Source organism: Pongo pygmaeus, chromosome 7, assembly GCF_028885625.2.
Source record: "Pongo pygmaeus isolate AG05252 chromosome 7, NHGRI_mPonPyg2-v2.0_pri, whole genome shotgun sequence".
In the NCBI taxonomy this organism is placed as follows: Eukaryota; Metazoa; Chordata; class Mammalia; order Primates; family Hominidae; genus Pongo; species Pongo pygmaeus.
In genome coordinates this window covers 41,795,183-41,931,756 of record NC_072380.2, presented here as the reverse complement: position 1 = coordinate 41,931,756, position 136,574 = coordinate 41,795,183, and the positions used below count along the sequence as shown (strand labels likewise).

Sequence of the window (136,574 nt, the reverse complement as noted above, 5' to 3'; positions counted from 1 at the left end):
AGTCCAAGAAATCAAGTATCAGAAGAGATAAAAGTGTATAAAAAGAAATCTTTTATTTAAAATTTGTCATCTATGAATAATAATCAAAGAATGAAGAGTCCCTGAAAAGAGGTTAAAGCCTTCCAACATCTAAAGCTCTCAGAACACTGTAAATTGAAGCTAGAGGCACACTTGGCACACATTCTCATGTATAACTCTAATCCATATGTTCTGAGCTCCAGTGGGGTGGCCAGCTTGGGGCCGGCTGTGTCCAAGGCTGATTTGTCCTCACTTTCTCCCATCCTGGGGGAGGCAAACACTTCAGTGGACGCTTTCAATACCGGACCATCAATACGTAATGGGGAGTCATGGGGGCCATGGGAGCAAAGGTCAGGCTTCTGGGTCTAGGTAAATTGCACTCAAAAAAATAGTAGCAGCCGGGTGTGGTGGCTCACACCTGTAATCTCAGCACTTTGGGAGGCCAAGGCGGGAGGATCATGAGGTCAGCAATTCGAGACCAGCCTGGCCAACATGATGAAACCCCGTCTCTACTAAAAATACAAAAAATAGCAGTGCATGGTGGCAGGTGCCTATAATCCCAGCTACACGGGAGGCTGAGGCAGGAGAATCATTTGAACCCAGGAGGCGGAGATTGCAGTGAGCTGATATGGCACCATTGCACTCCAACCTGGGTGACAGGGTGAGACTCCATCTCAAAAAAAAAAAGTAGTACCCAGGCACCATGGCTCACACCTGTAATCCCAACACTCTGAGTGATCCTTAGGCAGGAGGACCAGTTGAGCCCAGGAGTTCAAGACCAGCTTGGACAACATGACGAGATACTGTCTAAAAAATAATAATAAAAATTAAAATCAAAAATTGAAGTGTACTAAACTACTGAAAATAAGTGTTTTTAAAAGTACCCGTATTTTGAAATGAACAGAGAGAGTCTCTCCACACTTTTATATGATGAGGAGGGAGAAAAAGTGTTTATTGTATCAACTGTTGAAGATGCTTTAATGAACATTCCTTTTGGCAAAAGTGGAATAAGCCCGACTATTTCAAGTTACCAGGAAACTAGCCCTTCCCAGATGGAGAGGAAAGGAGAAGGGCAAAGTTCTGTCTCCCATCTTTAACGTAAAGAATCCCTCCCCAACCTCTGCAATACACACACAAACACACACACATGCGCGCGCGCGCGCACACACACCACCCACGGTCCTTAGACACTCTCTGCTAAGCCCTTTCAATAATTACATATAAGTACTTTATTTGCATTTCTTCCGTTTCCCCACTCCATTCCCAGAATCTTCCTAAAGAAAAACCTCATCCCTTGTAGTCAGGAAGTGAGAGAAGAATGCAAGGCATTCGAGGCCTTCTGCAGGGACTAGGAGTTGAATCAGTCCTTTTTCCCCATTATGAATTCAGGAGCAAGAAAACAGATTGAGGAAAGTTCCTCGAGGTAGGAAACACGCACGTCCTGGACAAGAAATCACGCTTTGCCCAGGTGGAAAAGGCAGGCGCAGAGGGCTCAGCCTGTCTGTGCGCCCTCACAGAGCCTGGCTTCATTCTGATGAGCAGGACGGCGAACCCGGCACCCAGCTGTAGTTTTGCCTTTGATTACTGTCCCCGAAAGGCCGCTGAGCACGCTCTAAAGAGAAGCAGAACTGGACGGTGGCCCGCGGGGCCAGAGGACTCGGTGGCAACACCACCTGGAAGACGAAATTGACCCTCTCACCTCCGCGGGGACCCGGCGTTCCAACACAGGGCTCTTGTTGGAAGCAGCCCCAGGCGTCCAGGGGGTGCGCATCTGCACCGCCCGCTTGTCCCCACCTGCGCGCACGGTGCCCCGCAGGAATCCCCTACAGCGCACACGGCTGCAGGCTCGCCCCCGAGAGTGCAGGCATCCCTGAATACCCTCTAGTCCCTCCCGGGGCGCAGCAGCCCCGGGAGTGGGGGTCGGTTCTGCAGCAGGAGGAGGCCGGGCCAGGGAGGCTGCACGCGGGACACCGGCCCTCTTCAGGCTCTGCCCGCAGTGGCTTCAAACCAGTGCACCGATACCAACGACAACCCCTTTGCGTCTGCAAACACAACTTGCTTCTTGGGTCGCTGGGGGTCAGGAGGTCGTGCCAGGCAGGGGCGGGACAGCCGAGGCCGCGGCGCCCCTCGGGGAGGCCGCTGGGGCTGCGGAAGAGGTGCGCTGCCGCAGAGGCAGAGGTGCATAGGGAGGCGCGCTGAAGGCGGCACGGGGACATTGGCAAAAAGGAAGGAAGCTCTGTTGAGGGCGCAGAAGGACCGCACATTCCCACCTGCAGCCCAAGCCGCCCTTCCCTGCGCTTTCCCGGGCTCACCCACCCCACGGTGTCCCCTGACTGGAGAAGAGGCACCGGCAAGAAGAGAAGTGCAAGAAGAACCACGTGGCACCGTCGATTCCTGGAGGCCGGCGTGCTTACCCCACTCAACTCCAGGCGGCAGGCGTGGCAGGGGTGTCGCTGCTCCTGTCTGAGAAACAGCTTCCCAGCGGGAATTATTTATTTGCTCCCGAACCGCAGCGCTGAGGCACTACTGCCAGGAGGCAGCCAATCAGAAGACCCTTTCATGATTAACCAGTGGGTTGGAGAAAGGAAAAGGATGTGACTACAAGTGTGACTCAGTGGGTCCCAGCTACTCGGGAGGCCAAGGTGGGAGGCTCGCTTGAGCCCAGGAGTTAGGAGACCAGCCTGGGCAAGACGGCGAGATCCCGTCTCTAGGAAGAAAGGAGAAGAAGTGTGACTCAGACATTTTGCCTCAGGCCACCAGCACGTCACCCAAGGCAGCATTTGGGATCACTCTGGGGTCACCAGTGATGGGGGTCTGTGATCAGGACAGGAGGGACAACAGGGACAATGTTGAAACTGGAAACCCTCTTAGCTGTGGAATAGATGGGATTTGTGTTTGTCTGTTGTATTTATTATTATTATTATTATTATTAGAGACTTGCTCTGTCGCCTAGGCTGGAGTGCAGTGGCCTAATCTCGGCTCACTGCAACCTCCGCCTCCCGGGTTCTAGTGGGTCCTGCCTCAGCCTCCCTAGTAGCTGGGACTACAGGCGTGTGCCACCACGCCTGGCTAATTTTTTGTATTTTAGTAGAGATGGGGTTTCACGGTGTTGCCCAGGTTGGTCTGAACTCCTGAGCTCAGGCAATCCATCCACCTTGGCCTCCCGAAGAGCTAGGATTACAGGCGTGAGCCACCGTGCCCAGCCTGTTTGTCGTATTTATTTACTTTAATTATTTTTCTTTTAATAGAGACTTGGTTTCACTGTTGCCCAGGCTGGTCTTCAAATCCTAGGCTCAAGCGATACTCCCACATCAGCCTCCTAAAGGGCTGGGATTATAGGCATGAGCCACTGTGCCCAGTTCCACCAGTAGCCTTGAAAAGTTGCCCTTTTGCCCGGGAGCAGTGGCTCATGCCTGTAATTCCAGCACTTTGGGAGGCCGAGGCAGGTGGATCACTTGAGGTCAGGAGTTGGAGACCAGCATGACAGCACAGTGAAACCCTGTCTCTACTAAAAATACAGAATTAGCTGGGTGTGGTGGCGCATGCCTGTAATCCCAGCTACTTGGGAGGCTGAGGCAGGAGAATCGCTTGAATCCAGGAGACAAAGGTTGCACTGAGCCGAGATCGCACCATTGCACTCCAGCCTGGGGGACAAGAGCAAAACTCTGTCTCAAAAAAAAAAAAAAAAAAAAAAAAAAAAAAAAAAAAAAAAAATTGCCCTTTTCCCATATCTTCACCATAATTAAAAACGATCAAACTAAGATATTTGTCAATATGACAGGTGTAAAAAAGCATCTCATGATTCTTTTGATTACATTTTTAAAAGAAAATGGCAGGTAGGATTTTTTTCATATATCATTGGCCATTTCCATTTCATTCTCAGTGAATGACATATTCAAACTTTTCACCAATTTTTAAATTAAGCCATTTGTATATTTTCAATAGTGTAGGTATTAGTAGCTCTTGGTTAATTAATGATATTAATTGGTTCAAACCTGTGCACTGATGCCAACAAGAGCCCCTTTGCATCTGCAAACACAACTTGCTTCTTGGGTCACTGGGGATCAGGAGGTCGTGCCAGGCAGGGGTTAATGATATCAACTAAGTGGATTATCTGTTTGGAAGAAAATAAGGGTAGACCCAATCTCACAACAAAAATAATTGAAGAGCTTAATAAAAAAATAAAACTGGCCGGGTGCGGTGGCTCATGCCTGTAATCCCAGCACTTTGGGAAGCCAAACCGGGCAGATCATGAGGACAGGAGATCGAGACCATCCTGGATAACACAGTGAAACCCCGTCTCTACTAAAATAAAAAAAAAAAAATTAGCCGGGCATGGTGGCACGCATCTGTATGTAGTCCCAGCTACTTGGGAGGCTGAGGCAGGAGAATGGCTGAACCTGGCAGGCGGAGCTTGCAGTGAGCTGAGATCATGCCACTGCACTCCAGCCTGGGTGATAGAGCGAGACTCCATCTCAAAATAAAATAAAATAAAAAATAAAACTGTAAATTATAAGGATGAATTATAGGATAATATTTGCATAATTTGGGGGTGGGAGAAATTATATACGGCATGATAAATAAAATCAACAGGTAAACAAAAGACTGGGGAAATGTGTTTACAAAATACCGACCAACCAAGATGATGTTACTTCTTCTTGAGTCTGTTTTGCTTATATTTTCTGAGAGAATCATCCATTTCCTTTAAATCTTAAACTTACTATAAAGTTAAGCACAGTGTTATTCTAGTTATTAAAAAGCCCCGGCTGGGTGCAGTGGCTCACCTGTGCAATCTCAGCACTCTGGGAGGCCAAGGCCAGGGGGGATCACTTGGGCTCAGGAGTTCGAGACCAGCCTGAGCAACCTGGTGAAACCCCATCTCTACAAAAAAATACAAAAATTAGCGAGATGTGGTTGTGCGTGCCAGTTACTCCCAGCTACTCAGGAGGCTGAGGTGGAGGATCGCTTGAGCCCAGGAGGTGGAGGCTGCAGTGAGCTGTGATTGTGTCACTGTACTCCAGCCTGAGTGACAGAGCCCTTTTATTATTCCTAATATGCTTTATCTGTGTTTTCTATATTTTTCATGGTCAGACTTGAAGTTTTTTTATTTATTTGTTTTTCAGTTTCTTACGCATATTGATTTCCTTGTTGCCTAATTATTTTGTTTTCATTTTATGATTTCCCCTTTCATTTTTCTACTGTTTCTCCCGTCTTCAGTGGAATGCTCAGTTTCCTTTATTTTTAATCTTTTGTGTTTCCCAAGAAATGCATTTGAGATTGTATATTCTCTACAAAGAAAACCTATACATTTTAAGACAGAGTGCTTTATTGTTAAACAGGCTCTCATTTGCATATTTGTTTTCTCTTTGACACAAGAATTATTTTCAAGAGTGCTATAAAAATTTGTAAGAGATCATGAGGATATCTTTTTCATGTTGTCTTTAAGTTGTATTGAGAGCCTAACCTTCTTCCTATGTAACAAATTCTTATGGATCCCTGCTTTTTGCTGAACAATGTGTTAGGTGCTGAAGCACGAAGGTAAACAAAACTGGTAAGATTGCTGACCACAAGATACTTGCTTTCTAGCATTCAGAGAATGTTTTTTTTTTTTTCTTTTTTTTTTTTGAGGCAGTCTTACTGTGTTGCCCAGGCTGAAGTGCAGTGGTGTGATCTCAGCCCACTGCAACCTCCGCCTCCTGGGTTCAAGAGATTCTCCTGCCTCAGCCTCCCGAATAGCTGGGATTAGCCGCCACCACGCCTGGCTAATTTTTGTATTTTTGGTAGAGATGGGATTTCACCATGTTGGCCAGACTGGTCTCAAACTCCTGACCTCAGGTGATCTGCCTGCCTTGTCCTCCCAAAGTGTTGGGATTACAGACGTGAGCCACCACACCCAGCCGAGAGTGTGATCTTTATGACCTACATTTTGGGGGAATTTATTGAAACTTTCTTTCATGGCTATAGGTGATCCAATTTTTTAAGAAAGTATTTTCTCAGTTTGCTAAAATGTTCTCTCACTTCCTAAATCCTGAGAAAGTAGCTTTCAGGTCTCCTATGATGGTTGGGTTTTTCTCAAATTCTTGTGTTTCTGACAGTTTAGGGTTTATATATTGTAACACTATGTTGTTTGGTATGTGAAGACTCACTACTATTATATCTTCTTGGTGATTTTGTCTTATATTAATGGTTGATAAACCTCTATTCTATTTAATTATTTTGCCTTTAAGTTTATATTGATTTTTCCATCTGACATCCCAATTTTGCTTTGTTAATATCAGTCTTTTTTTTTTTTTTTTTTTTTTGAGATGGAGTTTTGCTCTTTTACCCAGGCTGGAGTGCAATGGTGCATGGTGCAATCTTGGCTCACTGCAACCTCCGCCCCTGCTCACCCCCTACCCCAAATTCAAGTGATTCTCCTGCCTCAGCCTCCCAAGTAGCTGGGATTACAGGTGTGTGCCACCATGCCTGGCTAATTTTTTTGTACTTTTAGTAGAGATGGGATTTCACTATGTTGGCCAGGCTGGTCTCGAACTCCTGACCTCAGGTGATCGACCTGCCTCGGCCTCCCAAAGTGCTATGATTACAAGCGTGAGCCACTGCACCTGGCCATTAATACCAATGTTTTTAATAGATTCATTGTTATTGTTTATTTATTTTTGATCCACTTTCTACTATTTGAGGTGTGTGATTATTTTGAAGGAAGAGAAAGTAATTGGATTGTTTTTCCAGATTTCTTTTTCTCTTGTTCTTGGTACTTTCAATAAGCTCTAGGTTTTCAACTGACTCTCATTGCGTAAGAGTTGTTTTTCTCTATTTACGTTGGTTAATGCCAAGTATTTAGCTCAGCGTGATCCTGGCATTGCTATCAAAGCAAATGTAGACTAAAAGAGCAGTTGTTTAGACAGTTATTTAGATCTCTTTTTGTCAGGATTGTCTGCATTTATCTTGCATACTGAAACCCCCCAAATCTGGCTAAACACACAACATATGTAAAAGTTTCAAAGACCCTAAAAACCTTTCACCCATAGAGACCTTGAGTTGGAAGAACATAGTGGACCAAAGTTAGACCTGGAAATGATCTACCATGATCTAAGCAATCTCACTGCTTAACATAGTTGGAAACCAGGCAGTTGGGCAGGCATTGCCTCTGTAGGTGCCATGGGAAGAGGTCAAGGTCAGAACTTATTTTTGCTGGACAAACAGTGTGGGGTCAGGGAAAGGTCACTGATTTTCTGAGTCAGAAGTGCTAGATCGCAAGCTTGGCCATACTGCCTGCCAGTGACTACGGAAACGCTGAAGCTTTTTAATCTGAAAATGGGATAATGGTAACTGTCTATGTCAATGTATTGTTGTAAGAAGATGAAGACAACATCTTATACATCTTATATATGTGTGATACTCTGACTTCTCAAAACCTCTTTTTTTTGTTTTTGTTTTTGAGACAGGGTCTCACTGTGACAACCAGGCTGGCGCACAGTGGTGCCATCTCGGCTCACTGCAACCTCTGCCACCTCCTGGGCTCAAGTGATCCTCCCACCTCAGCTTCCGGAGTAGCTGGGACTACAGTCAAAAACCTTTTTTTTTTGAGATAGAGTCTCACTCTGTTGCCTAGGCTGGAGTGCAGTGGCGCAATCTCAGCTCACTGCAACCTCCGCCTCCCATGTTCAAGCAATTCTCATGTCTCAGCCTCCCAAGTAGCTGGGACTACAGGTGTGCACAACCAGGCCTGGCTGATTTTTGTGATTTTAGTAGAGATGGGGTTTCACCATGTTGGTCAGGCTGATCTCAAACTCCTGACCTCAGGTAATCCACCTGCCTCGGCCTCCCAAAGTGCTGGGATTACAGGCATGAGCCACTGCATTCGGACAATTTTTTGTATTTTTAGTATAGATGGGGTTTCACCATGTTGGCCAGGCTGGTCTCAAATTCCTGAACTCAGGTAATCCGCCCACCTTGGCTTCCCAAAGTGCCGGGATTACAGGGGTGAGCCACCGCACTCGGCCTCAAAAACCTTTTAGTACCTTATTTTATTTTGTTTGTAAGAGACAGGGTTTGGCTCTGTTGCCCAGGCTGGAGTGCAGTGATACAATCATAGCTCACTGCAGCCTCCAACTCCTGGGCTCAAGCCATTCTCTCCCAAGCCTCCTGAGTAGCTAGGACTAAAGGTGCATGCCACAACACCAGGCTAATTTTAAAAATTTTTTGTAGAGATGGGGTCTTGGTATGTTGTCCAGGCTGATCTTGAACTCCTGGCCTCAAACTATTCTCCCTCCTCAGCCTCCCAAAATACTGGGATTAAAGGCATGAGCCATTGCACCCAGCCAAAAACCTTTTAATACTTCATCTCACTTTTTTCCCTATAGCAAACTTTTTATGTTGGTATTATTATTAGCTCCAGTTTACAGATAAGGAAGTAATTTCTCCACAGCTACTGAGTTAATAAAAATGTAGATTCTGGACCTGAGCTTCATTTTCTGACTCCAAGTCACAGGATCATTTCATTGTACCCTGCTCCTTGTGAAAATATTTTGAAAAACAAAAAGTGCCTCTCAGTGTAAGGAATTAGTATTAATATTCTGGAAGAGATGTGTGGAACCATGCATAAATCTATGGAAGACTGCTGCATGCAGGCAGATTGGAAACTGGAAGGAAACTCCAGAGACTTTCTGATACCGCCCTTTGCAAATGTTGGGTGAGCAGATGCTTAAACCTTTCAGGACAGAAGAATATCTATTAATTTTTCTGTCGTGTCTAAGACTATAGCTCTTACAACCTTCTTTGGTAGACCATTCCAGCGCTGGGTTTGCCTTTTCTTCTTGACGCAGCATAGGCCTTTCTATTCTTCATAAATAGCTCTAGGTTTGGCTTTGTCACTTTACTGACTCATTTGTCCTTGTATATGTTCTGGGTATTCTGACTTAGATTAGAAAAGTAGCTTGCTTTTTATAAGAATCCCAGTTTCTTTTCCATTGCTTTCTTCCTATTAGTCACCCAGGCTGGAGTGCAGCGGCACAATCACAGCTCACTGCAGCTTTGACCTCTTGGGCTCAAGCGATCCTCCCACCTCAGACTCCTGAGTATCTGGGACCACAGGCTAATTTTGTGTAGACACAGGGTCTCGCTGTGTTGCCTTGGCTGATCTCAAACTCCTGAGCTCAAATGATCCTCTGGCCTCAGCCTCCCAAAGTACAGGGATTACAGGGGTGAGCCACTAGGCCTGGCCAACTTTTTTTTTTTTTTTGAGACAGAGTCTCACTCCATCACACAGGCTGGAGTGCAGTGGCACCATCTCGGCTCACTGCAACCTCCGCCTTCTGGGTTCAAGTGATTCTCCTGCCTCAGCCTCCCAAGTAGCTGGGACTACAGGCATGCACCACCACTCCCAGCTTTTTTGTATTTTTAGTAGAGATGGGGTTTTGTCATGTTGACCAGGCTGGTCTTGACCTCCTGACCTCAAGTGATCAGCCTGCCTTGGCCTCCCAAAGTGCTGGGTTTACAGGCGTGAGCCACCACGCCCAGCCTGAATTTTGTTTTTTCAGCATTCATTCTAAAAACCCAACTTGATTAATTCCTTCCCTCTTCCTTTCTTACCCTTTCCTCCTGAATTTTTTTATCCCACAAAAATTAATTTGTTTCTAAAAGCCAGAATGCAATTGGATCATGAGATCTTGTTTATGACCACAGGCAAACTGCTGGTCTTCTCCCAGGTCATCATGACCCACTCCTGGCTGTTCTGGTTAATCCACTAAAATTAAGCAGTTTAATTTTAAAGGTCACTGGAGTGTAGCCTAAGATGTCTTGGCTGGCTGTGAATGACAAGCAGTAAGGAAGGCCCAGGTTCCTACCCGATAGAGGATGGAGCAACTTCTTTCTTACAGTCTCTCAGGGGTGGGATGGATGTCTAAATGTCTTGACTGGGCTGTCCACTGTTTTATCTTCTTCAGAGTCTCTTGCCTCGGCCACGTGCAGTGGCTCATGCCTGTAGCCCCAGAACTTTGTGAGGCTGGGGTAGGAGGATTGCCTGGGCCCAGGAGTTCAAGACCAGGATAGGCAACATGGCAAAACCCCAACTCTACAAAAAATACAAAAATATTAGCTGGGCGTGGTGGTGCGTGCTTATAGTCCCAGCTACTTGAAAGGCTGAGGTGGGAGGATTGACTGAGCCTGGGAGGTTGAGGCTTCAGTGAGCCATGATTGTGCCACTGCACTCCAACCTAGGCAACAGAGTGAGACCCTGTCTCAAAAAAGGAAGGAAGGAAGGAAGGAAGGAAGTCAGGAAAGAAGGAAAGAAGGAAGGAAGGAAGGGGCTTGCTTCATGTTCAGGGAACACTTCTTTTGACGTTAAGTGGTTTTATTCTTCTTTGGGCCTTTTAAAAACGAACAACTGTTTAGCATTCCTCTAAAAATTCTTCAAATTTAAAGAACAGGCCGGGCGCGGTGGCTCACGCCAGTAGTCCCAGCACTTTGGGAGGCTGCCGAGGCAGGTGGATCACCTGAGGTCAGGAGTTCCAGACCAGCCGGACCAACATGGTTGTATTACGGTTCCCTAGAAGGATAGAACTAATAGGAGATATATATATATATATATATCTATCTCTCATATGAGATATATATCTATCTCTCATATGAGATATATATCTATCTCTCATATGAGATATATATCTATCTCTCATATGAGATATATATCTATCTCTCATATGAGATATATATCTATCTCTCATATGAGAGATAGATATATATCTCATATGAGAGATAGATATGTATCTCATATATATGAGTTTATTAAGTATTATTAACTCATATATATATATATGAGTTTATTAAGTATTAATGTATATAATCACAAGGTCCCACAATAGGCCACCTGCAAACTGAGGAGCAAGGAGAGCCAGTCTGAGTCCCAAAACTGAAGAATTTGGAGTCCAATGTTCCAGGGTAGGAAGCATCCAGCATGGGAGAAAGGTGTAGGGTGGGAGGCTAGGCCAGTCTCTCCTTTTCACGTTTTTCTGCTTGCTTATATTCACTGGCAGCTGATTAGATTGTGCCAACCAGATTAAGGGTGGGTCTGCCATCCCCAGCCCACTGACTCAAATGTTCATCTCTTTTGGCAACACCCTCACAAATACACCCAGGATCAATACTTTGTATCCTTCGATCCAATCAAGTTGACACCCATTAACGATCACAATGGTGAAACCCCGTCTCTACTAAAATACAAAAAAATTAGCCTGGCGTGGTGGCACCTGCCAGTAATCCCAGCTACTCAGGAGGCTGAGGCAGGAGAATCGCTTGAACCCAGGGCGTGGAGGTTGCAGTGAGCCGAGATCGGTGCCACTGCACTCCAGCCTGGGTGACAACGAGACTACATCTCCAAAAAAAAATAATAATAATAAATTAAAAAAAATTTAAAGAACATATTTACATTTTTTTTTCTGTTCTCCCTTACTTAGGCTAAAGAAGCCTTTTCTGCACTAGGCCCATTTTCTAGACATGTTATTGTTTTGCTCAGTCATTTAACTCCACCATCAAGAAGGAAGCACAAACACTAACATTTTATTGGTGGTTATTTTAGGATGGTGAAATATTATATGATTTTTGTTTTCTTCTCTCAGTTTTTCTAAACTATTGACAATGGCATATATATTTTAGTAATTTAAATAGTTATTTAAAGTTAAAACTAAAAGCTATAGGGCCAGGCATGGTGGCTTACACCTGTAATCCCGGCACTTTGGGAGGCTGAGGTAGGCAGATCACAAGGTCAAATCACAAGTTTGAGGCCAGCCTAGTCAATATGGTGAAACCCTTTAAAAATACAAAATTAGCCAGGCATGGTGGCGGGCACCTGTAGTCCCAGCTACTCAGGAGGCTGAGGCAGGAGAACTGCTTGAACCCGGGAGGCGGAGGTTGCAGTGAGCCGAGATCGTGCCACTGCCCTCCAGCCAGGGCAAAAGAGTGAGACTCCATCTCAAAAACAAAACAAAACTAAACTAAACTAAACTAAAATCTACAGCAAGTACTGTGGTTTTAGATCTAGAACAAATTAATAGCTAATGGAAATGAACAGCCAAACACACACACACACACACACACACACACACGACAGCATTAAAAGTCAGGAAAAAAGAATGGACTGTTAAATAAAACATACCTGAATGGGTCAGGCATGGTGGATCACACCCATAATCCCAGCACTTTGGGAGGATAAGGCAGGAGGATGGGTTGAGACCAGAAGTTTGAGACCCAGACTGGGCAACATAGTGAGAGTCTGTCTCTACAAAAAATTTAAAAATTAGCTGGACATGGTGGTGCGTGCCTGTAGTCCTAGCTATTCAGGAAGTGGAGGTGAGAGAATTGCTTGAGCCAGGAGGACAGGGCTGCACTTCTGCCTGGGCAACAGAGCGAGACCCCTGCCTTTATACACAAATGTGTATATATATATATATATATGTATATGTATATGTATATATGTATACACATATAAAATGGGAATAAAATGAGATGATTAGCTATCATATGGAGAAAAGTTCAATTCTTACATCACACCACATCCCCAAATTAATTTTAGGTGGATTAAGTACCTAAATGTAAAAAAGCAGAACTAAAGTTTTGGAAGAAAATATTGGAAACTCGATTTATGTCCTTGGGATAAGACTCCTTAAGTAATATATAATAACCGAAGACCATGAAGAAAATTGACTCCATTCAGTTGACTACTTCTGTGGGATAAAAGGCACAATAAGAAGAGCTAGGCCGGACGTGGTGGCTCACACCTGTAATCCCAGCAATTTGGGAGGCCAAGGCAGGCAGATCACTTGAGCCCAGAAGTTCGAGACCAGCCTGGGCAACATGGCAAAACTCTGTCTGTACAAAAAATACAAAAAACTAGCTGGGTGTGGTGGTGGTGTGTGTGTAGGTGGTGCACATCTGTAACCACTCAGGAGGCTGAGGTGGGAGAATCACGTGCCCCTGCACTCCACCCTGGGCGACTGAGACCCTGTCTCCAAAAAAACTGAATGACACACCACAGAAAATATCTGCGATGCATGTGACCAACAACACAGGATTAGTATGCACAATATATATTACAATAATTCCACTTTATCCCTAGGCATGAATGAAATGACACATATACAATGCAGCAGTGGTTGTAGTAGCAAAAGTTTGGAAACAATCTAATCATTTCTAGGGAATTGTTTAAGTAAATTATAGTATATCCAGACAACGAGACTGCATCTAGCTTGGCCAGGCATCATGCCTGTATCCCAGCACTTTGGAAGGCTGAGGTGGGTGGATCACCTGAGGTCAGGAGTTCCAGACAAGCCTGGCCAACATCATGAAACAGTGTCTCTATTAAAAATACACACACACACACACAAATAGCTGGGTTTGGTGGTGCATGCCTGTAATCCCTGCTACTCGGGACGCTGAGGCAGGAGAATTGCTTGAACCCAGGAGGCGAAGATTGCAGTGAGCTGAGATCGTGCCACTGCACTCCAGCCTAGGTGACAGAGCAAGACTCTGTCTCAAAAAAAAAAAAAAAAAAAAAAAAAAAAAAAAAAAAAGATTGCATGTAGCTGAAAGAGAAAGCTAGGACATGACTTTACTCCTCCTCCAACTAATAACATCTTCTTTTTTTATATGCCACTGCACTGATTAATGTAATTATTGTTTTCACTCAGATATCATTCTAGACTCTTCTGTCTTTAATGTCTCACCCACCTCCAATCTAAATGGTTGTCCTCTCCTCTCAGACATGCCTATTGCTAACATTTTTTTCAAATCTGCAATTTTATATTGATACTAGTTCCTTGCTGAAATTCTTGAGTTCATCTTTTATCTCCACAAGCATGGCTGTTTTCCAGACTGTCTAGTAATTCTACTGTCTGGAGTGCCTGTTTGTATTATTTGTTGCTTCTATTGGTTCTCATTCATAATATCTTTTCTCCATATGCACCTAGTTATCTTTATGCTAGACATTGTATTTGAAAAATTACTAATAGAAGTCATTTGGGGCCAGGCATCGTGGCTCACGCCTGTAATCTCAGCACTTTGGGAGGCCAAGGCGGGTGGATCACATGAGGTCAGGAGTTCGAGAACAGCCTGGCCAACACAGGTGAAACCTTGTCTGTACTAAAAATACAAAAATTAGTGGAGTTGCTGTGAGCGAAGATCACGCCACTGCACTCCAGCCTGGGCGACAAAGTGAGATGTTATCTGTCCTCAGAGATGATTTTAGTTTACTTCTTGAAGGTACCAGCAATCTGGATAGCTTTAATTCAATTTATAATTTGGAGATTTTCAGGGCCATCTACATGATTCAAAGCTGTGTGAGGGGTGGCTGTCTTCTAATTCACTTTTACTCCTAGTTTGTATTATACAATGTAATACTATGTATTATTTATAATTTATATAATGTAATACTATGTATTATTTATACACTTATACAATGTAATACTATGTATTACAATACATAGTAATTCTGCAAGGTGGTTTACCAGAACGCCCAGCATTCATAGGCACTAAACTCTAGCTTTTCCCCTCTAGTCCCACTGGGTTGGAGGTGCTTCATGATTTTTGTTCCACAGACCCCTTTGGTAGTCTGATGAAGCTATGACTCCTTCTCAGAACTATGTACCTATACATATACATTTTATATATGTACATTATATACATTTTATATGTACATATGTAGGTGTGTATCAGTGTGTGTGTGTATGTGTGTGTGTGTTTATTTGGAGACAGGGTCTCATTCTGTCACCCAGGCATGATCACGGCTCACTGCAGCCTCAACCTCCTGGCCTCAAGTGATCCTCCCAATTTAGTCTCTTGAGTAGCTGGGACTACAGGTGTGTGCCATCACGCCAAGCTAACTTTTGTAGTTTTTGTAGAGATGGGGTCTATGTTGCCTAGGCTACTCTCGAACTCCTGGGCTCAAGTGAACCTCCCACCTTGACCTCCCAAAGTGAGAACAATATTTTTTAATGCATAAATAAAACATGTAATGTCAAAGGAAATCTATTATGTTGAAATACAGTGATCAAAACATTAAAAAACAAATTTGCAATAACAGTAGTACATGTGCTTCTTTATTAATGCATTACATAACATGTTCTGGCAGCAGGTCTAATGATGACTGAAATTTTAAAATAGGAATGTAAATGACGTTTTGAGACATCTGCAACAACTGTAAATGTGGTAGGAAGATATCTGATTTCTGTTGGTGACAAAGTCACAAGTACTGATAATATTACTGTGGCTTGGCTAGGCGCAGTGGCTCACACCTGTAACTCCAGCACTTTGGGAGGCCAAGACAGGCAGATCACTGAGGTCAGGAGTTTGAGACCAGCCTGGCCAATGGTTGCAGTGAGCTGAGATCACACCACTGCACTCCAGCCTGGGTAACACAGCGACACTCCGTCTCAAAAAATGTACACACACACACACACATATATTACTGTGGCTTGTTGCCTAGATTCATAATAGAAGGGAAATCTAAGCTTCATTTAGAGGTTAGTGCAATTTTTTTCTTAGCCAAGTTCATGAATCTTCTGAATTGCACGGTCCATGAAACCCAGATGTAAAAGCGCTGCTTGAGGCTGTTGGAAGCACTGCTGTCTCTCAGCTACAACTTGGCCTGGGCAAATGCTGTATTGACCCCCCTTTTTTTTTTTTTTTTTTTTTTGAGACGGAGTCTCGCTTTGTTGCCCAGGCTGGAGTGCAGTGGCGTGATCTTGGCTCACTGCAAGCTCCACCCCTTGGGTTCATGCCATTCTCCTGCCTCAGCCTCCTGAGTAGCTGGAACTACAGGAGCCTGCCATCACACCCGGCTAATTTTTTGTAGTTTTAGTAGAGACAGGGTTTCACAGTGTTTGCCAGGATGGTCTCAATCTCCTGACCTTGTGATCCACCTGCCTCGGCCTCCCAAGTGCTGGGATTACACACGTGAGCCACCACGCCTGGCCTGTATTGACCTCTTTTGACTGTGGTCTTCTAGATCTTGGTGCAACAATTCCTCACTAGCTTGTTAGCTCCTTGATGGCTTTAGAAAAATGCTTTTTATGTTTCACCCAGTGTTTGTCTTCACTAAAAATGATCCATATGGCCTAGTCCACCACTACAGCAGCAGAAAGCTCTGTACACTGCCAGGTTACCTCTTCCTGCATGTACTACAAGGCCCTCATTCCTTCTGGCTTGGATTTGCCCGCACAGCCCTGGCTCCTAACCCTCCAGTGTGACCTCCATTCTCCACAGTCACCAGAAGGATTTCTCTGTGCATTGGATTTCTAAAAACGTAAAACTGGGCTGGGTGTGCTGGCTCATGCCTGTAATCCCAGCACTTTGGGAAGCCAAGGCAGGCGGATCACTTGAGGTCAGGAATTCGAGACCAGCCCGGCCAACATAGACAAACCCCGTCTCTGCTAAAATACAAAAATTAGCTGGGTGTGGTGGCACGTGCCTATAGTTCCAGCTACTCCAGAGGCTGAGGCATGAGAATTGCTTGAACCTGGGAGGCGGAGGTTGCAGTGAGTCAAGATTGTGCCACTGCACTCCAGCCTGGGTGACAGAGCAAGACTGCCTCAAAAAAAAAAAAAAAAAGTAATAATAATAATAAATAATAAATACATAAAATAAAAATGTAAAACGGATTCTATCAGGTGGGTGCAATGGCTCATGCCATTTGGGAGGCTGAGGCAGGCAGATCACCTGAGGTCAGGAGTTTGAGACCAGCCTCACCAAAATGGTGAAATCCCATCTCTACTAAAACTACAAAACTTAGCCGCGCGTGGTGGTGCATGCCTGTAATCCCAGCTACTCGGGAGGCTGAGGCAGGAGAATCACTTGAATCTGGGAGGCGGAGGTTGCAGTGAGCCAAGATTGTGACACTGCACTTCAGCCTGGGGAACAAGAGCAAAACTCTGTCCCCCCCACAAAAAACAAACAAACAAAAAAACTGATTATATCAAATATTAAAGTCTTTCAGAGGCTTCTAAATGTTTTCATGCAAAATTCATATTTACATTTTAGCATGACAAATCAGACTCCTGAAGACTTTTGTCTGAAAACCTGTCTCCCATGAGACTCCTATAAAACTCCTCCAAGACGGGAAACTGCCTCTCCTCCCATCCCCGAATCTTGTCTGATGCACCTGCCATGCCCAACTCCTGGGAGTTTCCAGAGTACTGAATCCACCCTGTGGCTTCTGTGCCTTTGCACATGACCTTTCTGCCTCCAGCAGCCATCCTCTCTTCCCTCCTCAGCCTGGCTCAGCTCTCCAGTGTTTCAAGTCTTGGCTTGGGTACCACCTCTTCTGGGAAGATTTCAGGACTCTTCCAGTCTTTTGAGTTCTTCCTGTGTTTTTTCATAATGCCCCGTTCATTCATTTTTTTTCTATTTTTCTTTTTTTTTTTGAGGCATGGTCTAGCTCTGTTGCCTAGGTTGGAGTGCAATAGTGTCATCTTGGCTCACTGCAATGTCCTCCTGTTGGGCTCAAACAAACCATCCTCCCACCCCAGCCTCCTGAGTAGCTGGGACTACAGGCACATGCCACCACACCTGGCTTTAGTATTTTTGGTAGAGATGAGGTTTTGCTGTGTTGCCTAGGCTGGTCTAGAACTCCTGGGCTGAAACAATCTTTCTACCTTGGCCCCCCAAAGTGCTGGGATTACAGAAGTGTGCCACTGTGCCCTGCCCATTCCTACCTTTATACAAGCATAGTATGCTGTGAGTTGGTTTTTGTTGGTCTCCCTCTCTAGACTGTAAGCTGCTTTAAGACAGGGGCTTTCTTCTCTGAATGTGCAGCACATACCACAATGTCTAACCCCACCTTTTTTTTTTTTTTGAGATGCAGTCTCACTCTGTCATCCAGGCTGGAGTGCAGTGGCATGATCTCGGCTCACCTGCAACCTTCATCTCCTGAGTTCAAGCAATTCTCCTGCCTCAGCCTCCCGAGAAGCTGGAATTACAGGCACCCGCCACCATGCCCAGCTAATTTTTTTTTGTATTTTTAGTAGAGATGGGGTTTCACCATGTTGGTCAGGCTGGTCTCGAACTCCTGACCTCAAGTGATCTGCCTGCCTCGGCCTCTCAAAGTGCTGGGATTACAGGCGTGAGGCACCGCACCCAGCCAGCCTACCTGTTTGTTGACTAAAGAGAATTGAGTTATACCTGGCACCTGCTGTTGTTACTGGGTCACTTACCTGACCTGGCCACTCTTTTTAAACAAGTGCTGGAGTGAGAGGACACTACACCTCCTGCCTTCATTACCACTTTTGCTTATGAATTTTCCTACTTAGGAATTCATATGCTGTCAAATGGCTTATAAATCACTCATTCCCATACATGTTTTAAAAAGTGGGAACTTCAGGCTACTACTAATATATATCCAAGTTACTAGTATTTACTTACATATCTTTTATGTAATTCTTCCCCAAATTTGGGGTAGCTTTTAAAATTAAGGCAAAATAGAAGATTGAAACTGTAGGTATCATAAGGAGATCGGAAACTATTTAAGGAAAGACACAAGGAAGCTGAGAGGGAGGTGGGGGCATACAAAGTGGCTCTGAGTTCCTGGTAGGAAGGCTGGGAAGGGGAACAGATAGGACTCATTTGTCTGATAAAATGAACCATAAAGTTTGAAGATATAAACTTTTACTTGCACTAAATTCTGAGAAAAATCTATTACAGGGATTCTTATATAGAAACAATGGATATGTAATAGATAATGCCTTCAGTTCTAATTTTCAGAAAACATGGAAATGTTTTTCACATGGCTGTCTCTTTGCTAAAAGCAAAGAACTAATACATTCATCCAGAAATACTGACTTATGGGATCCAGTTTGATACAGAAGTAAAAGTTGGATGGCTGGGAGTGGTGGCTCATGCCTATAATCCTAGCACTTTGGGAGGCTAAGGTGGGTGGATTGCCTGAGCTCAGGAGTTCGAGATCAGTGTGGGCATCATGGTGAGACCCCATCCATATCTACAAAAAATACAAAAATTAGCTGGGCGTTGTGGTGTGCGCCTGTAGTCCCAGCTACTCTGGAGGCTGAGTCAGGAGAATCGCCCCGACTCCGGGAGGCAGATGTTGCCATGAGCCAAGATCATGCCACTGCACCCTAGCCTGGGCGACAGAGCGAGACTCTGTCTCAAAAAAAAAAGTTGGAGAACCAAGAGAAATGGACTGAAGTAACAGCCCTTCGGCTCTCTCGTGTTAGTTGTTAAACTGTTGACAAGAGTGTGGGCAGCAGCCTACCCATGAGCTCTCTAAAGAGGACCCAAAGGGGTACACATGTTATGTTGTTGACTGGAGATCAGAAAACTTCAGATGCCAGAAGATGGCAAAGTTGATGATCTTCTACACAAACAAAGCAGGCCTGCTACAGTCTCACCTGGATTGAGGACCAAATCACTCGTCCGGAGGTTGAGGGCAGCAATGTCTGCAAACAGAAGTGGGAGTGGACAGCACACGCTTTAACACGTGAAGCTGGGTGTGGGAGAGGCCATTTCTCACTATTATTTTCATGACCTATTCTGGAAGTGAGATTGCAGGCCGACCAGAAAGCTGTGTGTGCCCAAATCACTCCAGTGTTTCTTATATGAAAACTTGCACACCTTACTTAATTCCCCAAAGAATTTGGTGGGATTTTAATAAAGATAAAATAGTAAAACTGTAGGTATTAAAAAAAAGATCATAAACTATTTAGGGAAAGACGACAATTTGACCAGGAAGCTGGGGTACCGTGGTGAGCTGGCGCTTATCTCATAGGGTCGTTATGAGGATTAAATAAGATAATTCGTGGAAAGCAATTTGCCTATTGTCCAAGACACAGATAAATATTAATCTCCTTTACTGTTTCCTTTTCTGTAGGCAATGAGTAACCAATGAAGCTTTTTTTTTTCAGAGGGAGTTTCGCTCTTTTTGCCCAGGCTGGAGTGCAATGGCGAGATCTCGGCTCACTGAAACCTCCGCCTCCCGGGTTCAAGTGATTCTCCTGCCTCAGCCTCCCAAGTAGCTGGGATTACAGTCACCTGACACCATGCCCAGCTAATTTTCGTATTTTTAGTAGAGATGGGGTTTTACCATATTGGCCAGGCTGGTCTTGAACTCCTGACTTCAGGTAATCCTCCGCCTCTGCCTTCCAAAGTGCTGAGATTACAGCTGTGAGCCACTGTGCCCGGCCCACTGAAGCTTTTTAAGAGGCAATGAAATGGTCAGAATTCTGTTTAAGGAAAATTATAGGTTCAGTGATAACAGAAGCAGCAATTTGAAGTTTAAAAACATTTACATTTGAGCTGGCAACAACTTTGGGTCCTAAGTTGTTTTAAGTCACTTTAAGAGGCTTAAAACATTCATATGCAAATCTCTGGACCCAAGAAAATAACTTCCTCTTAACCCTAGGCCTGGCCGTTAGGAACATTTTTTTTTGAGCCAAAGAATCCCATACTTTTAGGTTTACACTTAAGACATCTTCTCAGGATTAATTGTAAATTCCTTAGAGGCAAAAATAGTCATTTACTTTTATTTTTATTTCCATAGAAACTAATAGAACTGGACAAGAAGCAAGACCTAGGTAATTGTGTGCTGACTTTACTTCGAGTGGTTTTCTTTGTCTTAACAAGCTAGGCAGAATTTGTCAGCATTGTGTTACGTAGAATAGGACCTGGTTAAAACAGAAAGCTATGTTGAGAAAAATGCCACCTCCTCTAAAGCAATGTGAATGGTAGTGGTTATTCCCTCAAATGAGTCTTTTTCGAATATGAGAACTTATTCCAGGAAGCTATTGTTGCTGAAAACATTTTTGGATCTTCTTTTCTTTTGTGGAAAGAAAGATTACAGTAAGAAGAAAAGGATGGACTCAGGTGCCCTGGCCTCACTGGGGTTTGATCACATCTCTACTTAGAAGTGATGTGGCCTTCAGCAAAGGAGTCTGGTATCAAAGCTCACCAGATGCCATGGCTCATGCCTGTAATCCCAGCACTTTGGGAGCCAAGGCAGGTGGATCACTTCAGGCCAGGAATTCGAGACTAGCCTGGCTAACATGGCGAACCCCCGTCTCCACTAAAAATACAAAAATTAGCCAGGTGTGGTGGCACATGCCTGTAGTCCCAGCTATTGGGGAGGCTGAGGCAGGAGAATCACTAGAACCCGGGAGGCAAAGGTTGCAGTGAGCTGAGATTGCCACTGCACTCCAGCCTGGGAAACAGGGCGAGACTATGTCCCACCGAAATTAAAACAAAACAAAAAACATCCAATCAAATGGGGGTTTGACTTATTCTCAACAGGACAAAATTCACTTATATTGCCATGGGCAGGAATCATTTGCATAGCAAGACAGGAAATATTCACATCATTATGTTTTCTATAAATCAACTTGTACCTCTACAGAGTTGTAAAATTTAAAGACATGGGCACACAGCACACAGGGATCAAGCATTACATTGAAAGGATAGCCAGTAATGTTTTGCCTATTCCAAAATCTCAAATTTTTCCTTGCATAGGTATGTTGTGGAGATTTACAAGTTAATCTACTTTAAAAACAGCTTGATGTGGCCAGGCACGGTAGCTCACACCTGTAATCCCAGCACTTTGGGAGGCTGAGGCGGGCGGATCACCTGAGGTCGGGAGTTCGAGACCAGCCTGGCCAGCATGGTGAAACCCCATATCTCCTGGAAAAAAAAAAAAAAAATTAGCTGGATGTGGTGGCAGGTGCCTTTAATCCCAGCTACTCAGGAAGCTGAGGCAGGAGAATTGCTTGAACACGGAAGGTGGAGATTGCAGTGAGCCAAGATTGTGACATTGCGCTCCAGGCTGGGCAACAGAGCAAGACTCTGTCTCAAAAACAAAAACCAAAAGAGCTTCATGCATAGTAAATTTGGTAAATTAAATATTCTCATTGCCTGCAGAATATCCTATATATACGGCCAGGCGTGGTGGTTCACACCTGTAATCCCAGCACTTGGGAGTCCAAGGTGGGCAGATCACGAGGTCAGGAGATCAAGACCATCTTGGCTAACACGGTGAAACCCCGTCTCTACTAAAAATACAAAAAATTAGCCGGGCATGGTGGCACGCACCTGTAGTCCCAGCTACTTGGGAGGCTGAGGCAGGAGAATCACTTGAACCCGGGAGACGGAGGTTGCAGTGAGCTGAGATCGTGCCACTGCACTCCAGCCTGGGTGACAGAGTAAGACTCCATCTCAAAAAAAAAAAGAAAAAAAGAAAAAAAAAAGAATCTCATATATATATATATATATATGTATGTATACACACATATATTTGAGATAGAGTCTTGCTCTGTCACTCAGACTGGATTGCAGTGGTGCAATCATAGCTCACTGCAGCCTCAACCTCTTGGGCTCAAGCAATCCTCCTATCTCAGCCTCTCAAACAGCTGGGACTACAGATGCACATCAACATGCCAGGCTAATTGTTTTATTCTCTGTAGAGACAGAGTCTCACTATGTTGCCCAGGCTGGTTTGGAACTCCTGGGCTCAAGCGATCCTTCCACCTTGGCCTCCCAAAGTTGCTGGGATTACAGGTGTAAGCCACCAAGCCTGGGCCGGTACATCTCTTTGAATACACCTAGTAGTTGTTTCTTAGCCATAGAATGAATATCCGATTTTTCGGAAATAGCCAAGCTATTTGAAACCAAATCTGTTAAATAAGTACAGAATACTGATTTTGCTTTTTTAAAAAACAAAGGTTTTTTGGACAATATAATGAGAGGGCTTTCATAGCTAGTTGATTAGACACATTTGAAAAATCAGTTCTTATAGAATTCTAAATGGGATATTTGGCTTCCCAAGATAAATTACTTAAAGAACACTATATGAAGAATTGACATACGATGTGTTTGCTTAAAAATGCACTCTGCAGCTGGGCATGGTGGCTCACACCTGTAATCCCAGCACTTTGGGAGGCCAAGGCAGGCAGATCATTTGAGGTCAGGAGTTCAAAACCAGGCTGGCCAACATGGTGAAACCCTATCTCTACTAAAAATACAAAAATTAGCTGGGTGTCATGGTGTGCACCTGTAATCCCAGCTACTTGGGAGGCTGAGGCAGGAGAAACGCTTGAACCCAGGAGGCGGAGGTTGCAGTGAGCTGAGATTGTACCACTGCACTCCAGCCAGAGCGACATCTCAAAAAAACAAAAACAAAACCAAAGCACTCTGCAAGCTTCCTGGCTAACTCTTGTACATCGCAGCAGGGGAAGTTTGATGCCTCTGAGGGCGATGCCAAAGCCAGGTGAGCTGCTGGGGTGTGAGCATGGAGTAAACGCAGCAAGGTCACAGATGACGGATGATGACTGCGGTGGGAAAACCCACATAGGGGCCTGCAAGCATGTCTCCAGGAAGAGCTGTCTTGCGAGGGGCAAACTTACGGTAAAGGATGATGCCATCATTTGATAAAATGTTCTGTCATGCTTTTAGCGGTGAGTTTTTAACAATAAAGCAAAACACTCACCATGAACCAAATGTTAAAATCAATGTCAACCAAGTCACATCATTTCCTGTTCCACTTGGTTTTGAAATTCAACTTCTCCTTTATTTAAAAATGACATATCAAAACCAGTCTTCTCTTGAAGAGGTAACTTAGGAAATGGAGCAATTTACTGTGGCTTTAGAGGATGTAAAGTGCTCCGTGCAGTCGGACATGTACAGGGCAGCAGCTGGAAGCATGAGGACATAGAGCCGTCACTCAATGTGGTCCCCGGGCCAGCAGCAACTGCACAATGTGGGAGCTCCTTAGAAAGGCAGGATCCTGGACCTCACCCTGTTTCAGAACCTACATCTTTTTTTTTTTTTAATTTGCAAAAATTTATTCATATACAAATGTGCAATGTCAATAAAATGACCAAATAGGTTTGTTCTTGAAACATTTTCAATTGAACGGGAATTAAGTGCTTTTGAAAAGTGACAAAATGATCATACAGTGAAGTTAAGATGTCTCTTTCTTTATATAACAAGTATAAATCAGGTACTAACTCTTGATTTTACTCTGAATTAACCATGACATACTAAATGAACTTGGGCTTCAGGCAGAACCTACATCTTAAGGCGAGCTCCAGGCAATGGGTATGCACATTAAGGCTTAGGAAGCACTGTTCTAGGTAACGGCTCAGGTCTCTGGGCTTAGCACTACAGGGAGAACGTGACCAGGAAATGCAGACTTGGGTTCTGATCTCAGGCTTACCACTAAATACCTGCTGTTTGCCACAGCCCTGCCCACTTCTCAGGACTGTGGGGGACCAAATGGGATCCTTATTAACAAGGTCCTGTAAGATCTGGGTCCAGCCTGCCTCAGACCTTATCATGTACTACTTTCTATTTTGAGTTGGGCTTTCTAGCCAGGCTGACCTCAAGCAGAGCTTGTTTCTGCCTCAGGGCTGTTTTCTCTGCCTGGAACACCCTCCCTTTTGACCTCTGCACTGCAGCTGCCTCCTGTTAATCAGTCTCAGCCTAAATGTTGTCTCTCCAATGAGACCCTCCAGGGACTGCACGAGTATCAAATAGCTTTGTCAAGAAATAAAACCTCCCCAGGCTGTGCGCAGTGGCTCACGCCTATAATTCCAGCACTTTGGGAGGCCGAGGTGGGTGGATCACCTGGGGTCAGGAGCTCGAGACCAGCTTGGCCAACATCGTGAAACCCCATCTCTGCTAAAAATACAAAAAATTAGTCGGGTGTGGTGGTGCGCACCTATAATACCAGCTACTCGGGAGGCTGGGGCAGGAGAATCTCTTGAACCCAGGAGGTGGAGGCTGCAGTGAGCCGTGTTCACACCACTGCCACTCCAGCCTGGGCAACAAGAGGGAAACTCCATCTCGAAAAAGAAAAAAGAAAAAAAAAAAAGACCTCCCTTGCTTTCCCCTACTGATTTCTCTTGGAAATGACAGCAATGTTACCCTGATTACTCTCGCAGCCCATACCCTGCAAATGGAAATCTGCCAACTTCATCCAGGAAGAAAAGACTGGAATGCAGGTTGCTTTTTATAGCATTTCAAGTAAAGATCATTCATTCACTGCCTATACATCCTTCCTTCCGGCATCACTGAGACTCTGCACGCACATTAATTTCTCCCATTCCTCTTGAAAATGTGAAGAACTTAAACCAGAAAAGCGGCCACAGGTCACAATACAAGATGGTTAACGTCACTCTGTTAACAGTGCCTTGGCCAAGGACAGCCAGATGGCCCGGAGGCTGACTTGGCAAAGCTGCTAGAGAGTTGGGGAGGGCTGCAGGTTAACAGCAGGGAGCACATACTTCATTAGACTACAAGCCGGGAGCTGTCCAGAGGTGCCTTCTGCCGCAGAATGGAAATTTAATAATGGTTTATTGGTTTAGAGGTGCTTTTCAGTTAAGCATGACAGAAATTGGTTTTAAGCCCAATATCAGAGGTTCTAAAATGTTAGTTTACACAGTCTAATGATGTATGACGGGAGAAGGCCACAGCTGTTTTCTTTAATCTATTTACAATCTTCCCAGCAGAAAGGCTAAATGAACTCTCCTACCATTATCAGGTCAGGGCTAAATGCAGCCCCGATCACAGGCAGTGATGCCTTCTTATAAACTACTTCTGCTTGGCTTTCCTTAGCTCAGAAAATACTACAAAAGGAAAAGGCGTGCTGAGAGCCTCTGCTGCTCCAAGTGTGCAGAACAAACAGTACAATGGCCCCATCTACTGACACGGGCTAAAACAGCAGATAGGACATGCAGCAACGCAAGCAATCCTGCCTCGAGCTCCTCTTCACGCCCGTGACCCACAGCACTGCTGAGGAATGTCTGATGCCTAGTGAACTACTTTATTATTGTCCTCAGGCACAACGTGATATGAAGGGTTTCTAGTATTTTCTCTAGGGTTCCAGGTCTTCATTCTTGTTTACGCCTAGTGTGTGTGGTGTTTTTTTTTTTTTTTTGGAAATGGAGTCTCGCTCTGTCGCCCAGGCTAGAGTGCAATGGCACGATCTTGGCTCACTGCAAGCTCCAGCTCCCGGGTTCACGCCATTCTCCTGCCTCAGCCTCCTGAGTAGCTGGGCCCGCCACCATGCCTGGCTAATTTTTTATATTTTTAGTAGAGATGGGGTTTCACCGTGTTAGCCAGGATGGTCTTGATCTCCTGACCTCATGAGTTTATGCCTAGTTTTTTGTTGTTGTTGTTGTTTTGTTTTTTGAGACAAAGTCTTGCTGCCACCCAGGCTGGAGTGCAATGGCACGACCTCAGCTCACTGCAACCTCCTGCTCCCAGGTTCAAGCGATTCCCCTGCCCCAGCCTCCTGAGTAGCTGGGATTACAGGTGCACACCACCGCACCCGGCTAATTATTTTGTATTTTTAGTAAAGATGGGGTTTCACCATGTTGGTCCGGTTGGTCTCAAACTCCTGACCTCATGATCCGCCCGCCTTGGCCTCCCAAAGTGCTGGGATTACAGGCGTGAGCCCCCACATCTGGCTGTTTATGCCTAGTTTTAAATTAGCTGGACAGCTCCAGATGCAACCAGAGGTGCAATGGTTTTGTATCGGATCAAGTGCTGTGAGCCCTTCTCCAGGTCAATCACGTAGTCCCTGAAAAAAAGGGAAACACATTTGCCTGCAGAGCTCGGCTGGCCCTCCATCGGGAGGAACGTGCCCACTGTGAAAGATGCACGCCACTCACCTCTGCTCATCTGTGTCTGGTTCTACCAGTATGTTTTCTTGTCGTTCTCTCACTCTCAGAAACACGTAAGAATCTAGATCTGGTTTGGGAACTGCCAGGAAAACAACAATGTGATTAGGAAATGCTCGGCCAACAAAGTCAACAAAGTAAAAGCTGCTGGGAAGAATGGTATGGCACACTCAGGGTTGAGAGAGGAGCCCAGCCCATTCCTACTCTTCTAAGATGCAGACAGAGTGGCTGACAAGGGAGGAAACTGGACATGGATTGGGCCTTTTGTCTTCCTCAGGCAGCCTCAGCAAAATGACCAATTCAGGGTTCCACAAGTCTGGTATGGGTCTGACTTGCTCCTGGTGTTATGGGCTACACTGTGTCCCTGCAAAATTCATACGCTGAAGCCCTAACCCCCAGTACTTCAGCGTGGGATTGTATTTGGAAACAGGGCTTTTAAAGAGGCAATTAAGTGAAAGTGAGGCCAGTAGTGTGGGCCCTAATCCAATCTGACTGGTGTCTTATAAGAAGAGAATAGGCCAGGCACAGTGGCTCATGCCTGTGATCTCAGCATTTTGAGAGGCTGAGGCTGGAGGATCAATTGAGGCCAGGAGTTTGAGACCAGCCTATGCAACATAGCAAGATTCTGTCTCTACAAAAAATTTTTAAAAATAATAGCCAAGCATGGTGGCACATGCCTGTAGTTCCAGCTACTTGGGAAGCTGAGGTGGGAAGATCGCTTGAGCCCAGGAGTTCAAGGCTGCAGTGAGCTATGACAGCATCAATGTACTCCAGCTGGGGCAACTGAGCAAGACCTTGTCTCAAAAAATAAAAAGCAAAAAACAAACAAACAAAAAAAAAAGTGGGGGGGAGGGAGGGGACTAGGACACACAGAGACTAGGATTAGTGATCTTATAAAAGTAGCCTGAGAGTCTGCTTGCCCCTTGCCCCTTCCCTTCTCTGTGAGGACATATGGAAGGCGCCATCTATGAGGAACAGGCTCTTGGCAGACACTGAATCTGTGGGCGCCTGGATCCTGGACTTCCCAGCCTCCATAACTGTGAGCAGCCCAAAGGGACTAAGACCCTGTTCCACCACCGCAGGGGTGGCCGTGTGGCCCCCAGCCCTAGCACAGGCTGGGCAGAGATGAATTTCCAGGGCTCGGGTGTACTGGAGCTCGTTTGATTTGATGTGGCAATTTTGCCTGAGGAGGTCTTGCTTGGATCTGGTACACTGTGAAACACTGAGGAATATGGGCTTTATCCTGTAAGCCAGGGGCCCCCGCTGGGTTGATCCGACGTTGAGGGCTCTGCCTATACCTCCCTTTCCTTGCTCAGCAGCCCTCAGGGGCCGGTGTGAAGAGGCCCGAGGAGGGGCTCTGGCCAAGCTCCCCTTCCCTGGCTCCCCTCCCTCCTCTCTCCACACCCTCCAACCTGCTCCCTCTTCTGAGGCCACAGTGACTCACTGGAGGTCTACCTAGCCTCGTTTCAGCCCTCCCCTCCAGCTAGATGGGCCCTGTGCATTCTGGGACCTGTGATGAAAAGACCGCCAGCCCCTCTCAGCAGGGGCAATGTTGGTGTAGGCTCTGCAGCGCTGGTACTCGGGGCTGCCAGCACCTCGCAGAGGCTCAGCAGATGGCTACTAAAGGTGAACGCGGCTCCATGCCTGAGTCTACAAGCACCAGTGCAGTCATGGGGCTCAGCCCACCCCAGGGACCAAGGAAGCAATGCTCAAATGCCTACCATTGGATCTGCTTTCCGTGATTTTTTTGGTTTTTAGCTAGAACCCTTCCTCTTTCTGTTTATCTACATACTTATTTTTTCGTATTTGGGTAAAAACAGTGAAGAAAGGATCCTACCCTGGAACACCTGAGGATGGGTGGGCCACCTGCAGGGAGAATGTCCTGTTTACCTGCCCGAAAGAGGTCCACCTTCTGTAAGTTAGGGGGCATGTGCTTCAAGGCGACATTTTTCAGATAGGACTCTGTGTTCGCCATGAACCTGAAAGACACGGATTCAAATCACTGTGGTGTGCACAGCTGATGGACGTCCAAGGTTAGCAGGCAGCAGCACGCAGGCCTCTAGGACAGGCCTCATGCTGAACCAGCCAGGTGCCCCACGCCAACGGCTCACTCACTCACTCTCTGGCAAAGGCCAACTCTTCCGGCGAGAGGCTGGAAGGCTCCCCCTCAGGACGTGTTTTCTCCTTCTCAAGGACATGAGGGAAAAACTTCTCTATCTGTGAGGATAAAGCAAAATCTTCATGAAAACATCGGCAAAAGTCAAAGAGAAGGATGTGGTTAACATAAACAGGGTTTACACAACCCTCCCGAGGAAGGACATGTGGCCCGGAGGTGGGATAGGGTGGGTGGAGAGGCACATCATAAGACACAGGACAACGTCTCTGAGACACCCTTGCAGGCAAGCTATGGACCTGGAGCTGGGGGACAGCTTGGATTGGGAGACTCCTAAGTGGCTGAACAAAGAATGCTGACTCAGTGGGTAGATGTCAAACTGTAGGGCAGTCTTTGGTGAAAGACCCTCGCCACAGTCCAATTAATAATCACATAAGGTTTTTTTTTTTTTTTTGAGATGGAGTCTCATTGTGTTGTCCAGGCTGGAATGCAGTGGTGCAATCTCAACTCACTGCAACCTCCAACTCTCGGGTTCAAGTGATTCTCCGGCCTCAGCCCCCCAAGTAGCTGGGATTACAGGCACCCACCACCACATCCAAATGATTTTTGTATTTTTAGTAGAGATGGGGTTTCACCATGTTGTCCAGGCTGGTCTCAAACTCCTGACCTCAGGTGATCCACCTGCCTTGGCCTCCCAAAGTGCTGGGATTACAGGCGTGAGCCACTGCACCCAGCTGGTCATCACCAGCTTTGGTTAAGCATGTCATCAAAAACCTTATGTGGGCCAGGCACAGTAGCTCATGTCTGTAATCCCAGCACTTTGGGAGGCCGAGGTGGCTGTTGATCACCTGAGGTCAGGAGTTTGAGATCAGCCTGGCCAACATGGTGAAACCCTGTGTCCTCTAAAAATCAGCTGGGCATGGTGGCAGGGGCATGTAATCCCAGCTACTTGGAAGGCTGAGGGAACAGAATCACTTCAACCCGGGGGCGAAGGTTGCAGTGAGCTGAGATCGCGCCACTGCACTCCAGCCTGAGCAACAGAGTGAGACTCCGTCAAAAAAAAACCATAACCAAACAAATAAAAAAACGAGGGGGCTGGTGACATAAAGTATTAAGAGACAGCTAATACATTAGGTGACAAGATCAGGATCCAGAGACAAGGGAAATGGCCCAGTTTAATAAGATAAAGCTTAAGAGAGATAAGTATCAAGCCCGACACTTAAGGAGCCAAAACCTAAGCCATACAAGTAGAGGACAGTGACTGGATGGGGTAATTATCATCTTAAAAGGGGTTAGCGTCCACGTGAGTGAAGAATGAGCTCAGGGAGCGTACCTGTCAATATGCTAATGTGATAAATATGCTAATGTGATGTGGTTGGCATTACTACCAGCTTAATAACCAGAATAAGAGAAATGATCATTCTGTTTTTCACAAACTTGGTCAAACTACAACTGGGATACTGTGTTTAGTTTAAGATACTGTAACTTAAGAAGGATAGAGACAAACAAGAACCCTTTTAGAGAAGAGACCAGGAGAGTAAATGGTTCAAATGGCTAAAATGTGTGCCTGAGAGAAGACTTCGAGGAGACTGTGGGCAGTCTTCAGATAGCTGAAGCATTCTCATGTAGAAGAGATAATTTATTTTATTTGTAATAACTAAAGAGACACATAGAACCAAATGAAAAGAAATGTCAAGGAAGTAAGAATTTCTCAGAGTTATAAAATAGGAATGTTTTACAATTTCTTTTCTTTTTTTTTTTGAGGCGGAGTCTCGCTTTGTCGCCCAGGCTGGAGTGCAGTGGCACGATCTCGGCTCACTGCAACCTCCACCTCCTGGGTTCAAGCAATTCTCCTGTCTCAGCCTCCCAAGTAGCTGGGACTACAGGCACCTGCCACCACGCCTGGCAATTTTTTTATTTTTAGTAGAGATGGGGTTTCACCTTGTTGGTCAGGCTGGTCTCAAACTCCTGACCTCAGGTGATCCACCTGCCTAGACTCCCAAAGTGCTGGGATTACAGGTGTGAGCCACCACGCCTGGCCTGCAATTTCATTTTTGCAAGTTAGATAGCCACAAAGCTGTAGGTGAATGTAAGTCATCCTGGTTCATTTGACACTGACGTTGGCCATCTGACAGACAAAATTTTGGAAACAATTTCTCCTCTAGTCAGCATTCCCTATTGACCAATGCCAGCAACTCTCCCTTCAGCACCGCCATGCTGTAACGCAAGGGGGCACCACTCACTCGGCAGGTGAACAGACTAAAAATGTGTGCGGTGTCCCCGCAGTGGGCAACACACGTTCCTCTGTGCTTCCGCGGAGCAATCTCTCACCCTCCTTACACTTTAGCTACACGGATATTGGGCTCTTAGCAGCATCTTCAGGTCCTGGACCCTCCTGGGCCCCAGCCCAAGTTCTCCCCAGGACATTCAGTCTACATTACAGACTGCGCTGTCTCAATCCCTCCAGGTATCTCCACGTCAAACCTTCATGAGGCGACACCGCAAGTAGCTGCTGAGGACATAGCGGATCCTCTCCATCTCCATTTGGTGGATGCTGACCTTCAGGTCCTCCCTTTTGGCTCTCCTGAGATTTTCTTCCTATTAAATGAGAAACTAAGGTTTATAAAAAACATGATGTTCAACTATCATCACTGGCAACGTTGAGGACCCAGACTATGTTTCGGTCCAAGGGAAACAAAAATATCATGTGAGTTTTCATTTTATCATTGTATAAAGTATAAACAATAGTCATTTACTTTTAGAAAATGACCATTTGAATAGAATCTGTTCAGCCAGAGGGTTCCAGAAGAACTCCAATCCGATTGTAAGGGAGATAATACAGCACACAGAAGAAACTTCCATCGGGTCTAAAAACCAGTATTAAAACACCAGCTGAGCAACTGTGAAATATCCACATTTTACAGCTTCTCTGAAGCTGACAATGATTTACGCTCAGATCATCTAGGCCAGGGACCACAAACTCAAATGTTTGCAGGGGCCAGGTGGGGAGGCTACAAGAGAAGGGTGGGTAGTCAGGGGCTGTAGGGAGCAGGGAGTACATGGATGGACAGCTCTCATGGGACTGCTCTGGTCAACTGTTCTCATGCAGAAATGCAGGATTTTCGACTTTTCATGGGAAGCCAATATCCAGATATTTACAGGAACTCTCAAGATTGATAAACATAGATAACTAATTCAATGTTTTTTTAAAGAACTGGACTGTGAGTTGAGCCAAACAAAACAGATTTGCTATCAGACCACAAGCTCTCAGTGTGCTGACCAAATGCTTTTACCTTCCTCCTTTGTCAACCCGAGACAAGCGACTCTTACCATGTGCTCCAGCTGTTCCATGACACATTCTACAATCTCAGGCTTGCTCTCCAGCAGCTCAGGGGCAAACTTTTCATTCATCCAGGCCTAAAAGACAAATGCCAGAAAAAGCAAGCATCACCCACTACAGCGCTAAACAACCCTGTGAGTCAGCCCAAGTCCAGTGAAAACCAGGGATGGCGCAGGCGAGAAAACTGTCTACCCACCAAATGGAAACACTGAAGGTGTTTTGAAGACAAACTACGTTCAGCGATTGCTTTCTCGTGTCTTGTTTTAGTTGGGAGGCTGTGTTCACAACCTTCTATTCAACTGACACTCATACAAACCCTTGCTTACTTCAGTTAGTATGACGCTTGGTGCTGAGAGTGACACCACCTGGTGTTCAAACAGTGCCTTTGCCAGGCAGCCGGGGCACACTGTTACTCCACCAGCTCCTTTCACCCAGGCAGCGCCACCCCATGTCTATTTAGAGAGAAAGCAACAACCCATCAATCCACACAGCTCTTCATTCCTGAAGCTCAGAGCACTTCACAAATATTTTTCATTCATCATCATCGTATCTCAGAGAAAATGGATATAGTTATCCTCATCTGATTGAAAAAATACAGATTGAGTAATTTACTAATGGCCCCAAAGTATACAGGATCATAATAGAAACAGGCGCTCATCTATTATGGAGTTTTGGAGCCAGAGGTTAAAGCTCTAATTTATGACTCAGGCCCAGCTGTTTGGTTCATTTTAGAGACTTCCAAGGCTTAGAGAACTGAAATATCCCTAAGTGACTGAGGAAAGCTACACTTATCTTTCAATTACAGGAAATGTAGTTTTAGCACAGCTCAGAATTATATGCTGACCAGGCTCAACTTATTTTTTTCTGATGTCCTTGAGTGTCTGTTTCTCCCCATGATCACTGTCAAGACACATTACCAAATGCTGGGTATGGCTACTGTCATAAGCATTTGTGCAGAGCCTGAGCATCTGTAACAGTCCTGCAGACTAAGACAAACCAACAAAAAAACCCTGCATAATGCATGGGAAAACATCATATTTTCTGGAGGGCTTCTTAGGAGCAGTATTTCTTTTTGATTGATTTTTATTAAATATTGAATAATTTTTATTTATTTATTTTTGAGGCACAGTCTCACTCTGCTGCCCAGGCGGGAGAGCAGAGGCATGATCCCAGCTCTCTGCAGCCTCTGCCTCTCGGGTTCAAGCGATTCTCCTGCCTCAGCCTTCCGAGTAGCTGGAATTACAGGCATGTGCCACTATGCCCAGCTAATTTTTGTATTTTTATTAGAGACAGGGTTTCACCGTGTTGGTCAGGCTGGTCTTGAACTCCTGACCTCAAGTGATCCACCTGCCTTGGCCTCCCAAAGTGCTGGGGTTACAGGTGTGAGCCACTGAGCCCAGCCAGATACTGAATAATTTTTAAAACTACAAGAACAAGCCGGGCACGGTGGCTCACGCCTGCAATCCCAGCACTTTGGGAGGCCGAGGCAGGGGGATCACGAGGTCAGGAGATCAAACCATCCTGGCTAACATGGTGAAACCCCATCTGTACTAAAAATACAAAAAATTAGCCAGGCGTGGCATGCCTGTAGTCCCAGCTACTTGGGAGGCTGAGGCAGGAGAATTGCTTGAACCCGGGAGGCAGAGGTTGCAGTGAGCTGAGATTGCGCCACTACCCTCCAGCCAGGGCAACAGGGCAAGACTCCACCTCAAAAAAAAAAAAAAAAAAAAAAAAGGCCCTGTGTGTCCCTCCCTCCTCAGCGGTAATCATTAGCTTGAATTTCGTGTTGAATTTTCTTTATGGTCTCACTACATTTGTTCATATCTCTATAGAATACCTCTCAACCTGTTCGTGACAGGATATTCAAAGAAAATGATAGTGCTTGTCTGGTACACTGGGGTAGCATTGGGGACCACTTCATTTACATTATGAAATTATGACAACAAAGTATAAAACATTAGGTGGAAGTTTATATTAGTATAAAACTTTCATATAAATCTTTCCAAAATTGTTACTGAGAAACTTGTATCTAAATCCAATCCTTTTTTTTTTTTTTTTTTTAAATCAGGTTTTATGTTTGAAATGGCTACATCTGGTTTCTGGTCACACAATGGCACGATACTGGCTCACTGCATTCTTGACCTCCAAGGCTTAAGTGATCCTCCTGCCTCAGCCTCCAGAGTAGCTGGGACTAAAGGTACATACCACAAAGCCTGGCTAATTTTTGAATTTTTTTAATAAAGATGGGGTTTTACCATGTTGCCTACGGTGGTCTTCGAACTCCTGGCCTCAAGACATCCCCCTGCATTAGCCTCCAGAAGTGTTGGGATTACAGGCTTGAACCACTGTGCCTGGCCCCTGATCAAAATTCTAAATGCCAATCTGTTCGTTATTGCTGCGGGCTGAAGCGTGTCCCCCCTCAAAAATCTACCTAACTTCTACGACCTCAGACCGTGACTGTATTTGGAGATGGGGGTCTTTAAAGAAGTGATTAAGTTAAAATGAGGTCATTAGGATGGCCCCTAATCCAGTAAGACTAGTGTCCTGATAAAAGGTAATTTTAACACAGACACACACGAGAGGGAAGACCACGCAAGGACACAGGGAGAATATGGTCACCTACAAGCCCAAGGCAGAGGCCTAGGAAGAAGCCAACTATGACCTCAGCCTCTAGAATTAAGAAAATAAATTTCTATTTAAGCCACCCAGTCTTTGGGACTTCGCTCTGCGGCCCTAGCAAACTAAAACAATCACTAAAATGAGCAAATCTGCACTACAGGTAACAACTTTTAAATCACTTTTTACAGGCATTAAAGGGTATCCTATATATGCTCCTGGAGCATTCTCATCAGCGGCCCTGTCAGGCTGTCTCTTTGGCTGTGCCACACAGCATAAGAGACAGGATCTGGCTGTGGCAGCCGTGCAGGTGGCGGGTCACTTCCTTGGCTGCGCTCAGGGCATTGCACTAGAGCATCAGGCATGAGATGTTACTGTAGCTTACCCACCGGCAAGCCGAAGCTGTGCTGTCAGACCCCCCGCCGCCCCATCCTCTAGCTGCCTTTCAAGGACCCCGATGATGCTCACTTGAAAAAGTAACCAGCCTGGGGGCTCCGGCTGTCCTAGAAGGTGCAGGGGTGCACACGGAGGCATCTGTGGCATAGCAGTGTGCCACATAACCCAAGGGTGGTGGCTCTGCCTTGAACAATAATTTTGCAAGTTTGAACTTTACATAAAGTGTTTCTTTGGCAGCTCATATTTTATGGTTGTTATTATTCTACATTATGTTCCTGTTATTCATGCTGTTTCAGGAGTTATTTTACTCATTTTCACTGCTGTTTTATTCCCACTGTACGTGGTATATTTTCTCAATGCTATTTGTTTATGGTTATCTAGGTTATTTTCATTTTTAACTATTGCAAGCAATGTGTGAACATACTGTGGATGTCTCCTAGAGTACATGCAGAAGTTTTCACTAGGTATGTACCTGGGGGTGGAATTACTGGGCCGCAGGTATGTGCACCTTCATCTTTACTAGACAATAACAAATTATTTTCCAAAGCAATTATACCTATTTATATCCCACGGCAGTATATAAGTGTGCAAATTGCTCTACTTTTTTTTTTTTTTTTTTTGAGAAGGAGTCTTGCTCTGTTGCCCAGGCTGGAGTGCCGTGGCATGATCTCAGCTCTCTGCAATCTCCACCTCCTGGGTTTAAGAGATTCTCCTGCCTCAACCTCCCGAGTAGCTGGGATTACAGGCGTGCCAACATGCCTGGCTAATTTTTGTATTTTTAGTAGAGACGGGGTTTTGCCATGTTGGCCAGGATGGTCTTGAACTCCTGACTTCAGGTGATCCGCCCGCCTCGGTCTCCCAAAGTGCTGGGATTACAGGTGTGAGCCAGCGCACCCGGCCTGCCCTATATTCTTAATTTTTTCTTTTTGGGATAAGATCTCGCTATGATCCTCAGGCTGGTCTCAAACTCCTGGGCTCAAATGAACCTCCCACTTGGGCTTCCTGAGTTGCTAGAACTACAGGCATGAGCCACTGCGCTCAGCTGCTCTACATTCTTGCCATACTTTATATTGCTCACGTTTTTCAGTTCTTCCAATCTGATAGATATGAAATGATATCTCATGATTTTAATTTTCATTTTCCTGATTACTAAAAAGGTTGAACATCTTTTTCATATGCTTATTGGTCATCCTGTTTTCTTCTTCTCTGAGGTATCAGTCTGTATTGGGAAGTCTGAAAGAGCTGTTTATGTACTGTGGATAATCATCTTGTGTCAGCTACATATTAATATTTTGCAAATATCTTCTCCCAGCCTGGTGGCCTGTCTTTTCACTCTAATCCAGAAGTACAAACAGGCTGGGCACAGTGGCTCATGCCTGTAATCCCAGCATTTTGGGAGGCTAAGGCAGGCAGATCACAAGATCAGGAGTTCCAGACCAGCCTGGCCAACATAGTGAAATCCAATATGGTGAAACCCCATCTCTACTAAAAATACAAAAATTAGCCAGGCGTGGTGGTGCACACCTGTAGACCCAGCTACTCAGGAGGCTGATGCAGGAGAATCGCTTGAACCTGGGAGGCAGAGGCTGCAGTGAACCAAATCACACCACTGCACTCCAGGAACGTATCCCTTCTTTCTTTTATGCTATGTGCCTTTTGATTTTTGTTTAATGAACCCTTTCCTAATGAACCAGGAATTCTTAATGCTGTTCCACAAACTAGGTCTGTGGGTGGATTTCAGGGGATCTCTGATCCCCTGGAAGTCATATGCAAAATTCTGCATGGGTACATGCGTGCGTTATTCTGGGATGAAAGACCACAGTTTCTACCAGTTTCTCAAAAAGGTCTGTGATATAAAAACAGATTAAGAATCACTGCTAAATAGTAAGGATTATCATATAAGGTATAATTTAAAAATTATTTTAGTTTGGTTTTGTCATTCGTGATATCATGTATGGCAGGGAAGAATGAAGAATACTAAAGTAACAAACATGAGAGAGCTCTGGATGGGGCAGTTAGAGCAAGAGGATAAGGATACTTACTATGAACAGCTCACATCTAGTGAGTGCTTATCACGTGTCAGCATGCTGAGCGCTTTACGCAATTACCACATTTAATCAAAAACTCCAGGACATAGACACTATTATCATCTCAATTTTATTTTATTATTTTTTTGAGACGGAGTTTCACTCTTGTTGCCCAGGCTGGAGTGCAATGGTGGGTGGGATCTTGGCTCACCACAACCTCTGCCTCCCAGGTTCAGGTGATTCTCCAGCCTCAGCCTCCCGAGTAGCTGGGATTACAGGCATGTGCCACCACACCCGGCTAATTTTTGTTTTTTAGTAGAGATGGGGTTTCATCGTGTTGGTAAGGCTGGTCTCGAACTCCTGGACCTCAGGCGATCTGCCCACCTCAGCCTCCCAAAGTGCTGGGATTACAGGCTTGAGCCACTGTGCCCGGCCCTATTGTCTCAATTTTATAGTCAAGCAACAGCTTGAGACAAACTCCCTAACTTGCTTAAGATCACATAACAGAGGAGTGTCACAAACAGATTTAAATCCAGATAGTCTGAACTCCTGTTACCAGAGCATCATGAGATATAAGTGTAAAGAACACAGTTACTGGCACATGGGAAATATACAATAAGTCATAGCTATTATAACTTACAGGAGAAATATTTCAGAAAGGATTTTAGATAAGCAGTGGACATATGGAGAGCAGATGACTCAAGAAAAAACATGTGAGAAAAAGGAAAAATATGACCAGTTTTCCCTCACAGGCATTTCAGCATTTTCTTGCTAAACAGGCATTCTCCAGGGAAACAGCAGATGTTCAAGGGACTAAGGTAAAGAAGTTCAGGGACCTCTACAGTCCCTGAAAATATCACGTGGATCCTTGCTCTGTGAACTGTTCACTGAATGTGCCCAAAGCTGTGCCTTACTGACCCCACTTGGGGATGCTGTGTTTGATATGAGGTCTCTAACAGAGGATGTCCTTCCTGCTTCCCGTTTCCATGTAGATGGTAAGATCCAGTCCCTGTTCTCCTGAAATAAGCCCCGAATTCCATTTCCTCATTTTGTGATCCCTGATATTCACAGTTGAACTAAATAAAAAGGCTAACTGGAGCAAAGGGATTCGATCTGGGATGCTTACCTGCTCCAACCTTTCAATGAGCTCTGCAGGAGTTAGGACCACTTCCTCACTACCGCCATCAGAGTCCTGTCCCAGGAAATCCAGTTCTTCGGTCATCTTCTCTGAAACCAGGAACCTAATGAGAGGGAAAGAACCAATACTCTGCAATGCGTTTTCTAGTTATTTGCAAGAATAGACATCTATCTGGAGAAGGGAAAGGTTTATTGAGGTTTCCTAGGGTTGTAGAGGTCCATTAGCAAGTGGTGAGAGAACGCAGGGACTCTAGTTTTCCAGTGTCTGCCTCTTCCTCCAAGGCTTAGGTCAGGTATCCGTTTCTCAAACAAGCCTCCCCTTTACTACTGTCCACCAAGAGCTGAGCACCCATCACACCATACAATCACTATTCATTTCTTTGACTTCCCAGTAGAGGTCTTGGTCCTCAGGGACGGGGTTCGTTTTAGTTCAAATACGAATCGCGCCTCTGCTCAGTGCCTGGCACTAAGCACTGGGGACGCAATGACCTGGGAAGCCCCTGTGCTCAGCACAGCGCTTGACTCCTAGCAAGCACTTAACATTATTAGGAGCTGGCCGGGCTCACGCCTGTAATCCCAGCACTTTGGGAAGCCGAGGCAGGAAGATACCTTGAGCCCAGGAGTTCGAGACCAGCCTGGGCAACATAGGGAGATCCTGTCTCTATAAAAACAAAAATTGTTAGGAAGATTAATCAATGCTAATTTCCCAGAGCCACAAGGCCCGGCGACATTAGACCAGTCGGCGACCCCAAAGGCCTAAGGAGGTGGATGGCGGGGACGAGGAAAGTCCCTGGGATCGCAGGGAAACTGCGAACATCCCCCTCCTCTCCTCCCTCTCAGTGCCACCCACACAGGCCTGCCCTCGCCACAGAAGTCCCATTCGACGCTCACTCGGGGACCTGGGAGACAGCGAGGCACTCCACAGCAGCCGGCGGTAAGGACGGGGGAGTTCGTGGGGACGCAGTCGGGGCACCAGGAAGCGGGAAGACAGCGGAACAAACTGCTCAAGGCCTTGCCGGGACGAACCCTACCCTCCAACTTCTCACCTCCCGCGCTACTCTCGCAAACTTTCCGCCCAGGCACGACGTCATCGCGCACGGGGGACGCTGACCGATCAAGGCGCGGAGGGAAGAGCGGGGCGGTCTCCTTGGGCCCGCCCACCCGACGGGCGGGGACTGTCTTCGTGGCGGCCCGCAGTCTCAGCAACCCAAGGACTTGAGGAGGCGGGAGGCTGGTCCGAGTTGGCCCCGCCCACCTGGGCCGGCCGCTCCGCTGTGCGGTCCGGGTTGCACTACCCAGGAGCGTCGGGAGGGGGCGCCCGCCACCGCGGCCAAGGGGAGCGGCCGTGTCGGCCCCGAGGGGTCCCACCCAGAAGTGTGCTGTTGTAAGCAGGCCGCTGCAGCCTCCTGGGCCGCCTCCACCCACAGCTCTCGTGGCTCTTTGGGTTCCTCCGTCTTTGCGGGGTTTCAGCTGTGGTCACTATGGTCATTGCCTTCAGAATCTCCAGTATATTCCTTTTTATCTTTCTTGAGACAGGGTCTCGTTCTGGTGCCTAGGCTGGAGTGCAGTGGCACCATCACAGCTCACTGCAACCTCCGCCTCCTGGGCTCAAGCGATCCTCCCACCTCAGCCTCCGGCGTAGCTGGGACCACAGGCCAGCGCCACCACGCCCAGCTATTTTTTAATTTTTTTTTTTTTTTAAATAGAATTGTGGCGGGGTTGGGGGTGGGGAGGGGTTCTCCCTGTGATGGCCAGGCTGGTCTCGAACTCAAGGATCCAAGCAATCCTCCCACCTCGGCCTCACAAAGTGGGTAGTGGTTCTTGAAGCCTGGGATCGGACGACCAGCAGAAGCATCTCCTGGGAATCCGCGAAAATGCAGATTCTGAGGCCCCACCCTGGCCCACCGAATCAGAAACTGGGGGTATTTCACCAGACCCAGGCCCTCCCGGTGACCCTGACGCGGGTGAGGTTTGAGAATCACTGCTTTGGGGCCGGGCGCGGTGGCTCACGCCTGTAATCCCAGAACTTTGGGAGGCCAAGGTGGGAGGATCACGAGGTCAGGAGATTGAGACCAACCTGGCTAACATGGTGAAACCCCGTCTCTACTAAAACTACAAAAAATTAGCTGGGCGTGGTGGCGGGCGCCTGTAGTCCCAGCTACTTGGGAGGCTGAGGCAGGAGAATGGCGTGAACCCGGGAGGCGGAGCTTGCAGTGAGCCGAGATCGCGCCACTGCACTCCAGCCTGGCGACAGAGCGAGACGCCGTCTCAAAAAAAAGAAGAAAAAAGAAAAGAGAATCACTGCTTTGGGGCAATGCTTTCAACTCAGCTTCTGGAAGGGAAAAGCACAAAAACCCATGTCTGTATATGTATATATTTTTTCCATCTTTGTGTGATCCAATTTTTCTTCTCAGAGTTGCTGATTCTTTTCTCTTTGCTGTCCTTTGTTTTCTGTGCAAAGCATTGCTTCTGGCTTCCCTAAAAGTGTCTCTTCTCCATCAATCTGAGGGCTCTTTGTGAAGCTGCCCTATGATGTCATATTGATTGACTAGTAAAATGATTGGCTAATATAGGATGATCATACCTGCCTGATTACAATCCTGTTATGAAAATGGCAATAGAATAAGTCGAGTGAGAGAGTAGGCATCTTTTCAAAGGGCTATGTAAGCTGGGGCATATCAGCACGGGATTCCCAAAAGGAAGGGACATTTCAGCTGTGTCTTATGAAATGAATTTTGTGAGTGGCAAATAGGTGGTCATTTCAAAGTCTGTTTCAACGCTGTGTTTCAACGGTTTGGTAATCCAGTGGTTTTTGGTTGTGGCAGAGTGTGTTTCCCAAACATAGCTGCTCTGATATGGATCTCACCCCACATACCCTTCTTACCATATGACATTGACACTCCTCCATCAAGAGGTGGGGTCTATGTTCTCACCTTTTATTTATTTATTTAGAGACAGGGCCTCACTCTGTCGCCCAGCCTGGAGTGCAGTGGGGCGGTCACGGCTCATTGCAGCCTTGACCTCCCTGGGCTCAGGTGATCCTCCCACTTCAGCCCCCATGAGTAGCTGGGACTACAGGTGTGCACCACCATGCCTGGCTAATTTTTTGTATTTTTGGTAGAGATGGGGTTTCCTCATGTTGCTCAGTCTGGTCTTGAACTCGGGCTCAAGTGATCTGCTCACCTCAGCCTCCCAAAGTGCTGGGATTACAGGTGTGAGCCACAGCGCCTGGCCCTGTTCTTGCCTTTTACATCAAGAAAGAGTTTTTTAACTGCTTTGACCAAGAGAATTTGGCAGAAGTGATGCTGCTTGGCTTCCGGGACTAAGTCATAAAAGGCAATGTGGCTCCCACTTGGCTCTTTTTTCTGGAGCCCTATCCCTTGAGAGCTGTGGGCTGACGTGGAAGAAGTCTGGCTAGCCTGCAGTTGATGTGCAAGGGAGTCGATATGAAGATGCCAGGCAGAGATGGGGAGCCTTACTGGAGGAACCCCAGAACCCCAGTTGTTCCATTCTCCAGATGTCTGGGTTGAATGAGCCTTCAGGTGATTCTAGCTCTGAGGCTTCAAACTGTCCCAGCTAAGATGAAGGGAGCAGAGATGAGCTTCTCTGCTGAGCCCTGCCCAAATCGCAGATTTGTGAGCAAAATAAGTATTGTTGTTTTATGCCCTATGTTTTGGAGTGGTTTGTTATGTAGCATTAGCTGACTGGAACAGTGGTCTTTGAGCACAATCCCATTCTTCCATAATTCTCATTACCAAATAGCTTTTCAATGATGTTTATTAATATTCCTAAATTGTTACAGATTTGAGTGCAAGCATAGATAATGTCTCTACACAAGTGCCGATTATGTAGTTTATTGATTTAAAAACTTCTCTTCTCTGGGTCCAACCACCTTCTCCAATCTCCCCCCGCTCCTCCACTGGAGATCTAGAGCCCAGCTTCTGCTTCCTTACTTAATAGAGGTGTGACCTTAAACGAGTCACTTTGGATTTCAGTCGCACCACCTTTTTTGTTGTTGTTGTTAGATGACGTTTCGCTGTTGTCCCTCAGACTGAAGTCCAATGGTGCGATCTTGGCGCACTGCAACCTCTGCCTCCTGGGTTCAAGCAATTCTCCTGCCTCAGCCTCCTGAGTAGCTGGGATTACAGGCATGTGCCACTGCGCTTGGCTAATTTTTGTATTTTTAGTAGAGACAGGGTTTCACCATGTTGGCCAGGCTGGTCTTGAACTCTTGACCTCAAGTGATCTGCCCGCCTTGGCCTCCCAAAGTGCTAGGATTACAGGAGGGAGCCACCACACCTGGCCATCAGTCACACCACCTTTTTTTTTTTTTTTTTTTTTGGTGAGATGGAGTCTCACTCTGTCACCCAGGCTGAAGAGCAATGGCGTGATTGCAGCTCACTGCAACCTCTGCCTTCCAGGTTCAAACGATTCTCCCACCTCAGCCTCCCGAGTAGCTGGGACTACAGGTGCACGCCATCGTGCCTGGCTAATTTTTGTATTTTTAGTAGAGACAGTCTTGCCGTGGTTGCCAGGCTGGTCTCGAACTCCTGACCTCAAGTGATCCACCTGTCTCAGCCTCCCAAACTGCTGGGATTACAGGAGTGATCCAATCGCGCCTGGCTAGTCATACCACCTTTTACACGAGATTAATATGTGTCTGTCTGAAGACAGAGGGACAGACCAAAAAATTGAGGGACCCGTTTCACTTCTAAGATCTTTGATTACAACTAATATTCATTAGACAAAAACACTTTTAGAGGAAATGAGTCGGCAGAAAAATATTTCTGCTATGTAGAGAAGGGTTATTAAAAGAAATGCCAAAGCAATGCACAAACTTTTGGTGAAACTGGTAATCGTTTGGCACTGTAAAGTTCAGGAAGGTGGGAGAAAAGAGGTCTTCAGTTACATTATATAGAACGAAGAGAAAAATCAGGAACACCTGGTTGATGTGCACCCACTGTCAAGAAGTGTTATAGAAATAATAAGATAGCCATATAAATGGAATGTGATTCATTAAAATGATCACAGATAAAAGATGATTACATAGATTATTATATCAGGAGGATGAAGTTTGTGGATAGAATTTGCAGGCAAGCTTAGATGGTTTAAATTGCAAGATGAACATACTAACATGAATTCAGACAAGTAAAACATGAAGTTACATCGAAAGAGAAGGAAAAAGCTACTGCCCAAAGTGGAAGAGGAGGATACAGAAAATAGGATCCTATACAACTGAAGAAAGTGACAAGCCACAGCAATTTTCAGATATTCTCAGTGAAGATGTTAATGGAAATTATAGACACAGCAAATAGAAACAGCCAAAATATTTGTGGACAGCCATACATTATTATTATTATCACTATTTTTTGAGACAGAGTCTCGTTCTGTCACCCAGGCTAGAGTACAGTGGCGCGATCTCGGTTCACTGCCAGCTCCGCCTCCCGGGTTCACGTCATTCTTCTGCCTCAGCCTCCCAAGTAGCTGGGACTACAGGTACCCGCCACCACGCCCGACTAATTTTTTGTATTTTTAGTAGAGACAGGGTTTCACCATGTTAGCCAGAATGGTCTCGATCTCCTGACCCTGTGATCTGCCTGCCTCGGCCTCCCAAAGTGCTGGGATTACAGGCGTGAACCACCGCACCTGGCCCAGTGATACATTATTTTTATTTTTTGAGACAGAGTCTCGCTCTGTTGCCCAGGCTGGAGTGCAGTGGCATGATCTCGGTTCACTGCAACCTCTGCCTCCCAGGTTCAAGCGATTCTCGTGCCTTGGCCTCCAGAGTAGCTGAGATTACAGGCATGTGCCTCCATGCCTGGCTAATTTTTGTGTTTTTAGTAGAGATGGGGTTTCCCCATGTTGGACAGGCTGGTCTTGAACTCCTGACCTCAGGTGATCTGCCCACCTCAGCCTTCCAAAGTGCTAGGATTATAAGCATTGTGCCTGGCCAAAAAGATACATTATTAATGAGAACAAATTTAATTTTTTAATCACCAAGGAAAAACGACAGTAAATACTGTATGTCTATACAGAATTGTGAGCTTTCTGGAGAAAGATGCTTTCAGAATACAAGTAATGGCATTATTATTGTTCTCATATCAGTGCCCTTGCTTGTTTGGTCAACAGCTGTTTCTCAGGGGTCCCTTTTTCTGAATTCCATCACATTCTTGGTCTCACTGCCCTGGAAACCAAAACATTAAGATTTGGGAGTGTATTAGTTAAGTAGAGTTTAACTCCTGGTTTTTCTGAATGCATGAAGATTGGCACTACAGACAGCCATGTAAGAGGACAGCTTGCATTTTTTTTTTTTTTTGAGATGGAGTCTTGCTCTGTTGCCAGGCTGGAGTGCAGTGGCATGATCTCGGCTCACTGCAACCTCCGCCTTCTGGGTTCAAGCGATTCTCCTGCCTCAGCCTCCTGAGTAGCTGGGACTACAGGCACGTGCCACCACGCCTGGCTAATTTTTGTATTTTTAGTAGAGACAGGGTTTCACCATGTTGGCCAGGATGGTCTCGATCTCCTGACATGATGATCCACCCGCCTTGGCCTCCCAAAGTGCTTTAAGGAAGGCAGAAAAGTGCGCTTAGGCTGTTTTCTCTTAGCCTCATAAGGAAAGCTATTGGCTGGTGAACTTATACGTATTTTTCTGGCCAATGATAACACCCAATGCCAGCTGTATGGCCAGGATGCTGAGAACTCAGGAAGCCGGGCAAGGCTTGGGTCTCGCTTACAAATGTAAAATCTGGGCAATTTGTGATATTCCTAATTCCTTTGCTCTCCTCAGACCCTAGGTCCTCTGAAACTCTGTAAGGAGATATAAGAACTATCTGCCCGTTTGCTTGTTGTAGAATATACAATAATCATAAAAAAATTTTAAAAATTAAATCTATCTTATGAAACACTGTGGCCAACATAGCATTTAGCTGGTTGAGTAAGATTATTTTCCTAATGATTTTCTGAATATGTCAAGCAAAGAGAAAGGTGACCTTTCCGTAAAGAAATTCATGTGCCTTTATATCATGGGCATCTTTGATGAGAAGCTTATGTGCCTAAGTGCTGGGCAAGTCTTATTTATTTATTTATTTATTTATTTGCGATGGAGCCTCACTCTGTCGCCCATGTTGGACTGCAGTGACACCATCTCGGCCCACTGCAACCTCTGTCACCCGGGTTCAAGTGATTCTCCTGCCTCAGCCTCCTGAGTAGCTGGGATTACAGGTGCCTGCCACTGCGCCCAGCTAACTTTTGTATTTTTAGTAGAGACGGGGTTTCTTGGTCAGGCTGGACTTGAACTCCTGACCTTGTGATCCACCTGCCTCAGCCTCCTAAAGTGCTGGGATTACAGGCATGAGCCAGTGTGCCCAGCCTAAGGCTTCATATTTATTAAAGTCTATATAGTTTACCTGAGAGATCTTGAGGGACTTGTCCTAAGGTCTAAATAAAAGCCAGGCCAAACTCAATCTCTCTTTCTCTCTGGCTGGAGTGCAGTGGGAAATCATGGCTCACTGCAGCCTCAAACTCCTGGGCTCAAGCAATCCTCCCACCTTGGCCTCCCAAGTAGCAGGGACCACAGGTGTGTGCAACCATGCCTGGCTAATTTTTTTTTTTTTTTTTTTTTTTTTTGTGGAGACAGGGGTCTCACTATGTTGCCCAGGCTGGTCTTGAAGTCCTGGCCTCAAGCGATCCTCCTGCCTCAGCCTCCTAAAGTGGTTGGGGTTACAGACATGAACCTCTGCACCCGGCTCAAACTCAGTATTTCTAAATGCTTGCACCTTAGGGCAATGCGTGCTCTCTCTCTTTTTTCTTATAGTGATGGGAAAAGGTCTGATTATAGTCAAAGTAAAGGGTAAAAGGTAGCCTTGTTCAAGAATGTGCCCCGTATCAAAATTTCATTTATTGTCTTGAATTTTAATGTCTTTCTTTTCTTTGTGTTAATGAATCAGACATGGGCACCATTTTGATAACTTTTTAAATTTATTTATTTTATTTTTCGAGACAAGGTCTCGCTCTGTCACTCAGGCTGGAGTGCAGTGGTGTGATCTTGGCTCACTGCAGCCTCCACCTCTTGGGTTCAAGCGATTCTTGTGTCTCAGCCTCCCGAATAGCTGGGATTATAGGTGTGTGCCACCATGCCTGGGAAATTTTTGTATTTTTAGTAGAGACAGGGCTTTGCCACGTTGGCCAGGCTGGTCTTGAACTCCTGACACCAAGTGATCTGTCCCCCTCAGCCTCCAAAAGTGCTGGGATTACAGGCATGAGCCACTGTGCCCGGCCCGTTTTGAGAACTTTAGACTAACAGTTATTGAAATAATTGTTTTCTGTGGGAGAACTCTTAGAATAAAATTCATTCATCTGTATACGTTGACCCTTGAACGACATGGATTTGAACCGCTGGGATTCACTTACATGTGGGTTTTTTTTTCAAGAAAGTTATACCAGTGTGCTTGCCTCCGTTTCCACCTCCTCTACCTCATCTGCCTCTGCCACTCATGAGACAGCAAGACCGACCCCTCCTTCCTTCTTTTTACAATTTTTATTTATTTTTTATTAGTTTTTGTACAGATGAGGTCTCCCTAGGTTGCCCAGGTTGGTCTCAGACTCCTGGGCTCAAGCAATCCTCCTGCCCAGGCCCTGCAAATTGCTGGGATTACAAGTGTGAGCCACCGCGCCCAGCCCCCTCATTCCTTCTTATGAAGACCTTTATGATGCTCCACTTCCACTGATGCTCCACTTCCACTACATGAATAGTAAATATATTTTCTCTACCTTAGATTCTTAGTAACATACTCATTTCTGTAGCTCACTTTATTGTAAGAATACAGTATATAACACATATAACATTAAAATGTGTTAATTGACTGTTTATGCTATGGGTAAGGGTTCCAGTCAACAGTAGGCTATTAGTAGTTAAGTTTTTGGGGAGTCAAAATTTGTATGTGGCTGGGCGCAGTGGCTCACACCTGTAATTCCAGCACTTTGGGAGGCTGAGGCAGGCGGATCACTTGAGGTCAGGAGTTTGAGACCAGCCTGGCCAACATGGTGAAACCCCGTCTCTACTAAAAATACAAAAATTAGCTGGGTGTGGTGGCGCGTACTTATAATCCCAGCTACTCAGGAGGCTGAGGTGGGAGGATCGCTTGAACCCGGGAGGCAGAGGTCGCAATGAGTCTTGCCACTGCACTTTAACCTGGGATACAGAGCGAGACTCCACCTCAAGAAAAAGAAAAAACAAAAGTTGTACGAAGCTGGGCATGGTGGCTCACACCTGTAATTCTGGTGCTTTGGGAGGCCAACGTAGGAGGATCGCTTGAAATCAAGAGTTCAAGACTAGCCTGTGCAACATAGTAAGACCCTGTCTCTACAAAAACGAAAAGATTGCTTGAACCCAGGAGTTCGAGGCTACAGTGAGCTATGATTGTGCCACTGCACTCCAGATTGGGCAACAGAGCGAGACTCCGTCTCTTAAAAAAAAAAAAATGCAGATTTTTGACTGTGCAGGAGTTCAGTGCCTCTAACACCTGAGTTGTTCAAGACTCAACTATATAAGTCATGGTTTTCTTGAGCTGATAAAATACAGTAAGATTCGTTTAAAATTATTCCTAAATTCTGGCCAGGCATGGTAGTTGATGCCTGTAATCCCAGCACTTTGGGAAGCCTAGGCGAGCAGATCACTTGAGGCCAGGAGTTTGAGACCAGCCTGGCCAACATGTTGAAACCCTATCTCTACTAAAAATACAAAAATTAGCTGAACGTGGTAGTGCACGCCTGTAGTCCCAGCTACTCAGGAGGCTGAGGCATGAAAATTGCTTGAACTTGGGAGGTGGAGGTTGCAGCAAGCTGAGATCACACCATTGCACTCCAGCCTGGGTGACAGAGCGAGAATCTTGTCTCAAAAAAAAAAAAATTAAATAAATAAAATTATTCCTAAGTTCCAAGCTTTTTAATTAGAATTACAAAGATGGAATTATAATTACAATTGTTGTCATTATTTTCCTTCTACATGTAGTGTCTATGAATTATACATCTCTTAAGATGTCAATACTTGAAATCATAAGGAATAAGAGGCCTAGGCTGGGTGCAGTGGCTCACACCTGTAATCCCAGCACTCTGGGAGGCCGAGGCGGGCAGATCACCTGAGGTCCGGAGTTTGAGACCAGCCTGGCCAACATGGTGAAACCCTGTCTCTACTGAAAATACAAAAATTAGCTGGTTGTGGTGGCGGGCACCTGAAGTCCCAGCTACTCGGGAGGCTGAGTCAGGAGAATTGCTTGAACCTGGGAGGTGGAGATTGCAGTGAGCTGAGATGGCACCATTGCACTCCAGGATGGGCAACAAAGTAAGACTGTCTCAAAAAAAAAAAAAGAGGCCTAACAGGAGAAAATTGTGAAATTTTAAATTTGTGACATCTTAAAAACTTCTGGGTTATGACAGATTTCTTTACTGAAACACTTCCAGGTTTCTCACTGGTAAAAGTAAATCTCTTAGTTGAGTTAGACATTCACCCTCTATTTATCAGAAGGCTAGAGAACAGGATGATTATGTTCCATGCCACATACCATTATCTGAGTATTTTACTACTAACTGAGCTCAGAACAGATAGTGAAATAATTCCACCTTTAGAGTATCCCAAAGTGATAGAAATTATTAGATTTTTCAGTTTATTTCAGTTCAGTTATGAAAATACTTTCAACTGAAAATACTGAAGTCTGATCATGCAATTGTGTTAATTGTTGATATTTTTTGAAATAAGAACCAGAAGCCTTGGGTCATTTGATCTATTATTGCTGATCTTGCTGTGAACAGCTGTGATGCTATGAGTTGCTAACTCATTGGAATCAATAAGATTTGGATGTGACCCACGGAGCTGTAAGGGCTGCTGTTGCCTTTGACTTTTCTCTGTGAAGCAAGATCATGCTTTCCTAGTCATCCTCTCTTTGCTTTGTATTAGACATGTTTACTTCCAGTGAAAATTCAGCTTGACCCTGTTTATCCTTGGCTATAACCTGCTTCTAGGCTGGAAGTTTAATTAATTTATTTTAGAGTTCTACTCGTATACTTGTAAGCACGAAAAAGCCACTTTTTTCATATTTTCCACCTTTTTGGGGGGGTTATAATTAGAACTGGCAGAGCTCAGAGGCTAGTCCCTGTTGACGACCAATGGAACCAATGAGCTGAACAGGCCCGGAGGCTTTGAGGAAATTGAAGGGAATCCCATGGGGTGGTGGTTATTGCATCCAAATTATCAAAGCCATTCATAATACTGAAGATGTTAACTGGTGTGCATGATATTTAGGATATGGTAATCCATATTGACAAGTACAAGTTGTTGGTTCTTTTTAGGCATTTGAAAAAGTATGATTGATAAGAAGCCACATAACACGACAAACTCAATCTAAGTCTGTTGTGCTCCTGTTTCTGACCTCATTCCTGTTCCTTACTCTCTAGGTGTAACCAGTATCTTCAACTTGGTGCTTATTGTTCCTATGAATAGCTTTTTGTTTTGTTTTGTTTTTAATAGACAGGGTCTCGTTCTGTCACCAGGCCAGAGTGCAACCACAGCCCACTGTAGCCTCGACCTCCTGGGCTTAAGTGATCCTCCTGCTTCACTGTCCTGAGTAGCTGGGACTACAGGCGTGCGCCAGCATGCCTGGCTAATTTGTTTTTTTGTATTTTGGGGGGTTTTTAGAGATGGAGTCTCGCCCTGTCGCCCAGGCTGGAGTGCAATGGTGTGATCTCGGCTCACTGCAAGCTCCACCTCCCGGGTTCAAACAATTCTCCTGCCTCAGCCTCCCGAGTAGCTGGGACTACAGGAGCCCGCCACCACGCCCAGCTAATTTTTGTATTTTTAGTGGAGATGGGGTTTCGCCATGTTGGCCAGGCTGGTCTCGAACTCCCGACCTCAAGTGATCTATCTGCCTCGGCCTCCCAAAGTGCTGGGATTACAGGCGTGAGCCACTGCGCCTGGCTGCTAATTTGTTTTTTGTCTCACTATGTTGCCCAGGTTGGTCTCAAACTCTTGGCCTCACCGATCCTCCTACCTCAGCCTCCCAAGGTGCTGGGATTCCAGGTGTGAGCCACTGGGCCTGGCCTGTTCCCAGAAATGTTTTCAAATTTGACCAACTGTGTACCCCAAAATAATATGGTAATATGAGCTCTGTGTGTGTGTGTAGTCATGGCATCAATGAGCATAACTCAGGAAATGTGCTTATAAAACAAGTTTATTTTTTCTCTACATTTATTTGTTGGGGATAGTTCTTCACCTGCCACTGGACAAAAACTGATTTCTCACTCTGCTTAAAAAAAAAAAAGAGTTCCATGATCTCCTCAAGTACCATTCAGTAATTAAAATATATAATCAAAACTCCCTCCCTCCCTCCTGGGAAACGGCGCCACACAGTGGGCTTAGCATGTGTCTCCATCGGCCAATTGGGCTGTCAGCAGTAGCAGTGGCCAGGTCAGCCGTGATGGAAGGAGGACCATGTTGTGTAGCCCCTTGCACACTTCATCCTTGCTGTGTCCACCTTTTCACACGGTCCCACTAAGCCAGCACCGGGAAGGCCAGGAAAGAGGCTGACTGATATCAGAGGACTTTCCACTTCCTTTCCTGCAATGAGAACCTCCCTGCAGGGATGCTATGCGGTGGGCATACACAATATATGAATTTCTTCACCTTCTATGCCCACTCCTAGGGTGCATCCACATAGGGTTTCTCTCCTCTTCCTCATCAGCCTCCAGTTGTATCTTCCAGATCTCTAAGCAGCTGTCTAAATAGTTAGCCACTCCTATGACGCAGTGTCCCATGCTCAGGATCCCTGCTGATCCCTCCCTTGCCTGAACCCTACCAGAAGCGACAGGGGAAGGGAGCCAGGTTGTTGCAGCCTGCTCAGATTAGTCTTCTAGAACATAAGGAGCACAGGGAAGGAAAAAAGGTATGAGAGACAAAAGGGGATGATCCAGGACACCATGCATGCTGAGGTCTGTGTGCAAGTCTCTCTTCTGTTCCATCATCCGTGAGCCTATTCTTGCACCAATGAGACACATCTCAGCTACTACAACTTCATGTCTTGCTAGATACAGGGCATGTCTCTTCACTTTTTCTAAAACCAGCATGTCAAGTTCCATTGAAAACCTTGTTGGGACCTGGATTGCCAGGCAAATATATTTTTTTTAGAGAAGGAGTCTCACTCTGTTGCCCAGGCTGGAATGCAGTGGCATGATCTCGGCTCACTGCAACCTCCGCCTTCCCGGGTTCAAGCGATTCTCCTGCCTCAGCCTCTTGAGTAGCTGGGATTACAGTTGCCCGCCACCACACCCAGCTAATTTTTTGTTTGTATTTTTAGTAGACACGGGGTTTCACCGTGTTGGCCAGGCTGGTCTCAAATTCCTGACCTTGTGATCCACCCGCCTCGGCCTCCCAAAGTGCTGGGATTACAGGCATGAGCCACCGTGCCCGGCGAAGCTTATCTGTTAAACGAAATGATCAGATTGAATTCTACCCTCTGAGCCTAAATGCTGGCTTTGGTCTCAGAGGCATTTTTCCTTGCTGTCTTAACTGCTGCATGGAGTTAATATACAGCTGTGTATTACTCTGGCAGCCCACATTTCCTTTATGGAAAACTTGTGGTCACTTCAGAATCTACACAGTACTTGGGAATAGAAAACAACTATTCCCTTTCTATTCCTTGGGAATAGAAAACAACTTGTCACAAGCAAATTTCCTCAGGGAGCCCCTATCAGGGATCTGATAATTTTACATTTATAGCTCTTGCTGGCAGGGGCTGGTGAAGTTTCTATATTCAAGATGGCTGCCGTGGGGTTTCTGGTTACTTAAAAGGTGATTTTTCCTATCCTGAAATAGTTCCTCCATATCATTAAATATTAAGTGAAGATCTTTTCTGCAATATTAAAAATCCCCCAAAACATGCTGTTTGGCCTTTCCTAATTGTGTGTGTGTGTGTGTGTGTGTGTGCGTTGTTGTTGTTGTTGTTTTTGAGACAGGATCTCATTCTGTCACCCAGACTGGAGTGCAGTGGCATGATCTCAGCTCACTGCAGCCTCGACCTCTCAGGCTTAAGCAATCCTCGCACCTCAGCCCTGCAAGTAGCTGGGACCACAGGTGTGAGCCACCATGCCCAGCTAATTTTTGTGTTTTTTTGTAGAGACAAGGTTTTGCTGTTGCCCAGGCTGGTCTCAACTTCTGGGCTCAAGTAATCTGCCCACTTTGGCCCCTCAAAGTGCCGGGATGATAGGTGTGAGCCCAGCCCCTACTTTTTTGTTTTTGTTTTTGTTTTGAGATGGAGTCTTGCTCTGTTGCCCAGGCCGGAGTGCAGTGGTGTGATCTTGGCTCACTGCAGCCTCTGCCTCCCAGGTTCAAGTGATTCTCCTGCCTCAGCCTCCCAGGTAGCTGGGATTACAGGTGCTTGCCAACACGCCCAGCTAATTTTTGTATTTTCAGTAGAGATGGGGTTTCACTATGTTGGCCGGGCTGGCCTCGCACTACTGACTTCAAGTGATCCACCCACTTCGGCCTCGCAAAGTGTTGGGATTACAGGCGTGAGCCACCGTACCTAGCCTGGCCCCTAATTGTTAACTGAAGCACTCCTCATTTTAAAATTAGAAACGAGAATCACAGATGTTGATTTTCAAGCGCATAATTCTTCAAACATCTAAGAAAGTAGAAACTGGACTAAGTAAAACATTTGTAGATTTTATGAGATAAACAAAGATGTGCAAGTTGTGCACATGAATCCTTTTGTTGGGAGGAAAAGATCACATCTATGTTTCTCGGCCCTTGCACATCCCAGAATCTGAGCTTCTAGCTATGTTGTTTGACACTCGGCTGCTCCGTGAAGAGTAATTACCAAAACATTTTGAATACAAATTATTATCATTTCCTGGCAATAAACAGGTCTGTTAAAACATGAGGTAAGAGGATATATACATGAACAGAAACAGAAAGATCAAGAACAACAGATATGGCAGCTAATAGGTGGATTTTTAGGTCTCCTTCTGCTTTTTTTTTTTTTAAAGAACTCTTTGTAGGTGAAACGAAGAATTTCTTTAAAGATAGTTTATAAATCTGAAGATTAAAGATTTCACTAGCAAAGTAAAATATGACAGCACAAAGTTAGATAAGTTACTAAGTCAGTAAATCCTTTTATTGCTCAGATACTATTTTTTTAAAAACCCACAACATCCTGCTAGCATAAACTTGTTTTCATTTGACAATAACCCTTAACCAAAGATCTTTGGTAGTGCCTAACTCATAAAAACCAATTTTTTTTTTTTTCAAAATGGAGGCTTAAAAATGTAAAGAGTAGGCGTTAAGTTCCCATAGGGCTTCCTGGTTGTAGGCAGAATTTCACAGAACTTCGTATCTACAGCATTTGAGGAACATATATGGGAAGAACTTAGGATATAATTCAGAAGAGCCAAGATCTTTATTTTGGTTCTTTAATTCTGTGCCTACTCCTTTTGGAGCAAAATACGAGTATTGCTGTACCCCTTACAATCCTAGCATGTAGGTGGTCCACAATCCCCATTTTGACATTCCCAACAATCCACAGCAAATGGGATGTTAATCAGATGTTTGCCGTTCTCTACACATTTCCAAGTTTTGAGTACAGTACTGGAGAGTACCATCATAAAGCCATTTATTCCAGCTCTTGGGGGTGGGGTAGAATAAAATCATTCACACTGACACTCTTGCACATTAAAGCTGGTCACTGTGTAATGGTTATAGTCATCGATGTTTATCCTTCCAGCAAGCACACATGAGGACAGGGATGACTCTGGCCTGTTTCAGTTGGTGTTTGCACTACAGAGTAGTCTCTGGTGATGTTAGACTACAAGTGTGCTTGATTCATTTTATCTAATGAGTGACAAGCACCTTTTTTCATATTGTTCTTGTAACTTTGATTTTACATAGAGAAATTCAGTAGCAAGAACTCAAATGAGTACAAAGTATTGTTTGTGCTTTATTAGGTCCTTAGAGAATTTTGAAAAGTGGAAATTATCTGAAAATAAACTTTTATCAGAAGACTAAGTTAAAATAATTAAGGAGAAATAGACTTCTAAGTTTTCCAGTTTCAATCATAGCTGGATTTAACGTTACATAGAGAATAATACAGGACAAAGTATGAGCAGGAGGCTTATTTATTATTTACATTACCCAACTCAGAGGTTTCGATGCAATTCCTTTCCTATCTCTGGGAATTCCTAATCCAGAATTAAAGGGCATTGGGATCCTCAAGGGTACTTATCTCCAGGCAAAAGTCCACTCTATTGGAGGTTAAGCCACAGATATCTCCTCCCAGTTTTAGAACACTTTACCAAGGGAGCACACAAATCACTGCCTATCAAAAGCCAGACAAACACCGCTGTAATCCAGGTGTAGCAACGTAATTCTATTCTGACGTTAATGACCTGATGGGTCAACTTACTTCTCATTCATTTATGCACTTTACAAACATGTGAGAGCTAAGTATCTGTAGCACTGTGTATGAGGATGCATGGAGTGTGAGGTGGACGCAAGGGTAAGTAGGAAACCACCTCTGCCCTCGTGGAATGTACACTCTCCTTTGTTCGGAGGGGGAAAGAAGCTGGTGAAGGGGAGAGGAGGTAAGTACATAAATCAGATATGGCACCAGTACTCTGATTTCCTTTGACATTAAAACAAATAACAAAAAACAAAGCATGTTACTCCTGGGAAACTGTAGCTTTAACTTATGCTAGGAGCCAGGGCTAAGTGGAATACGGAAGAAATTTAATTGAGGTGTTATGACCTCTTTTTTGACTCCTGGCTATATAAGTATTATTTACTATGAGTTTCACTGGATAAGGAGAGACATTGAACATTTTATATAGGAAAATAAGCTTACAAATGAAAGTTGGAATATGGACTGTAACTTCTAAGTTGTTAATTTTCTACAAATCTACCTTATTTAAAAGAAATGGAGTCTGGGTCGGGTGCGGTGGCTCACGCCTGTAATCCCAGCACTTTGTGAGGCTGAGGCTGGTGGATCACCTGAGGTCAGGAGTCCTAGACCGGCCTGGCCAATATGGCGAAACCCTGTCTCTACTAAAAATTACACCACTGCACTCCAGCCTGGGTGACAAGGACGAAACTTCATCTCAGAAACAAAAACAAAAAATGGAATCTGTATTTGGATTGTTTGTAACACAGTGCTTGAGGGGATGAATGTAATTATTACGCATTGCATGCCTGTATCAAAACATCTCATGTACACTGCGAATATAGACACCTATGTACCCAGAAAAAAAAAAAAAAAAAACCACACTGAGTCATCAGGTGATCCAAGATAGTAACAATAACTGTGATGCCTTTTTCCTAATGAAACATGCCAATGTCTTATTTCTTTAACTGTTTTTTAGGCCAGGCGGCGTGGTGGCTCACACCTGTAATCCCAGCACTTTGGGAGGCTGAGGCAGGCAGATCACCTGAGGTCAGGAGTTTGAGACCAGCCTGGCCCACATGGTGAAACCCCATCTCTACTAAAAATAAAAAAATTAGCTGGGCATGGTGGCGGGCGCCTGTAATCTCAGCTACTCTGCAGGCTGAGGAAGGAGAATCACTTGAATCCGGGAGGCGGAGTTTGCAGTGAGCTGAGATGGTGCCATCATTACATTCCAGCCTGGGCAAAAAGCAAAACTCCATCTCAAAAAAAAAATAGACATTTTTTAATTACCATGGACTATTCCTTGATTTTTTTTTTGACCTCTGAACTTTTTATTGGCCTCTTGCTTCCCACAGGGTACCCTGCTTCTGCTGGCTTAATGTCTCAGACACCACTTTGCTATCCACTATCCAGCGGGTGGTGGTCTTTTGGATGGTTTGCGTGGAGTTACTGCTGTCCAGGGCATCACCCAGATTGAGGCCCTCGCTGTCTTCCAGCAGGCGGCGGTAGGTGGCGATCTCAGCCTCCAGCTTGACCTTGATGTTCAGCAAGTCCTCGTACTCCTGGACCTTGCGCTGGCCCTCTGCCCAGTTCTGTGCCAGCTTCGACTCCAGGTGCAGCAGGATTCCGTTGAGCTGCGCCATCTGCAGGGCGTAGCGGGCCTCCACCTCCCTCAGGCTGTTCTACAAGCTGGTCTTCAGATTTCTCATTGAGTCCAGGTCAATCTCCAAGCACTGGACTGTACGTCTCAGCTCCGTGTCATCTCAGCAGCTCTGACCTTGACAGACTGTGTGGTGACCACTGTGGTGCTCTCCTCAGTCTGCTGAGACCAGTACTTGCCTAGCTTCTCTGGGTTCTTCTGAGACAGCTCATCCTATTGGGCCCTGACGTCTGCCATGACCTTGGCGAGGACTTGAGATTTGGGGGCATCTACCTCCACAGCCAACCCAGAGTTGACAATCTGGACTTGCAGGCCTTTTACTTCCTCTTCGTGGTTCTTCTTCATGAGGAGCAGCTCCTCCTTGAGAGCCCCCTTCTCTGTCTCCAGCTGCAGTGGAGTGACATTGGTGTCATCAATGACCTTGCAGAGCCCACGGATGTTGCTCTCCACAGACTGGCGCATGGCCAGCTCTGTCTCATACTTGACTCTAAAGTCATCAGCAGCAAGATGGGCATTGTCGATCTGCAGAATGATGTGGACATTGTCCACAGTATTTGCGAAGATCTGAGCCCTCAGTTCCTTGATGGTCTTGAAGTAATGGCCCTAGTCTCTGACATGGGGTCTCTTCTCCAGATACTTCTGGATTTTGCTCTCCAGCCTCCAGTTCTCGGTCTCCAGGTTCCTCACTCTGTCCAGGTAGGCCAGGTGGTCGTTCAGGCTTTGCATGGTCTCCTTCTCATTCTGGATGCCCCCCATTCCTGCCAGACCCCCAGCCACCCCTGTGGCCAGGCCCCCAGACCCCAAGCCGCCCCAGAAACTGGTGGAACGGGACATGGAGATCCGGGATCCCAAGCCCCCCAGTGCCTGCATAGATGCTGGCTGTGCTGCTGACCGGCCGGGTGCCATAGCTGGGCGGCTGGACAGAGCCCAGGGATTGGTAGTTGGTGGAGAAGGTGGAGGGAGTGGTGAAGTTCATGCTGTCCGGGGAAGAGAGCAGGAGGACAGGACTCAGGCTTTGTCAACAACTACTCCTTAATTTTTACTTATAATATACCTGCTCTTGTAAGATAAAGCAGGTAAGAAATCGAGAGCTTTGACGTAGAAATGTAAGATGTTTATTTTAAAACACTAAGCTACATTGTACGGTACACTACTACAATTCTAGTATTATCTGCCAAATTTAGTGTCCTATCATTTACCACTTTACCATCATTTACCACCAACTCCCACCAAATATGACACAGAGAAAATTTGTTTAAGAAAAGTTTTATTAATGTGTTAATATTTCAGCAAAGTTATTGCAACGGGTTGAAAATGCAGACACACTATTACAGGCTGTAAAGTAACAAATGAGTTTTACACAATTAAAATATTACACATACTTATGGGATTTGTTGAATGACTAACAGACCCATAAAAGAAATTAAATCTGAAAGACAAAATCCAGTATTAGCACCTACAATATCTCTGACAGTGAAACTTTTAATGGTTTCCCTCTCCTAATGTATTTTTAAACTCTCTCCCAAATACAGTGCTCTCAAACCCCAAGGATAAACGAAAGGCATAAGCAGCCCTGATCCTAGGAACGTACAGCCAAAAGCAGAGCTACAAATATGGACTCAGACTTGAGAGTTTTACTGAGAAGTAACTTACTGTACTTGAGCCAATCATAAGATTTCTGTGCACTGAATACTGTATATGAGAAAATTCTGTGAGTCATAAGGTTTGCCTTAGGGATAGTTAAAAATTAGTAATATACAGTATTATTCCTATCAAATTTTTTTCTCATAAGTTATATTTATAACAAAACTATAATTAAAATATTTTTTATACCTGCTTATTCCATATCCAGGGACACAGCGGGAACATCAATGTGTCTGACGGTTTGGCATCCACTTTATTGTGCTTACTGATTTTTGTGATGAACAAGCAACACGCATCACATCTTTCCAACATTCAAGGTAATGCAACAATGACATAAAATTCTCCAAAGAAATAACTGGAAATTGCATTAAATACTGCTTTAATTAGGAATAATTGCTATAATAAAACAAATAACATTATACATTATTTTTTTCAATAAGCTTCAGTTTGAGGAACTGAATAGTAGAAACAGATCTTAAAATTTGAGTCATGGTAAAACTGGTAATTCTTTGAAATCTGGGAGGTGCAAAACGACAGCCACAGCCAACCCTCACCAAAATCCTGGAGAAAAGCATTTTATTAATTTAGGGGAACAAGATAGAACACTGGTGAAGATACGGCTTGTTGAGGTCTAAAGCCACCTGAGAAACTGGCCCAAGGAATGAAGAGAACCAATGGTACGTACTGGTGGCAGATAACAAGCTTTGCACTGGGCTGACCAACTGTGTTTTATTAAATGGCTTTGAATAAAAAAAAGTGAAATGCTTCATTGTGTTTTCTCAGAAACTAATCAAAAGATTACAGAGTCCTACACAATTTGGAGACACAAAGTGGATGCTGAGCGACTAGAGGTCACTCCAGGTGTGGAATTTTAGAAAGTGAGTCCTTGGAGTAAATGGCACCGTGGCTCTGGCAGCAGATAGAAAGGAATGATGCTCTGGAGAGGAGGTAGGGACACTCTGCGGTCGGCCAGTGGATACATGAGGGGCCCGGCTGGAAGTGGGATCTGTAATTAGAGGGAGAAGTAAAGGTTTGAGAGAGATCCTGAAAATAACTTGTAAAACCATTTTTCTTCCATCAACTGATACGAGCTTATAACATGTGGTCTATGTTCTACTAACCTAGAATTTTATCTACTAAAATATCTTGGTACCATTTGTCTAAATGAGTCTACAGCTCAAAAGTCTACAAATCTAAGTCCTATATATTCAGATCTCTGACCAAGCACATCACCACGGAGCCACGCTGCCTTGACTGCTGTCTACTAGCTGTTCGTCCTTGGGCCAGCAACTTAAGTTCTCTTTGCCTCGGCTTCCTCATCTGAAAAACAGGGATAACAGTATCTACCTCACAGGGTTGTTGTGATGATTAAAATTAAGCATTTAGAATAGTGCTGGCACAGATGTGCCAACAAACATTAGCTGTTTTTATTATCACTAGTTGTGATGGAATAATCATGTATTCCATTTTATATAAAGATGGCAATCTTAATACAGAGAGAAAACACCAGTGCATGTAACAATCACAATGTGATATTAAAGATATATGCAAGATATTATAAAAATTAAGCTTAAAGAAACACATTTTTGTTTAAAGCTCCTTTTAAAAATAAAGGCTATCCTCATGTTTGTGTAATCTTTTGTTAAGTCACTAATTCCCACATACTGCTTCAAATTGCAGACACCTTGCAGGCTGAAGAAAAATGGAAGAATTGAATAAATTATGCTTAGAGTTTCCTCCCCTTCTCTAAGATCTCAGCCCACATTGCATCCTGGACCTTGGGAACACCCAAATCCCAAAACGAAATTGTGTTGAACAAAATATCTGCATTCATGAAAGACGGTATCCAGAAGTTATTAATGTAAATCCTTCCCATTTCAAAATTCTAGTTATTTGAATATTGATAGATTAGCCTCTGGTGTGTAATTGCTAAAACCTCACACATCAGAAAAACACATGATTACACAATAGCTGCAAAATGAGTCATGACAAATGGGCTATGCCAAGTCATTGCAGCTGCAACTGATATACAAACCATGGCATGGAACAAAAGCCACACAGAAGGTTCCTGGTTGTTTGAGAAGTATCAGTTTGAAAATTGTACATGAGAAAGTGTATGGACAAGTAACACTAAGTGCTCCAAAACAAAGCCTTTTTAAGGAAATACAACATATGGCAGAGGATATTATGATTTAGATCTTTGGCTTTCAGGAATTCAGGTGACACATTCACTAGTGCTAAAGAAGGCAGCTCTGGAATGTTGCATGGCTTACAAGATTGAATAAATCATACAGGAGCAGACAAAATGTATTCTTTTTTAAAGTATTGAAAAAGAAGAGAAGGGGATAAACCTCTAGAATTTCTGATGACCTCTTCCCTTTCTCCATGTTCCTCCTGCTGCAAGTACTGAGAGGAAGTATGGTGTAAAAGACAGGGGTTTTACGGTCAGTCAGACTTGGGTTCATATCCCAATACTCGTTAACTGTGTGATTGTGAGAACATCATTTAATCTATTTGTATCCAAGTTTGCTCATCTGTAAAATGGGGAAATACTTTGTAGGGTTCTTGTGAGATTCAGAAGTACCATTTGTACAATACCAGGCACATAGTAGGTGCCCTCAAAATGGCAGCTGTTATTAATGTTGCCCTAGGAAGACGTATGTCTGCTTTGGTACATTCTGTGTCTGTGCTGTCTATTAATTAGTGACAGACACCTATAAGCACCGTCAGCTAGAAAAGCGCAGTAGCAGAACGCTTTCTGTAGGAAGACCACGTAACTGAAACTGGCAGAAACAGTGAAGTGCTACTTCCTGTCACTTAGAAGGCTATGCTAAAGTACTTAGGGCTTCAACGTGACTCTGCCTAGAGATTCTTATTAGTATTAATTTGTTTCTTACTCATTAAAGGGCAGCATCTGGATATTTAAGGACATTAACACTTTAAACAAAGGAATGAAATTTATGTTTCTACTCAGTAGGTAAGGTTTCTTCCACAGGGGTCTGAAGCCACTTAAATATAATAAATGAAATATTCAGAATCTCCCCACTGCCCTCTGAAATGCTCCTTTGCTTATTAAAGCCATTTGTCATATAGGTAGACATCTCTGAACTCATTCTTATATGTAAAACCCAAGTATTTATATGTCTAGGATAGTTTTGAAATATTAAAACCAGCCAAGTAACTGCCATCCCCCATCCCCCCACCAAAGTAACAACAAAACTAGTCTGAACACAATACAGCAGGAAAAAAAATCAGAATCAAATTCTCTATCACCAAATAGAACTTGGGCCGAATACACATTTTAAATATCAAGCTAATACAGTGACTAGCTTAAACTAACACAGCAAATATACTGTTATTTAACTACGTGATTTAATGATTTATTTACCATGCGGGGAAGAATATTCATGCATCCTCTAAACTTGCAGAAGCTGCATACAAGCTATATCATTTCATATTTACCTTTAATTCTTCGGTTTATCTTCCACTGCTCATGCCTCTGTCTTCATAAATGGTAATTTCAATCTAAACAGCATGGCTGTTAAGAAAACACACTACAGGACACAACACATAAAGGGGGACTTGGCAAGGTGAAGGGTGTGATCTGCAGACTTTGCTTTCAGTTTGCTTTGCTTATTTTTCAATTATTAAACATTTTTCCAAATACTTAAGTTTGCTTTCTCCAATTTGCTGAAAATTTTAAGAAATGTAATTACTTATAGTAGTCCACATGTAGTTCCTTCCCAAACACTGATAACTTATGTTTTGAAAACAAAACAAATAAATTCTGAAAACGATGCTTTATTTGTTGAACTAGGGAGTTCGTAACTGATAATCCATGGAGGTAATGAATTCAGGGATTTAAAAATACCCTGAAATTATAGGAAAACTTTTTTCTTGGGAAAGGGTTCATGACCCCTGAAAGTTTAAGAACGATTGTTGCAGAGTATAATAAAACTGCTGAAATTATTATCAGCTGGAAGGCCTGGGATTATGTGACCTAGGTTTTTAAAAAAATTTATTTACCCATTACTCCAGTTATCAAGCTAAATTAGTTTTTTGAAATTTTATTTACCAAATTCACTTAGTGATTTTCAAAGCTTACTGCCTCTAAAAATATGCACAGTATGTCAAAGGTAATGAAATTATACATCTGGCAGCTGTAACTGATTTCGACTAGTCAGATGAACCCATGAAACTGCAATTCATTTGGATGACAAGTCTCACCACACATTATGAGTTTATCCATTTCAAAGGGGCTTCAGGTTCAGGGTTTCTGCAGCTGAAATGCATTACTCAAACCACCCCCATTATTACTACAAGATGCCCTCAGAACCACCAGGAAAGATGGTGACAAGAATAGTAAACAAACCACAGAGACCTGCACCATGCAATGGAAGGAGGGACACGCTTTTAAAAAAAAAAAAAAATGTTGGAGACACGGGGTTTACAGTAGGTATGCAATTCACACAGAAACTACCTAGGGCAAATACAGGATGGGAGTTAAATTCTCTCTAGCCAGTGCCAAACAATATCAACATTTTCTTGTTATAAATATTTAGACTTTCTGATCTGAACTAAAAAGATACAACTCGCAGTCCTCGCTCAATGGGGTCTGTCAGGAGGAGGCCTTGTGGAGCATAGATCTTCTCATTCTGCTCTTGAATGTATTTGGAGACTTTCTTCAGAACCTGACAGAAAGAAGCACCACAGCTTTTTACAAACTTCATCAGATTTCCCTTTAAGTGTTAGTGAGATCTCAAAATAGGCAGTGGGAATTCGTTTTCAAGGCAAGTCACATGGATATTCATATGGTGGAATACAGCTGTGATTACTTGGCTCACATGAGTTGCATATGACATACAGCAAAGTGTAAGGGACTCTTCCAGTCAAAAATATCTTCGACACAATGTAAATAAATGCAAAAGCATACAATGGCACGATGAGAACCAACCCCCTCCTTCCTACTTCCCAGTCACCTCAATCCTGCATGTGGAGAAACACACAGATGGTTATACACACAATGGCTGCTCAAGCTTCTCTTTTCCTATTCATAAAGTGCTGTTAATGTGACATCTTCTAAAATCAAGGACAGTCCTTGGTCTTGCCTTTTACAAAACTTAAAGGACTGCTTCTCTCCTTTGTACATGTCCATCAATTTAAAGTAATGATATAAGGTGGGCTTATAACAAAAGGTAGCCCCATTATTTCAAAACTAAGAAGTTTATTTCCTTTATAGAGCTTGTGGGCATTAGCTGCCAGGGAGTTTCTGATAAATACAAGTGTCTTATGTCATTTCCATGACTGCATGTAGTGCTATTCTGCAGTTTGCTCATTTCCTAGACAGGAACCTCAATTTATAAGTTTAGTATTAAGCTTGTAAAAGTCAAAGCAAATGTAGACAAAAACCAGATAGGATACAAAGGAACTTCTGGAAATTGCCAAATCTCCAGCTTTAATAAAGGCAATTCTGAGACAGATAAGCTAGAAGAAAATAAATCTTAATAGCTACATCCAAAATCAAAGAGTTACATGTTTTATTTCAGGCTCGAAGTCATCATAACTTTTTTCTGGCTCTAATGTTCAAAAAAGGCTTTGATCCAGTTCTTTAAATTACAATATATTTCCTTAAATTCACACTATTAGCAAATGATAAAGTCACAAATGTGATCACAACTTAAAGGGAAAAAAGAACTGTATGAAAATAAAGTTGGAAATTAAGCAATGATTTAAGTGTGGGTTATATAACATACAGACCAAACTAACAAATCAGGATGTCACAATTTAGATGCTTTGGTATAAACTGATTTAGAATTTAAAACTCTACCTGTTTTGTATAAAGAATTTTCTAATTGAAGAAAAGTAATTTAAACAGTTTATTCAAGTATTTTTTGGGGATAAAAAAATCTCATGTTTTATAATTCTTCAAAAGAGCGTAAGATTATTGAAAGAGCAATCTGCATGGTTCTTACGTAATAAATTAGGAGCACTATTTCTAAATAAAGGATTTGTTTTTTTCATCTAATTACCTGAAGCAATGCATGTATCATTCTTCTATTTTCAGCACTGGAAGAATTTGAGCTGTGCTTGGTCTTTACGAGCCAAAAAACCCCCTTAGGCACTATCTTCACATCAGAGTTTGTCAATCATCCTAAAATAATGAATAGAAGGAAGTAGCCCATAAAGGTGCCCAACTAAGGCCTCTCAATCTTCTAATTTCCTTCTCAGCTCACCTGCCAGAATTGGAAACTGGAGACTCAGTCTCCCTTCACTCCAGTCCATTAATACTAGTGAAGACACTCAGAAAAATGCCTGCATGGCTGGTTTCAAAGAAAGGATTCCTTCAGAACAGCTTTCCGTCTCCTTTCTCTGAGCACAGGTCACGAGCAAAGAAACAGCAACATCATTCTTTCATCTGGTTCAAGCATAATTTTGTTGGGCAAGTTTTTTTTTTTAATAAACTTTAGTAACATTGATATGCACTTGGGTATCAGTTCGGAAAGAAAACAATTAGTTTTCCTTTTTGTATAAGCTCTAAATATTCTTATACTATTGTGGTGAAGGCAACACTGTCCTTAACAAGATGCTTTAAAACTCTTAGTCTCAAAATAAAAATAAAATAAAAATTAAAACAAACGATAAAACTCTTCAAGCCTCTTTAATAGCAGAAGAGCATTAATATGTGTAAACTCATACCACAATCTCAGAAAGGACAAAGTGCCATTCTCACCCCCAAGAAATCATATGTTGACATTTTATTCACACTTTATTATTTTTGGTAAATCAATGTCAAAGCAAACCATAATATTTAACAAAGTTATCTGTTACTTTCAAATCCTCAACAAAACTTCAATTTGTATAATATTTACAAAGTGAAACACAATCAAACCTTGGAAAAACTACGGTCCTCCCTGAGGATATTCAACTGGAGAAAGCCTTCCAGACCTTCAAGAAAAATGGCCTGATTGAGGCTAAGTAACACCACATCTTACTGTTTTCAGAACATATCCAAGTTCTCTCCTGTGTTCCTTCTAGAGATTACAGCACATAGGCATAACGGATGTTTTCTAGTTCATGAACAAGGCGGAGAGATACTGAGAGGAGAACCTTCCACGAGCCCACTTGTCCCCTAATTATCATGGGTAGCAACAATAGAGAAATAACACTGAAGTCTTTATCTTCATTTTAAATCAATAAATAGCACATTATAGGGAAAAATGCATGATTGTTCTAGTGAGTTTTAAAAGGCCTATTTACAATTTCAAAAAATTTAACACACATGACAAAGTATAAGCACTGTTATATTTGGCTTACTGTTTGTAGACTAGGAATTTCGATGTTTAAAACAATAGAGACTAAATGACTCAACCCCATCCTTTCGTAAGTAGAAAATAACAGCACAAAAATTCCTCAGAGACAAACTGGGAAAGGGAGAGGGCAGCTGTGCTTACATTTTAATCATTTTATTGAAACACAAATGCACACTTCTATTAAAAGTATAGGTATCTTAACTATGATCATTCCAGTTATTAATTCTGCACAATCTAGTTATCGATGTTCAGTTTCTACAAAATATCACTTATTTTTAAAATGTGGCCATGTCTTAAATTTGGTTTCTGGATTAAATTTATTTGGTCTTTACTTGCTTTGTAATATTTGCTCTATAAAAAGAAAGGGGCCTTGCTTAGACCTATAAAATAGGACCTTACACAACGTCTACAAATCCAAGCTAAAAGATATACTGGGATCAACCAATTTCCATTGTATTTCTGGTATTGAGGACCATCTTCCAAGATTTAATAATTGGAAGGGTTTTAATTGAGAGCTGCTAAGTGTTTTCAGCACCCAAATAAACTAGTAGCTGGCTAAAAGACAACTTATACTTGAAAAAAAAAAATTATATGTGAGTTCACAAATATCTGATTAAAACTTACATAGGTAACATCATTTAAAATCTATCTTGGCTGGGCACAGTGGCTCATGCCTGTAGCCCCAGCACTTTGGGAGGCCGAGATGGGAGGATCGCTTGAGGCCAGGAGTGCAATACCAGCCTAGCCAACATAGTGAGACCCCATCTCTAGTTTTTTTTTTTAAAGTAAGTAATAAAGGCTGAGTGCTGGGTGCAGTGACTCACACCTGTAATCCTAGAACTTTGGGAGGCCAACGCAGGTGGATTACTTGAGGCCAGGAGTTTGAGACCAGCCTGGTCAACATGGTGAAACTTCATCTCTACTGGCACAAGAATCACTTGAACCCAGGAGGTGGAGGTTGTGGTGAGCCGGGATCGCACCACTGCATTCCAGCCCGGGTGACAGAGCGAGACTGTCTCAATTAAAAAAAAAAAAAAATCGACCTCAAGAAAACACTGTTTATTAAGCACTAACCACATGTGAGGAAAATTATTAATTCTAATACACATTTTACAGTTGAGAGAATTCAGAGAGATTAATTTGTCCAAGATCTCATAATTAGTGTAAACTGACTAGCACCCAATTACCAATTTCTTTTTACAAATGACATCAGTACTTCTATTTCAGCAAATACACTTTGACAAATACAATTAAAATTTTATCAACAAATGTAATAACAACTCAAGTCTTTCAATACTTCACTAAGCATGAATAAAATACTCAAGAGATGTGCTTCTACCTTAAATTAGCAATATTATGGACTTCTGTAAATAGCCATTCCAGATGATAAAGTTTCTACCTATGTGAATTCAGCTTTACCCTCCCCTCTACATTCATGCCGACTATCAACATATCCCTTGGAGCTGGTCACCTCTTTGCACCTCCCCTGCTCCCTTCCTAATCCAGGCTATTTCACTCTTGCCTGGACTTCCGTGGAGCTTCCTAACTTGTTTCCCTACTTCTATTCTTATGCCTTTTTTCCACAAAGCAAAGATATCTCTTTAAAATGAAAATCTTGCTGGGGGCAGCGGCTCATGCCTTTAATCCCAATACTCTGAGAGGCTGAGGTGGGAGGATCGCTTGAGCCCAGGAGTTCGAGACCAGTGTGGACAACTCAGTGAGACTCTGTCTCTATTACAAAAATAAATAAAATGAAAATCTCATCACATCACTTTCTTGATTAAATCCTTTGAGTAGCTTCCCACTTGCCCTAAAAATAAAATCTACACTTTGTTCCATGGACTAGGCACTCCATGTTACAGCTCCTGCTTACCTCTCCAAATCCACCTCCCATCATTCTCTGGCCCTCCTCTCCTGCGCATCACCTTCTCTCAGTTCCCAGGGTCCATCAAGCCCTCTGGGCCTTTGTGTATGTTCATCTTTCTGCCGTAATGCCCCCAGGCTTTTCATCCTTCATGCAACAGCTTAAATGTCACCACCTCAGAGGCCTCTTCTGACCACACACCCTAGATTAGGTCCTGCCTATTATTTTCAACCATAGGCCAGTTTGTTTCCTTCAAGGCACTTATCATAATGTGTAATTTTTCTGGCTTTGTTTCCTTGTTATCATCAGCTGTCACCACTTAATTATAAACTCCACAAGGTCAGCAACCATGTTTGCCCTGTTCCGTTATGTCCCAGCACTTTGCTTAGCACATAGTAGGCTTTCAATAGTTACTGAGCAAACAAATCCCCTGAGCCTTCACTCACTGAACGTATTATTAGAGAGGAGATACACTGAAACAGACTGAAAGCTGACACTGAGCCTTGATAACTTCTGATTTTGAAAGTTAAACAGGAATGAAAGCTTCTCTGTGTATTGATATGGAAGGGAAGAGCATGGTCCCTTTAAATGATACAGGAGCAGGCAGGGAAGTGCTAGGTAGAGAAGGGCATGGTCCCTGGCTAGCCCTCCACCTCCAGGCCTGTGCCCAGTAGGTGAAGACAGACATTTTTGTTTTCCTGCCCAAATGCTGCATTTCCACCCTGGCCTGCCACACCCCTACCCTGTGCCTATAAAAGCCCTGAGACTCTAGCAGGCAGACAAACAGGCGGCTGGATGTGAAGAGGTGCACATTAGTGGAGGAACACACAGGGTGGCTGGATGTCGAGAGGAATACACTGGCATAGGAGCACACTGGCACACCAGTAGGCCATCAATTGGCAGAATCAGGTGGAGTTTGGCCAGGGTGGTTGGAGAAGAGTTTGGTCATCGAGCGGCCTGACTCCAGAGGAAAACTATCTCCCTTCTGGCTCCCCCATCTGCTGAGAGCTACTTCCACTCAACAAAACCTTGCACTCATTCTCCAAGCCCATATGTAATCCAATTCTTCTGGTACACCAAGGCAAGAACTCTGGGATACAGAAAGCCCTCTGCCCTTGTGATAAGGCAGGGGTCTAACTGAGCTAACACAAGCCGCCTATGGATGGCTAAACTAAAAGAGCACCCTGTAACATATGCCCACTGGGGCTTCAGGAGCTGTAAAACATTCACCCCTAGACACTGCCGTAGGGTTGGAGCCCCACAGCCTGCCCATCTGTATGCTCCCCTAGGGGTCTGAGCAGCAGGGTACTGAAGAAGCAAGCCACACCCCATCGCACGCCCTGCAAGGGGGACAAGAGAACTTTTCCTGTTTCAACATGGGGAAGGATATAAATAACTATACTTAAATATACCTGTTTATATGAGATGGAACAGGGTGGTAATGAAGAATACAACAGCATTTTCAGCCAACAGCTCCAAAAACTTTAGCTGCAACTATATGCACTCTCCACTACATGGAGCGTAAGACATTTCTATCAGATGTGGCATAATATATTCTTATAGCATTTCGTTTTCTAAGCACTGTAAGAATTTAGTGATATACCAGGGGCTTATCGTGATTAATTTACAGTCATTTATTTAACATACATTCAATGAGTACCTGATATACCCAAAGCATGGTGTTAGGCATGAAGAGGGATACATAATGGTTAAGGCATTGTCCTCAAGAAAAGTACATACTTGAAAGGCAAATAAGACAAGAACATAAACTGCTACATTCCAAAGAAGAGTGAGGCAAGTGCCAGAAAACAGATACAAATAAAATGTTGTAGGGACACAAGAGAAGAGAAAGAATTCTGACTAAAATAGAGAAAAAGTTAGACGGAAGTGAGACCTAAGGGACTGGTGGGATTTGAACCTGGGAAGATAGCATTCCAGGTGGAGAAGAACCACAGTGGGTATGTTTGCTGACCAGTGAGGGATGGAGTTTGGCTGAGGGAGAAAGTGAAGGAAGGAATGGGAGGTAGCGCTGGAAAGGTAAGCTGAGGTCAACTTGAGCAGGGCCTTGAACTTTACTCAGTGGTAAAACATGGGAAGCCAGGGAAGGTCTCTGACTTGGCAGAAGTAGTAGGGGAAGTAAATCTGTGTTTTATAAAAACAACAGCAGATAGTTTAGAAAAGCAAAAGGAGGGAAGAATGAGACAAGTCAGACTATTTCAATAGTCTAGAAGAGACAGAATAAGGGCATAACCCAGGATAGTGGCAGAGGAAATCACAAAAAGTTAATGACTGGGAAAATGAAAGATATTTCAGTCTTTGAAAACAGATTAATTTTTCCCTCTTCTTCATCCCTCATGCCCAAAGATGGTACTGAAAAGACAGGGGTGCTATTGACAAAATGGGGAGGTGGGAGGTTTGACTTCTGGTCATCTTAAGTTGAGAAATCAGCAATTCGGGAGCTAGCAGGCAGCTGGAAAGAGAAAGTAAGAACTCAGGTGGGAGAAGAGGGTGACATTTAGGGAAATAAGGTAAAAACATTCCCAGAAAGCTGAGTAGGAAGAGAACATATAGATTTTCTACATTCTTCTTAAGTGTAAGCCAGTCTGAACATTGACACGTCATCTGCAAGTGGACATACCAACTGTAACCTGTTTTGAAAGACTCAGGACTATGTGCCTCTGTACACAGGAACAACACAATTTGAATGATAAATGCCCCTAAATATTTTACGGCAACTACCACCATGTAAAAGCATCAATGTGTGATAAACTTGCCTTCTTCATGATTTTAAGAGATTTTTGTGAAAACAAATGTAGCATTACCTTCTCATAATGAGTTTCCATGCATAGGAAGATGGTATATGCTGTTAAACAAGCCAAACAACCTTCGAGATATGATTGGCCGCCGAGCTTTTCTGCTTCTGCATAAAGGTTATTTAGAGTTCGAACTGTTTCTTCAAACTGCTGCCTATCAATCTGTAGAGAAGAAAGTATTTAAAAATAAGTTTGGGAAAAAAAAATCAACTTACTAATGCATGCTATCATTAATTTATCTTGTTTTGTCACCATTCTTAGCCAGTAGTTGACAATCTTTTTGGTGACTAAATCTGGGCCTAAGTTACCAAAACTGCTTAGTTTGTTTAATTTTATCCCTCTTATAAATACTGGATGGCTTCAAGGCTCAGTAAGGTACTTCTTTATTCTTTCTACTAAATTTCAAGTAACTTTAGGCTCTATTCCTCTTTCCATTCATTTAGATTCACATTTACTGAGCACCTACTATCAGATACAATGAAAAATCTCAAGATAAAGCACTGTCTCAATCCTTAAGAGTTTAATTATGCAAGCAGAACAGGTATGTAAACATAAAAATGGAGTAAGCTGGCCAGGTGCGGTGGCTCATGCCTGTAATCCCAGCACTTCAGGAGGCTGAGGTGGGCGGATCACGAGGTCAGGAGATCGAGACCATCCTGGCTAACACGGTGATACCCCGTCTCTACTAAAAATATCAAAAAAAATTAGCTGGATATGGTGGCGGGTGCCTGTAGTCCCAGCTACTGGGGAGGCTGAGGCAGGAGAATGGCGTGAACCCGGGAGGCAGAGCTTGCAGTGAGCCGAGTCTGCGCCACTGCATTCCAGCCTGGGTGACAGAGAGAGACTCTGTCTCAAAAAAAAAAAAAAAAAAAACAACAACAAAAAAAGCAATAAGCTGACAGGGTACTATCATATAGGCAAATATAAAGTCTAGTGGGGACACAAAAGCCTTTATCTGGGAAGGGCAGGTAATCTTAAATGGAGTAACTAAAGACTGGAATTTACTAGGCAAAAAAAAAAAAAAAAAAGGCATTTTAGCAGAAGGATCAAAAGGCGTAGTAGGTTCTATATTCTGTTTACTCAGTCTATCTCTTTTGAAGCAATTATCTTGTTACTAAATAAGGTAAAATTTGTTAAGGTAAAATCTCAAGCTAATACACAATTTTTCACACCAAGTCATTCTTATTACCTCTATTTGGTGACACCATTATCTTAAATTTACACTAATACTACTACAGGTTGAGCATCCCTGATCTTAAATTCTGAAGTCAGAAAGGCTCCAAAATCTGAAACTTTTGAGCACTGACATGATACCACAAGTGGGAAATTCCAAACCCGACCTCATGTGAGGGGTCACAGTCAAAATGCAGGCACACAACACATAGTTTATTCAGTGTCCCCAAGGGAAAAAGACCCTTCCAGCCCCCATCAGCTGCCATGTATCTTTTCCATGCACAGCCAGATTCTCCTATGCAAGCATGCTCACAAAAGGTGATAAGATGGTTCAGTGTACACACACTTTGTCTCATAAAGTCATTTAAAATATTGTATAAAATTACCTTCAAGTTATATGTATAAGGTGGATATAAAACATAATGAATTTCATGTTTAGACTTGGATCCCATCCCCAAGATATCTCATTAGTATAAACAAATATTTCAAAATCTAAAAAAACTCCAAAAACTGAAATACTTCTGATTCCACATATTTCACATAAGAAAGAACCTGTACTGTCATCCATTGTTTCACTCAATCATCTGCTTTTACTTTATTCTTCCAATATTACTTTACTGTCTTCTAATAGTACTTTGTATAACAGATTTCAAATTTTGCTACTTTATCCCAGGATTTTCAAGGCCCATTAGGAGAGCAATCATCCAATACTGCCATTCTTATCTGTCTGCACTCTAGGCCTTCTCTCGCATAAGGATTCCCTTATTTCTAAAATTAGTAACTACTTACGTATGAATTCTCTCTTTTATGAAGTCCTTATTTAAAAGACTTTTTTGTTTGGCTTTTTTTTTTTTTCCTTTCCTGTCTCTGTGAACCTATTAAATCTTTCTTTATAATAGAAATCGACTCAGAAAAAAAAAAAAATCAGGCTGGCGTGGTGGCTGATGCCTGTAATCCCAGCACTTGGGAGGCTGAGCTGGGTGGATCACTTGAGCTCAGGAGTTTGAGACCAGCCTGGGCAACATGGTGAAACTCTGTCTCTACTAAAAATGCAAAAATTAGCCAGGTGTGGTGGTGCATGCCTATAGTCCCAGCTACTCAGGAGGCTGAGGTGGGAGGATTGCTGGAGCCTGGGAAGTGGAGATTGCAGTGAACTGAGATCCCACCACTGCACTCCAGTCTGGGTGACAGAGTGAGACCCTGTCTCAAAAAAAGAAAGAAAGAAAAAAAAACCCTCCACATACAGTATGAGCCCTATTATTCACTATTCCCAAGAATGTAATCTTTTTTTTTTTTTTTTTTTTTTTTTGAGACAGAGTCTCACTCTGTCACCCAGGCTGGAGTGCAGTGACCCAATCTTGGCTCACTGTAACCTCTGGTCCCAGGATCAAGTGATTCTCGTGTCTCAGCCTCCCGAGTAGCTGGGATTACAGGCGTGCACCACCATTCCCTACTAATTTTTGTATTTTTAGTAGAGACGAGGTTTTGCCATGTTGCCAGGCTGGTCTCAGGCTCCTGGCCTCATGTGATCCACCCCCCTGGCCTCCCAAAGAGCCACCTGCACCTGGCCTCAAGAACATAATCTTTTAAAGTGTAAAACAATTAATGACCATCCTTAAGCTATGACAACTCTTTAAGTTAGAAGCAGTTGTAGTCATTGTTTTGTCCGTTGTGGGGAAAACGTGAGGAGTCAACGGGCTAGTGGCATGCATGAGTTTAATGTAACCTTTAAAAGTGGTGTTGGCTCTACCCATTTTTCAAAAGGAGTTACTTTAAATTTCCAGGAATATTAGAGATTTGGACAAAGGCTAGGTGGGTCAAGATGGCCTTTAAACGCAGGGGCAGCATTTCCTCACTGAGCTACCCCTTGAAGATGTGGTGTCAAGGCTGGTCATCTGGGAAACTGTCAGAGTTCTCATTCACGAAAACAGACTGAGGAGAGCTCAGCAAATAAAAATGGTAAGCTGTTATGTTCACCTAATTATGCCTACGTTAATGCTTTCAGTTTGTCCACCGATAAGTCTACAAAAGTCTAAATAATTCTAATCATATTTGATGTGCCTATGTTATAAGTCATTGAATTACTTATATTTCTTTACAATACAATTCAAAACCATGGGATTCAACCCAGAAACATCTTACTTCTTTCATATTAGAATTACTATTTATCCCAGAAACCCTAATTATTATTATTTTTTAAGTTTAGAGACAGAGTATCGCTATGTTACCCAGACTGGTCTTGAACTCCTGGCCCCAAGTGATACTCCTACCTCAACCCTCAGAGCAGCTGGGATTACTTGGGTGCAAACCACCATGCCCAGCCAGAAACACTAATTCTTACGTGTTATTCCGAGATTACAATGCCCTATAGGTTAGAGGTAAATCATACGTCAGTTAAACAAACAAACAAAAAAGTTAATAAAAAAAGAAAAAAAAGGATAAATGGTTAAAGAAAAGTAAATGCCAACAAGTTTTTGAAAGGTCATTTTAAAAAAGGGAAATAAATGGTAAAAATCACAGAAGGCATCAGTAAAGGCAAACAACAAACTTCACAAGAAAGGGCTCAAGAGAACAAATGTTGGCATTTGTATCTTACTACCTTTAGGCTATGAAAAACAGTGGCCAGTGTTCTCCCTTAGGTGCCTGGACACTGATTCAGGAGCTCTATCAAAATTTAGATATATGAGAAGTCAGAGCCAAATAAAATTTGGACCCACAAACATCAAAAATCAGAATGGAAAGAGAAATCAGGCTCATTTTCCCAGAATTACTGTGAACTACACAGTAGAAAGCATGGTGAAGCCTGCAGTGATCACGTATCAACGGTGGTAGGTCAAAGGTAATTACTAACCAGATGGGGAGACATATTTTTAAAGGGAAAAAATGCCCCAAGTACAGTTCACTCATTCTTCTACCCCGATCAAGGGTAACTAAGATATCTGTATTTTAAGGCTAATGAGAATAAAGTTTCCTTTAAGGAATTGTTCTGGCAACAAATCGCTTAAGCATCAAAGCGATTTTACATTCTAAAAGGCAGCAGAGAAAATGAACTTGTTAACAGACAGAACCTATCCTACTCCCAAATTAAAGGGCACAAATGTGTGTGTATTTTTTAAAAATGCTTTAAAATAATACAGAACACTTGCATATTAGTCACTTTCTCTATTATGTTGCCAAGTGTGATGTTCTCACAAAAGGAAAATCAGCTCCAATAGCAGAGCAATCAGTAAAATTTCTAGGGTAAGTAGTAGAGAAACAGAAACCTTTCAATTTTTCATCAAAGCAAGGAAAGTTTAAACCTGTAATTTAAATTTAATCTCAACACACATACACACACAATCAAAGCTTTTCTAGTGGTTTAAAGCATAAGCTAGTGTTTTAACCCAAACATTTAAAAAGAAAAAAGAAATTCAAAGGCACAATGGAATAGTGCCATGTAACATTCCATATAGTACTCAGTACCACAAGCAGTTCTGGGCTATACAGAGTCAAAGAGGTAAAAGGACTCCAGAATTTAGAAACATCAATTTCCTGAGAAGAATCAGTGGAGCACTGTAACTACATTGTGCTTTTGCACTTAGATTACAAAATAAAGGCTTTGCCACACACAGAGTGGAAGGCTAATGTCTGATTCTGTGTATACACATTTAGCTCAAATATATGAGGTGTAAGTGTTGCTTTAAAACCTTAAAGCGAAGGAATCTTTAATGTCCAAATAATTGCGGTAAAAAAAGAATACTTTATATTCTGATTTTGAAGTACATAAATTGTATGTCACAGTTTCCGTAAGAGGCTTAAAAATAAAACATTTGATTGATTCTATGTACATCTTTTTATTTGATTTATTTTTTGAGACAGAGTCTTGCTCTGTCACCCAGGCTGGAGTACAACGGCATGATCTCGGCTCACTGCAACTTCCGCCTCCCAGGTTCAAGAAATTCTTCTACTTCAGCCTCCTGAGTAGCGGGGATTACAGGTGCCCGCCACCACGCCTGACTAATTTTTGTATTTTCAGTAGTGATGGGGTTTCACCATGTTGGCCAAGCTGGTCTTGAATTCCCGACCTCAAGTGATGCACCCGCCACGGCCTCCCAGAGTGCTGGGATTACGGGCGTGAGCCATCGGGCCCAGCCAGATTCCATGTCAATCTTAACATGTAAAACACATCAATTGTGATGTTAAATTATTTTAAAACGACATCCAGTAGCTCTACCCAACTGGCCACTTGCTGAATTTCTACCTCTTCAAACCACTGTGGATAGTTCCACTTATTGTCACGCTCAGTTAACTCATAACATAGTTGACAACATACTGCAGCATTTAAATGGCATTTCAGAAACAAGTCACCTCACCATCTTTTAAAGGCATATTTGATCAATTTGCAATTCAAGAAACATATTTGGGCCATGAACCTGCCCATGGTTATGTCAAACTGAAGGAAACTATAATGGATCATTGTTGATTTCCCAACCATGGCAATCGGGCAGTGCAACCCACCTCACTGCAAACTGACTGTAAATAACTGCTACACATTTCTCTACACAGACTCATCCACACCCATTTATCCCATGACCAGCATCTCTCAGTTCCACACCTAGGGAATGCCTAATCACCTCTCAGGCTCTCGCCCTCCCTGTCACAGAGGAGAGAGCCACAAAACCTGCTTCCAGCTAACCAGAAATTGATCCCTGAACGGGAAACACAATCTACATGAGTCAAGACCAAAAGAATCTTTGGTTGAGTGTACATATGTGGGCACACAAAAACACAGGCAGGCATGCACACACTCCATTACCTCTACAACAAGATACAATGATTTTTTTTTAAAAAAAACGTTTTGCTAGGTCTGAAGGGGAAGCAAATCCCATTCTTCCATTTTTGCTTGCAATGTTGCCCAAAGGACCTATATCCTGATGACCATTTTGATACGCAAGACAAAACAGGTGGCTCCCAGTGGATGTGACAAGTTTAAGGCCTTGTTCTGAGACATTTTCCTGTCCAGGCCTATCCAACGCCCTACGTCTTTAAGGTTCCAAGAAAGCCTGAACGCACCGCCTGGCAATGCACCTAATAAACCCTTTCAGCCAAACAGTGCGGCCAGCACAGAGGCAGCAAACATCAGTCATGAGAATGATGATTTATCTTGCGCGGAGAGGTAGGAGGATATAGTTTACAACCTGTGACTGAGGTGACCTGGAGCCTCAGGAATTGGCTCCTCATCGCTGCCGACAATAACCCGGGGTGGGGATTTGCGGGAGTGCAGCAGGGGAAGACCGCTGGATCCAGATTCCCGGCACCGGGCAACAAAGTTCCATAAGGTCGTCAACCCCGGCGATCGGCCTATATTATTCTTCCTCCTCCAAACACCTGTCTTGCTTAATAGCTCTCTTCTTACACCTTTGGCCAAGGCCCCTTCTGTGCCTGGCCCTCCCCAGAACTGCGGGACCCTCAACGGCCTGGTTGTCGCCCACACCCCTCCCGTCCCCGGTGAGTCTCTCTCCCTCGACAGAGCAGGCGTGGGGAGCCAGGTTGCGTACCCTGTTCTCCAGCTCCGCAGGGAACTTGGTCTGGAACTGGCAGCGTGTGCCACTGCTGTAGTCTCGCTGAATGAACACCTTTCCGGACACCGGCGCCTGCTGCGGCCTCATGGCGAGGACAGGACACCCCGCGCTGCGGGGTCGAAGGAACACCAACCGCGAGTCAGAGCCCCGGCCTGGACCCGGGACTCTGACCCTTTAGCCCCTCGCCCCCACCCGCCGCCCAAAACAGCCCAAGGCCTCCTCTGCCCCGCTCCCCTTCACCCATGCTGTCACCGCGGGCCTTAGCTGCCGCCTGGCCCAGGCCCCGCGCCCCCCACAACCCGGTTCGGCCCAGGAAACACAAACCCGCCTCCTCTGCCCTCCAGCTGCTGTCGCACCGCCTTCGCCGTCACTTACGTCCTGCCGCAAAAAGCCTCTTCCCCGCCCCTCAGCTCGGCCTCCTACCTCAGGTCTGGGACCCACCCTCTCCTCCGGCCGTAAAGCCACCCTGCCGAAGCGGCGCGCTGTGGGGCTGGGCCGAGGAAGGGAAATGCTGTGGGCGGGGCCAGGGCCGACCCCGCCTTCCGCCCGCGCGCGGATTGTTTCCGGAAGGAGAGAGGCGGGGCGAGCTGTGGGGCTGCGGCCGGCGAGAGCTCGCGGGGGTATGACGGGCGGAGTTTCCCGGCTGTGTCACTTCCCTAGTGATTGTGGCAGGTTTTTCCCGATCACTGATAGTGAGGGGTCATTTTCGTTCTTGATTGGACGTTGCAGCTTACGTGTGGGTTATGCCACCCAACTCATACACAAAACAAAAAACAAAACATAAAAAACAACGCCCCCTCCTCAAACCCTCAAACACAAACTGCTCATTGTGTTCAGAAGTAGAAAGCAGGCTCCGAGGATGGATCCATTTGGTCCCTAGACTCTTGAGAAAGGGTCAGGAAGTGAGGACGAAGAACCTGCCTGGGCCCCAGCGTTGGGCGACCCCGCCCCGACTCTTCTTTGGGGGCGGCTTTCCTCTCACCCTCAATTTCCACCCAGCTCCCATCCACGCCCCTCGACGGCGGATTTCCTCTCACCCTCTATTTCCACCCAGCCCCCGCCCATGCCCCTCAGGTGACCAAGGGGACAAGCAGTTCCGCCCTCGTTGCCCACTGGCCCTTACTTGACTCAGCATTTCTTTGCAAGGCAGCCAAAGAAACCCCACCTTACCCTTGTGTCCTGCTAATACAACCTGTTAGTACCACTGTCTTTTATATATTTAATATAGTTTAAATATCCTGCCTTTTAAATATGAAAAATTCTCTTACTGTATTTTAAAAACAGCTTTTTCGAGATATAAATGGCATACAATAAACCACACATATTTAAAGCAGTGGATTTGATAACTTTGGACATATGAATACACCCATAAACCACTGTCACAATCAAGATAGTAAAGCTCCATTGCCCTGAAAAGGTTCCTCCAGCTCCTGTGTAATCTCTCCCTCCTACCTCTCCCAGACCCCATTTCCCAGGCACTGATCCACCTTCTGTCACTCTACATTAGTTTCATTTCTTTGAATTTTATATAAATTGAATAATATAGTGTGTACCCCGTTTTTTGACTGGCTTCTTTCACATAGACTATTTTGAAGTCCATCTGTTGTTGTGTTATCAATAATTCATTTATTTTTGATGCTGGATAGCTATTCCATTGTATGGCCATCCCACAGTTTGTTTATCCATTCATCTGTTGATGGATATTTGGGTTGCTTCTAGTTTTGGGATGTTACAAATAAAGCTGCTATGGACATTCATTTGCAAGTCTTTGCATAGGTGTGTAGACCTTAATGCTTTCATTTCTCTTGGGTATATACCTAGGAGTAGAATGGCTAGATTGTACGGTAAAAACACTTTTAACTTTTTGGCAAACTGACAAACTGTTTTCCAAAGTGGTGACACCATTTTACATTCCCACCAGAGTTCCAGTTGCTCCACATCTTTGCCAAGACTTGTGTAGTGATATCTTCTGCAGCTATAATTTTCATTTTTCCATGACTAATTATTTTGAACGTATTTTCCTGTACTTATTTGCCATCCATGTATCTTCTCTGGTGAAGTGTCTGTTCAAAACTTTTGCCCATTTTTTTGTTTGTATTTTATTTTCCTGTTGTTGAGGGGTTTTTTGTTTTATTTTGGTTTTTTTTGTTTTGTTTTGGTTTGATTTATATCTTTATTGGCTGGACTTAAGGTCAGTTTTAAATTTTTAAGGCACTTTAATTCTTGGATTTTTGTATGTTTAAAGATGTTTTCCTGAGGCGTTTATACTTACATGAGAACTTGGCTGGGCTGTTTTTGAGTTTTGAGTTCTTTATACATTCTGGAGAAAAATCCTTTATCAGATATATGATTTGCATGCATTTTTCACAGTCTGTGATTTGTCTTTTTACTCTCTTAACACGTTAGGGGTTTGAGGGGATTAGGGTGTGGACCTCTTGGGGAGGGCATTTCTGCCTCCCACAGGTATAGATTGAAACTCTTCCCTCCCCCCGTATGATTATTCAGTTGTTATTCAGTTGTTTACGTACCATTTCTTGAAAAGACTGTCATTTCTTCACTGAGTTGCCTTTGTATCTCTGTTGAAAATCAGTGGGGGCCGGGCGCGGTGGCTCACACCTGTAATCCCAGCACTTTGAGAGGCCGAGGCGGGCGGATCACGAGATCAGGAGATTGAGACCATTCTGGCTAACACGGTGAAACCCGGCCTCTACTAAAAATACAAAAAATGAGCCGGGCGCCGTGGCGGGCGCCTATAGTCCCAGCTACTCAAGAGGCTGAGGCAGGAGAATGGCGTGAACCTGGAAGGTGGAGCTTGCAGTGAGCGGAGATAGTGCCACTGCACTCTGGCCTGGGCTAAAGAGTGAGACTCTGTCTCAAAAAAAAAAAAAAGAAAATCAGTGGGGTGTGTGTGTGTGTGTGTGTGTCTGTGTGTCTGTCCCTCTGTCTGCCTGTTGTGGACTTTCTATTCTGTTTCATGATCTGATCCTGTTTTGCATTAAATGTCTATTAGTGTTTGTCTACGAAGTTGATGCTTCCTTACTGACTCAGTAAGATCTCCTAGGAGCTGTTTTTCCACATATTTGTTACTAGGGGTTGAGAACACCCTTAGATAGGTAAAACAGTCTCTACCCTCAAAATTTCAGTCTAATGGAAAACAATTTTCATACATTGTATATTTGCAGTATTTTCCTGCAGCCCTTGGCCACTGAGACTAGGTGGTAAAACAGATTATTATTATTATTTTTTGAGATGGAGTCTCACTCTGTCGCCCAGGCTGGAGTTCAGTGGCACGATCTTGGCTCACCACAACCTCTGCCTCCTGGGTTCAAGCCATTCTCCTGCCTCAGCCTCCCGAGTAGCTGGAATTACAGGTGCGTGCCACCACACCCAGCTAAATTTTGTATTTTTTTGAGTAGAGATGGGGTTTCACCATGTCGGCTAGGCTGGTCTTGAACTCCTGACCTCGTGATCCACCCGCCTCAGCCTCCCAAAGTGCTGGGATTACAGGCATGAGCCACCGCACCCGGCAAACAGATTATTTTTGATTGAGGAAATTTGAAGGCAAATACAACCCAAGGAAAACCCTCTTCATATTTGGGAAGAGGACAATCCTAGGTGAAAGAGGAATCAAAGGACGATGAGCCGTATTGTTAACGTCTTCCCTCATCCCTAAACACACTCATGTGTCTAGATTCTAGTTTTGCCATTAAAAGTAAAACCGCAATTACTTTTGCACCAACCAAATAGCTTCTGGCGGTAACCAATCCTTGGAATTCCTTGGCTTATGACAGCATAACTGCAATTTCTGCCTCCATCTTCCCATGGCCTTCTTCCCTGTGTCTTCTCTGTGTCTTCAAATATTTCTCTCCTTATAAAGAGCACCAGTCATTGGCTTTAGGGCCCACCTAATCCTGTCTGACCATCTTCACCTGATTACATTTGTAAAGACCCTATTTGCAAATAAGGATCTGGGGTTCCCAACTGACATGGATTTTGGGGGACACTATTAAATCTAGTACATCTACCTTGTAGAGGGTGTCAGTGTGATATTGCATGTAAAACACTTAGAATGTGTTTGGCACATAACAAATACTCAGTGTATGGTACTCTGTTTTTTTTAAAATTATTACATCATTAGTGACATAGTCAAATGATTTGCTAACATTAACATCATAATAGTAGCAGCTACTATTCATTGGGCTATTAGTGTTAGGAACTAGGTTAAGCGGTTTATATGCATTACCTCATATAATCTCTACTATATCTATTAACCTAGTAACCCTGGCCAAACAATGATTATACTATATAATACAGATATGATCTATAATCTATGAGCTCACTAGCCCTACACTATTATTTTATTCCTTTTTATGTTTTCAACAATCCTCTGATATTTCAAGGAGCTGAAGTCAAGCTATTAGTCTACAGTACTGGCAATTCATTCTTCCTTTTTGAATTTTGAGTCCCTTGTCTATGTTTAGCTTCTTTGAAGCCTAAATATTATCTATTTTATTTCTCTGTCCATAATAGATTCTCATGAAATGCTTTGAAAATGAATTCATTCAACAAATATTTATTGACACTCATAAGGGCTGGTGATGAAAGGACAAACAAAGTGTGGATTATTTATGTCCTGTGGAAATTCACATTCTTATGGGTGGCCAGGAGGGTGGGACGAGGGAGATTATAACAGGTTAAAAAACTTTGGAGGAGGGGAAGGGTTTTAACAGAAGGAGAGATAATTGGGCATTCCAGCCTCTCTGTCCAGGGAATGATAAGTATTCCAACCTGAAATGAGTAGGATCTGAAATCTGCTTGGGTGAGGGTGAGGTGGGAGTAGGGATGAGAGATCTTTAATAGAGAAGAGAGATGGTGATAAAAATCTTATATCCTTTTACACACCCCTCTATCGTTTCTTCTCCAAGGTAAATGAACCAGCTTCCTTTATCTTCTATGGTAGGATCTCTATTCCAAAGTTTCTGTCTTTTTGTATGACTCTCAGAACCTTCTGGTGTTTCGAACTAGATACTCTGATAACAGTGTTAACCTGTGCTGAATATTATCAGTGAAATCCTTTCGTCCCTCCATTTTCAACTCTTTTTTTTTTTTCTCTATCGGAGCAAAGCTAGCTTTTCAATGCGGGGTCCTATTCTGTATCACCGACTCATGTTCAACTTTTGACCCATCCTGGATCATTTTCAGCCCTGCTTACAAACAGCTTCCCACGCTGCAGTTGGTGTCTTCTCTTCAGCTACGATCCCTCCTGGGCTTTGTTCTATTTGTGTCCAGCCACTTCCTCCCAGGTCCTTCATAAAGATCTCAATTGGATTGAAAGACGTCCTTATACTAAAGAAACTTTAAACTGTCCTCCTTAGCCATGCTCACGTTGCTCACCGAAGCCATCCCCGTTTTGTCTAACATCATTTCTTGTTGTTGTTGTTGTTTCCTTCTAAAGCTTTGCGGCATGACTGGGGTGGGGGCAGATCAAATCCATTTTCCTCGTTTTCGTTTCTAGTGTCTACCATGCACTGGTACAATGGGCAGAACTCCAAGGATCATTGTCTCTTTGTTTTCATGCATTTGCTGGTAATTTCAAGTCAGCTTCCGTTTTATAAGCTTGTATGTCTTTATTGCATTTTGAGAGAACATTATTGGCATACCTGAATTGATGGCATCTGTTCCTTCCATTTAAATTTCACCATCTAAAACAACATGTGTCCCAGTTTCAGGAAACAGGCTGAACAGATGCCAGACAGTTGTACTGAATGCTCTCTCCATGAAAGAGCTGCTCTTGCCTACATTTTTGTTTATTTCATTGTGAGGGAGAAGAGCAGATTGAATGATGTCATTAATAAGGGTCCTTTGCCTTTATTGTTTAGAATCCTATTGAAGACCTCTCATATCTGAAGTGGCTGGTGGATAAGAGGGTTTGGAGAGTTCAGACTCTTCACCAGCATAGTGTAGAATCACAGAGCTGGAAGCAAGGCTGGTGTCACGGGTATGTGACTTGTATAGTTGCATAGGGATCTGCACTGAGAAGAGCTCTCTGCTTGGCTTAATGTCCCGCTGTCATCATCTTGAAATTCTTAATACTTTCTGAACATGGGAGTCTGCACTTTAATTTTGCACTGGGCCTCAAAAACCATATAGCTAGTTGTGGATGGAAGAAATATGAGGGCATCTAGTGGGAACACACCATCATTATCTGGGATAGATGAATAACTGTCCATATCTCCTGTGAAACCTGATTTGATGGCAGTTTTGACAAAAGTAAAAAGAAAAACAGGCTGGGTGCGGTGGCTCACGCCTGTAATCCCAGCATTTTGGGAGGCCGAGGCAGGCAGATCACGAGGTCAGGAGTCGGAGACAAGCCTGGCCAACATGGTGAAACCTCGTCTCTACTAAAAATACAAAAATTAGCCGGGGGTAGTGACATGCCCCTGTAATCCCAGCTACTCGGGAGGCTGAGGCAGGAGAATCACTTGAAACCAGAAGGTGGAGGTTGCAGTGAGCTGAGATCGTGCCACTGCACTCCAGCCTGGGCAACTGGAGTGGAACTCCGTCTCAAAAAAAAAAAAAAAAGAAAAAGGAAAAGAAAAAAAAAAAGACCTCCCTCCTTAGAATTGTACCTCCCTTGAGTTGGAGGGGCCTGGCAAACATCTGGCCCAGGTGTCCTTCTTAGAATAGGGCACTATTTCAACTATCTTTATGACCTCTAGGGATGGAAACTTCACAACTCCCCCTGTGGGTTCTTCCGTGTGCACTGCATGTTATGTCTAATTTTCCCATAAAGGACAAATACTCACTGACACAAAGGATCAATTTCTACGGTTGCTTTATAGTAATATGCATTCTAGGGCATTGGAAAAATGGGAAATGAGGCTGTCTGTAAAATCCCCTCCACCCACTGTGGGATAGCATTGTTGAAAAAGGGATGCATACTTTGATCTTTCCTTTTGAGAGAGCAAAATTCCTGTCCTTTTGACATTTGTTACTGGAGATACATTTATAGAGGGAATGAGTTGGACAACTTGAGGCTAGAAAAGAATCAAGATGAGGAATGACTGGAGTAAAGGATCCCAAAAAAGACAAAAGAGAAGATGGGAGTGTAGAGGATGTTGTTTTGAGAAGGGCACATTTGTGGCTGTAGACTCAGAACCCTGCTTAGTATGTTTTGGAAGCCTCTCTGCTTTCCACACTATCCATTCACAAATGTTATTGAATCCTGCTTTGCAGAAAGCACTACGTGTTCAACTCAATCTCTGTACCCATCACACCTTTTATGGCTGAGTGGTGCTGAACCAAGTGGTATCCATATCGTTTGTGATATGTTTTTCATTCTTTGATATGTCAACTTGAAATAATGGAAAGGATCAGAATCCAGTTTTAAAGAGTGTATTCAAGTGAAAAGTTGGGAATAGCCATCCGAGAAAATCAGACTCCAGAGAAATGGAGGGAGTGCTCTGAAGTTAAAAGTTAAGGTCTTGCTTATATAGACAGAAAACAAATAAATTTAGGAGGATCATAACATTTTCTATACAAGGCTGGTTTATGAATTATAACAATTTGGTTAGTTTGTTTTCTATATGGCTTGTTTTCATTTCCTCTCCAGTTTAAAAGAATATATTTAACATTCCATCTTAAGACAATATGATAAAGTCTTTGTGTGAGAGAGGTAAGAGGTAATTTATTTATTTATTTACTTATTTTTTGACTTTTTTATTATTATACTTTAAGTTCTAGGGTACATGTGCACAACGTGCAGGTTTGTTACATATGTATACATGTGTCATGTTGTGTGCTGCACCCATTAACTTGTCATTAACATTAGGTATATCCTAATGCTATCCCTCCCCCCTCCCCCGACTCCATGACAGGCCCCAGTGTGTGATGTTCCCCACCCTGTGTCTAAGTGTTCTCATTGTACAATTCCCACCTACAAGTGAGAACATGCGGTGTTTGGTTTTATGTCGTTGTGATAGTCTGCTGAGAATGATGGTTTCCAGCTTCATCTATGTCCCTACAAAGGACCTGAACTCATCCTTTTTTGTGGCTGCATAGTATTCCATGGTGTATATGTGACACATTTGCTTAATCCAGTCTATCATTGATGGACATTTGGGTTGGTTCCAAGTCTTTGCTATTGTGAATAGCGCCGCAATAAACATACGTGTGCATGTGTCTTTATAGCAGCATGATTTATAATCCTTTGGGTATATACCCAGTAATGGGATGGCTGGGTCAAATGGTATTTCTAGTTCTAGATCCTTGAGGAATCGCCACAATGTCTTCCACGATGATTGAACTAGTTTACAGTCCCACCAACAGTGTAAAAGTGTTCCTGTTTCTCCACATCCTTTCCAGCATCTGTTGTTTCCTGACTTTTTAATGATTGCCATTCTAAGTGGTGTGAGATGGTATCTCATTGTGGTTTTGATTTGCATTTCTCTGATGGCCAGTGATGATGAGCATTTTTTCATGTGTCTGTTGGCTGCATAAATGTCTTCTTTTGAGAAGTGTCTGTTCATATCCTTTGCCCACTTTTTGATGGGGCTGTTTGATTTTTTCTTGTAAATTTGTTTAAGTTCTTTGTAGATTCTGGATATTAGCCCTTTGTCAGATGAGTAGATTGCAAAAATTTTCTCCCATTCTGTAGGTTGCCTGTTCACTCCGATGGTAGTTTCTTTTGCTGTGCAGAAGCTCTTTAGTTTACTTAGATCCCATTTGTCAATTTTGGCTTTTGTTGCCATTGCTTTTGGTGTTTTAGTCATGAAGTCCTTGCCCATGCCTATGTCCTGAATGGTATTTTCTAGGTTTTCTTCTAGGGTTTTTATGGTTTTAGGTCTAACATTTAAGTCTTTAATCCATCTTGAATTAATTTTGGTATGAGGTGTAAGGAAGGAATCCAGTTTCAGCTTTCTACATATGGCTAGCCAATTTTCCCAGCACCATTTATTAAATAGGGAATCCTTTCCCCATTGCTTGTTTTTCTCAGGTTTGTCAAAGATCAGATGGTTGTAGATGTGTGGTATTATTTCTGAGGGCTCTGTTCTGTTCCATTGGTCTATATCTCTGTTTTGGTACCAGTACCATGCTGTTTTGGTTACTGTAGCCTTGTAGTATAGTTTGAAGTCAGGTAGCATGATGCCTCCAGCTTTGTTATTTTTGCTTAGGATTGTCTTGGCAATGCGGGCTCTTTTTTGGTTCCATACGAACTTTAAAGTAGTTTTTTCCAATTCTGTGAAGAAAGTCATTGGTAGCTTGATGGGGATGGCATTGAATCTATTAATTACCTTGGAGAGTATGGCCATTTTCACGATTCTTCCTATCCATGATCAGGGAATGTTCTTCCATTTGTGTCCTCTTTTATTTCGTTGAGCAGTGGTTTGTAGTTCACCTTGAAAAGGTCCTTCACATCCCTTGTAAGCTGGATTCCTAAGTATTTTATTCTCTTTGAAGCAATTGTGAATGGGAGTTCACTCATGATTTGGCTCTCTGTTTGTCTGGTATTTGGTGTATAAGAATGCTTGTAATTTTTGTACATTGATTTTGTATCCTGAGACTTTGCTGAAGTTGCTTATCAGCTTAAGGAGATTTTGGGCTGAGACGATGGGGTTTTCTAGATATACAATCATGTCATCTGCAAACAAGGACAGTTTGACTTCCTCTTTTCCTAATTGAATATCCTTTATTTCTTTCTCCTGCCTGATTGCCCTGGCCAGAACTTCCAACACTGTGTTGAATAGGAGTGGTGAGAGAGAGCATCCCTGTCTTGTGCCAGTTTTCAAAGGGAATGCTTCCAGTTTTTGCCCATTCAGTATGATATTGGCTGTGGGTTTGTCATAAATAGCTCTTACTATTTTGAGATACGTCCCATCAATACCTAGTTTATTGAGAGTTTTTAGCATGAAGAGCTGTTGAATTTTGTTGAAGGCCTTTTCTGCATCTATTGAGATAATCATGTGGTTTTTGTCTTTGGTTCTGTTTATATGCTGGATTATGTTTATTGATTTGCATATGTTGAACCACCCTTGCATCCCAGGGATGAAGCCAACTTGATCGTGGTGGATAAGCTTTTTGATGTGCTGCTGGATTTGGTTTGCCAGTATTTTATTGAGGATTTTTGCATCGATGTTCATCAGGGATATTGGTTTAAAATTCTCTTTTTTGGTTGTGTCTCTGCCAGGCTTTGGTATCAGGATGATGCTGGCCTCATAAAATGAGTTAGGGAGGATTCCCTCTTTTTCTATTGATTGGAATGGTTTCAGAAGGAATGGTACCACCTCCTCTTTGTACCTCTGGTAGAATTCGGCTGTGAATCCATCTGTTCCTGGACTTTTTTTGGTTGGTAGGCTATTAATTATTGCCTCAATTTCAGAGCCTGTTATTGGTCTATTCAGGGATTCAGCTTCTTCCTGGTTTAGTTTTAGGAGGGTGTATGTGTCCAGGAATTTATGCATTTCTTCTAGATTTTCTAGTTTATTTGCATACAGGTGTTTATAATATTCTCTGATGGTAGTTTGTATTTCTGTGGGATTGGTGGTGATATCCCCTTTATCATTTTTTATTGCATCTATTTGATTCTTCTCTCTTTTCTTCTTTATTAGTCTTGCTAGCAGTCTATCAATTTTGTTGATCCTTTCAAAAAACCAGCTCCTGGATTCATTGATTTTTTGAAGGGTTTTTTGTGTTGGTAAGAGGTAATTTATAATGAACATCAGTGTGAAGAAATAAAGAATCTTCCCTGGTGCCCTTTAGTCATTTATAACATTTTACAAAACAATGTAGGTGAGGAAGAAGGCTAATCTATACTCAGAGAAACAAAGGTTACACCTGCCTAGGTTACAGCTGCCTGTCTTGTTACTCAGGCCTCATAGTTACATCCTTTAAAGGCTCAAAATTATTCAGTTCCAATAGCTTAGATTTTGAATTACTTATTTTCACAAATGTAAGACTTATATAATATTCTTGTTAAAGTCCATATTACCCTTGAAAATCAGTCTAATTTGTTCCTTGCCTAATTTAACCAGCCGAGTTTTTACTCCATCATTTATGTCATTGATATGAAAGTAAGTAACAGGCAGGGTCACTGAGTGACAGAGGTTAAGAAAATCACTATGTAACTGAAGGAATGGCCCAAGATTCTCCTACTCCTAAAATACATCTGCACTATTACATTTGCTTCTTTGATCTCAAACATCTTAACCAGGAAGCCACAATTGATAAAATGTACATTTCTTACCCGAGGCATGTTTATATTCATGAATGTGTTAGCCTTGACTGACTTTTTTCCCAGAAGTCTGGAGGGCTGGTCCTCACAGGCTGTCTAAAGGCACAGGGTGCCTGGGAAAGGATCTGAGTAGGCGGGAGTGGGTACTTATCTAGGATGTCATCACACACTCACAAACTTGGCTAACGATAATCCAGGGCCAGAAGTTAGCCCCATATTGTGTCTAATCTGCAGAGAAGGTACATCTCTCCACTGGCCCTCAGTAGCCAGTCACCAGCCAGGGCTATGGAAAACCAAAGGCCACCTGAGCCTGGACCAGGCAGAGGAAGAAGGGGCTCGTCTGAAGCCCGGTGGGATTTTGTATGATGATCTCTAATTGGTAGGCGGGGGAGAACTTGGGAAGCAAGACAGGAAGTGGAAGGACTGACCACAAACTTGTCCCATTCAGCGGTTTTCCTGGCATGGTTCTGCTACAACAGAAAAGGGTCGTCTCGGAAGTGAGCAGACAGTCAGAACCAATGGCTTCAGGATTTAATGGGAATGTGGAGGGGTCGCTGGGTTTGCAGTTGTGAGAACCCAGGTGTTCTGTGGTAGGTCATGTATCCTGCCAGGTGAGATGTGTCCATGTGGAAAACAGGCCCTTCATTCCACGCTTCTGGGAATGAGATGAGTCCTTCCTGGTAGTCGGTCTCTAAGCTGTACTTATCCCTTGAGGTGTTTCTTTCTTTTAGTCTTTTCAATCCATCTAGCATGTTTTAATGGACAAAATTGCTATATGTTTAATTTCCTTGTATGAAATCAGAGGTCTCACAGTCGAGATAAGATAAGACGAGATGACCCAGGTAAAGTTCTTAACTCAGCTTCTGGTGGTGTAACTCTCAGATGTTAGTTTGCTTCTCCTTCTAGCATTTCTTTTCATTTATTCATCATTTCACCAGTATTTACTGAGTGCATACTACGTATCATCACTATTATGAATTTCTTCAAATAATTATTGCCTTGAAAACAATCTAAAGTACTGGGTTGCTTATGGATTAGTTAACATTATATAGTCACTCATATGATCAATTAATAATAAATTATTAATCATATAATTAATAGTACAATTGATAGTCATAAAACTAATTAATAGCATGATTGATAATTATACTCTGGTTCTTTTTTTTTTTTTGAGATGGAGTTTTGCTCTTGTCGCTCAGGCTGGAGTGCAGTGGTATAATCTTGGCTCGTTGCAACCTCTGCCTCCTGGGTTCAAACAATTCTCCTGCCTCAGCCTCCCGAGTAGCTGGGATTACAGGCATGCGCCACCACGCTTGGCTAATTTTTTGTATTTTTAGTGGAGATGGGGTTTTGTCATGTTGGCCAGGCTGGTCTCGAACTCCTGACCTCAGGTGATCTGCCCACCTTGGCCTCCCATAGTGCTGGGATTACAGGTGTGAGCCACTGTTCCGGCCATATACTCTGGTTCTGTAAGAGGGTAACATTTGAGGAAGCAAAATGAAAGATATATAAGACTTTTTAAAACAACTTTTGATGTAATTATTTCAAAATGAAAAGTTGAAAATTAAAAAATTTACTAGGGCTGGACTTGGTAGCTCACACCTACCTTGGTAGCCCACTTTGAGAGGCCAAGGTGGGAGGATCCTTGAGGCCAGGAATTGGAGACCAGCCTAGGCAACATAGCAAGACCCTCTTCTCTACAAAAAATTAAAATATTAGCCAGGTGTGGTGGTGCGAGCGTGTAGCCCAGCTACTTGGGAGGCTGAGTTAAGAAGTCACTTGAGCCCAGGAGTTACAGATTGCAGTGAGCTAGGATTGAACCACTGCACTCCAGTCTGGGCAACAGAATGAGACTGTCTCTTAAAAAAAATTACTAGGATCTCTTGCTATGTAGCAATCCACATGTATTTATCTCTTTGTCAATAGATGATGCTGAATGAGGGCACTGTAAATGATCTTGGATTTCATATAGGGTAGAGATTCAGGGAGACAGATACTGGGGTGAAAGACCTCAAAGTCTGCAATCCCAAACTTCAGCTAATTCTCTTTTTCCTTTGCCTGCCCTCCTTTCTGTATTTCCTAAATTAGTATCTGGCTCCCTGTCTAATTAGTCATCATCAGTTAGTCATTGGAGCCTTGTCTATATATCGCTATACTATCTCTGAAACTCTGCTCTCTCTCCATTCCTGCTGCCATGTTCACATTTGAGGCTTGCCACCTCCCATCTGACCCACTTCGGCTTCCTTCCTCAGGTCTGCATGGCGTGCTTCTGTTCTACCTTTCACATTTCTGCCAGACTGTTCTCTCCAAAAGGCAAATTTGATTGTGTCACACTCTTGTTTAAAGGGCCTGTCTGGCTAGGCACGGCTCACGCCTGTAATCCCAGCACTTTGGGAGGCCAAGGTGGGCTGATTACTTAGGGTCAGGAGTTTGAGACCAGCCTGGCCATCATGAATGTATGAATGTATTGTCTCATGGTTCTGGAGGCTACCAGTCTGAGATCAAGGCATCAGCAGGGTCACGCTCCCTCTGAAGGGAGCATCTCTACTAAAAATACAAAAATTAGCCGGGCCTGGTGGCGGGCGCCTGTCATCCCAGCTACTCAGGAGGCTGAGGCAGGAGAATCGCTTGAACCCAAGAGGCGGAGGTTGCAGTGACCCAAGAACACGCCACTGCACTCCAGCCTGGGCGACAGAGTGAGACTCTATCTCAAAAAAAAAAAAAAAAAAAAGGGCCTATCTGTCTACAGGATAAGTTTCAAAGTTCCTAGATGAGTGTTATGGGTTGAACTGGGTCTCCCCAAAATGGTATGTGAGAGTCCTATCTTCCAGGACCTCAGAACATGACTTTATTTGGAGACAGGGTGTTTACAGAGGTAATCAAGTTAAAATGAGGTCATTAGGGTGGGCCCTAAACCAGTGGGACTGATGTCCTTATAAAAAGGAGAAATTTGGACACAGGTGCATACATAGAAGAAAGGCATGTGAAACCTGGAGTTCTGCTGCTACGAGCTGAGGCGCTGCCAGTGGCCAGGAGAGAGGCCTGGAACAGACCCTTCCCTCCCACCTTCAGAGGGAGCACGGCCCTGCTGATGCCTTGATCTCGGACTGGTAGCCTCCAGAACCATGAGACAATACGTTTCTATAGTTTCAGCCTCCTAATTTGTGGTGCTTTGTTTCAGCAGCCATAGCAAACTAATACAATGAGTCTCTGCCATATCTTCCAGTACTTTCTTCATTTATTCATGTAGCAAGTAGCAAGTATTTGTTGAGAGCTGATAATATTTCAGATACTGTGTTAGACTTTGGGATATAGCTGGAGACAAGACAGGTAGCTCTAGGGAGGGCTGCGACAAGTACCCAGGCCAGGCCGTCAGAATGTAGCAAGAAGTCTTTCATTAGTATGGTCCAGAGTGCACAAAAGCAGGGCACCAAATCAGTACTTGAAGGCTGGGAAGCCTTCCTGGAAGAAGTGATATTTCAGCTTAGAAGTAATAAGAACTCTGTCTCTTGTACAACATGTTTCAGATGAACTATGAAAAGAATGGGAAGAAGGAGAGGCAAGCTATGGCAAATGATGCTAATCATCCCAGTCATCCCCGAGACTTTTATATACTTTCTCAAATGAGTGTTCCAGTATTGTGTGAGAAATCTGTTTTAGTACTTTACCAGATCTTGGGTGTGTATACTACGACATATAGCAAGATAGAACTGTGCTAAGCACTACCCTCCTTTTCTCTCCCAACTGGCCACCCTTCCATTATGTTCCCTTCAGGGGGCATGCTTTGTGATTTATTTTTTTCTTTCAAGGTTGACCTTATTCATTTTAACCAGATGTTGACTATTTTTGAAACATGGCCAAGAGAATGAGAAGGCGAGCCACAAACTGGGGGAAAATATTTGCAAAAGACACACCTAAAAAAGAATGTTATCCAAAATATACAAAGAACTCTTAAAACTCAACAATAAGAAAATGAGCAACCCAATTAAAAAATGGGAAAAGACTTGAATAGACACCTCACCAAAGCAGATACACAGATGGCAAATAAGCATATGAAAAGATTTGTAACATCGTTGTCAGTTGGGGGCTGCAAATTAAAGCAACAGTGAAATATCACTGCACCTATTAGAATGATCAAAATCTAGAATACTGACAACACCAAATGCTGGCAGTGATGTTGAGTAACAAGGACTCTCATTCATTGCTGGTGAAATGCAAAATGGCGCAGCCACTTGGGGAGACAATTTGGCCATTTCTTACTAACCTAAACGTACTCTTGGCATACAATTCGGCAATCATACTTCTTGGTATTTACTCAAATGAACTGAAAATATATGCCCTCCAAAAAAAAAAAAAAAAAAAAAAAGAAAACAAAAAAACCTGCACACAGATGTTTACAGCAACTTTTTTAATAATTGCCAAAAGTAGTGGTAATCAAGAGGTCCTTCAGTAGGTGAATAAATAAATAAACTGTAGTACATTCAGACAATAAAATATTATTCAGTGCTGAAAAGAAATGAGTTATCAAGGCATGAAAAAACACACAGAGGAAACTTAAATGCATATTAAGTGAAAGAAGCTAATCTGAAAAGGCTGTTTTATGACTCCAACTATATGACAATCTGGAAAAGGCAAAACTATGGAGACAGAAAAAAGATCAATGGTTTCCAGTGATGAGGGAGAGGGAGGGATAAACATGTGGTGCCCAGATAATTTTTAGGGTAGTGAAACTATTCTGCATGATACTGGGATGGTGGATGCATATCATTATACCTTTGTCCAAACCCATGAAGTGTACATCACCAAGAGTGAGCCCAAATGCAAAGTATGGGCTTTGAGTGATAATGCAGCAACACAGGCTCATCAGTCTCAACAAATGTACTATTCTGGTGTGGGATGTCCCCATTGGAGGAGGTTGCATGTGTGTGGGGACACAGGATATACAGCATCTCTGTACCTCCTGCTTGATTTTGCTGTGAACTTAAAACTGCTCTAAAAAATAAATTCAATGATTAAAAACAAAAACATGATTGTATGTAGGGTTGTGGGTGAGACTGGTCATCTGCTCCAGGTTCTGTGCCTCTTCCTTCCAATCCACAACCCCACGGGTGATGTTCTCAGCCATTTCTCCTCTGGCTTCTGTTTTCTTATTTTCCCTACTTTGTCAGAGTCCTCGGAATGCCAGTTTCCTATTGCAATGATGTTCCCACTAGCATCCAATTTCCATTGAATAGATTCTCTTCCTTTTCTGGTGCCCAATAAGCTTTAACTCCCTTCTCAGGTCTTTCAGACTGTAGGCTCCCTGGTCCTTACCAGTCACTCGTTTAATTCTATGTAATTGAGTCTGTCCTTTATACACTGCCATATGGCTTCAATATGTATGTTTTCAGTATCTCCTAATATGTGATCTCGAGACCCAGAGCATTTACAAAGATGCTGCAAATGGAATTTAATTAAAAACAGATGGATCCTCTTTGAAATGCTCCCTTATCAATTAACAATACCCAGCTGTCTTACTAATGCAATCCCAGAGAAGACAGAGACCGTTTAATCTCACTCCTTCCTTTTGTAGATGAAGAAACTGAGAGTCAGAGATCTTAGTGTGACTTCCCAAAGGTCATGCAGCGCGATAGGGACAACTCTGTGCTTGGAGTCAGAAGACCTGAGTTGTAGTCCCAGCTCTGTTTCTACTAGCCTAGGCTCCTCTCCAACTGCGATGTGAGTCTGCAGGGAGCCCCTGTGAGGTGCTCCCTTGTAGGGTGCTCTAGCTACCTCTGTGGCAGCAATGCTTGCATAGAGCAAAGTTTATTTCTTGCTGCTATCCTCCTCGTTCTCCTTTTCCTTCTCTCAGCCAGAGAAGGCGTATGTATATATATATTTTTAAGATCTCATATTTTGTCCTTTTAAAGAATAAGAATAAAAAGGTCATTGCAAAGACTTAAGGAGTCACTGATCTTACCTTGCAGGCTTATGGGAAAACAGAGGCTCAGAGGGTTATATTCATTTGCTCCAAATCATACAGAGGATGGTAAATCTGAAATTAGAACCTAACTTTGCAGACCTTTAATGGGATAATCCCTCCACCCCATCCTTGCTCCTCCCAGTATCGTGGCATAGCCTGATCTTGTGCAACCATTTCATTTAGCAAACGGGGTGGAAGGAGGGTTGGAGCAACCGAGAGGAGAGCACTTAGAAAAGATTTGAAAATACACTGCTCATTAATTTTGTGTGAAGGGGATCCATTGCTTCTAAAAACATGTGCCTGGGTCAGAGATAACACTGTTGCCCTGGGCTGCTCAGAGGATGAAAAGCAGACGTTTATATTGGCACAGTCTTCTTCAGCTCACAAAAAAGGAAAAAAAGTCCTTTTTTTGTGCAAAGGCGGCATGGATTGTCAAATTCATTGTGTTTTTGTAGGAATTTGAGACAGTGAGAACATATTGGCCTTTATGTGCATATTATTTCTCAGTTTATTTTGCTGATAAATGTATTATCATTTAGAGACCAACTAACCTTTAACTTCCAGCATCCTGCCTTCACAAGCACAAGCAAGGTCAAAGGTTACTTTGTTTAATGAAAGATCAGGATGGTTATTACTCCAGCTCAGCCGCTGCAAAATGTAGTGTTTTCTTCCCTTTTTATATCTATTTTTAGAGGGTTCCTTTTTAAAATAAAATTTATCGGTGTTTTATAAAAAGAGGCAATGTTAATTATTTGTGAATTAGAGCACTCTGTGCTAATAAATTTGAAATCGAGATTTTTAAGCCCTTAGGCTCAAAAACAGCATTTCTTAAAAACTTCCCTGTATTAGTAACTCAGAGACATTTTGGACCTTTTAAATGCTTCACTAATGTTTGGGCTGAAATCTCAATTTCTATTTCCTAATCGCCTTGATTTTCATCTAAATCAAATAGCAATTTCAGCACCTTCAAGTAGGGATAGTGTTAAGGGCTGACTTGGGTCCCCTCTAAAATTTAGTCTTAACTCCCAGGACCTCAGAATGTGACTGTATTTGGAGACTGGGTCTTTACGGAGGCGATTAATTAGCGGGGTTTGGTGGTGCGTGTCCCAGCTGCTTGGGAGGCCGAGGCGGGAGGCTCACTTGAGCTCAAGAGTTTGAGGTTGCAGTGAGCCATGATCTCACCTCTACAAAGAGGGTGCTTAGCCCAAAAAGGCCTTTTCTTTTTTTTTCCCTCTTTCTTTTGAGAGTCTTGTTCTGTCACCCAGGCTAGAGTGCAGTAGCACAATCTTGGCTCACTGCAACCTCTGCCTCCTGGGTTCAAGTGATTCTCCTGCCTCAGACTCCCGAGTAACTGGGATTACAGGTGCATGCCACCACTCCCGGCTAATTTTTGTATTTTCATTAGAGATGGCATTTCACCATGTTGGCCAGGCTGATCTCCAACTCCTGACCTCAGGCGTCCCAAAGTGCTGGGATTACAGGTGTGAACCACTGCGCCTGGCCTTGAACTAGTTAATTTTAACCACATTTTCTGAAATATATTTAATGAAACTATGCAGTTTTAGTTAATGCCTAGCCAAGACTCTGGCTCGAGTGATAAAATGAAATGGCTCTGAATTCAGTACAGGGAAAATGGGTTACTCTACCAAATACTAGTTTAAAGGTGTCCTGCCGAACTCCTATTAACCTCAAGAGAGAAGTCTCCAGGTTCAAGAGGCCGAAGAAGAGACCCAGAAATAGCAAATGAGACATGAGGTTTTGCTTTTGTTTTTATTCTTTTGAGACAGAGTTTCACTCTTGTTGCCCAGGCTGGAGTGAAATGGCATGATCTCGGCTCACTGCAACCTCCGCCTCCCAGGTTCAAATGATTCTCCTGCTTCAGCATCCCGAGTAGCTGGGATTACAGGCATCACCACCATGCCCGGCTAATTTTGTATTTTTAGTAGAGACACGGTTTCTCCATGTTGGTCAGGCTGGTCTCGAACTCTCGACCTCAGGTGATCCGCCCACCTCGGCCTCCCAAAGTGATGGGACTGCAGGCGTGAGCCACTTGCACCCGGCCGAGACATGAGGTTTTATTAGGGGCTTACAGATAGGGAGAGACTCCAGTGGTGGTGGGCTGGACAGGAGAACCCCAACTGCTGGTAAACAGCATGCAGTTTATATATCACTTTCACTTAACAACCTCTTCTTAATGACCACCTGGAAACCTTCACTTAACCCCAAACTCAGGCCCTCAATTCTCTATTTGGCCTGTGTCCCGCGGACCAGGCGGGGGGCTTACACATTCCTTATAGGCAAGGAACAAATCTCTAGGTTGGCCACGCTGGATTCCTTAGCTCAGAACACACGTTCAGGTGCATCTGCCATACAGGGTCATTCTAGAGATATGCTTAATTATTGTTGTCAGGTGCGTTTACCCTACAAAAGGCTGCCGGCCAAAAATGTGGTAGAGTTAGAATATGCATCCAGGTCTTCTGACCCTGTAATTTGGGGCTCCTTCCCCACATTCATCGTCTTTCTCTGAGTGTTAATGTGTTGCCCACAGCATCTCTCTCCCTAGTCATTCCCTTGGAAGGGTGAGTTCCAAAGAGAACCTCTCAAGATGTTCACAGAACCACCAAGGCCGACTTGTATTAAGTCCCTTTCACACCCACACCCTGATTTGTGGAAGACCCTTTCTAGTTTCAGTACATACGTCAGGCACATGTGGATAGTTGCACATCTGATTTTCATAATCATTTTCAGCCTCAAAATATTTACAGATGTCAACTAGTGAGTCCTCGGAGAGTCCTCCAGTGAGGCAGGCAGTTCTAATTTCAATTTTGTGAAAAGGGAAATTAAGGTATTGAGAAATGATGGGATTTCCTTTAAGTTCAGCAGGAGGCCCGATTCTAGAAAACCGGTTATTTCAGGCCAGGCTACACAAACTCAACACTCTTGGGCATAACATCAGGTCCCTTAATTGCCTGTGAGGTGGCTGTGTCCTTATACTAGCACACTGTGGGGACACAAATGAAGGAATGATGATACCTTAAGCTTATTCTTCCTGGGGCATTTATACTTACACACTGAAGCAAACTGTAACATTTCAGGATCACTCCAAACAGAGAAGGGTACCATCAGCAAGAATCCCATGTGGATATCTGTAAGGATGTTGACATGGGATAAAAAAGCAAACTGTCATCTATCTTGATGAATATGGACTAAAGAAGACATTCTGATCTAAATCATTAAGGAAATACTATAGAACCACAAGGAATGCAAAATTTAAGCTCGCTATCTATCTCCATCCTCTTTTCTATACAGTCTCCTACTCAATGATTTTTCAACTTTAAGATGGTGTTAAACCATTGCAATTTCAATGTAATGTATAGTAGTAAATAAATTACATGAGATGTTCAACACTTTATTATAAAATAGGCTTTTTATTAGATGACATTGCCCAGCTGTAGGCTAATATAAGTGTTCTAAGCACTTTTAAGGCAGGCAAGGGTAAGCTATGGTGTTTGGGAGGTTAGGTATATCAAATGCATCTTTAACTTATTAGATTTTTGGCTTATGATGAGTTTATCAAGGTGTAACCCCATCTGGACTTTTATAGTCTAACTCATAGGTGACCACAAATGAAACTCTGCCTGGGTCATCCCAAAAGTCCCCAAGTATTCTAGCTTTGCACGGTCATCTTTTCCTTTACTATCCAAATGAAGTGATGTGCACAACAGGAAATGCTTAGGTTCCTACAAGAACTGAGACTTTAAGCAAATGTCTTTTGGGATGCTGTCTAAGCCATCTTTCTCTTTGAAGTCACTTAGAGATGGTGTGTTCATTATATGATCAAAGTGTTTAGCCTGTGCAGGGAGCTCTGAGAAGGTCAGCTGAGCAGGTCGGAGGTGGATCTAAAGAGACAGGGCAAGGCTGGGGGCCGGGTTTTCTGACTGTCCAGCTAAGAACTTACATTTTACCCTAAAGCAGGGGTGAATTCATGTTTTGTGGTTTTTGAAGTTTATCAAACTTGCAGGGGTAGTGGTGAGAGATGAGGCCCCACCACAGCCAGCTCTATGTCTCCAAACCAGACAGAGGAATCTGGATCTACATGCAGGGTAGATTTAGACTATGTAAGCTCCCATATGGGATGGCCAGACCACACCCTCTAGGAAGATTTTAGATAGCTCTGAGATATTCAGATAGATACTGAGATTTCCATGCAGCCCAGGATATAAACTTCTCCAAGAGAAGAAAGAGAAAATCGGAACATGACTGGCCTGACTTATGGGGGGGCCTTAGGATTGCATTTGGGATGAGACTGTGGAGTCATACAGATTTGGGAGAGGCAGAAAGAAGAAAAGGAGGGAGGGGAGTGGGCTGTGCCTAGGAGGTATGTTTCTCTGGCCCCTTTCTTTTTCTAAATGCCTGGAAGGTCAGAGAAAGTGATGGGCAGTGATGGTGGGGAGAGGAGTTTGTAAAAAGGTAAAAGCAATGCAAACTAGAGAGTTCTGCAGGAGGAAGCTGACTTCCACTGGCTAGGGAGGACAAGAAATACCATCCAAGCAGAACCGGGCTTGAACTAGGTATTATGGGAAGAAAAATCCATAAGTAGAGAAGCACAGGACTGCCCTGAGCTGCAGTGTGGAAGGGGGAAAGTGGGCAGCATGGGCAGGGAGCCCCAAGGGGTCATCTGAGCAGAGGGGAGGGCTTGCGCAGGCAGCGTGTGGGAGGGGGGTCTGGAGAGACAGGGTGAGGCTGGGGGCAAAGTCCTCTGGCTATCCAGCTAACAACTTACATTTTACCATAAAGGCAGGGGTGGATTCATGTTTCATGTTTTTTGAAGCTTGTAAATAAAATTTAGGTTGGGGGTGCAGTGAGCTATGATCACTCCACTGTACTGTAGCCTGGGCCACAGAGTGAGACCCCCCCTCTAAAAATAAAATAAAATAAAAAATAAAAATAAAAGAATTTGAGGGGAGGTGGTAGGCACTGTAAGAAAAAGAATCTGAAATTATGAAAACAAAATTGCCAGGGCTCCCAGCATATGCAAGTGATGGGCCATGAAGCTCAAGCTTCGTTAGCCTTGCATGTTCTTGAGCAGGGGGGATTCTCTGGGCTGCCACATTGGAAAGAACTGTTTGGTTCCGGGATGAATGCAGATGTTTTGGAGTGTTCAGGGTGGTAACAGATGAGTTTGCAAGCTTAATGGGGACTATGTTGGTTTCCTTGGGCTGGTTTAACAATTACCACAAGCTAGGTGGCTTGAAGACAATAGAAACGTCTTCCCTTCCAGTTTAGTCTGAAATCGAGGTGTCAAAGGTTTGGTTCCTCCTGGAGGATGTGAGGGAGAAACTGGGCTCTCCTTTTCTCCTGGGTTCTGGTGGTTGCAGGAGTCTGTGGCATTCGTGGCTTAGAGACACATCACTCCAATTTTGGCTTCCATCTTCACATTGCCTTCTTCTCTGTGTTCTCTCCTCTTCCCATAAGGATACCAGTCATTGGATGTGGGGCTCACCTTAAACCCAGGATGATTTCTTCCTGATATCTTTAATTACACTGGCAATAATCCTATTCCCAAATAAGGTCATAGTAACAGGTACCAGCAGGTTAGGACTTAGACATACCTTTTTTGGAGACACTATTCAACCCCCTACAGGGTCTAAACAAAATATCGCACAGTGTAACATTTATGTCTATACCTGGACCCGCGATCTCTTGTTGCTGTGCCCTTATATCAAATTCAGATCTTGACTGTGAGACCTTGGAGGGGTCACTGACCTCCCTGGGCCTTAGTTTGTTCAGTAAAAAAGAGGTGGTTCTTACATTTTGCTTCACATAAAAATTTGAAAATCTGGCCAGGTGTGGTGGCTCACGCCTATAATCCCAGCACTTTGGGAGGCTGAGATGGGTGGGTCATTTGAGGTCAGGAATTTGAGACCAGCCTGGTCAACATGGTGAAACCCCGTTTCTACTAAAAATACAAAAATTAGCCAGGTGTGGTGGCAGGTGCCTGTAATCCCAGCTACTTGGGAGGCTGAGGCAGGAGAATCATTTGAACCTGGGAGGCGGAGGTTGCAGTGAGCTGAGATTGCGCCACTGTACCCCAGCCTGGGCGAGAAAGTGAGACCCTTTCTCAGAAAAAAAAAAAAAAATTGAAATTCTTATTGTTCAGGCCATGCCTCATATCAGTTAAACCAGAATCTCTCAGGGGTGGGATTTAGGAATTAATAGTGTTTAAAAACTATACAGGTGATTCCAGTGCACACTGAGTTTGAGACTAGTGCTCAACTTTAAATGTACAGGTGGATCAGTGTGAAAATGCAGATTCCGATTTGGTCCGGGACGGGACCTTAGACTCTGCATTTCTAACCGTCTATCTCCCAGATGATGCTGAGGCAGCTGGTCTGAGGCCCACACCAAGTCTGAGGGCCTGGATGACCTTGCACAGCCTTCTGAGCTCTTACATCATCCTATTCACTCTCCTGCAGTGGCCAGGCTGCAGGCTGTGATGGAGTGAGGTAGAAACAACATCTTAACAGGAAATGGCTTTTGCTGAGAGACAGTTCAGTTTGGAGGTGGTTTATATATTGGGAAAGTCCATATGCTACACATAAATGGGATCTAATGAATCTAATGACATTATTTAGAAACAGTTTCACTAAATGAAAGGCAGCAGCCAGCCCTGTGAGCTTTCTCCTGCACCCTGGAATGCTTCTGTTTAGTATAACAAGTGTTAATACAGCCTCCCAAGACCTCTGAAAAGGGACAGCGCCCTTTCAGCAAACCAAAACGCCAGGAAAACAGTGAGAAGGATGTAAACAGTGTTCAACTTCAGATTTTAATCTGTCAAGTGCTGGTACTAGAAAAACAAACCCCTCCTCAGCCTGGCCCTGAGGTCTGGGCTGTGTCAACTTTGTCACTGAGTATTTGCACTCCACACAGGGTGGGTGGGGCAGGAAGGAGAAGTGTGTCCAAAGACCAAGGCTTTCTGCGCTGAGTCCACTTGACCACCCTGGGATGCGTACCTGCTCAGAGACTGGGCTTGGATGCTCAGTGGCGATTCTCACCTATAGCTGCCTGTTAGAATCATCTGGGGACGTTCAGATGGTACCTGTGTCTAGGCTCTCACCAGACCAATTAAAAATAATTTTTCTTGGGGTGGGGCTTGGGCAAGGGTATGTTTTCAATCTCTTCAGGTAATTCTGGTGTATACCAAGGACACTTTGAAGGTTCTGTGGCTATCCAGCTTGTAGTAGACTGTATAATTTGTTCGGCATATGTTTACTATGAGTCCTTACTATGTGTAAGTGTCAATTTGGGCTGCTGTAACAAAATACTTTAAACTGGTGACTTATAAACAGAAAGTTATTTCTCACAGTTCTGGGGCTGGGAAGTCCCAGATCAAGCTGCTGGCAGATCAGTGTCTGGCAAGGGCTCTGGTTCCCAGATGGCATCTTTTCCCTGTGTCCTCACTTGGAGAGGTGAGGGAGCTCTCTGTGGTCTCTATGGATGCTCATCCTATTCACGAAGGCTCTGCCTCATGACCTGATCACCTCCTAAAGCACCCAGCTCCAAATATCCTCACATTGGGGATGATGAATTCTGGGGGGACACATTCAGTCTATAGATAGCAGCAAGGCTCTGTGCTCGGCACAGGGGAGACAGCAGAGAACAAGACGGCCAGAAGCAGGGAGGGAAGATACAAAACAACAAGTTATTAATATAAAACTTGGGAATTTCAGTCGTAATCGAGAGCTATAAAGGTGAAGTATGGGATGCTACCAGACAGAGCGTGTCCGTGGAACAGAACCCAGCCTGAGAGGCAGCCTTGCAGAAGTGACATTTGAACAGAGTTTTGGGAGATGGGTAGGAATTATCTAGGGAGAGAAATGGGGGGAGATTGTTCTTGGCCAACGGAACAGCGAGTGTCAAGGCCTGGAAGAAGGAGGTGCATGATGGATTAGAGGAACTGAGGAGAGGCCTCGATGGGGCCATGGGACACAGGAGGGGACAGCTGAGCCTCCTGGGTGGAAGGGGCCAGCCTTGGGGACCAAGCTGGGATTTGGCATTTATTAGTTTGGAGCTGTGTAAATATCTTTCAAAATGTTTAGGTTCCCAAGGAAACTCCTCCAGGGCAGACAGAGCCCATGTGCCTTCTAATTCTTTTTTTTTTTTTTTTTTTTTTGAGATGGAGTTTCACTTTTGTCACCCAGGCTGGAGCACAGTGGCATGATCTCGGCTCACTGCAACCTCCGCCTCTCGGGTTCAGGCTATTCAACTGCCTCAGCCTCCTGAGTAAGCTAGACTACAGGCATGTTTTGGAGCTGGGTGCCAGCAGAGCCCCTCTTTGGTCCCGGACACTCTGCATCTGATGGTACCAAAATAGGAGGGCAAAGCTGGGCGCAGTGGCTCACGCCTGTAATCCCAGCACTTTGGGAGGGAGAGGTGCATGGATCACTTGAGGGTAGGAGTTCAAGATCAGCCTGGCCAACATGGTGAAACCCTGTCTCTACTAAAAATACAAAAATTAGCTGGGCATGGTGGTACATGCCTGTAGTCTCAGCTATTCAGGAGGCTGAGACACAAGAATGGTTTGAACCCGGGAGGCGGAGGTTGCAGTGAGCCCAGATGGCACCACTGCACTCCAGCCTGGGCAACAGAGTGAGACTCCAACTCTCTCAAAATAATAATAACAATATTTCTTTAAAATGTTTTTTTCTTTCTCCACCATCTCTTACCACCTTTAATTTGTACTATCATTTGAAGTTTATGAGAGCCCTCACCTAAATATTATCCATTTAATCCTTTCAAGACATAAGAGTAGACCACTGTTTATAGAAGAGAAGATTTAGAGAAGTTTTGCTACTTGTGAAAGGTTTCAGGGTGAGTAGAGACTCTTTTTCCCACTGGTCACAAAATGAAATCAGATACTATTTTATAACCTGCCTTATTCATGTAACATAATCACTGAGTATTTTATTCACATTCTCAAATATTCTTCAAGCATGTCATTTTTTATTTCTTTATTCTTACTGTGATCATTTTAAGTGTGTAATCTTGAAGTTATTAAAACATAAATATGTGATGTGCACAGGAAAAGATTTGAGGGTGTTCATGCTAAAATGTCACCTCCAGTTATGGATAGCTAAATGTGGTGTACTTGACTTTTTTAAAAACAGATTTACAATGCATTTATTACTTTTATAACAAAAAGTATGACAAATATAGGTCAAAGAATTATTAATTTTCTATCTGCTAAGAGATTTGACACAGGAGATTCTATAACTTTTAATTAATTGACTAAACTGAATAAATACGCGTTGTGTAAAAGCACTTTAAAGGACTAGAACAATGATCGTGCAATAATCTACAAGTAAGAATGTCATTTTTTAAATTGGCTGCTTCTGGCTGGGTGCGGTAATCCTAGCACTTTGGGAGGCACAGGTGGGAGGATTGCTTGAGGCTAGGAGTTGGACATCAGCCTGGGCAACATAGGGAGATTCCATCTCTGCAAAAAATTAGCTGAGTGTGGTGGCACATAACTATAGTCTCAGCTGCTGGGGAGGCTGAAGCAGGAGGATCCCTTGACCCCAGGAGGTCAAGGCTGCAGTGAACTATGATTGTGTCACTGCACCTCAGCCTGGGCAATGGAGCAAGACCGTATCTCTTAAAAAAACTGCTGCTTCATATTCCTTTATTTGTATACAACCTGATTAGTACTATATTAATGGATATTTGTTTTCTCTGATTTTTGTAAATATTTATGTTATCTGCAATCAATAGCCTTGATAAATACATTTTTGAGGATATTTTTGACAAATTTCTTTAGGAAAAAAATCCTATAAGTGAAATTACTGGGTCAAAGGCTATGTACAATTGAAAAGTATTTTTAAAATGTATATGTTACTAAATTGCCTTCCAAAATAATTGTACAAATTTAAATTCTCACCAGCAGTGTATGGGACTGCCCATGGAAAACTTTTCAATGAAGCAAGGCCAGTTGGTCTGTAGCACTTTGGTTGCTGCCAATATTTAAGTCAAGTGTTTCACAATGGAGTGCTTTGTGACCCAGACGCACCCATTTCCTCTTTGTTATGTTGTTGCTTACTTTATTCCCAGGTCTGCTTTGGATTTTCAGGGTCCAAGGTGGTGTTGCTCAATTTTTTCTGGAGCTACTTTCTCCCTTAACTCTCTCTGCGTAAACCTTACTTATCCTTCTAGATGAGCTTGGGTCTCTCTACGTATTTATGAGACAAAGAACACAGGTTCACCATTTTCCCTCAGCAGTTACTAAGTTTCCTTATACCTTTGTCCAATTCCAGGAATTCCAGTTCCATAGTCACAGATATCAGGACTTTAAGTGTTGAAAGGGACTTTGGAGGTCACCAGGCCCATCGGTCCATCCACAGCAGCCTGACACTTGACCAAGGATCATCAAATAGCTGGATGTGGCCGGGCGTGGTGGCTTCTGCTTGCAGTCCCAGCACTTGGGGAGGCTGAGGCGGGTGGATCACCTGAGGTCAGGAGTTCAAGACTAGCCTGGCCAACCTGGCAAAATCCTGTCTCTTCTAAAATTGCAAAAAAATTAGCCGGTATGGTGGTGGGCACCTGTAATCCCAGCTACTCGAGAGGCTGAGGCAGGAGAATTGCTTGAACCCAGGAAGCAGAGTTTGCAGTGAGCTGAGATTGCGCCATTGCACTCCAGCCTGGGCAACAAGGGTGAAACTCCATCTCAAAAAAAAAAAAAAGAAAAAGGCTGGATGTTCATCTCTCTAGGATGTGTCCGGTTCCAGTGTTGGGTCATTCTTTTTTTAAATTTATTTTTAATGTATTTTTAATTTAGAGACATAATCTTGCTATGTTGCCCAGGCTGGTCTTGAACTCCTGGCCTCAAAGTGATCCTCCTTCCTTGGCTTCCCAAAGTGCTGAGATTACAGACCTGAGCCACTGCAGCTGGTCCCATTGCTGGATCTTTCAAGCTGTTATACTGAGAGCAAGTCTAGTTTCCTTAGATATTAAAAAATTATGAAGTCTTTCAAAAACACAAAAATGCAGCAAATAATATGATACCTGTGTTCCTACCACTTGGATTTACTAAATCTTAATATTCTGTTATATTTACTTTAACATTCTCTTTAAAAACAGAAAGCATTCTAAACGCAGGTGATACAGCTGCTCTTCTTTAAGACTGACTATTCTAGGCCTTTTGTATTTCCATATAAATTAAAAAGTAAAATTGTCCCATAATTTTAAAAACTGATCTCTGTTTCTGGACATTTTACTCAATATTTTACTATTATGAGTCAAACTACAATAAACATTTTGTACATACATATTTATGTACATTCTTAACTTTTTTCTGAATATAAATTCCTAGGAATTGGATTGCTAGTCAGTGATTAAACATACTTTCGAAGGCTTTTCAGACAAATTGTCAAACTGCCCCTCCTGAGATGTATGAGAATGCCCTGTTCTTTGCATTCCTGTTATCATTGGATATTATCTTGATTTTTCTTTCTACAATAGGATAGACATAAAATGCTATTCTATTGTAGTTATAATTTTCATTTTATTGATTGCTACAGAAGTTAAAAATTTAATCATGTTTATTGACCCTTTAATAAACATGATTTTGTGATTCACCAGCTTATTTCCTTTGCTTATTTTTGTATTGGAATATTATTTTGCTGTTGATTTATAAATACTCTTTATGTTATACATGTTGCAAATATTATCTGCATTTATTTATCTTTCAATTTTATTTCTTCTTCTTTTTTGAAAAACAGAAGTGTAAACATAGTCAAATCTATTGGTCTTTTTTTCCTTTGAAACAAGGTCTTGCTCTGTTACCCAGGTTGGCATGTAGTGATGCAATCATAGCTCCCTGCAGCCTCAACCTCCGGGGCTCAAGTGGTCCTCCCACCTCAGCCTCCACAGTAGCTAGGACTACAGGCACCCACCACATGCCCTGCTAATGTTTTATTTTTATTTTTGTAGAGATGGGGTCTCACTGTGTTTCCCAGGCTAGTTTCAAACTCTTAGGCTCAAGTGATCCTCCCACCTTGATCTCCCAAGGATTATAGGCGTGAGCCACTGCACCCAGCTCTATTGGTCTTTTTTGTGCTTTTTCCTTTTGGTGTTAAGCTCCCTTATCTTAAAATTATATAAATATATTCTTATATTTTCTTCCAGTAATTTTTAATCTACTTAAAAATGTGGAATACATTGTGAGCAAGAACTCTTAAATTTTTTTTCCCTCTCAGGCTTATTCAGCTACCCCAATATTACTAGGCATCTATGATGTCCCCAGGGGTCTCAGATACCACTTTTATCTTATACCAAATACTTACATACATTTTAGATTTTTTTCTTGTACTCTCTAGTCTATTTACAGCATATCACTTTAATGAGCTAATTACTATAACTTTTGATTATCTTAACTTCGTTATATATTTTAATAACTGACGAGATGCCATTATTGTTTAATTTTTCTTAACTATTATTGTATATTTTAAGTTGTTTTTGTTCTAAAACCCAACACAAAAATATTTCATAATAGAAAAATAAAAGCAATGCATGTCATGGCCAATATTATATGCAGTGATTAGGGTGTAAAATAAAAGGTATAGGCTCTCTCTCTTTCTTCTCTGCAGTTAACACTGTTAATGTTAACACTTTTAGTTGTTTGTTAGCACAAATAATTGCTCATTTCTTCCTGATGAACTTTATATTACTTTTTCTTATTTTAAAAATTGGAATTGCCTTAAATTTATGAGATAATTTGAGAAAGGATTGCTGTCTTTATTATTTTTGAGTCTGTGCATCTAAGAACAAATCACATCCCTTGATTTATCTGAATATCTTTTATGTACATCAGTAAAGTTTTACAGTTATTTTCTTTTTCTTTTTTTCCTGAGACAGAGTTTCACTCTTGTTGCCCAGGCTAGAGTGCAATGGCGCGATTTCGGCTCACTGCAACTTCCGCCTCCCGGGTTCAAGCGATTCTCCTGCCTCAGCCTCCCGAGTAGCTGGGATTACAGGTGCGTGCCACCACACCTGGCTATTTTTTTTTTTTGTATTTTTAGTAGAGACAGGGTTTCACCATGTTGGCCAGGCTGGTCTCGAACTCCTGACCTCAGGTGATCCGCCTGCCTTAGCCTCCCAAAGTGCTGGGATTACAGACATGACCACTGCACCTGGCCTACAGTTATTTTCATATAGGGCCTTCATATTAAAAAAGTTTATTCCTTGGGATGTTATCTTTTATTAGATTTTATTTATTTATTTATTTGAGATAGAGTTTCGTTCTTGTTGCCTAGGCTGGAGTGCAATTGTGTGATCTTGGCTCACTGCAACCTCCGCCTCCTGGGTTCAAGCGATTCTCTTGCCTTACCTTCCTGAGTATATGGGATTACAGGTGCCTGCCACCACACCCAGCTAATTTTTGTATTTTTAGTAGAGACAGGGTTTCACCATGTTGGTCAGGCTAGTCTTGAACTCCTGGCCTCAGGTGATCTACCCACATCGGACTCCCAAAGTGCTGGGATTACAGGCATGAGCCACTGTGCCTGGACTTTTATTACATTTTAGAATGGTATTATTTCCTGTTATATTTTCTCACTAGTTATTGCTTTAAAGTAGGTAAACCACTGTTTTGTTGTATATTATTTTATGACTAGTCATGTTACTAATTATTAGTAATCATGAGAATTTTAGCTATTTCTGTTGTTTTATACAATCACACTACCTATGTAAATGATTTTTTCTCTTTTTTGATAGCTATATTGATGTTATTTTTATATAGAAAAACACAAGTCATAACAATTACTAGTGTACCTTTTTAAACAGAAATAATAGTCGTGGTTTGATTACCTATTTGTTTTCGTTATCTTGTTGCAAAGGTAAAAAGCTCTAGAACAATATGAATTAGTGGTGCTTAAATGGTCATATTTGTTTTTTTCTGTTTTTTTTTTTTTTGTTGTTGTTGTTGTTGCTGTTGTTTTGAGACGGAGTCTCTCTCGTTGCCCAGGCTGGAGTGCAGTGGTGCAGTCTCGGCTCCCTGCAATCTCTGCTTCTCGGCTTCAAGCGATTCTCGTGCCTCAGCCTCCTGAGTAGCTGGGATTACAGGCGTCTGCCACCTCTGGCCTGGCTAATTTTTGTATTTTTAGTAGAAATGAGGATTCACCATGTTGGCCAGGCTGGTCTCGAACTTCTGACCTCAAGTGATCCATCTGCCTCAGCCTCCCAAAGTGCTGGGATTACAGGTGTGAGCCACTGCGCCCGGCCGACATATTTGTTTTGATTCTACCTTTTTTGTTTTCCAGCTGTGGACATGCAATGGCACTGGATTATTCTATAAAGCTGTATTTTCTTTAAAAATAATACTTCTTAATTTGGGATTAGGTTTATAGAAAAGTTGCAAAAATAGTCCAGAGCATTCCTGTATATCCCACACCCATTTTCCCCCATCGTAGTCTTACATAACCATCAAAACTAAGAAGCCAACATTGGTATCTAACTATTAACTAAACTCCAGACTTTATTTGAATTTTACTATTTTTTCCCACTAATATTCCTTTTCTATTTCAGCAACCTATCCAGTATACCATGTTTCATTTAGTTGTCATGTCTCATTGTTACCAGAAAGCGGTCCCAATTCAGACTCCAAGAGAAAGTTTTTGGACCTCAAGTAAGAAAGAATTCAGAGCAAGTCCATGGAGTAAAGTGAAAGCAAGTCTTTTAGGAAAGTAAAGGAATAAAGAATTGCTACTTCATAGGCAGAGCAGTGGTATGGGCTGCTTGACTGATTATACTTATAGTTATTTCTTGATTATATGTTAAAGGAGGGGGTGGAGGCCAGGCGTGGTGGCTCACACCTGTAATCCCAGCATTTTGGGAGGCTGAGGCAGAAGAATCGCTTGAACCCAGGAGACGAAGGTTGCAGTGAGCCGAGATCGCACCACTGCCCTCCAGCCTGGGTGACAAAGTGAGACTCCATCTCCAAAAAAAGAAGAAGGGGTGGATTATTCATGAGTTTCCCAGGAAAGGGGAGGGGAATTCCTGTAACTGAAGGCTCCTCCCCTTTCTAGATCATATAGCATAACTTCCTGATGTTGCCATGGCATTTGCAAACTGTCATGGGGATGGTGGGGGTGTCTTTTAGCATGCTAATGCATTATAATTAGCATATAATGAGCAGTGAGAACAACCAGAGGTCATTTTCCTCATCATCCTGGATTTGGTGGGTTTTGGGCCAGCTTCTTTACTCCATCCTGTTTTATCAGGAGGGTCATTGTGACCTGTATCTTGTGTCAACCTCTTGTCTCATCCCGTGATTAAGAATGCCTGACCTCCTGGGAATGCAGCCCAGCAGGTTTCAGACTGATTTTACTCAGCTGCCATTCAAGATGGAGTTGCTCTGGTTCAAACACCTCTGACATCATTAGTGTCCTCCAATCTGTGATAGTTTCTCAATCTTTCTTTCTTTTTTTTTTATGAGATATTAGTCAAGTATTTTGTAGAATGCCCCTCAATTTGGATTTTCTCATGACTAGCCTGTGGTTTTGGGAAGACTACAGATAAGAGTTTGCATCCCATCATGGGATACATGTTGTCATGACTTAGTACAGGCAACGTGAACCTTGATCAACTGGCCAAGGTAGTGTTTGCCAGGTTTCTACGCTGTAAAGTTACTTTCTCCCCCACCGATGCTCTGTTCTTGGGAAGCAAGTCACTAAGTCCAGCATACACTGAAGGATGAAGGGGTTGGGGGAGAGAATTGATTCTAATTAAATGAGAATCTTTCTGATATTTTGCTATTATGATGTCGACTCTTGGTTTGTTTTAGATATTCTTGACCATGTTAGAGATGTAACTAAAGAAACGCATTTTTACATGAGCATCAGCTACCTAAATTATCATTTGGGGAAGAAATGAAAAAAAATGAGTATTGGGAAACAGAAGGACTTTGAAGAAATTAAAACAGTAGAAAGAAATTTTACTACTTGAATTAATTCAGAGGAAGCTCATCTGAATTAGGAAAAAGTCTATGCAGAATCTTTGACTTATTCCTTTTTATCTCCACAGGTTCTAAAAGACTGTGTATTTTGGGAGTGCAGCAAGGGTTGGTGGAATGGAACTGAATAAACAAGTGGGTTTGTTATCCATCTCCGGAAGAATCTCTTAATTTTCTTGCCATTTAAAGTGTATTCAAGCCAGAAACATATTTCAGGCTCCTTTTAAATCTTCTCTAAAAAGAAAGCCAGATTCAAAGGATTTGAATAGACATTTCTCCAAAGAAGATACACATGGCTAATAAGCACATGAAAAGATGCTCAAGATCATTAGCCATTAGGGAAATGCAAATCAAAACCACAGTGAGACACCACTTCCCATCCATTAGGACAGCCAGAGTCAAAAAGATAGTAACTATTGGTGAGGATGTGGAGAAATTGGAACTGGCAGGGATGCAAAATGGTACAGCTGCTTTGGAAAATAGTCTGGCAGTTTCTCAAAAAGTTAAACATAGAGTTACATGACCCAGCAATTCTGCTTCTAGGTATACACCCAAGATAAATGAAAACGTATGTCCACACAAAAACTTGCACAAGAATGTTCATAGCAGCATTATTCATAAAAGGCCAAAACTAGAAACAATCCAGGTATACATCAATTGATGAAAGGATAAATCAAATATGTCATAGCCACACATCAGAACATTACTGGACAATAAAAATAAATCAGCTACTGATAATGCTACAGTGTGGATGAACCTTGAAAACATCATGCTGGGGGTGGTGGCTCAGGCCGAGCGTGGTGGCTCACACCTGTAATCCCAGCATTTTGGGAGGCTGAGGCAGTTGGATCACCTGAGGTCAGGAGTTCGAGACCCACCTGGGCAACATGGTGAAACCCTGTCTCTATTAAAAATACAAAAATTAGCTGGGTGTGGTGGCACATGCCTGTAATCCCAGCTGCTTAGGAGGCTAAGGCAGGGGAATTGCTTGAGCCTGGGAGGCAGAGGTTGCAGTGAGCCAAGATTGCACCATTGCACTCCAGCCTGGGCGACAGAGCGACACTCTGTCTCAGGGAAGAAAAAAAAAAAAAAAAAAAGAAAACATCAGGCCGGGTACGGTGGCTCATGCCTATAATCCCAGCACTTTGGGAGGCCGAAGTGGGTGGATCACCTGAGGTCAGGAGTTTGAGACCAGTCTGACCGACATGGAGAAATCCTGTCTCTACTAAAAATAAAAAATTAGCCGGGAGTGGCGGTGCATGACTCTAATCCCAGCTACTTGGGGGGCTGAGGCAGGAGAATCACTTTAACCCGGGAGGTGGAGGTTGTGGTGAGCCAAGATCGTGCCATTGCACTCCAGCCTGGGCAACAAGAGCGAAACTCTGTCTCAAAACAAAAACAAAAACAAACAAAAACAAAAACAAAAACAAAAACTTCATGCTGGAAAGAAGTCAGTCACAGAGGACCACATATTGTATGATTCCATTGTATGAAATGTCTGGAATAGGAACATTCACAGACAGAAAGTAGATTGGTGGTTGCCTAGGATGAGGGAATGACTGCTAATACATGAGGGGTTTCTTTTGGGGGTGATGCAAATGTTCTAAATTTGATTGTGGTGATGGTTGCACAACTCTGAGTTTACTAAAAACAATGGAATGGTAAACTTCAAATTAGTGAATTGTATGGTATGTGAATTATGTCTCAATAAGGTTATTATTTTTTAGTAAAAGAGAGAATGGCAGATTTTGGAATATGGCTCCAGTTTAAACAGACACTAAGGGCATAAACGCAGGCCACAAGTAAGCGAACAATACAGGGAGTGCAGGAAGCAGTTTCAAAAACACAGGACATCATAGTTGCTCTAGAGCTGAGGATGTGCTGGCACTCATGGAGAGAGACAGTGACCTCCTGTGTGATGACTTGAGGGCTGAAGTTCCAGTATTATGTGTCGGTATTAGAAATTCCTTCTTTATTCTTTCTTTTCTTCTTTCTTTTCATCTTTTTTCTCTTTCCCCCCTTTCTTTCTCTTTCTTTATATCTTTATCTCTTTCTATCTTCTTTTTCTTGACATGATCTCACTCTGTCGCCCAGGCTGGAGTGCAGTGGCACGATCATAGCTCACTGCAGCCTCAAATTCCTGGGCTCAAGTGATTCTTCTGTCTCAGCCTCCCAAATAGCTGGGACTGCAGCTGTACACCACCATGTATGCCACCATGCCTGGCTAATTTTTAAAAATTTTTTGTAGAGATGGGGTCCTGCTATGTTTCCCAGGCTGGTCTCCAACTCCTGGCCTCCAGGATCCTCCCACATCAGCCTCCCATAGCACTGGAATGACAGGTGAAAGCCACCTTGCCAGGTCATAAATTTATTTCTTTAGATTACAAACTTGAAATACAAATAATCCAATACACAGTATAAATCCATGCATGAGCTTTTTCCGATTGACAACGAGGGCAAGCAGAGTTGGATTATGGAGGAGACCAGCCTCAGAGGGAGCCTGCAGGGACAGATGGCAGCTTGCTGTGCTCTAGAGAACTGGTGACGAGGACGGCCAAAATGAGAGGTCCGAAGAGGCCCCACAGCATAGCTGAGGGCTGTCCTAGGGGTCACCTCCATTCCAGCCTCTGCCCTGGCCATAGCTCCATAGCTCATTGCTTTGGGATGCAGGCTTGTGGTTCCATCTGTCTTTTTTTTTTTTCTGAGACAAAGTCTCACTTTGTTGCCCAGGCTGGAGTGCAATGGTGCAATCTCGGCTCGCTGCAACCTCTGCCTCCCAGGTTCAAGCGATTCTCCCACCTCAGCCTCCTGAGTAGCTGGGATTACAGGCACCCAAGACCATGCCCAGCTAAATTTTTTTTTGTATTTCTGGTAGATACGGGTTTCACCATGTTGGTCAGGCTGGTCTTGAACTCCTGACCTTCAAGTGATCTGCTCACCTCGGCCTCCCAAAGTACTGGGATTATAGGCATAAGCCACCGCGCCTGGCCATGTCTTGAACTTTCTCTATCAATTAGGAAGTGGGCTTAGGATTTTCATGCCTGTGGCCCACTTTCAAATTCACTCTTATTGCCTTATTCTTTTGGCCATCTTTGGGTATCATGATGCTATTGGAACAGAACTGCTTCCTGTGCCATCGTGCTCATTGAATTACTCATGAGATAAATCTCTTTTGCGGTGCATTCACTTCAGACCCTCATGCATGTAACTGCAGGTTATATCCATGCCATGTTACAGGACCCTCTCAGCTCCATGTTCTAGCCAACACATATTGTGTAATGGTATGTCGAAGAAATGCATTTTGCATGTTGATCATTAATTGCTTGCTATGGTTTGCAGGTGAGCCACACACCACTGTGTCAAAGTACACTAACTCAGAACTACCGTGCTACACAAGACACACACACATGCATGCACTTGCACACTTAAATGCACACACACTCTGTTGAGGGGACCAGTTCAGATTCAGATTTAGGTTTTCATCTGTTTTATATTAAACCTGTAATCCTTCCCATAAGCAAAGCTGGACTTTCCAGCAACTCTCGTTCCTTCTCTGGACTTCAGGTTTCTTATCTAAAACAAGGAGACTGAATCTCTGGGGTTTTTCTACCTTCCATGCTTATGATTTAGGGTGGGAAAGTCTGATCTCTCTAATGAGGCTGAGCTCCTTAAGGTTAGAGATGCTAAATCATTTGTAAAGGGTTTCCCCTTCTTAACACTGAACAGTGTTATCCTCTTCCATTGGGCATGACAGGGAGGGAGGAGAGTGTTTTCAAGCTACCTCCTCCTTTCCAGAATTAAAAGAAAAGTCCCTTTCTTGGTTGAGAATTGCTAATCTAGCTCTTTGCAGGAAATGCTAAGTAAGGTAGCCACTGATTTACTGAGTGCCAGTACTTTGACCCTGTGTACTAACATTATTTTGCACTACATGTGCCTCCTGGACTTTCTTTGATAACTTAAAAAAAATCAACTTTTATTTTATACTTGGGGATACACATGCAGATTTGTTACATGGATGTATGCATGATGCTGAGGTTTGCGGTACCACTGATCCCATCACTCAGGTAGTGAGCATGGTACCCAATAGGAAACTTTGTAGCCCTTGCCCCACCCCCTCGCCCCCCTAGTAGTCCCCAGTGTGTGTTGTTGCCATTGGATAACATTTGGATAACTTTGGCTTTTTTTTCTAGATGGCATCAGAGAAATGGGAATCCCCCCAACATATCCCCATCCCCATTCTTCATTCTCTTTGTCTCAAGACAGGCTGGGATGCTGGAAGAAAGCCCCCTTTTGCAGCAGAGCATCTGGGATCCATTTAGGGCCCATAGTGCACTGGCAGAAGAAAGTGACCTAGCATGCTGGCCACAACTGCATCTGTTCCCTGTTCAGGTATCAGAGGGATCACGGCCCTTCCGGTAATTGCTGGAGATAGGGTCAACAGGGCCGAAGCTTCCTTCTCCTTGGGATCCCTCTCCGACCCCACCACATTCCCTCTTGGGAAAGGCAAGTCGCCAGTCCTGTGACACCCCATCCGTCTGACTTACTGCAGCTCCTCCTCCGTCTCCACTCCCACTCTGCCACCCCCAACCCGAGGGCACGGGCTCAATCAATCTCTCCCGGCACCAGGGAGAGACTGAAGTCAGACAGTGGAACTAATGGCTTAGCTCCCCAGGCACCTGGACAACATCCAGGGCTCTGGACACATTCCATGGCAGGGCCATCCGTCTCCTTTAGGGGTGCCTTTGCTAACCCAAACATCTGAGCAAGAAGATCCATCTTACCCTACTCCAGGGATATGGGCTAGAGGGAGCATTACATCTGCTATGCCTGGTAAGAGCCAGCTCAGAGCCAATTGCTGCGGGAAGACCTGGGCCAGGTAGGCAGGAATAGAGAGTACAGCGGATGTGAAGGGTCTGATATTCATGGAAACCTGCTGGGGGTTGCCTAAGACACACTGACGCCTCACTCCCACGTTACTAAACAAAACATTATAAGGCATATTAAAAGGCAGAAAACACATTTGAAGAGATGGAGCAAGCATCAGAACCGGATTCAGACATGGCAGGGATGTTGGAATTATCAGACTGGGAATTTAAAACAGCTATGATTCATATGCTAAGGGCTCTAATGGATAAAGTAGATAGCATTCAACAAAAGGTGGGAAATGAAAGCAGAGAAATGGAAATTCTAAGAAAGAACCAAAAAGAAATGCTAGAAATCAGAAGCACTATAATCCCAGCATTTTGGGAGGCTGAGGCAGGAGGATTGCTTGAGGCTAGGCATTCAAGATGAGCCTGAACATATAGTGAGACCCTGTCTCTACAAAAAGTTAAAAAAAAAAAAAGCCAGATGTGGTGGTGTGTTTCTGTAGTCCTAGCTACTTCAGAGGCTGAGGTGGAGGATTGCTTGAACCCAGGAGGTCAAGGCTGTAATGAGCTATGATTGTGACACTGCACTCCAGCCTTAGCAACAGAGCAAGACCTGTCTCTAAAAAACAAAACAAAAAAACACTCTAAGAGAAATGAAGAATGCCTTTGGTGGGCACATTAGTAGACTGGACATGGCCAAGGAAAGAATCTCTGAGCTTGAGGACATCTTTATGTAAACATCTTCAATTGAAAAGCAAAGAGAAGGAAATAGAACAAAGTATTCAAGAACTGTGGGACAACTACAAGAAGCATAACATATGTATAATGGGAATACCAAAAATAGAAGAGAAGAAGATGTCAGAGGTTTGAGACCAGCCTGGACAACATGGTGAAACCCTGTTTCTACTAAAAATGCAAAAATTAGCCAGGTGTGGTTGTGGGCCCCTGTAATCCCAGCTATTTGGGAGGCTGAGGCAGGAGAATCATTTGAACCTGGGAGATGGAGGTTGCAGTGAGCCGATATCACGCCACTGCACTCCAGCCTGGGTGACAAAGCAAGACTCTCAAAAAAAAAAAGATGTTAAAAGATGTTTTTTAGAGAGCAAGACAATGATACAGGTCGGAAACTGGAATCAATACATTGATATTTTGGTCAATGAGAGATCTCATGTAAGATGGTGGTCCTGTAAGATTTTAATGGAGCCAAAAAACTCCTGTTGCTTGTGATGTGGTAGCTGTCATAGTGTCGTAGTGCAATATATTACCTTTTCTATGTTTGGATATGTTTGTTTATTTATTTTTTTGAGATGGAGTCTTTCTCTGTCGCCCAGGCAAGATCTTGGCCTAGTGGCCTGATCTTGGCTCCACTGCAGCCTCCTGGGTTCATGTGATTCTCCTGCATCAGCCTCCCGTGTAGCTGGAATTACAGGTGCCTGCCACCACGCCCAGCTAATTTTTGTATTTTTAGTAAAGACGGGTTTTCACCATGTTGGCCAGGCTGGTCTCAAACTCCTGACCTCAAGTGATCTGCCTGCATTGGCCTTCCAAAGTTCTGGGATTACAGGCATGAGCCACCTCGCCCGGCCTCTGTGTTTAGATATGTTTAGATTCACAAATACCATTGTGTTCCAGTTGCCTACAGAATTCAGTAATGTAACATGCCATACAGGTTTGTAGCCTAGGAGCAATATGCCATGCCCTGTAGCCTAGGTGTGTAGTAGGACATTCCATCTAGACTTGTATAAGTACACTTGGTGATATTCACACAATGATGAAATCATCAAACAGTGCATATCTCAGAATGCATCCCTATTGTTAAGCAATGAATAACTGTATTTGAAGCAATAATAACTGATAATTTCTCCATATTAATGTCAGATCCAGGAATTTCTGAAAACACCAGCAGGGTAAATCCAAAAAAAGCCTACACCCAGGCACATTACATTCAAACTATGAAAAATCAAAGAAAAAGAAAAAATCCTGAAAAAGCCAGAGACAAGACATTTTACCTAGAGAGAAACAAAGATAAGAATTACATCTGATTTCTCCTCCATGCAAGCAAGAAGAGAGTGTAATAAAATATTTAAAGTGTTGAGAGAAAAAACTCTACCAACCTAGAATTCTGCACCTAGAATCCTGCAAAATCACCCTTCAAGAGTAAAAAGAAATAATAACTTTCTCAGACCAAAAAAAGAAAAAAAAAAATCCAGGGAATTTTTTTACTGTGGCTTTACCTTGGAAGAAATGTTAAAAGATGGCCGGGCGTGGTGGCTCACACCTGTAATCCCAGCAATTTGGGAGGCCAAGGCAGGCGGATCACTTGAGGTCAGGAGTTTGAGACCAGCCTGGCCAATGTGACCCCGTCTCTACTAAAAATGCAAAAATTAGCCAGGCACGGTGGCATGCACCTGTAATCCCAGCTACTTGGGAGGCTGAGACAGGAGAACCATTTGAACCTGGGAGATGGAGGTTGCAGTGAGCTGACATTGCGCCACTGCACTCCAGCCTTGGTGACAAAGCAAGACTCCGTCTCAAAAAAAAAAAAAAAAAAAACTGTTAAAAGAAGTTTTTTAGAGAGCAAGAAAATGATATAGGTCAGAAACTGGAATCTACATAAATAGATATATTTATAATGCTTGGAAGAGCATCAAAAAAGTGCAGTAAAAGTAAGGTATTAAAAAATCCCACAGCTTACACTGGTTTTGAGATATAAAACAAGGAACACATACCTTATCCTTAAGGAACTCACGTTCTTTTTTTTTTTTTTTTTTTTTTTTTTTTTTGAAACAGAGTCTTGCTCTGTTGCATAGGCTGGAGTGCAGTGACCAGTGACGAGATCTCAGCTCACTACAGCCTCTGCCTCCTAGGTTCAAGTGATTGTCCTGCCCCAGCCTCCTGAGTAGTTGGGATTACAGGTGCGCTATCACACCCAGCTAATTTTGGTATTTTTAGTAGAGATGGGGTTTCACCATCTTGGACAGGCTGGTCTTGAACTCCTGACCTCAGGTGATCTACCCACCTTGACATCCCAGAGTGCTGGGATTACAGGCATGAGCCACTGCACCTGTCCAGGAACTCACATTCTAACAGGAAAGAAAAGAAACAGCAGAGCTCATGGGAAAGCTATGGGCTTTGGGATCAGAATACTTGAGTTCCAGGTTGAAATCTACCGCTTAGGAGCTTTGTGTGTGAGGCAAGTTACTTGACTTCTCTGATCTGTTTCCTCAGTTGAATAGGAGATAATGAGAAGTAATGTATACACTCATAAATAGGAGTTCAACAAGTGAAAGTGTTGTTATCATGTGATTATTTAGATAGCTCAAATACAAGTTAGGACATGAAAATTACACAAATGAGGACCTGACAATGTGCTGAGGAAGGCAGAAGGGAGGGGCCATGGTTTTTCCCATCAGGGGAGTCAGAGACATCTTCATGGAGGCAGTAGTCAAGAGAATACTATTCATCTTCATTCTCCTGTCATTTAAATTAATGTCTGCTCTTTGGGCTGGGCACAATGGCTCACGCCTGTAATTCCAGTAATTAGAGAGGCTGAGATGGGGGGGATCACTTGAACTCAGGAGTTCGAGACCAGCCTGGGCAGCACAGCGAGACTATGTCTCTACAGAAAATTTTAAAATTAGCTAGGTGTCATGGCATGCACCTGTGGTTTCAGTCACTGGGGAGGCTGAGGCAGGAGGATCACTTGAGCCCAGGAGTTCAAGGCTGCAGTGAGCTATGGATGGTGCCACTGCACTCCAGCCTGGGTGACAGAGCGAGACCCTGTCTCTAATCTCTCTCTTTTTCTCTATCTATCTACCTGCCTACCTACCTACCTACCTACCTATCTAATCTTCTATTTATTGAGGACCTTCTATGTGGCAGACATTGAACTGCATGTTTTCATCGAACGAAATCATTGAACTTCATGATTTCACATAATCCATCCAACAGTATTGTCAGGCAGAGATGATGATTCCAGTTTCTCAGAGGAGAAAAATGATATTTCTCAAGATTAAACAAGTTGCCCCGGTCACACAGCTAGTGGATGGTGGAGCTCGGAACCCTAATCCGAATGATTGCATTCTAAAGCTTGAGGAGTGGGGTCTTAGTTTAGAGGCATGGTGCTGTTCACACTGACGATTACTCTTCATTCCAGAAGAGACTCCTCCATTTATCTTTCAGACAGTTCACAAGGGGGCAGGCTGCTCTTGGAGGGTCCTTGGCTCCACTCATCAGTTTCATATACTTGGCTAAATTCTGAGATTTTTAATTGAAAAGATTCAAGGCAGGACTTTTCATTCCAGTGAGGAGAACTGGAGCCCAAAGCAGAAAACCCAGGCTGAAGTTTGTTGTGTGCACTCTGGGAGGGTTAGGAAAAGGCTTGCTAACTGAGAGGAGCACAGATTCCAGGGCTTGCACCAGAACCAGGTGCCAGGCACCAAGACCAGGAGGTCTTGATCCTTGCTGGCTGGGCACCCAGGGATCAGAATGAAATTGGAGACCCAGTAAGATCAAGCCTTCCATTTGAAGGTCCTGTGCCCCTCTACTAAGCAAGGATGACGAGAGCAGGTGCGGATGTCAGGGGCTTCTCACACATTCTGCCTCTAAATAAAGTTACACCCAGAAGTTGAATCCCTGGAACACCAAAAGCGCAGTCAAGCCCAATCTTCCCCTGTAGGCAACAGCATTTGATACAACCAGATTCTGGGACACTGAGAAAATGTGGGCGATCCCTTGGGGTTTCTTTTAATAATAACCTTTTGTGTTTGTGCAAACTTCATTCTTAAAGCACTTTCATAATCCCTGTTGCTGAATTCTCACAAAGTTCCTGGTCCTGACTTTTCTGTGGAAGCAAACAGAAGCGACCTGATGAGGTGGAAATCACTTGAGATTGGCATCGAGTGAACGTGGGGTTTGACTCTTCTTCTGGATTTAATAGCTGTGACCTGGGTGAGTTATTCACTCTTTTAAGTTTCAGTTTCCTTCTGTGCATAGTGAGGATTATCCTCAGGCAGGGATTAAGTGACATCTGATATATCAAGTGCCACACAGCGCCTGGCCCAATGCCAAGTGCTTGACAGGTGCCAGTCCCCTTCCTTTCTGCCTCTGTCCACTTCATTCCTGCTGTCTGCCCTTTCAGTCTGGCACCCCCGACAGCTCTACCTGAACTGGGATGACCCACTGGCAAGGTTGTCAAGGCAGAGTTTCTGTGTGCCTTTTGTCACAAGGCCGGATGTGGAAGGCTGAGTAAGGTTGGTGCAGAGGCTGTTGGGGAGCCCAGGTGAGCTCGGGTGCAGCGTCAGTCTCTGCTGCTCTGTGTTCCTCTCTGGCACAATGGAGGGAGACCCGTGGTGTCCTGTGGTGTGGGCACATGTGGGTAGGTTATGGGGACAAGCTGGGAGCACCATCAGCTATAAATGGGGAGGTGACAGTTACTCAGTGTGTTTCTTTGTGTCTGGGTTGGGAGAGGACTGGGGCTTGACCTGCATGAGATTGGGGGAGGGACCTAGGATTTGGCCTGCATGGGGTTGGGAGGTAGGACAGGCACCATGTCATTCCAGGGACTTGGAGGCTGTTGTGCATAGAAGTGGTTAAAGACTGCATCTCTGTATTTTGGATTCCAAGTCAGGACACATGGTCTGATACAAGTAAGCTCATGGTGGAAATGGCACAGAATATGTGAAACCAGAAGCATGCCAGGAAACCCAAGACAAGTGATCAATGAGCCCGTTCCATCTCCTGGGAGGAGTTGGTTATATTCATTAGAAGTTTGCTGATGCTTTTTCTGGGAACTTGTTTATTTTCCTTTCCTCAAGGTAGACAGAAAGAAGTCAGGTTAGGTGGGATAGGAACTGAGAGATTTATATATTTATTTATTTATTTATTTATTTTACCTTTAGAGACAAGGTCTCACTCTGTAATCCAGGCTAGAGTGCAGTGGTACAATCATAGCTCAGTGTAACCTCGAACTCCTGGGCTCAAGTGATTCTCCCACCTCAGACTCGGGAGAAGCTAGGACTACAGGTGCACACCATCACGCCTGGCTAATTTTTAAAAAAACTTTTTTGTAGATACAGGGGCTCATTATGTTGTCCAGGCTGGCCATGAACTCTGAGAGGTATATTTTTAGAGGAACAGAATCTTTTAGGCCTTCCTCCACTTTCCCCAAAATGTAGCACCTTCCATGAGCCTCGCATCTAGATTCAGGCTGCATGTTTAAAGGCAACTTAAAAAACCCATGCAATCTTTCCTTATATTAATTTTATTGAATAACTTTTCTTTTAAAATCAAACACATCAAAGAGTAAAATGGCACTTGATATATAGTTCTTGTTATTTGAAGTAGTTATGTTCTATTAAGTCACAGTGGACACTGAATTAGTGAACACTGAATTAGCGAACACTGAACCACTGCTCCTAGAAGAAATACAGGGTTAAGTTCCTATGAGCCTCTGGTCACAGCATTTTCATCAACCAATCAGTATGTAACTTTTGTTTTATATGTGTTTCTGTTTAAAGTTGCCTTATTTAATATGTAATTGATTCATGACCATTGAATATTAACATGGAACTCATGCCTGATCAAAGCTTATCTAATACATGTATTTTCTCCATAAGGCAAATCACAGTTTTCTTGCATTTAGTAATGCTAGAAAGTATTTCAGCCCTACACTTGGGGGCAACAGTGAAATCACCAAAAAAATGCACAAAAATGTGAAAACATGGCACTAAAACGACTTCAAAAAGAGCATTTATTTACAGAGTTAGAGCTGAAACAAGAAGGCAGAACGCTGTCTTATTCAACACCTGGGAATGTGGGCATTGGGCAGCTTGAATTTCTCACTGTTGTGCAGGTTTCCTTGAATGACCATGAACACCAATATGTGAGCGTTGACTTGCGGAGTACAAGGAAATTTTGGTGAGTAGGAGAATTTGCAAACATATAATCTGTGAATAATGAGGATCAACTTGACTTTTCTTCCTCCATCTTCCCTCTCCCCCGCACCCCCAAGTGCTTTTGGCAAAACCAGACTTTAGGGAAGACAATCACAAAATAAATTGACAGGATTCCTTTGCTTTGGAACTTGCCTGGGGACTTAGCATTTATTTATTCATTTATTTATTTATCTACTATTTTTTGAGATGGAGTCTCACTCTGTCGCCCAGGCTGGAGTGCAGTGGTGCAATCTTGGCTCACTGCAGCCTCCACCTTGCGGGTTCCAGCAATTCTGCCTCAGCCACCTGGGTAGCTGGGATTACAGGCATGTGCCACCATGCCTGGCTAATTTTTGTATTTGTAGTAGAGACGGGGTTTCACATGTTGGCCAGGCTGGTCTTGAACTCCTGACCTCAAGTGACCCTCCTGTCTCAGCCTCCCAAAGTGCTGGGATTACAGGCGTGAGCCACTGACCCTGACACTTAGCATTTATTTTAACTTTAATTTTAGGTTGATAACTAATTGAAGCCATTCTCTCTCCTCAGGTCTAGGTAAGCAATGGTACTGGTCTAGGTAAGCAATGGTACTGTCCAGCTATCTCCTTGCAAGGTATACAAAGACCTTCCAGATCTGACATGTTGTTTTCTTCATTGCCCTATCTTCCTCCACGCCCTTCCCAGTCTAGCTCCAGCCATACTGAACTCCGTGTAGTTTCCTCCTATGCATTATGTGTGTTTGCATATTCTGATCTCTATGCCCAAGCTCTTTCCTGCCTGCGTTGGCTTTTCAAGTATTGCCTCCCTGTGAAGCTTTGACAGTGAGGTCCCCCCACTCTGTTCTTGATGTCCTAAGCATGCAAACCTATTTACCTTGTTTTTTTTTTTTTTTAATTTATTTTTTTGAGACAGGGTCTCATTCTGTTACCCATGCTGGAGTGCAGTGGTATGATCTTGGCTCACTGCAGCCTTGACCTCCCCAGGCTCAAGCAGTCCTCCCACCTCAGCATCCCGAGTAGCTGGGATTACAGGTGTGCCACTGCACCCAGATATTTTTTTTTTTTTTTTTTTTTGTAGTGATGGGGTTTCACCATGTTGCCCAGGCTGGTCTTGAACTCCTGGGCTCAAGTGATCCACCTGCCTTGGCCTCGCAAAGTGCTAGGATTACAGGCATGACCCATCATGCCTGGCCCCCTACCAGGGTGTTGTCTGTTTACCTGCTTGTTTTTCTCATAAGAATGTAAGCCCTTTGAGGGAAAGGACCCTCTCTCATCTTTGTCTACCAGTGCTTGGCAAGCAGCTTCATGAAAGGAGGGATAGAGGGGTGAAGGAGGAAGAGAGTGTTCCAAGATGTTGACACTTCTGCTCACGGTGGTTGAAAACACAGGTGTAAGCTAATTAGGATTCATCAAAGGAAGAAAGCAAGGCATCTTATTTTTCTCTTTATTTATGTAACTATGTTCACGAGTTTAAAAAATTAGGTGTAATTTTCACAAAGGTTTAAAAAAATTAGGAGTAATTTATTGGAAATCCTTGTGTTCAGCCAAATATGGTATAAATTACAGACCTTTCATTTCACATTTCTATGAAATATATCTGACTGATAGTGGAGAGCAATAAAGTGGAGTCTTGATCTTGTGCCCAAGAAGTAATCACTATGTACCCATTCCAAGTCATTTCGCCTTTTGGGACCTCAGTTTCTGCAGACGAAAAATAAAAACATTAAGAGATTACACTGGAGTGAGAGTGTTCTGCTGTTTCTATCTGCCCAGCATCCTTTCTATCTAGGATTAGGCATGGCCAGAAGAATCAGACCTGATAAATCTGTGTATTTCCTCTATCTGGCCAGAAGAATTGGTTCAGGAATGGGCATATGATTAAAGTCTGAAATTCTGGAACTTTTGGCCAGGTGTGGTGGCTCACACCTGTAATCCCAGCACTTTGGGAGGCCGAGGCAGGTGGATCACCTGAGGTCAGGGGTTTGAGACCAGCATGACCAACATGGTGAAACCCCATCTCTACTAAAAATACAAAAATTAGCCAGGTGTGGTGGCGCACACCTGTATTCCCAGCTACTTGGGAGACTGAGGCAGGAGAATCACTTGAACCCAGGAGATGGAGGTTGCAGTGAGCCGAGATCACACCACTGCACTCCAGCCTGGGAGACAGAGTGAGACTCCGTCTCAAAAACAAAAACAAACAAACAAAAAAACCCAAAAAACTTTTGTTGGAACTATTAGTTTAACATGGCAGATGAGATGCTATTAGTCTCCCTCCAAAATCCATTTTCTCCATCTCCCTTAGTAACAGAACTCTTGATTTTTAGCTGGGTTTATAGCTTCCAGGAACAAAGATTACACTTCTAGCCTCCCTTACAACTAGGTGTGAGCATATGATTACATTTGACCAAGGATTTTTTTTTTTTTTTTAAGAGATGGGGGTTTTCCTTTAAGAAGTGGATAAAAGACATGAACAGACACTTCTCAAAGGAAGACGTTCATGCAGCCAACAAACATGAAAAAAAGCTCAACATCACTGATCATTGGAGAAATGCAAATCAAAACCGCAGTGAGATACCATCTCATGCCAGTCAGAATGGTGACTATTAAAAGGTCTAGAAACAACAGATGCAGAGAAATAGGAACACTTTCACACTGATGGTGGGAATGTAAATTAATTCAACCATTGTGGAAAACAGTATGACAATTCCTCAAAGATCTAGAACCAGAAATACTATCTGACCAAACAATCCCATTACTGGGTATATACCCAGAGGAATATAAATCATTCTATCACAAAGATACATGCATGTGTATGTTCATTGCAGCACTATTCACAATAGCAAAGACGTGGAATCAACCCAAATGCCCATCAGTGATAGACTAGATAAAGAAAATGTGGTACATATATGCCATGGAATACTATGCAGCCATAAAAAAGAATGAGACATGTCCTTTGCAGGGACATGGATGGAGCTGGAACCCATTATCCTTAGCAAACTAATGCAGGAACAGAAAACCAAACACTGCATGTTCTTACTTATAAGTGGGAGCTGAACAATAAGAACATATGGACATAGGGAGGGGAACAACACACACTGGGGCCTGTCAGAGAGTGGGTGGGGGGAGGGGAGAGCATTAGGAAAAATAGCTAATATATTAATAGTAGTGCTTGATACCTAGATGATGGGTTGATAGGTGCAGCAAACCACCATGGCACATGTTTACCTATGTGACAAAGCTGTATGTCCTGCACATGTACCCTAGAACTTAAAAATAAAAGAGAGACAGGGTCTTGTTTTGTCACCTAGGCTGGGGTGCAGTGGTGGCATCATAGCTCACTGCAGCCTTAATCTTCTGGGCTCAAGTAATCCTCCTGCCTCTGCTTCCTGAGTAGCTGGGACTACAGATACATGCTACCATGGCTAGATAATTTTTTTATTTTTATTCTTTTAGTAGAGACGGGATCTTGCTATGTTGCCCAGGCTGGTCTCAAACTCCTGACCTCAAGCAATCCTCCTGCATTAACCTCCCAAAGCACTAGGATTATAGGTGTGAGCCACCACACCCAGCCTTGACTGAGGATTTAAGAGGAAGTATTATATATTACTTCCTGAAAGCGTCCTTAAAGAAAGGTGGGCAAGTCTTTTTTCTTACCTTTTTCTTTCATGCTGGTTGGAATACAGACAAGATGGCTGGAGCTCAAGCAGCCTTATTAGACTATGAATTGGAAGTCACCCATGGCAGATAGCAAAGCAATACAAAGAGGAAGCCTGGGCCAGGCACAGTGGCTCATGCCTGTAATCCCAACACTTTGGGAGACTGAGGCAGGAAGATAGCTTGAGCCCAGGAGTTCGATACCTGCCTGGCCAACATAGTGAGACCTTGTCTCTACAAATAATAAAAAAAAAATTAGCAGGGCATGGTGACACATACCTGTGGTCCCAGCTACTTGGGAGGCTGAGGTGGACATCATGTGAGCCCGGGAGGTATTGGGGCTGCAGTGAGCCATGATCATGCCACGGCACTCTGGTCTGGGTGACAGAGTGAGAACCTGTTTCAAAAAAAAGGAAGCCTGGATTACTGATGTTTGTGGAGGAACTACACAGTCCTGGACTGCTTACTTTGGGGTTTTGTTTATGTAAGACAGAATGAACTTCTAGCTTGTTTAAACAGTTGTCACTTTGAGTTTTCTTTTACTTGGCAGCTTAACCTAATCCTGATTGATAGAGAGCTATTGGGAAGGACAACCACTGGGCTTCTGAGATGATCGGCTGGAAGCCTGAACCCGCCGGATGGTCATCTTCTCACTACGTGGGAAGGAAGATTGCCTGAATAAAGCCGACATAGAAGGAGGCAAGGTAGGAAACAGAGACTCCCTCAGCCCCACGGACATCAAAGAAGCCACTGTATCTGGCTGTGTTTGAAGCTCACAGCTTTTAACTTTTCAGTTTATGTGTGACACTACTTTTGCCTAAATGAATTTTGTGTAAATCAGGGTCCCTGTCTTTCACAACTGAGAGTCCTATCTGATTCAAAGCAGCAGAACGACTTCTCCCAACAACTTCTTACTCAGAAACCCAATCATATTCACAAGGGGCACAAAGAGCTTCTTCAGCTCAGGCAGGGTAGGAGGATGGAGCTTGAGATCTCTCAGGAATTGCTTGTTCTCCTCACAGCACAGTCTGGAAGACCCAAAACTAGACGAGTCTATGATCCTGTGGAAGAGCAAGCTAATTCTGAGAGTTCATTTCAAAGCAAATGCCTGCTCCTTTTCTAGAATCACTCAAAGCCAGTTATTGCATCATTGCTACTTTTTAACATCTTTTTTCTCTTTTGTTAGTAATGTTAATAAGGCACGTAGATACCTTAGTTGAAACAAGACCAGCCCTCCCTTGGCTATTTCAATACATTCAGTATCCTCGTCTTGAATGCTCATCTTAATCAAGATTCAGCAGTCAGGTCTCTTAGTTTTAGATAATTCATTTATATTTTGACTTGTGAGGCTTGGGCTTAGGTCAAGCTAGATTCGTAGGGACATTAGCTCTCCTCTAGCTAATTCTGCCATTGTTTCAATGTCTGGCATTTGGGATTTGTTCAGTTCGTTTCTCCTTGGAACCAAGTTTCATTTGCAAGGGAGGGGGTCAGATTCCAAAGCTGGATCCCATTTCCATTGCTTCAGGAGAGACTCAGAATATGGCACCAAGACCAGTTGCCTCTTCTAAGGGATCTAAGCCTCTCTGTGGAGGAAGGAGGGCATCACCTGCCTCAGCTTCCACTCTGCGTGCAGCCTCTTTGGTGCTGGCCCGTTTACTAACCACACTGGACCGCTCTGTCTTGGGAAAGGAAGTGTGTTCTCTGCCCCGATCAACAAAGGGCACCTTGGATCACCACTGATCTGCTGGAATGTTGGATGCCCTCTGAGGGTGAAATGAGCATTTTCCTCTTGATCTGAGCATTGTTGACATTTTCATTGGCAGCCCAGCCTTGAAAAGCCACATCTTGGCAACAGAAGAGCTGAAATCTCACTCAAGCATTTGCTCTAGGCGATCACTCTGGGATCCAGGGCTGAGGCTTTCATCGGGGTCATGGAAGCACTGGGATCAAGGAACACCATTCTTTCCAGCATCGGGGAAGACACAGCAATCATAAGCTGTTTCTTCCTCTTCCCAGGGCTTGTGTATACCATTGCTGCAGACCCAGGGAATGTTTAGAACTAGGCTCTGGTGTCAGATCAGAGGCTTGGTAGAATTTCCAGCTCCTTGTGTGAGAAAAGTGGCAGCAACATAACCATCTTAAAAGCTGCTTTGGAGTCAGGCCTAACCCAGTCAAATTTCTGTTGCTTTATCAGAAGTTGATGGTGTGAGTTTCAGCTTCAACTAGACACTCTTAAAGGGAACAGAGTTAAACCAGCATCAGTACTCCTTTCCCCAAAGGCAGAAAGATGAAGTTTGCATTTACAACAACCCTTGAGCTGTCAGGCATACAGTACCCCTTTTATTGTTTGTAAAATTCTTTGCTCAATCAATAACCACACAAGTATTTTCTGTGTACCTGTTTTGTGCCTAGAACTGTGCTTCATATTAAGGAAGTTTTGAGAATGAGGATGTTTCTGCCATGGGAGTGCCTGTGGTTTAGTGGAATGGGACACTCTTGTGATCTGGAATGAAGATAAGGCATTCTCATGACCCTAGATTATAGCGGACGTGGGAAAGAGGGTCAAGGATTTGGTTGCTTGAGAGTAAAAGCAATAAAGTGAGATTCACTGTATTTCAAGGTTGGGCATGATGTGGTTTGGATGTGTGTCCCCTCTAAATCTCATGTTGAAATGTGATCCCTGATGTTGGAGGTGGGCCTAGTGAGAGGTGGTTGGTTCATGGGGGCGGATCCCTCATGTATGGCTTGGTGCCATCCCCTTGGTGGAGTGAGTACTCGCTCTATTAGTTCATATCTCCTCCTCTCTTTTTTCCTTCCTCTTTTTCCATGTGATCTCTGCACATGCCGGCTCCCTCTTTGCCTCCTGCCATGACTGGAAGCTTCCTGAGGCCTCACCAGGAGCAGATGCCAGCACCATGCTTCTTGCACAACCTGCAGAACCAGAGACCAAAATAAACTTTTCTTTGTAAATTACCCAGCCTCACAAATTCCTTCACAGCAATGCAAAACTGACTAACACAGGCCAGGTGCAGTGGCTTACACCTGTAATCCCAGCACTTGGGAGGCCAAGGCTGGTGGATCACCTGAGGTCAGGAGTTTGAGACCAGCCTGGCCAACATGGCAAAACCCCATCTCTACTAAAAATACAAAAAGTAGCTGGGCATGGTGGTACATGCCTGTAGTCTCAGCTACTTGGGAGGCTGAAGCAGGAGAATCGTGTGAACTTGGGAGGCAGAGGTTGCAGTGAGCCGAGATTGCACCACTGTACTCTAGCTTGGGTGACAGAGTGAGATGCCATTTCAAAAAACAAACAAACAAAAACATACCCTTGATTTTGTCATATCTCTGAACGAAGGTTTGCCAGACCTTCTACCAGGAATTTCAGTTTCCTGAGAACAGGGTCTTTCTTGGACTTGTTCACAGTTGTGTTTTCTGTGTCCAGTGAGATGCCTAAGTGGTAGACATTTGATAATTATTCACTACATGAGTTAATCGGAGGCTGGGTGCTGTGGGTCACGCCTCTAATCCCAGTTCTTTGGAAGGCGGAGGTGGGAGGATCGCTTGAGCCCAGGAGTTCAAGACCAGCCTGGGCAAGACAGCAAGACTCTGTTTCTACAAAAAATCTTAAAAATTAGCCAGGCATGGTGGTGTGTACCTGTAGTCCCAGCTACTTGGGGAGCTAAGGCAGGAGGATAGCTTGAGACCAGAAGTTCGAGGGTGCAGTGAGCCGTGATTGCACCAGTGCACTCCAGCCTGGGTGACTGAGAGTGACTCTGTCTCGAAAAGAAAAAAAACAAGTTAATGAGAGACTGAGGTGGACACGGTACAAGGCCCTCCATTCCCATAGACTGCCTTTGCATTTATTTCTGAATGAGTTTTGGGAAGGGGATGACCTCTTTCTGCTGTATCTCTAGGAACTAGGTGAGGGCTCCAGGGATAAGCAAAAGGTGTCCCAGCATCTTGGCATATATTTCCAGACACTCTCCCTTCAGTTGCTCATCAGAAGGGCCCTCTGAGAGCTTTCCAGAAAACTTATGAGAGAGTCAAGCATTTGCTTATCTTTGGGAGGCATATACATTCCCCTTTGCTGTCTCTGAAGGTTATTATCTGAAAACTGTCTAGACTTCAGATTCAAGCTGGGCAAAGGAGAAGGACAATAAAATACTTCTCCACTTGGGGGTGGGGTTGGACACGATGAAATATTTCCACTGCTGACCTGTGGGGCTGACTCCCTGCACAGTCAGCTTGAGGCCCCACAGCTTGGGGCATGGGGTTTGTCAGTGTCTCAGTGCCGTCCCATCCGGGAGAGACTGTATATTGCTTGGCTTGCACAAAGAGTTTTTTGCAATAAACTTTTCAATTTGGGTAAAGAGGGAGAAGGAAAAGCCTTTCATCTTGTCTTTTGTGTGGTATCTGTGAGGGGTTAGGGTGACTGCTCCCAACTGATTAGAGAGCATTTCGGTGGGATGGTGGGAGGTGGATTCCAGCCTTGTTTTGGATCCATGTCTAACTTTTTTTTTTGTTAAAGAAAAAAAAAATCTCCTTTCATCCCAAAGCTCAACATGCGAGCATCCAGCCAAAAACACATTTTTTTTGCAGTTTATTAAATATGTTGCCTCTTAGATCTTATATTAAAATCTATTTCCTTTCTGCAGGGGACAAGTTGAAACCAGAAAAGTTGCCTTGTAATTTTTCCACTTTGATTCTGCTGCTTGCAAAGGGCACCTCCAGTCCTCCAGTTGCAATAGGGAGTTGCTCCTTAGGAAGGGAGTTAACTCTTGTTTTGTCACCCATTGGGGCTGGGAGGAGCAGCTGGCCTTCCTTCATTACTGGACCCAGCCTGACCTCCCCTCACTGCACAGCTTTGACTCAGCATCAGTCAACTGAGTTAGGGGAGCATGTTGGCTGTGCAAGTTAAGATAAATCAAACTCTTTCCTAATCTACTCCACCATCAAATAGGCATTATGATCTGCTGGTTTAGATCCAGAAGGGATTCTCCCTGCTCTGGGGTCTGCCTTGAGCTCTCCAGCCCTCAGTGTTGTCTCTTCCACCTGATTCCTGGGGCATCTGTCTTACAGCAACATGCACTTCAAGGTCCTAGAAACCTCCACTGAGAAGAGAACTCATTGTCTGCCAAGGCAGCCCATCCCAGTGCAGACCTCTCTAACTGTTAAGACATTTTTCCTCATGTTGGGTTGGTCTGTCCTGCTCCTAAGCATTGGTCTCTGCCCTGGCAGCTGGAGAAACCGAATTTAATTCAAATCAGCCTGCCAAGGTGTATTACTCCATTTTCATGCTGCTGATATACCTGAGACTGGTAATTTATAAAGGAAAAGAGGTTTAGTGGACCCACAGTTCCACGTGGCTGGGGAGGCTTCACAATCATGGCAGAAGGTGAAAGGCATATCTTCCATGGTGGCAGACAAGAGAATGGGAATCGAGTGCAAGGGTTTTACCCTTACAAAACCATCAGATCTTGTGAGACTTACTTACTACCATGAGAACAGTATGGGGGAAACCACCCCCATGATTCAATTATCTCCCATTGGGTCCCTCCCATAACACATAAGAATTATGGGAGCTACAATTCAAGGTGAGATTTGGGTGGGGATGCAGCCAAACTATATCACATGGGGAAGGGTAAGGATGCTGGTCTGAGACCCCAGGATGGCAGCTTGGGCCCAGTGTGCCCAGAGTTGGCAATTTTTCAAGAGAAGCTCAAAATTCACATTTTCAATGTGAACTCTCACTTCTAAATGCTGGCAACTCGTTTTTAAAAATTACCATAGAACAGCAAACAAATCACAGCTTCAGGTCAGGAACAGCCCCTTGGGTCTTCACTTTGTGATAGAAACATGAAGATCAGGGATTGCAGGCTGAGAACTGTGTACAGTTCTGGAATCTTTGGATTTTGCTAATCTCTGTTTCCGTGGAATGGTTAGCATGCACTTCATAGAATGTTCATATCATGGAGGAAGGGTAGAGAGAGAAGGGCAGAGAAAAGCTGGTGTCGAGGAGGGCAGCTTCAAGTGCTGGTGTGGGTGGAAGAGCCTAGGAGGAGACGATGTAGGCAGAGAACCAGTGCCCCAGCAGGGAATAAAAGAGAACACAGAGGCCAGCCTGGCTGTGGAAGAGAGAGGTCCTGAGAGTCCTGAGGTCCTCTTGAGCCTCAAGAAGATAGCAGCCTCCTGAACTTGTTGGGCTGGGCAGACAGGAGCTAACTGGGCAGGCCCTGGGGCCAGGGATGGAGAGGCAGCTCATGGGCAGGTGGTGGAGGTGGGACCAGTTGGAGGGGAGGTGAGAGCGGGCTTCTCTGAATTCAGAGCTGAAGGAGCAGCTATATTAAGAGTGTTATTTTTTGTGTTTTCTTGCTGATGCCTTGGCTAAGATCACGCTCTTCTCAATCTCTATTATGTGGGCACATGAGCATTTTTACCTTCTTCTCTCTTTATACCCAGCACGTACTAAGTCCTTCATGAATGTCTGATGAATGAATAAACACATGCACGTGTACACTGTGAATGTCTTTGTGTGTGAAACGTGTAGCGTTGGTGGAGGAGGAGGACTGCACATCTTCCTCAGGAACCCTGAGGTGTCAGCTGGGGCTCTCAGGACTTCAGCCTTCATAAGGGTTCACTGCCACCTCCCCCAACCCCCCACGCTGTGAGACAGTCAAGAGCTGTCCGTCTGGTTTCAGGGGCACCAGGCTTAAACCTCTAAACAAATAGGAGGAACTGTGGCATTCCTGGGCATTTGTGCGGAGAAAGTAGCCAGGTAGGAAAAAGTTACTGAGAAATTATGGAACGAATATCAATCTTGGAGACAGCAGAAAAGCATGGTGTGGGCTTACTGGCTGTGGTAAGGATGGGAGGTGTTAGACCAATCCCTGGGGGATTTTCTTAAGTCCCCAAAGGAATGGAGAAGCAAGGAGAAAAGCCTGACGGTCTCAATGGGCTGAAAGGGCTATGATCGCTTGGAAAGGCTTAGTCTGGACTCAGAACAGTGGACAGAGGCAGGCAGCAGGGGAGGGGGCGGGAAGGACAGCCACTGTTGGGAGAAGAAACCTGGCTTGCTGCTTAGACAGCCGGCTGAGTGCCCATGGCCTATCTGCTGGAGGCTGGGCCTAAAGTCTCAGATTATGCCTGGGTCTTTTAGGAGAGGGGGAAACATGTATACTACTATTCGATATTATCTATCTCTTCTATCTATCTATCTATCTATCTATCTATCTATCTATCTATCTATCTATCTATCTTCTACCTATCCATGTATTTATCTACCTATCCATTCGTTTGTACACACATACATATATATTATATAAAAATAAATTAATATACTCAAAATTCAAAATGGTCATGCCTATTTGCAAATCTAAGAAATAATTTCATCACATTCCAGAAAGTGCCAAGGTGATGAGGTGTAGATTAAAAAATGTAGCATTTTCCTGTGACTTTGGGGATGCTCTCTAGATTTTTCCCAACTTCTGCCCTTCATTCTTTAATTAATTTTCTTCCTTCTGAGAAAAAGCATTCTTAAATATGCAGTGCATTCTTAAATTGTTTTAAGGTAAAAGAAGATGGTGTGAAAAGAGAGAAAAAGGAATGTTCCCTCACAGAACTTATCTGTGAGGTAGTTTCAAAAGTATTTGAAATTCCCAAGGTTGATACTGCAATGTGGCTTCTCATTTGTGCTGTTGGAAGAAAAAAGGATTTGGGGTCCCCGAGCTGGCCTGGCCCTGGAAGAGTCAGGGGCTCATCTTTTGTGCTGATCTTCAGTGCCTGCCCACCCAGGTACTGAGCAGGTAGCTATGGGGTGGGGGTCAGGATCTTAGGAGAAGTCTTCTTCTCCTCCTCCTCCAGACAGTTGGCCACGATCCTACCAAACCAGCCAAGTCTGCTTTCCAAGAAAGGGACACAGAGCTTCCCTTGGGAGGAAGCCATGGGCCTTGCACAAAAGAATTCAGGCCACATGGGGCCGGCTGGGCAGGACCCAGCCACAGGATGTGCATCTTGAAAAAAAAAAACCCCAAAGCCTCCAAGAAATATAATTTTAGCAATGTTATTTTCCAGTGATTGTAGAAACATCATAATCATGTCTCCTCCCCAAGGCAAAAAATAGAAACCTTGACATGAAGGGAGTGATCTGAAGGCTTTTTGGACAAATTGGCATCCACTGGTCTCTCCTCTTCCGTCTTCATCTGCTCCACACATTTTGGCATTTAATTCACTCTGCTCCAAATGATTCTCTAGTTTCATGCCTAGATGTCTTGTCTTCCCCACTAACCTGGTGTCAGTCCTTTCTTCTTTCTGGTGTCAGTTTCTTTCTGTAGACTGGCCCTGTTCTGCCCTGATCCAAGGAGAGCCCTCGTCTGTGGTGGACCTGCTGGTGTTTGGGGACCCCTGCGTGCCCCAGAAGCCCATGTGAATTCCACAGCCTGGCCATGGCTTCGTCCACTGGGATGGAAGCCTTCCCTGAGCCCAGCCTGGTCATCGCACCACCTCACCCCTGCCAGCTCCTTGCTGTCCCTGGATCCTCATGCTGGTTTTTTTGTGTTGACCTCCCCATTACTGCCACTTGTCTGATGCAGAGAAGCACTGCGGCTTCCGAGATGCTGCTGCATGGCTCTGCCCCACTCTTGGGGCTCCAACCCTTGCGCATCAGCTTGACTCAGATCTAACCCCAGTTGTCGATGCTCAGTGGACTCTGTGATTCTGACCCTGATCCCCCACCTTGGCAAGGGTCGGACCTCCTATTCTGGCCAACTCTCTCCTCCATTTCTACCCCATGCCCATCTGGGTTCTTTCCTGCCCTCCTGTCATCTCTGTGTAGGCTGCATCAACCTTATTATTATTATTCCTAATGGTCCTTAGCATTCTGCTGATAATTCAGCAGTGTTTGTGAAATTAAACTAATGTTGCCCAAAATATGATTGTTTTTAGCATTAGACAACAGTAGGTGTGAGGCAGAGAGAAGCCACCAGGGAATAAAAACAAAGCTGAGCCTTGAGGCTGGTGATGTGATGAGCAGAAAAAGCCAAGCCTTCTCCTAAGGAGGGCCAGGCAGCTTGCCATCCTCTGCAACAGGCTGTGACTTAGAGAGAAGGAAGACAGCTCACATGAGCCACACTAAGTAGCAAGCGGTAACTGCTCATGTTGTGACAACCTGCAACCAAAAATCATGGGGCTTTGTAGTAGTCAGGGTCCTCTGGAGAGATAGAAGCAATAGGATGAATAGAGAGAGAGAGAGATGGGTAAATAAATAGAGATATAGATAGGCAGATAGATAGATAGATGAGAGAGGAATTATTACAAGGATTGGCTCATGCCATTATGGAGGCTGAGAAGGCCCATGAAGGCCATTTGTGACCTGGAGAATCTGGGATGCCAGTGGCATGGTTCAGTCCAAGTCTGGAGGCCTCAGAGCCAGAGAAGCCCATGGTGTAACTTCTGGTCTGAGGCCAGAGGCCTGAGGATCCACAGGGCTGCTGGTGTAAGTCCTGGAGTCCACAAGCCAGAAAGCCTGGAGTTCTAATGTCCAAGGACAGAAAAGAAGAGTGTATCCCAGCTGCATGAGAGAAAGTTGCCCGTTTGTTTTATCTGGGCCCCCAGCTGATAGGGGTGAATTGGTGATCTGCATTCAGGTGCATTGAGGGCAGACCCCCACTCAGTCCACTGACTCACTTGCCAATGTCCTCCGGAAATACCTGTACGGACACATTCAGAAACAATGCTTTACCAGCTCTCTAGGTATTCCTAACCCAGTCAAGTGGACACCTAAACTTAGCCATCACAGGCTTGAATTAAGCAGGTTCTTCAAAGAAACAGAACCAATAGTCTGTCTGCCTATCTATCTATCTATCTATCTATCTATCTATCTATCTATCTATAATAGGAATTGGCTCACAGGATTATGGAGGCTGAGAAGTCCCACAATCTGCTGTCTGCAAACTGGAGAACCCAGAAAGCCGATGGTATGGTTCATTCTGAATCTGAAGGCCTGAGAACCAGGGGAGCTGATGATGTGAGTCCCAGCCCGAGTTCAAAGGCCCAAGAACTAGGAGCACTGATGTCCAAGGCCAGGATGAGATCGATGTTTTTCAACACAAGGAAAGAGAGAGAGAGACAGTGAGAGGGAGAGGGAATGAATCCTTCCTTTTTCTGACTTTTGGTTCTATTCAGGCCGTCAGTAGATTGGATGGTGCCTACCCACGCTGGTCGGGGAGCATCTCAGTTCACCAATTCAGGAGCGAATCTCTTACAGACTTTCCTCAAACACACACAAGGAAATAATATTTTACCAGCTGTCTGGTGCCTTTATCCAGTCAAGTTAATACATGAAAGTAACTATCACCAGTCCATCCCTTATCAACCTGGCACCTGGATGCATCTTCTTAAGCCATACTTAATCTCCAAATAAAGACAATAACAAGGTCGTAATCCTACCTAACATGATACAACTAGCCCGTGTACAAGTGAAAACACACTAACCCCTTCCCCAGCAGAGGAGGTAAAGTTTTTGAGTAATGATTATTCTACTGATACCTCATAACTTAAATACTATGATGTAAAATTAACAATACTTAAATAGTGATGTAAAGTCAACACATCTTATGTTACATTATAAGAGAATCAGAGGGAAAAACTATATTGGCTTGATACATGTACCTATGCACACAAACATTTTTTTTTTTTTTTTTTTTTTTGAGATGGAGTCGTGCTCTGTTGCCCAGGCTGGAGTGCAATGGCAAAATCTCGGCTCACTGTAACCTCCACCTCCCGGGTTCAAGTGATTCTCCTGCCTCAGCCTCCCTAGTAGCTGGGATTACAGGTGCCCACCACCATGCCTGGCTAATTTTTGTATTTTTAGTAGAGATAGGGTTTCACCATGTTGGCCAGGCTGTTCACGAACTCCTGACCTCAGGTGATCCACCCTCCTGGGCTTCCCAAAGTGTTGCGATTACAGGCGTGAGCCACCATGCCCTGCCAACAAACATATTCTTAACAAAATATTGAGAAAATAGGACAATTACAGTGTTTATTTCTGTAACTGATCATGTGGTTGTAGCTGGTATTTATAGCACTTTCTTCTACTACCCATTCTGTATTCCTTTCGCCTTCAGCAAGCACCTTAGCTGGTTGTGATTCTGTACCTGGCAGGGTGACCCAA

The 136,574-nt window shown here is 43.7% G+C and overlaps 2 protein-coding genes and 1 pseudogene across 14 annotated transcripts; all 3 read right to left on the bottom strand.

Moving 5' to 3' along the window:
* Positions 1–15,082: 15,082 nt before the first annotated feature.
* GINS4 (GINS complex subunit 4) lies at positions 15,083–39,421 on the bottom strand. 5 transcript variants are annotated; one of them, XR_010127181.1, is made up of 9 exons: positions 39,202–39,403; positions 38,300–38,414; positions 32,125–32,211; positions 31,279–31,392; positions 28,801–28,898; positions 28,572–28,660; positions 26,673–26,763; positions 20,099–21,684; positions 15,083–19,454 (listed from the first exon to the last, which is right to left on the bottom strand). XR_010127181.1 is itself a non-coding variant. In XM_063668714.1 (8 exons), exons 2-8 carry the CDS (start codon positions 38,393–38,395, stop codon positions 19,424–19,426), a joined length of 606 nt encoding a protein of 201 aa, XP_063524784.1. In that variant the 5' UTR covers positions 38,396–38,414; positions 39,210–39,413; the 3' UTR covers positions 15,083–19,423. The 5 variants fall into 5 exon arrangements, 4 of the variants coding, with proteins under 4 accessions (XP_063524784.1, XP_063524783.1, XP_054355685.1 ...); XM_063668714.1 differs by lacking the exon at positions 20,099–21,684 and having other exon boundaries at positions 39,210–39,413; XM_063668713.1 differs by lacking the exon at positions 20,099–21,684.
* A 16,641-nt stretch (positions 39,422–56,062) lies between these two features.
* LOC129042057 (keratin, type I cytoskeletal 18-like) lies at positions 56,063–57,397 on the bottom strand (annotated as a pseudogene).
* Positions 57,398–57,641: 244 nt separating this feature from the next.
* On the bottom strand, positions 57,642–77,227 carry GOLGA7 (golgin A7). 9 transcript variants are annotated; one of them, XR_010127180.1, is made up of 7 exons: positions 77,081–77,227; positions 76,733–76,865; positions 70,032–70,184; positions 62,625–62,726; positions 61,498–61,565; positions 59,257–59,355; positions 57,642–59,041 (listed from the first exon to the last, which is right to left on the bottom strand). XR_010127180.1 is itself a non-coding variant. In XM_063668709.1 (6 exons), the coding sequence occupies exons 2-5, from the start codon at positions 76,841–76,843 to the stop codon at positions 61,527–61,529; spliced, it is 405 nt and encodes a 134-aa protein (XP_063524779.1). In that variant the 5' UTR covers positions 76,844–76,865; positions 77,081–77,227; the 3' UTR covers positions 57,642–59,355; positions 61,498–61,526. The 9 variants fall into 9 exon arrangements, 7 of the variants coding, with proteins under 7 accessions (XP_063524779.1, XP_054355669.1, XP_063524778.1 ...); XR_008504299.2 differs by having other exon boundaries at positions 61,498–61,560; XM_063668709.1 differs by having other exon boundaries at positions 57,642–59,355.
* Positions 77,228–136,574: the final 59,347 nt, after the last annotated feature.

Excerpts from the sequence above, each read along its gene's own strand:
- GINS4 (XM_054499710.2), bottom strand. The coding sequence starts at position 38,395 with ATGACCGAAGAACTGGATTTCCTGGGACAGGACTCTGATGGCGGTAGT. Across the intron at positions 28,899-31,278 it reads TGCGGTGTCGCCTCATGAAG|ATAGAGAAGTTTTTCCCTCA; the intron begins GTTTGACGTGGA and ends TTATCCTCACAG. Across the intron at positions 26,582-26,672 it reads CCAGACACAGATGAGCAGAG|GGACTACGTGATTGACCTGG; the intron begins GTGAGTGGCGTG and ends CCTTTTTTTCAG.
- GOLGA7 (XM_063668708.1), bottom strand. The coding sequence starts at position 76,843 with ATGAGGCCGCAGCAGGCGCCGGTGTCCGGAAAGGTGTTCATTCAGCGA. Across the intron at positions 62,727-70,031 it reads TGGAAACTCATTATGAGAAG|GTTCTGAAGAAAGTCTCCAA; the intron begins GTAATGCTACAT and ends TCTTTCTGTCAG. Across the intron at positions 61,561-62,624 it reads TTGAGCGAGGACTGCGAGTT|ATTGAAATTACCATTTATGA; the intron begins GTATCTTTTTAG and ends CATGCTGTTTAG.